This window comes from Mus caroli, unplaced genomic scaffold (genome assembly GCF_978045245.1).
Source record: "Mus caroli unplaced genomic scaffold, Mus_caroli_1 scaffold_2, whole genome shotgun sequence".
NCBI lineage: Eukaryota > Metazoa > Chordata > Mammalia > Rodentia > Muridae > Mus > Mus caroli.
Window position 1 is genome coordinate 15605406 of NW_028227257.1, and position 142561 is coordinate 15747966.

General features: G+C 49.5%; 4 protein-coding genes across 5 annotated transcripts; 2 read left to right on the forward strand and 2 right to left on the reverse strand.

Annotated features, from left to right (window-relative positions):
• Positions 1 to 31796: 31796 nt before the first annotated feature.
• Positions 31797 to 86899, forward strand: Rims4 (regulating synaptic membrane exocytosis 4). 2 transcript variants are annotated; one of them, XM_021155762.3, is made up of 6 exons: positions 31797 to 32122; positions 70455 to 70593; positions 83535 to 83647; positions 83885 to 83986; positions 84435 to 84574; positions 85259 to 86899. In XM_021155762.3, exons 1-6 carry the CDS (start codon positions 32026 to 32028, stop codon positions 85475 to 85477), a joined length of 810 nt encoding a protein of 269 aa, XP_021011421.1. In that variant the 5' UTR covers positions 31797 to 32025; the 3' UTR covers positions 85478 to 86899. The 2 variants fall into 2 exon arrangements, with proteins under 2 accessions (XP_021011421.1, XP_029325599.1); XM_029469739.2 differs by having other exon boundaries at positions 70458 to 70593.
• Positions 86900 to 90519: 3620 nt separating this feature from the next.
• Positions 90520 to 96098, reverse strand: Kcnk15 (potassium two pore domain channel subfamily K member 15). The gene is made up of 2 exons (XM_021156909.2): positions 95759 to 96098; positions 90520 to 91280 (listed from the first exon to the last, which is right to left on the reverse strand). The coding sequence occupies exons 1-2, from the start codon at positions 96096 to 96098 to the stop codon at positions 90589 to 90591; spliced, it is 1032 nt and encodes a 343-aa protein (XP_021012568.1). The 3' UTR covers positions 90520 to 90588.
• A 9645-nt stretch (positions 96099 to 105743) lies between these two features.
• On the forward strand, positions 105744 to 106932 carry LOC147005737 (ADP/ATP translocase 2). The gene has a single exon (XM_085832488.1). It carries the CDS (start codon positions 105818 to 105820, stop codon positions 106712 to 106714), a length of 897 nt encoding a protein of 298 aa, XP_085688614.1. The 5' UTR covers positions 105744 to 105817; the 3' UTR covers positions 106715 to 106932.
• Positions 106933 to 110800: 3868 nt separating this feature from the next.
• On the reverse strand, positions 110801 to 123292 carry Ccn5 (cellular communication network factor 5). The gene is made up of 5 exons (XM_021156596.2): positions 123022 to 123292; positions 122674 to 122766; positions 118803 to 119019; positions 114915 to 115172; positions 110801 to 111732 (listed from the first exon to the last, which is right to left on the reverse strand). The coding sequence occupies exons 2-5, from the start codon at positions 122731 to 122733 to the stop codon at positions 111512 to 111514; spliced, it is 756 nt and encodes a 251-aa protein (XP_021012255.1). The 5' UTR covers positions 122734 to 122766; positions 123022 to 123292; the 3' UTR covers positions 110801 to 111511.
• Positions 123293 to 142561: the final 19269 nt, after the last annotated feature.

Sequence of the window (142561 nt, forward strand, 5' to 3'; positions counted from 1 at the left end):
ATTTTTTTTTAGTTAGTAACTCATTTTGTGTGTGCTTGTTTGTAGGGCAATGCATGTGGACACACACCACAGCACATGTGTGGAAGTCAGAGGACAGCTTGCAGGTTCAGATACTCTCCTTCCACTATGCGGGTCTTGGGATCCAAATCAGGTCACCAAGGCCTTTAACCACTGAGCCATCTTACCAGCCCCAATTGTCCAGTTTTTAACAAAAGGACATGTGTGCACACATACATACATCTTTAAGATCACCAGGCATACAAGGAAACCGACCAAGAACCCCCACAAACTAAATAAAGTGACAGAATCTAGTCACCAAAGCCAACTGTAAGCCAGGCAGTGGTGGCACCTGGGAGGCAGAGGTAGGAAGATTTCTGAGTTTGAGGCCAGCCTGGTCTACCGAGAGTATTAAAGATCATCCAAGGCGACACAGAGCAACCCTGCCTTGAAAAACCAAGAGGAAAAAAAGTGACTTATCTTAAATGTCCTGAAAGGGACAAAGGAAACAAAACAGAATTTAGAATTACACAGAAAGCCTGGAGCTGAGGGGTCAGCCAGGGCTTAGTGGGTAAGGGCACTTGCTACCAAGAATGACAACCTGAATTTGGCGATTAGGAGCCTACATAGTGGAAGGAGAGAACTAACCCCTCAATGTTGTCCTCTGACCTCCACATGTATGGCATGACACACATACACATGCATCCATAGGTAGGAGGCATGGAAGTTCTTGTGCTAACACATGAGCACTAGAGGAACCAGGAATGTTAAATACACAGGCTCTCCTTTAAAGGGAGAGATGCTTAGCTTGTTTTCCACCCAGACGTCTGGGAGTGGACGTGGCTAATAGCCTGGTGAACCGGGTGCTATCTGTGTAGCAGAGACCACACCACATCCTTCCCAGACCCTTACCATGAGCTGGTCTTTCTCAGCTAATGTATGAAATCTATCTATATAAAAGATGTCACATGAACTTCGAAAGGACTTTTGATGCAGTCATGTCTTAAACTTTGTTGTGCACATGGGATTGAGTTAATTATCACCAGGAAAATTCTCGACAAATTAATTGTGCTGTGCTTACATATGCCTAAAATAAACTACTTGGGGTCAGACACTTGAAGTTTGAACCAACAGCAGCTACTGAGTCAGTCTAAACCGAAATACTTCCTTGCCTCCCATGGATCATTGCTCTGCTGGCTGTCATGGTCACAGACACACATACACGCACACACATACATATACACACACACATGTAAAGCTTGTCACTCTTTGCTTTAAAACCTGGAATTGAAAAGTATAATAAAAATTAAAAATGTCTAAGCCCTGATTTTATCAAAATCTCTGGTGAACAAATTGCATCACTGGCCCTCCTCCTCCTCCTCTTCCTCCTCCTCTTCCTTCTCCTCCTCTTCCTCCTCCTCTTCTTTCTTTTAGACAAAATCTCACTGTCTAGCTCTAGCTGGCCTGGAACCCACTATGTAGACTAGGCTGGCCTTTAATTCACGGAGCTCTGCTTGCCTTTGCCTCCTAAGTGCTGGGCTTAAAGCTGTGTTCCACTGTTCCTGTCCCTCAACATTGGCCTTCAAATTTCTGTCAGCACTGGGAGCCCGTGTCTCAGCTCTGGCTTAGAAGACAGGGAGCTGTGGGTCTGATGCACAGGTACACTGAAAATTTGGGAAGCGTTAAGATCTGTTCTTCCCCAGGCCACAAGAACCAGAACGTTCAAGGATAGGCCCTGGGTGTGAGTAGCAGCATTTTGAGCAAACTTCCTTTTTAGTTCTGATGACCAGACACATCTAGACACCATGGACAGTCCCATGCTGTTCAAACATCATGATAGCCTTTTTTTTTTTTAAACAGAAATATGGAGGCTCCAGACCCACAGCGTAGGTTAATAAAACTTGCTCTGTTGTTCATCCGCGAGGCTGTTTGTTGATCCTGAGTTACTGCACCATGAATTGGGACAACAAAATGTTTGCTTTGTCCTGTAAGCCTACCACCCACCTCATAAATATATATTCATAGATACTTCCTTACAATGCACAGGGCAGAACCCCCAGGGGGCTACTCACTACCTGAGGCAGCCCACTCCAGTCTCTCTTGGGATGTTTGGTTTGCTAAGCTGCTGGTCAAACTACCTGTCTTGACTGAATTCTTTCCTTCAAGGAGGCAAGAGCTGAGAGACCTTCATAGCATATCAAGATATAGGTGGGACAGTGATAGAGCTCTCTGGGACTCTCCAGTCTTTCTTACACAGATGGACACGGGCGCGCGCGCACACGCACACGCGCGCACACGCACACGCGCGCACACGCACACGCGCGCACACGCACACGCGCGCACACACACACCACACTCAGCCAGCACAGGCCATTTCCCTTCCCCTTTTGCTTGCTTTTATTTCTGCCTGGAGTGTAGGTGAGATTTCTGGAAGCTGGGAAGCCATCTTGCGACTGTGAGGATGAGAGCCCGGCTCCTGAAGACTGAGGAGAGCAGAGCAGGAAGGACCTTTTGTCCCACGGGATTTTTTTTTCAGTCCTTGTGCCAGTCCAGACTGTGTCAGGTAAGAAGAGGAAAATTCCTTGGTTGGATTTCTGTTCCATGTCCCTCACTGCACTCTACATACATTATCCAAGAAATGTCTCTTTTCTGACCTATAGTCCTGGCATGTGGTATTAATAAGTACCTGTGGTGACCCAAAAATAGACATGAGGGAGGAGGGGTTGGCTGATCCTGAATTTGCTGAGCTATCACCTGTCCTGGCTGGCTTCGCGCAAGAGTGCGGTAATTAGCATCCTCCCCGCCCAGCAGGGCCCAGGAGGCTGCGCATGCGTATTTGTAGGGAAGCTCAACTACAGGGCAGACTCTGTACCCCTTCTGCTTAGTAGGCAGCACTGGGTGTCTGAGATCCTTGTGGAGAGCCGAGAAGCATTCCATGGAAGGTCCTAGTCTGAAGAGGGGACTAGAGAGCAGCGGTGTTGTCAAAGCCTGGCTCAGTAAGATAAATGGCGTCACCTTCCTCTGTCTTTCCAAAGAGCAGGCGCTAGGAGTGAGGAGGTGAGAAGCCCTGTGGGTCCTCACTGAAGCTTAGATGGTATATGACTCCCGACAGCCCAGGTACTGGGTTATGTGCAACGGAATTGGCGTCTGCAAAACTGAAGGGAAATCCCGCCTTATGGAGGAGTCATAGGGAGAGTACAGAACCATAAACAAAGCTGGGGGACAGAGCTGGGCATACCAGGAGCCCCGGTTCCGAGAAAGCTAGGAAACGGAAAGAGTGTTAGACAGTGCAGGCTCAGTGAAGGAAGGCGGGATGCCCAGCTGGCATTTTCGAGATGGCGTTGTGGAGGGTGGTTTTCTTGAAAGCAGCTAATTATTCTAGTACCAGAAGAATGGAGAGAGGCGGTGGGGTGACAAAATAAGCAAACAGACAGATGGACAGGCAGGCAGGCAGACAGACAGACACGCCCAGTATGAAGCTGTTGTCACGTGGGGCTTTTGGAGTGAGGCTGGCCCCAGTTACACTCTTAGCCCTGACCTTTGCTCTCTGTCTTTGATCAGGCTCATTAGGCCTCAGTTTCCCCATCTATAATCAGAATGTGCCATACCTGAAGCCTACTAGTATGTGACTCTGCAGGGAGTTTTGTGTACCTCTCCCACTTGTAGTGTTCAGCTCCCCACTGATCCATAGAAGCTCAATGAACAAATGAACTTTACAAGGGCCTCAGGATGGCTCCTGGGTGGAGAGCTGTTTTATCACATCTGTGAGTGGCAGGTTCTTGCAGCAGCAGCAGTGAGCATATGATCCCCACTTTGCTGCCTCACATTGCAAAGGAGAAGGGAAGGGAGCAGAGACCCTGCCACACACCAAGAGAGACACAGCAGCCCACACTGTAAACACAGCCTGCCAGCTGACCTGCTGACCCACAGGAACAGAACATAACTCTCATACTCCCAAGCTAGACCCATAGTTTGGTGTCCTGAGTGTGTGTGTGTGTGTGTGTGTGTGTGTGTGTTGGGGGCAGGGGGATGCACACCAGCAACTACAGGGCTTCCTGTTTAATGTTGGCATGTTAAACTTCACTCCCAAGTTTGACATGTCAAGGAGCCACGCCCCTATAGCTCACAGTAAATAATGACACTCAGTAGCAAACAGAATAAATGACAGCCCCAGGAACGTGTGCTTTTTTTTTTTTTAAATATCCACAGCATGTCTGTACAGGCAGAATGACTGTGTTTCCAGTCTTTCCATCCTGTTTTTTTGTCTGCGTGGCTTGACAAGACGAAATGTTGTCATTCTGATTCCCAGGGCCTCCGAAGAAACACAGAGCACGAGAGAAAGAGAGAAACCTTGAAGAAGCAGGGGCGTGGGCCCTTGTGACCTTTACTCCCACCAGTAAGCAGTCGTCACCGCCATCAGCACCACCCCCACGGTGCCACACACTCCCTTCACCACGGCAGCACCAACAGCAGCACATCTCTGTCTCATCACTTTTTCCATGAAAACAGTCGTCAGAGTGGTGGCCACCAGAGGATGATTCACGCCAAGGCCTTGGCCATACGGCCTTCCCCACACAGGCTGCCCAGCCCCCAGCTTCTGCCACACTCGGAAACTCAGAGGTCCCAGCTGTCTCCTTCTCAGGATTTCCTTCAGCCAGTGGAACTTTCTGGTAACTCTGTAATGACTGTTCTGGCTGTAAACTTGACTCTATCTGGAATGAACTACAATCCAGATTTGGAGGGCTCACCTGTGATCCAGATCTTGAGGCTGGAAGAAACAAAAGTTTCTGACCTGGATCTTGGCATGGAGAGCTTGAGGCATAGTGGCCATGAAAAGCTTAGGCCCAGGTAAGGTAGTACACACCTTTAATCCCAGGAGACTGAGTCAGGGAGATCTCTGAGTTCAAGATCATCTGGGACAAAGAAAGTCCCAGATCCAGGCTTGGTGGCTCACACCTTTAATCTGGGCCACACCTTCTGCTAGAGACCTACATAAGGACATTGGAAGAAGGAAGATTCTCTCTTCTTCGCCTGTTTGCATTTACTTTCCGGCACATCTGTTGGGACCTACTTCTACAGAAGAGCAGCTGAAACAACTCGCCTCGTGGGACTGAGCAATTGCTAGGTTCTTGGACTTCCCATTCACAGCTGCCCATTGTTGGGTTAGTTGGACTGCAGACTCTAAGTCATCACAACAAATCCCCTCCATATAGAGAGACATTCCATAAGTTCTGACTCTAGAGAGCCCTGACTAATACAAACTCCCATCCCCAAAGGCCTCCAGTGCCCTGACTGAGTAGGACTGAGAGGTCCCTCCACTAACGATAGTCCCCACCCCCACCCTCACCCTTGTGTCGTGCCTGCATACCCATGAAGGTTAGTGGCCATGCAGTTGTACCCTAGTGGCCGTACCTTAGTGGCCATGCAGTCGTACCCTCTGTGGGACTGCTATTCAGCTGGACCAGTATTCCTTTTTTTAATCCTGTTTTCTCTTTTGTTGTTGGCTGCTTTTCTCCTCCCTGGTGCTGGTTAATATATCTATCACCAACTCGACAGGCCTTACATTCATCCAGGAGTCAAACCTTGCCACACGTCTGCGAGGGAATTTCTAGATTAAGTTAACTGAGGTGGGAAGACACCTCTCCTATATGTGGATGACACCATCCTTTGGGCTGAGGACCCGGACTGAATAAAAAAGGAGAAAGTGAGCTGAGAACCAGCGTGGTCTCTGCTGATAGGACTCGGCGTGACCAGCTATGGTTTCAGGCTTCATGTTCCTGCTGTTATGCCTTCTCTGCCATGATGTGCTGAACCCTCGGGCTCCAAGTAAAACAAACCCTTCCTCCCTCAAGTTGCTTCTGTGTATTCTGTCACATCAGTGAGCAAAGGAATACTCTATCATGTTTATTGAGAAATTGCTCAAGAAATCGTTGTGCAAGGATGCCAACTCTGGTGAATAGTTACTAGTATATAGCTGGGCACGGACCACACAACTCTAGTCCTTGACGATACGTAAGAGGCTGGGATGGAGCCTAGCCCCTCAGAGACTTCTCTAGAAGCTTCCAGTGTTATGGGGATAATGTGTGGGGAAAATGGCCTCAGCCACCAGAGGGCTCATGGAATTGAGAAACAAGTAAATTGCAGCCACTTGGCAAAGAGAGTTGAACATTAGCCATGACCACCATACAGCGAATGCTCGGCTGATTTTGACCTACAAGGTCACACTTATCTTGCCTCGTAGGCATGTCTTTCCTGCAGTAATCGTATTGTCCTCATCAGATAGAGCTGGAGTCTTTATCCAAGGCCAACTAGCTGGACTGGGCTCCAGTCCCTGGTATTGTTTTTACTCCGGAGGCTGTGTTCATGAGACGGATCTGGAGGCCCAGACAGGAGAAGACCACAGGAATGGTGACAATCTGGGAGGGGAGAAACTGGAGTGGGCAGAAAGTGTCCATCAGGATATGTTGGCCTCTTCGTAGACACGTCGCCTGTTACAAATCTCTGGGTTAGAAAGCAAGTCTGAAGTAGCTTCAACAAGTAAGGCTGTTTCTTTAGCTAAGATCCATCCCTAGAGAGGCAAACTGTGATCAGGATTTTGGGCGAAGGGGAAGGAGAAATCTGAAAGCCAAGTGTTATCTATCTCTGTGTCTTTCTCTCCACCCATCTAGTTTTTCTTGATTTTACTTATTATTATTGATGTCTGTGTAGGACATGTGTGGGAGTGCAGGTACCCACAGAGATCAGAGGAAAGCTTTTGTTTAAAAAGATGCACTTATTTATTTTATGTATATGAGTGCTCTGTCTTCATGCACGCCAGATCCCCTTACAGATAGTTGGGAGCCACCATGTGGTGGCTGGGATTTGAACTCAGGACCTCTGGAAGAGCAGTCAGTGCTCTTAACCACTGAGCCATCTCTGCAGCCCCAGAGGATAACTTTTACAAGTCGCTTCCCTCCTTCCACAATGAGTTCAGGGGTTGGGTCATCAGGCTTGCATAGCCAGTACTTTGACATACTGAGCTGTCTCACTGGCCCATCCCTATTTCCTTGGTTTCTCCCTGCATAGTGGTGTCCTGCCAAGCAGAGCCAGGGGAAGCTGTTCTAGTTTCCTGGGGCTCTTGGTCTCAGAAGGTTGTAGCTTCTAAGATTTTTCAGTGGGAGGGTCATGCTAGTCCAGGGATTCCTAACCGGTGATGGGTTTATGAGAAGCCGAGAGTATAAAGAACCCAAAGTCTCTTCGAGCTGGAGAAAGCTCGTGGCTGGATTCCCGCACCCATCATGGCCTTCCCTAGGAAGCGTGTGGTATCATGTGATGCTAGGTTTGATGCCACAGTCATCTGAATCCAAACTGACCTTGCTGCACCTCTCAGCTCATGGCCTGACCTAATGGATCTCCAATTGCTAAAATACATTTGGTTTGGGGCAAATCGTTGACTTTTCTGAGTCTGTTTCCCTATGAAAAAGCAAGGGTCGACATAATTATCTAGCAGAACGGTGTAGACACAGCAAATAAGGAGAGGCACCTCCAACAGAGACTGCACTTTTCCATCTCTGACCCACCTGATTCATCCCCGCAGTGGAATCACCTATAGGCGCCAAAGCAGCAGGCAGCCCCTCCCGCCACCCAGAGAGATAAGCTAAGAAGATAATATGGTGCTAAAAACATTTCCAGAAGGCCCTAAGTCTCCATTCTGCCAGCTGCCACATAGTTCTCAGAGCCCTTGCCCCCTCAGGCTGGCCAGTCTCCAGACTGATTAAACACTGATGTCATCACAGCTATACTCATCTCCCCCCGCCCTCCTCTAGCCAAACCTGAGCATCAGTTCCCTCTCTCAAGTAAAAAACTGAACCTCCTCCTTGGTGGAATTCTCCAGCCTCACTCTTTTCGCAGATTCCTGGTAAGCAATGTGGAAAAGCAGAAAAGTTAGAGAATATGTGGCCAGCAAAGAGCTCAGTTGGCACGGCTCATTGTCTCATGTCAGGCGATGAGGGCAGTCCGTGGCTCCTGTGTAGACTCAGTCCAAACGCCTGACACGCCAAACTTAGAGACGCTCTACAAAAGATCTGACTGCTACTCTTCAAAAGGGTCAAGGCCCGGAAGCCAAGAAAATTGAGACAGCTCATAGGCCAGAGGAGACCAAGGAGATGGGACATCTACACATAGGGCGATGTTCTAATTAAGGAACTAGAAGAGAAAAATACATCAGGGGGAAAAATTAGAAAATCTGAATTAAATATGTAGAGCGGTTAATAATAGACTGCAGTCACCAAGTCCATATTTTAAGTTTTACAAATGTACCATGCTTATGTAAGAGAGAGTCAGAATAAAGGGCCAGTGGGAACTCTGGGCCCCCGTTTCTGTAACTTTTCTGTAAATCCACATTTGCTTAAAATTTTAGTGTTTAGAAGCAAAACCAAACAAAAAGGCCGACCCTAGGGAGATGGCTCAGTCACTAAAGGGCTTAACACTCAAGTGTGAGACCCTGAGTTTGGATCCCCAGCACTCAGGTCAAGAAGCCTAATGTCTGGCTGGAGGGATGGCTCGGCACTTAAAAGCACAGGCTGCTCTTCCAGAGGACCTGGGCTTGATTCTCAGCAACCACACAGCAGCTCATAACCACTTCTATCTCTATTTCCAGGGGGATTTGGTGTCCTTTTCTGGCTTCCATGGGTATCATGCAGATATAAAATTTTGTAAGCAAAATTCCCATACACATTAAAAGATAGATAGATAGATAGATAGATAGATAGATAGATAGATAGATAGATAGATAAAAACAAAGAACCAGGCATTGTTTTTTGCATCTATAACCCTAGCTTGAAGGGTTGGGGTGGGGACATAGTCTGAGGGTGTGTGAGGATATGGGTGGGTGGAGACAGGCAGATCTTAGGGATGCATTAATCAATCAGCTCTGGGTTCGGTGAGAGTTTGTGCCTCTGAATGATAAGGTGGAGAACCACGGAAAGAGATACCCAAACCTGGCCTCCACAAGCACAAAGCTTCCAGCTCTTTAAACAGTCTTTTAGGATATGCTAACAGGTTACAGCTGACATTGCTTTAACCACAGATCTTCCCTCTTCTCCTCTTAGTTATGGAGATTGAAATCGGGCCACATGCACCCTAAACCATAGAACTCAGTTTTGATTGGTGGCCATCTGTAATAAAACATTGATACTGCTTTAATTTTTCATTTGTCCCCAAACTTCGTATTCTGTATTATGTATGTATGTGTATATGTGTGTATGTGTATATGTATGTATCTATCTAATCTACCTTTTTATGTGTATGGGTACTTTGCTTGCAGAGTTTTATGTCTGCACCACACACACTAACATTTTACACTGTTGAGTGAGTCAGTTAAAGATTGCTTATAGCCATGGGTTATAGAAAGCCCAAGAACCCAGTGACATAAATAAAGAGCTAACAAGAAGTGTGTTAGGTAACCACATGGGTTAGTCAGGGTTACTGTTGCTGTGATGAAACACCATGATCATAAGCAAGCCAGGGAGGAGGAGAGGGCTTATTTGGCTTATACTTCTATGACAGAGTCGTCCATCGCTGAAGGAAGCCAGGCCAGGAACTGAAGCAGGCCTGGAACCTGGAGGCAGGAGCTGATGCAGAAGCCATGGAGAGGTGCTGCTTGCTGGGTTCCTCCTTTTGGCTTGTTCAGTCTGCTTTCTTATAGAACCCAAGACCACCAGCAAAGGGCTGGCACTACCCACAATGGACTGTGCCCTCCCCCATCAATCATTAATTAAGAAAATGCCCTACAGCTAGATTCTGTGGAGGCATTTTCTCAGTTGAGGTTCCCTTCCTTTCAGATGACTTTAGCTCATGTCAAGTTGGCATAAAACTATGCAGCACACTCACCACTGTCTCCACCCTCGAGGATATCAGCTTGGGTGCCGTGCTGCTCGCCTGTGGTCCTCTCATGATTGCAGAACCAACACCTAACTCCAACCGCCGTGCTCTTGCTCTTCTAAGGAAGAATGAGAAAACGACTGTGTCAGAAAAGGGAAGCTTCCCACAAATTCCTAGTCTGGATCTCATTGACCATGACAGCTGTGTGTGTGTGTGTAAGATTAATTTAATTTATGTGTGTGAGTATACCAGAAGAGGATCCCATTCCAGATGGTTGTGAGCCACCATGTGGTTGCTGGGAATTGAACTCAGAACCTCTGTAAGGACAGTCAGTGCTCTTAATCACGGAGCCATCTCCCCAGCCCTGACTGGTGTGTGTGTGTGTGTGTGTGTGTGTTAAAGACCAGGATATGTTTTGTATGTTTTGTAGAGCCAAGTATGGTAAGGTGGGAGGGGAGCCTTGGCCAGTCCACGATGAGGCATCCCTTTCCCCTGAGGTACCAGCCATACAACGGGTATAGTATAGAATAGAGTTTAGGGAATGGGAGGAGTTGAGAAGAGAGGAGAGAGAGAGAGAGAGAGAGAGAGAGAGAGAGAGAGAGAGAGAGAGAGAAGAGGCTGACCAGGAGCAGAGAGAGTAGATAGAAGGAGGAGGGGAAGGGGAGAAAGGGAGGAGGGGTCAGGGAGAGAAGAGAGTTGGAGAGAGAGACAAGGGACAGAGAGAGAAGACTAGCCAAACAGCCCCCTTTATAGCAAGACAGGCCTACCTGGCTGTTGCCAGATAACTGTTGGGCGGAGTCTAGAAGGAATACTAACAATGGCTATCATAAGCTACCTCTAGCTGCAGCAGAAGCTAGGGAATGCATTTTTCTAAATTCAACACACTTGATGATTCTAAGATTGGCATTGCTTAAGAAGATGTACAAGGGCTGGAGACGTGGCTCAGTGGACCCAGATTTGGTTCCCAGCACCTACATAGTGGCTCACAATCACCCATAGCTTCAGTTCCAGGGGACATGATGGCCTGGCCTCGGTGGGCACTGCATGCTCATGGTGCACAGACACTCATTCAGGAACACTCAGATGCACATAAATTTAAAAAAAAAATCTGTGAAAAGGATGTAAAGAGACTGTTCATCCTCACAGTTGTGATTTCTCATTTTATATTTAATCATATTTAATATTTAATCTTAGCTACAAAAGCTTTGTGTGCATGTGTGTGTGTGTTTGTGTGTGTAAGAAACAGAAAGAATGATGTGTTTATGCTCTCATGTTTGCATGTGTGTCACACTTCGTTTATGTGGAATCCAGACTGTGTGTGACGCTGGGTGTCTTCTGTGACTGTGTCCCACCTTGCTTTACTGGGGCAGGATGTCTCTCTCACTGACCCTGGAACTTACCGATTTGGTGAGTCTAGCTAGCTTGCCAGCTATGCTTAGCCTCTACCTGGGATTTCGGGTACGCTCGCTGTCCCACCTACCCAGCTTTCCATGGATCCTGAGGATCTGAGTTGTAGTCTTTGCGCCTGTGCAGCCGGTACGTTCTCCACCAAGATATTTCTCAGCCCTACCAAAGCTATCAACACACTTCCTATTTCTGTTTTGAGGTATGGTTTTCCTATGTGTCTCAGGGCCTCAAGCTCACAATTCTGCCTCAGCGTCTTGAGTGCTGGGATTACAGATGTGTCACTCATGACACCTGGCGGTTCCTAAATACTTTATTTTTTATCTCCTTCTCCATTGTCAGCATTTCAGGACCGTGGTTAAATACCAGGGTCGAGGGATTTCTCACAATAACTTCCCTCATCTCTCTCTGGTTTCTCCACTGCCCTGGAATCAGACTCTTAAGAGAGAGAGGAAACATCACAGTAATCAAGCTCGCTTCCCTCATCCAGGCTGAAGCTGTCCCTTTAAAAGAGAGAGAGAAGCAGAGATGGCTCACCGCCTCAAAAAAGCCCTCTGACTGACAGCCAAGGGCTCCCGGGAGGCCTGATGTCACCAAGAGTGAACACCAAGCCATCCAACCAGCGGCTGAACAGTGACTAGGCTCCTTGGCCAGGGTGGCTCCACCCAGCACCTGCACAGCGGGACTTACTTAAATGTCAGAAGGATCTATGTTTAGGGTGCTGCCTTCTGTCCATCCCAGGATCCCCAGAGCCTCGCCTGCAGCCTTCCCTACCAAGCCAGCCAGAGCTGGCCTTCTCGCCTTTTTTTCTCCTCTAGGCTTTGACCCTGGCATTTAGTCCACACAGCGCTAAAGACCTTGGACAGACCTAGGCACTTCCAGGGTTCCGATATTAACCGGCTCTCACGTGCAAACCTCCCCACCCCCACTTCAGTTCTCCTGAACCAAACACTATCCTTCCAGAATTTTAAGAACAGTGCAGCCCACTGTAAAGCAAAAAGGAAGTATGAACTGGTATGTGGAAGGCAATGTAATTTATACTGGGCTTAGGAATCATCATGGCTGACATCCTTCTGTACTCTGCTCCCAGGATATCTCTATACACCTGTGCACTTCTTGTAGGGAGATATTAATTATGTAAACCTACATGAAAGCACACATAATCATACAGCTGGGTTAATTCATTCTGTGTAGACACCCATGTGACAGCAGCCACATTGGAGACTGATTATGTTCAAGCATTTTGGTCCACATCCTGCCTCCTCTGACCTTGACACCAATGCATGGGTAAGACATTGATAAAAATGAGAAGGGGGAGGCTGAGAGATGGCTCAGTGGTTAAGATCACTGACTGCTCTTGCAAAGGTCCTGAGTTCAATTCCCAACAACGACATGGTGGCTCACAACCATCTGTAATGGAATCTGATGCCCTCTTCTGGTGTGTCTGAAGAGAGTGACAGCCTACTCATATACATAAAAGAAAAAATGAGGATGGGAGCTGGAGAGATGGCTCAGCAGTTAGGTACACTTGAGTTCTTCTGGGAGACCTTAATTCAGTTCCTAGAAAGCCGTACCAGGTAGCCCACAACTGCCTACAAGTTCAGCTGAAGGGAATCCATCGGCATCCACGCTCGTGTGCACACATCTATATGCAGAGACCTGCACCTACACATAATCAAAAGTGGGTCTGGAAATGGGGAGATGGTTCAGTTGGTAAATTATTTACCTTGCAAGCATGAGGATACCAGAACCTTCTCTGTTGCAACCCCACCCTCCACCCCAAACAAGCAGAAATAGGTGGATCTCTGGAGCTTGCTGCCCAGCCAGCAAACCTAGCCTAACTGGTGAGTCCCAGGCCAAAGAGAGACCCTGTCTCCAAATAAGGAGGGTGGTGCTCCTGAGCAGCTACACTCAAGGCTGCCTTCTGATATCCATGGACATTGGTACTCACATGTGCAACACACACACACACACACACAAAGATACACACAAAAATTAAAATAGGATGCAGTTTACATAATTTTTTACTTAATAATTCAAGGGTATTTCTTCATGTCATTTATTCTTTAGAGATATCTTATTTCAAAATGGTGAGAATTGAACCCAGGGTCTCAGGCAATTCAGGCAAGCACCCTACCACGGAGTTACATTTGTAGCCTCAAATATTATTTTTCTAACTACCCTTGGTTCTTGTTCATCATACTTATTTCTGATTGGCTGTTATTTTATTTTATTTTATTTTAATGTATGTGAGTACACTGTAGCTGTCTTCAGACACACCAGAAGAGGGCATCAGATCTCATTACAGATGGTTGTGAGCCACCATGTGGTTGCTGGGAATTAAACTCAGGACCTCTGGAAGAGCAGTCAGTGCTCTTAATCGCTGAGCCACCTCTCCAGCCCTTGGCTGCTATTTTAAACAAGACTGTGTGCAGCATCTTTTTAGTTCAGTGTTCCCAAAAACAGAACAAGAAACTGATCTAGAGCACGGGGTTTCCAGTTCTGGGATTAAAGAGACCAGGGTTCAAGTTCCAGCCTGTTACTGGCCAGCTAGCTGGACTTAGCAGTGTACACCACCGCGGCCGCATTTTCCCATTTATTTCATCTCCGCCTACGTTTCCATGCACAGACACAGACCCAACGGTCCTTGTCACACCATTTGTTACTCCAAGGGCAGAAGGAGTTAAGAGCAACTTAACATGACGTGTTGCCCAGTAGGGAGCGAGCACGCTGTAAATGTTAAGCTGCTATCATTCATCTTTGTACTCGCGTCTAATTATTTCCTTAGGAAAAGTTCCTAGAAGTAGGATTGCTGGATCAAACAGAGCGCTTGTCTTCAGCGTGGTTTTTTTTTTTTTTAATAGTCTGCCAAATTGCCCTCCAGAAAAGCCGTGCCAATTCATAGAACTACCAGCTGCGCTTGGAAGTGCCCTTTACCACTTTCTCAACAGTGAATATCTAGGAAGAGAGAAATGAGGGAGGCAAGGAGAGGAGAGAGTACTGTAGGGGAGGGAAGGAGAAAGGAGGGGAACGGGGGGGGGGATCTAACCTTTGCTAATCACATTGAAGACATTCCCTTAGTGTTATTTTGCTTTCTGGTGCAGCAACACGTTTTCCTTTTTCACACTGGCCATTTGTTTCTCTTTCCGTGGATGCCCCACCCCTTAGGTCTCCTCCCACCCCCTCACCCCCATTTTGGGATGTGGGCAAATGCTTTACCAACTGGACCACTACCCAATTAGAGCAGTCTGCGGTTGACTTTGGTCAAGTGTCTACTGTGGTGCTCTAATGGTTTACTGGGATCTCTAGCTTTGGACTTTCTTACCAGTGTCATCTGATCACCCCACCCCCGCCCCAGCTCTTGCTAGCCTAGGCCGGTGCCCAGAGAGACTGATAAGCCAGTGACTCATTTTGATCTAATGCTTGTTCTGCTGTGTTTAGAAGACAATCTGGGTGGCGCACGAGAAACAACCCAGATGGAAGAAGTCTTGGGGAGACACTTAGCATCCTTTATTACAAGCCACTCAGCTCTGGCTCCACGCTCGCATAACTGGCGAAATGGAGCCAGTCCCGTGGCTCTGCATACCTGCCGTCTTTAGGTTGCAGTTCGGTATCATCTTCTACAGCGTTTAAACGTTTTATCTTCTAGTGTGTGCAGTGATAATCTCGGGAAGCATTCAGCTCAATATGATCTGCTAGATCTCATTTTATTTCTCAAGTTATTTTCCGGTTCCAGAAACACTTGACACCTGCCTTAGTTTAGTATTCTTGGCCATTGCCCCGCTGGCTAGTGCTTGCCTGGTCCTTCTTTGACTGTGTCAAGTCCACATTTCAGAGATATTTAGAATCATCACTAGACAAAGAGAAGATCAGAATGTAAGTGTCTTGAAAACTTAGCACCTTTACAAAAAGATGCAACCACTTATTTATTTGGAAAAAATTCTTTTTTTAAAAAAAAAGATTTATTTATTTATTATTATATGTAAGTACACTGTAGCTGTCTTCAGACACTCCAGAAGTGGGTGTCAGATCTCATTACAGATGGTTGTGAGCCACCATGTGGTTGCTGGGATTTGAACTCAGGACCTTCGGAAGAGCAGTCAGTGATTTTAACCACTGAGCCATCTCAGCGGGGGATGGGGGGAGGGAGTATTCTGAGAAGAAAAGAGTAGACAGCTGGGTATTGGTGGCATCAGCGCATGTCTTTAATCCCAGCACTTGGGAGGCTGAGGCAGGTAGAACTTTGAGTCTGAGGCCAGCCTGGTCAACAGAGTCAGTTCCAGGTCAGCCAGGGATACACAGAGAAACCCTGTCTGAAAAAAAAAAAAACACAAAAGATGCAGAGGAGGAGGAAGAAGAAAAGGAAGCATTTAGGAAGTTATTAGGCACCAGAGGAAACATTAAATGAGCAGATGAACAACTCTCATGCCTGTAGCTGTGAGAATCAGTTGGGCTTGGTGGTGTATGCTTACAATCCATATAGAGAGGGAGAGGCAGGAGAGCCTCAAGTTTGATGTTAGTTTGGACTCTGAAGGGAGGCCCTAGGTTTAACTCTCAGTGCTGAAGCAGGGTGTTGGATGATCGGTAGCTAAGAGTTGCTCTACAACAATATATGAGCAAAGGTAAAACCCCTCACTCTGCCAGATATTAAGGAACACTACAATGTTGTTAAATGTCCTTGGAGCATCTAACATATAAACTCATATCAATGATGGTTTGCTCTGGCTGGCTGTGTGTGTCAACTTGACACAAGCTAGAGTCAGCAGGGAGGAAGGAGCCTCAGTGGAGGAAATGGCTTCATGAGATCCAGCTGTAAGCCATTTTTCTCCATGATCAATGAGGGAGGGCCCAGCCCACAGTGGGTGGTGCCATCCCTGGGCTGGGGGTCCTGGGTTCTATAAGAAGTCAGGCTGAGTGAGATATGTAAAGCAAGCCAGTAAGCAGCACTTTGCCATAGCCTCTGCATCAGCTCCTGTCTCCAGGTTCCTGCCCTGTTTGAGTCCCTGTCCTGACTTCCTTTGATGATGAACAGCAATATGGAAGTATAAGCCAAAGAAATCCTTTCCTCTCCAACTTGGTTTTTAGTTATGTTTTCATTGCAACAATGGAAACCCTAACTCTGACATGGATAATCTTAATGGCGTCAGGGAAAGTGGTTCTGAATGGGAACAAATACAGTGATTTATCAAACAGTAAAAATTTAAAGGGAAAGATTTATGATACTGGTTAGCAAGATATCTCTTAAGTAAGATATAAAAACTTCAACCAAATAGGGTCGGGTGGCACATGGTCTGGAGGCAGGAAGAGCTGGGAGTTCTTGAGCAACATACCAAGATGCTATCTCACAAAAACAGAAAGAAAAAAAACCCAAACAAAAAGTTCAATTCATTAAGAAAATAGTTGATTTCTGCACAATCACAAAGTGAACCAGTGGTTGACAGACTGAGAACATTGAAAATCTTTTATTATGTATTTATTTTGTGTGTGCTCGTGTGTGTGTGTGTGTGTGTGTGTGTGTGAGAGTGCACTGTGTGTCTATGTGTGCACATATGTGCATGTGCATATGTGTGTGTGTGTATGTGTGTATCATGGCATGGGTGTGGAGTTCAGAGTAGGACTTCAGGATTTGGGTCTTTCCTTTTCCCACGTGCTCCTGGTGGACCGAATGAAGGTCACTGGACTTGGTGGCAAGCTCTGTTACCCATGGAGCTATCTCATCAGCCTGGGAAAGTTTTTTTGCAACATATTTTTTTCAACAATAGTTCAAGGATTAAAATCCATAGGATGTAAGAAACTCAGCCATAAAGCACCAAGAAGGAAATCTGACAAAACCTAATTTATAAAAAACAGGAAATGTATTCCCTGGAAACTCAGAAGATGGATCCCTATAGACAGAGAAGTGTAACTTGGTAACCAGAGAAAGAAAAATAAAAACAGGGGCTGGCAAGATGGCTCAGCGGGTAAGAACACTGACTTCTCTTCCAAAGGTCCTGAGTTCAAATCCCAGCAACCACATGATGGCTACAACCACCTGTAATGAGATCTGATGCCCTCTTCTGGAGTGTCTGAAGACAGCTACAGTGTACTTACATAGAATAAATAAATAAATCTTAAAAAAAGAAAAAAGAAAAACAGGACTTGTTACCTAATACTTATCAGATGGAAGAAAAAGAAAAAAGCAAAACAAGACCCAGATGTCACAGGGGTGCCTGAGTTGCAGAGACAGGAGAATCTAACATCTTATAAATTAGAGTATCTGATGAATTACCTTAAAAACATTCAGTAAAACCTAATTAATTTTCACCCATTCCTTCTCACATGGTTGACATAACCTATTACTAGGTTGCAAACTAAGTACTGTTTCACAATTAGTGTGAAGTTAAACTAAACAACAAGAGACACATTGCCAGGCTCTTCTTGCACCAATGTAATAAGGTTGCTTATCTCAGGAAAAGTTTACCTGTGTGTGTGCAGAGAGCCTTATCAGGTGATCATGTAAATATACTTCTTATCGAAGGTCAAAATGCAAACTTTAATAAAATACTTTGAAAATGACTGCTATCCTTACCCCTCAACAATTCTATTTCTGTATAGAAACTCTAGCAAAGTTAAAGACACATAGTTCCAGGACTGCCAGGGTTGTATAGAAAGACACTGTCTTAAACAAACTAACAAGGATACAAGAATAAAGATGTTCCAAATAGTATTGTTTGTGACTGCAAAGTGCTGACAACATATTATACCAGTCTGAAAATAACTTTCAACAATGAAGAAAAGGTTAAATAGCAGTTAAAACTAATACATTAGAATTATGTAGATTAGTACAGATCTCAAAATGGTATTGATTGAACAAAAGGCAGCAGAATATGGTGCAGTTGCCTATGTGGCGTTTGAACACTGCCCTTTTCAGGGCCTGCAAGATGGGTTAGCAACTGGTAAGGTGGCTGCCCTGCAAGTGTGAGGACCTGAGTTCCATCCCTGTGCCTTCATGAAAACAGCATCATGTGACAGTGTGTGCCTGTGATCCTGACACTGGGGTGGCAGAGACAGGACGATCCTGGGGTTCACTTGCTAGCCATCTCTAGTTGAAACAGCTAGCCCCTAGTGCTGTGGAAGACTGTGTCAAATGTAAGGTGGAGAGCTGGCAAGACGGCTCAGTGGGTAAGAGCACTTGCAGCCCAAGCCTGGTGATCCAAGTTTGATTCCTGGGAATCTGCATGGTAGAAGGAGAGAACTGATTCCCACAACTTGTCCTCTGGTCCCCGTGTGTGCTGTGGCACACACACACACACACACACACACACACGCACCCACAGAAACAATTCATATGCGATAGATAAACAAATGTAAATCTTTCAAAAACTAAAAAGTAAGCGATTGAAGAAGCCACTCAGCCAGGACCTCTGGCCTCCACATGCACACAACACATGTACACACACACACATGCACACACACACATACACACACACACACACACACACATACACACACACCACACCACACACACCACACACCACACACACACCACACACACACACACGCACGCACACACACGCACGCGCGCGCACATGTCGTTTGCAGATACACCTATGCAAACGTTTTAGATCGGATTATCTAAGTCAGTGCATTTAATAGATCAAGAACGTGTGGGTGTCTCTTAGTGGTGGGGAATGAGCAGTAGCAAATCATGGGGGTTACTGATGATAGACAAGAAAATAAATCACAAAGAAGACTGCTGGCTTCTGAGAGTGAGCGTGAGGAATAAGTCATCCGCTCCTGGGGAGAGGGAAGGTTGCTTCACACTCGCAGGGGAAATGCGTCATTACTTATGAAAAGCCTTCAGTTCATGCATCCTGTTGGCCCCACGGCTGCTCTGATAGTGTGTGCAGCACCCTTGTAGTAAGAGAGTTTAAAAAACGTTCCCAGGAGAGCAAAAGACTGGAAATAACTTAAGTATCCAACAGTAACTGGTTAGCCAAGTAACATGAAATTATTCTGTAATTTAAAACAGTGGCAGGGAGGTGTATTTGCTGTGGGGAAGGTGGGTGGTGAAAATAAGACAAAATGTGGTCACGAGACCCCAGGAGGACGCTGCTATTCCATGTGTCCTTGGGTGATGGATGGACAAAAGTGAAGGAAAGGGTGGGTAAAGACAGCGGAGAAAATAGGACACTTCCCGCAGTGTTCTCTGGGTAACAAGATGAAAACAACTTCCTTCCTTCCTTCCTTCCTTCCTTCCTTCCTTCCTTCCTTCCTTCCTTCCTTCCTTCCTTTTCTCTCTCTCTCTCTCTCTCTCCCTCTCTCTCTCTCTCTCTCCCTCCCTCTCTCTCTCTCTCTCTCTCTCTCTCCCTCCCTCTCTCTCTCTCTCTCTCTTTCTTGCTTTCTTTCTTTGAATTTTCAGTTTTTATTTATTTTTAAAATTTTTTATTGGTTATTTTGTTTATTCACATTTCCAAAGTTATCCCCCTTCCCAGTTTCCTCTCCAAGAACCTCCCCATTCCATCTCCCCCCTACCCCCTGCCTTCACGATGGTGCTCCCCCACCCACACACCCACTCCCACCCCCCACCCAAGCATTCCCCTACACTGGGGAATCGAGTCTCCCAGGACCAAGGGCCTCCCTCCCATTGATGCCTGATAAGGCCATCTTCTGCTACATATGCAGCTGGAGCCATGGATCCCTCCATGTGTATTCTTTGGTTGGTGGTTTAGTCCCTGGGAGCTCTGGGGGGATGAGTATGGTTGGTTGATATTGTTTTTCCTATGGGGTTGCAAACTCCTTCAGCAACTTCAGTCCTTCCCCTAACTCCACCATTGGGGTCTCCCTGTTCCCCCTTCTGAGTAGGACTGAGGCATGCACACTTTGGTCTTCCTTCTTCTTGAGCGTCATATGGTCTGTGAGGTGTATTGTGAGTACTCCATGCATTTTTCCTAATATCCACTTATCAGTGAGTACACACCATGTGTGTTCTTTTGTGGCTGGGTTACTGCACTCAGGATGATATTTTCTAGTTCCATCCACTTGCTTGCTTAAAAATAATCAAGTCATTATTTTTAGTGGCTGAGCAATACTCCATTGTGTAAATGTACCACATTTTCTGTATCTATTCCTCTGTTGAGGGATACCTGGGTTGTTTCCAGTTTCTGGCTATTATAAATAAGGCTGCTATGCACATAGTGGAGCATGTGTCCTTCTTATATGTTAGAGCATCTTTTGGGTATATGTCCAGGAGTAATATAACTGGGTTCTCAGGAAGTATTATGTCCAATTTTCTCAGGAACCACCAGACTGATTTCCAGAGTGGTTGTACCAGCTTGTAATTCCACCAGCAATGGAGGAGTGCTCCTCTTTCTTCACATCCTCGCCAGCATCTGCTGTCACCTGGGCTTTTTATCTCAGCCATTCTGACTGGTGTGAGGTGGAATCTCAGGGTTGTTTTGATTTGCATTTCCCTGATGACTAAGGATGCTGAACAATTCTCTAAGTGATTCTCAGTGATTCAAGATTTCTCAGTTGAGAATTCTCTGTTTAGCTCTGTACCCCATCTTTGATAGGATTATTTGGTTCTCTGGAGTCTAACTTCTTGAGTTCTTTGTATATATCGGATATTAGCCCTCTATCAGATGTAGAGTTGTTAAAGATCTTTTCCCAATCTGTTGGTTGCCGTTTTGTCCTATTGACAGCGTCCTTTGCCTTACAGAAGCTTTGCAATCTTATGAAGTCCCATTTGTCGATTGTTGATCTTAGAGCATAAGCCATTGGTGTTCCGTTCAGGAAAATTTCACCTGTGCTCATGTGTTCGAGACTCTTCCCCACTTCCTCTTCTATTAGATTCGAAAGTAACTTTCTATTTCTCCAACTCGGCCAACGTCTTCATCAAGTCACAGGGCTGAGAGGCAGCAGAGAGGACACCAGCAGCAGTGTTCAGGTCACTGTCCTACACTGTTCATGCTCCTGCTTCTCTGGGTCATTGCCTCCTTCCCTCTGTGTGTCCCAGATGAGGCTCCAGTGAAATTTCACTTCAGTACTCAGGGAAACGTTATTCTATAAACTTGCCTCAAGAGAATATAATACATATATGTGTGGGTGTTTATATGTACACACACATAATGGGTTTATGTCACGTGGTATGATGGTGCTTCTCCCAACAGTCACTCACAATCAAACAAAACCCCGGTGTCAAGGCATATGGCACCTTTCCTTGAGTTGTTAGTTAGAGGAGCATAAGAGTCTCCCAAAGCAATATGGCTGTTTGCACTGCTCTTGGTTGCTTTCTAGAACTTGAGGTGAGTTCTGGTGGATTGCTGAAGACACCACACACATGGGAACCATAATTGCAGGGATCGAGCTGGGACTGGCCTGGAAACCTCTTCCCTGAGGAGTTCCCCCGATTTAGAAGGCCCTTTTCAAGCTGCCAAAGGAAGGGGGGCAGCCACAGTCCTCCCCAGCCCTCCCCGTGCTACTGTGTAACTTGGGGAAGCAATCAGTCTTGGAAGGGGAACAAATAAGACTTAATGATCTGTCAGAGTAGGGGGTGGGGGTTGGGGCTCCAGCAACCATCTTACTCCCTTCTTACACATAGTGAAGTTAAGGCTCAGAGAGAATGGTTTCTTCAGGGTCAGTCACAGTCTCGACAGGTATCTTTCTTTTGGTTTTGGGGAGTCCTTAAAGAGTGGGTACAGAAAGTTGGTTTATGGAAGAAGGGGTGTGATAATTTCTGGACCCTGGAAAGAAGGGCTGACTTCCTCCACTGAGCTGGGGCCTTTTCTGACTTAGCCTCTGCTGACTCAGCAGCTGAGTTATGGCTTGGGAAATAATGAATGGAAGGTCTAGGCAGCCCCTTCTTCTTTCTCACCCCGAGAAGGGAAGTGAAACATGTTTCCATCGGTAGCACGACTCTGAGGTGTCTGTTCTGCATGTGTTCTCCCAGAGGAGGAGCAGGGGTCTCCCCCCAGCACCTATGCTGGACAGCTCACAACCACACATGTAAACACACAACAAGATGCCAGTGTCAGAGGTGACAGGAGAACTAAGGTACAAGTACCAAGGTACACAATAGGTTCTCCACATCTGCAACTTCAGTGACATAAAGTGCAATGTCATAAGGAGTTGGTGGCAATGGGAGCTCTTTGGGAAGAAGAGTAGGTCAGTAGCAGTGGGGGAGAGATGACAGAGGCCAAAGGGGGTGAAATGACCATGATACATGCCATGCATGTATGACATTGTCAAAAAAAATGTTCTTTAAAGCAACACCTCACCATTTCTTTTAAATGAGCACAGACATGTCGTCAACTGTAATGATAACTTTCTGCTAAGACCTTTCTTCATTTCCCAGAGAAGCAAGAACATTGGATTTTTTCCTTCATGCCTAAGAATTTCATGCATCTATTCAACAAAATATGATCCCCTACCTCAGGAACTCACAGTAGTGAGGATTATCTTCCCAAGACCTGTACAAAGTCAAGGCAGCCGATAAAGTGGATGATTTCCAGGGTCCACTCCTTACTAAAGAGGAATTAGGGGGGTATTATACCTGATGCACACACACACACACACGCACACACGCACACACACACACACACACACACACACACACACACACACATGTTTATCCTCAGGATATCAATGTGAACCTCAGGCTGGTTTCACACTTTTACTGCCTCTGCCTCTTGAGTACCAGGCTAACAGATCTGCATCACCACACCTGGATGCAAAGTCCTTTTAATATTGTTTTGTAAGAGCTGTTTCCATATTAAGAGAATTTATCTTTTTAAACCACCTCATATGGTGATTGTCTCATTACTTTTCCATATTTTCCCCTACCCCACATTTTCCTGTTTCCTTTTGACTTTGCCTAGCTTGCAAAGTTTCTTTTCCAAAATTTTCCCATTATTTCCAAAACATTTCTATTTATGACCCCAGTTAGTTTTGCCAGCACAGGATAAGGTCTATGGGTATACTGTCCATATGAGGAAACCAAGATCCAAATGGGATGTGGTTTATCATGGGCTGAAGTCCCATGGGAGCATACCAAGGGACAGAATTCACCCCTCTGTGTGCCTAGGCCTGTTGCATGTGGCTTTGCAACCCTGCCTAAGCTCCAGGAACATGCTGCACTACCAGCCCCAACCCAGCTTCCCTTGTATCCACGGATAAAACACACACACACACACACACACACACACACACACACACACACAGAGAGTTGTTCATTTTCAACTTACATTTGGACACAATTGCTGGGCAGTACTATCTCCTGCCTGGAAAGGCACACCCTTATCAATATTCTTATCTCCGTACCTCCCATCTGCTCTAAACTTAGTTGCTCAGTTACATCCCCGACTACCAGCCTGTAGGAGCAGCCTGTGTGGCCTCTCTGTTTTGAGATCTCATGTGACTGGTCAACTTTTCTCCATCAGGAGCATGGCAAAACTCTCCTCTCTTCCCTTGTGGCTTACTCTCTTTCTACAGGGACCTGGAAGTCCTGCGTATTCCTTCCACCCGGCATTTGGCCCATGGCTTCTTTACTGATAGATCAAGAACCAACTGGGGAACAGGACAGCATCAGAACCACCTCTATATAGGTCTTTTCCTCTACTTTGTGAGTCTGTGTGGTATACATTTAAGGATATTAGCATGCATGTGAGTGTATGCTTGTGCTTGTGCATGCATGTGCATCAATGTGTGCTGGTTGAAGATAGCCCGGGCATAGTGACCCTCGTTTTGGGGATGGCTGTCCCAAGTGAGTTTTGCTTTGTGCAGTAGAACCATCAAGTCTGCAACGAAGCCTGACTCCATTCCCTTTATCAAATAGCGAGTGATGGATCCAGCATTGGAGACCAGGAGAATCTGTGTCCTGGCCTGTGACTTCTCATGGATACTTCTTCAGAGGAGAACAGAGATCAGAAAGTTTAGGAAGGAAGCAGCCAGAGGCAGAAGCAGACTGGGTCCTCAGTAGAGTGAGTCTGGCTTTGTTACTGTTTTGCTTGACCCTCCAAATGATCCTAAATGGTCTTTGCCAGTCTGAGGCTTTGGAGCATCCTCTGGTCTGCTGTGTGGTTGCCCAGCTCTCCGTGTGTTTGAAAGTGCAGGTTACACAAGGAGCTAGCCATTCAAGGTCATACAGAGGGCAGTGGCCTAACTGCCTTCTAGCTCAGAGGTGGCATTTAGTGAATTGCTGAGGATTTGTGGAAACGTCATAGCAACAGCATAAACATGGTAGAATGATAAATACAGGGGCTGGGGAGATGGTGTAGTTGGAAATCATGGAGATCTGAGTGCTGATCCCCAGCACCCATGTGAAAAGATGGGTCCTGCAGCGTGGCTGTAACCTCAGTGCCAGGGTGGTGTGGGGTGGAGACAGACAGATTTTTGAAGCTCATTTGTCAGCCATCCTAGTCAAATAGATGAGGTTCAAGTTCAGGGAGGGAGCTTGTGTCTCACACAATAAAGTGGAGAGCGATCCAAGAAGATGCTTGATGGCAACCTCTGGCCTCCACTTGTGCACACACCCACAGGAAGGTGTACAAACACCACATCCTCCAAAACCATAAATACAGTGAGCGTTTACAGGGAGCACACAGTATGACCGAATGCCTCATGTGTATTGTCACCTACCCCAGCCCTACCCAGTGGCCTTTATCACTCTTGTGTTATTTTATTTTATATGCATGACTGTTTTGCTTGCATATAGATCTATATACTACACATGCGCATGGTGCCCTAAAAGGTCAGATACTCCTTAGGACTGGAGTTAAAGATGATTGTAAGCCACTATGTGGGTGTTGGGAACTGAAGTCCTCTGGAAGAACTGCCAGTGCTCTTAACTGCTGAGCCATCCCCTCCAGCCCCATCAGCCCCATTTTGTAGATAAGAAAATGTAGGCACTGAGTTTAGTAATTTGCCTGGGAGATAACTACAAAGTAACTAGCCACCAGTGTAGTTGGTTGGATGAAAGAATCAATTAACAGATAGGTAGTTAAAATCTGAGCTTATAAAAGTCCTTAATTTTCACATTCTAAACATCTTTGTCTTATATTTTAGACACGTTAAAGGCAGGTATTTACCCAAGAAAATACGAGTGTTTCCTTTCCAGGCACCATGGTCAAGGTCACGGACCGCAGCATTCACACATAGCCTGGGGTAAACTTACATCAGTCAGGATGCAAAGAGAGACAAGAACAGAAATCTTACACTGTACATAAATATAGCCAACCCAGCCCAGTTACACCCACACAGACACTGATACACTTAGAGACAGGCAGACATTGAAAAGGACACGCCGTCAGTAGGAGACACTCAAGGAGACAGAGCCACACAAGGACCAGGATGCATGGAATTTGTGCCCTCAAATCCTCTGTCTCTCTCTGTCTCTCTCTCTGTGTCTCTCTGTCTCTCTCTGTCTCTCTCTCTCTCCCCTACACACAACACACACACGCACACACACACACACATACACACTACATACAAATGTCAGGGTGTACACTGCATTTAGAACTCTACTGGATACACTTAGCACAAGGGTATATACCTTGCAAGGACATATTCAGAGACAAGGTCATTGCTGCACAGATGAGGACATAGGTTTGCACACATAAGCAGAGATCACACACACATACACACACACATACACACACACATACACACACACATACACACACACACACACACACACACACCCCTACCCAAGCAACCAAAACACAGACACAGCCAAACCCCGTTTTCTTCTTGCTGACCTAGCCGCACACAGACTCACTTAGATCTTGGCTGCATTCCAGCCCCTGTTTGTTTTCTTTAGGCCCAAACCATGGCTTTGTGAATCATGTAGAACTTAAGGGCTTCTTCCCTCAGCTTAGGGCAGAGGGAAAGAAGAGTAGGGGCTCTGCCCACCCGTCCTTTCCATCTTTGTCCCTCACCTAATTTAAAACACCACCTGTTCCCATTTATACAACCTCTTGGCCTTGGACTTCGGTGCCTCCCATACAAGTTGTGATCACATCCTTCCATGTGGCCTCAAATCCACATTTCCCTGAGCCCCTCCGTGTCACCCATCAGAGGGACATTCTCTCTCAGCTGCCTGCCTTTGTTGAGAAGGCAGGAAACAATAAATGGCATTCTGGTTCAAACCCAGACTCAGCAGCTAAGAAGAGGGGAAGGCACTCCCTTGAATCCACCCCCATTCCAGGCACCCTCAGAGCAGCCCTGGGGTTATTTTAAAATGGGGGAGGGCTGAAGAGATGGCTCGGTGGTTAAGAGCACTGGCTGCTCTACCAGAGGACCTGGGTTCAGTTCCCAGGACCCACATGGCAGACCACAACCACCTAGAACTCCAGTTGCAGAGTACTAAATGCCTCTTCTAACCTCTGTGGGCACCGGGCACGCAGGCGATGCATAGACATACATGCGCAAGCAAGACACCTGTGCACATAAAAAACCGTAAGTGTGAAGCCACTGGCTGTGTTTTATTTATTACTACAACATCAGGGACCCTAGTAGATAGCATCCCCAGCATGAATATCACTTCCCCCGGGGCAGACGGCCTTCAATCCTTGGTAGAGTTATGGTCTGCCCACTCAACCCCCATAATACTATAAAATAGAGATATGCATTACCATAAAATAGAGATATACTACATACCTTCCATCACAGTTGTAATTAAACTTGACACAATCGAACTATTGCACAATGTTAGTAATCATTGGCATCCTATAAATCCCATAAAGGCAGAGGCCAGGCGTGTTTTATTTGCCCCTGTATCCTGAGCTCTTGATGCAGACCCATGCAGTTCTCTCTCTCTCTCTCTCTCTCTCTCTCTCTCTCTCTCTCTCTCTCTCTCTCTCTCTCTTTCTCTCTCTCTTTCTCTCGAATGTGCTCACGCATGGGAAGGCTCCTGCATTTGTGTGTTAGTGCGTGCAGTTTTGCTAGCCTGGCTGGCCCTTGAGCTCCCGGGCTTCTCCAGTCCTCAGCTCTGTAGCCCTCAGATTACAGACACATGTCTGGGCTCTGAACCCAGCTCCCCATGCTTGTACCATAAGCACTTTACCAACTGACTTGCCTCCCAGACTCCTTGTCTTTGTTTCTCAGTGGAGAATCCCAAAAAGGACATTTCCCAGACCTCACATCCAAAATAAGGAGGGGCTTTGAAGCTGCGCAGGCAGTGCCCCATCTCACCAGCGGGTGGCGCTCTCCATCTCTGTGGTCCTAAACTGCAAGCTCTCCTCTGGTTTCCCATATATAGCCTTTCCCTCAGATCAAGCCTCACAAGTCCCCATCCACAAGCCCAAGCTTTCTCTCACTCTCCAATTTGTTCTTCAAACCTTTCTCATACTCAAACTCAAGTGGCCGGCCATGACATTTCCAATGATGAAACTACATATTTATAAGGGATCAAACATTCGGGCTTATAAGCCAAACCCTATTCTTGGAATATTAGCCGCACGCTAACCTGAAAGGAGAAATCCCACCGAAGGCTGACTAGGCGTTCTTTTCTTAAAAAGTGACACAGGACTTTAACCTCGGCACCAGAGAGGCAGAGGCAGAGCTCATGTGTTCAAGGCCAGCCTGGTCTACAGAGTAAGTCCCCGGATAACCAGAGCTACATAGTGAGACCCTGTCTCAAAAATTCAAAACAACAACAGCAGCAGCAGCAGCAGCAACAACAACAGAATTGGTTTGTGCTCATGGGGAAGGGAAGTGTGACCCTTGAACTTGTTCTCAGAGAACAAGAAGGGTTTTTTCTTTCTATTGCGTGGGTCTCAGGGATCAAACTCAGATTGTCAGGTTTGGTGATTCTTGCTTTTACACTCTGAGCCATTTCACTGTCCCCCCAGACTTTCTTCCTCTAGAGTCAGCTTCATGGGTGTTTCCCACCAGGAGCCCCACCCCCACTCCCCGAGGCTCTTGTCAATTGTACAGGTGACCTGGTTCCTAACGGAATCAGCAAGAGGTCTCTGTCTTTCAATAGCTCTGCCCACATGTGCCATATGGTGCTTTCTGAGACTCAGTTTCCCTCTCCCCAAGATGAGACAGTCAATGGTATTTCGGGTTCCTTTTGCTGTGTATGTTAGGTTCTGACAGGCGGGGAAGCTGTGTGGACTTTAAAGTGTAAACTCACACTTGTAGAGCATCAGGTTGAGGGGACTCACTTGATAGGGAGAGCCACATTGTGGGTCTCTGCTTTACACTTGGCGAAACTGAGGCCCAGAGAGGTTAATTCACTTGTTCAAAGTTGCTGTTCCATTGTGGTATAAAATATGATCTCTAGGCAGACATATGTTCAGGAAGGGCTCAGTGGAGCAGCAAATACTTAGTGTCTCTCACTTGGTTGCCAGCAGGTGTCAGCTGTGACTGTATCAAGGTTCATCCACAATGGGTCCCAGGATGGCGCTCTCAAAAGGGCAGGCAAGGCTGGCAGATGGCTGGCAGGCCCATCGGGGTTTCTTATGGCATCTCTAGCATGGAGTCTTCATGGAGATTAATTTTATTTATTTTGTGTATGTGAGTACACTGTAGTGGTCCTCAGACACACCAGTAGAGGGCGTCAGATCCTGTTACAGATGGTTGTGAGCCACCCCATGTGGCTGCTGGGAATTGAATTCAGGACCTCTGGAAGACCTCTGGAAGTGCTATTCACTGCTGAACCATCCTTCCAGCCCTTGTTTGCACAGTTTTAAGAGCGGCCTAGCCGTCCTACTGATCCTTGGTGAGGTAGCATTTGACTGTCCAAAGGTCAGCTCAGGGTCTGCATGCTTCTATACAGGCCGCTTGCAATATTCACTTTGGACCTTCCTCTTGGGTCTCTGAGATTTCTCCCCTAGTTCCAGGCCAAGTTCAGTGACCCTCGAAGCCCCATCACATATGCGTCCCTGAATGAATTTGCCTTGGTGTTAGGAGTAGTGGAAAAGACACAAATTTTGGAACTGGGCTGCTACAAGCTTCAGTCTCACCCCTTTCCTGTGATCTTGGGGATATCAGGTCCCCTATGCAAGCCTCAGTTCTCAATTCTTCCTAAAATGGGGGAGAGAGGTGCTCAGGACACCTCCCTCATAAGCTGGTGTGAAGGGCTCCTTCATCCAACCTACAGTTAGTTAAATTAGTACCACTTTTTACCTAGTACCCTACTAGGCCCTGGGGTGGGCGGGCGGGGGGGCACACATGGGATGGCTCAGACAGTGATTAGAGCGACACAGAAAATAAAGCTCAGGAGATTTTGCCATCTTGGGGAGGTGGCCTGAAGGAGGCCTTTACTGCAGAGGTGCTATCTGCATGAATGTCCGTGAGAGCAAGCCCTGTGGCTTTCTGGAGAGTATTTCTGGCAGAGGGAAGAGAAAGAAATTCCTCTGGGTCTGAAGCCAAGTGAGCCACAGGGATATGAGGGAGATGAGGACAAGAGGTGGCCGAGCACACAGTTGGGACCTTGTGGCATCTGGACTCTGACTCTGAATGAAATGAGAGCTGTGATGAATTGGGGCAGAGAAGTGGTCAGCTTCTGAGTATATGTTGGGCGACATACGGACACACATACACCACACACACACACACACACACACACACACAGAAAGAGAGAGAGAAGAGAATGGGCTCTGAGATGTATGGTGTCTGAATGACTAGAAGGAGTGAGGTTCTGGGGTGGCTATGAGCAGAACATTCTCATATTTCTGTTGCTCTCAAGGTCAGAGTTGGCTTCCTGGAAAGGGGAAGAGGCTCGAGTAGCACCCCCTTTGTGTCAGGTACTCAGCGAGGGGACAGAATTGGGATGGTCCAGGGACCTCTACCCTTACATAATTCCCTTTGACTGTGTGGAACTAGGGAAAGACATCACCACCGTGATCAAGTTACAAGATGACATAAAGGATAAAGGAGGGGGTACCCTTTGGGGGACAACCCAGCAGGGAGTTAGAGAGAGGGAAGGGTGAGAAAGGCCTGTCACTCCTGTGGTAGCATTGAAGATGGAGAGCCCATGTGTACGGGCCCAGGACCATTTGCAGGTGTTGAGATGCCAGCACACGCGGACTTCAGTCCTACAGCTGCAAAGAACTGAATCTTGCTGGCACCTGAATCATCATGGAATCCGACTCTGCTCCAAAGCCGGCAGTGACAAGCCACACCTCGCTAATACTTTGTAACATTCTAAGCAGAGAACCCAGCTCAGCTGCACAGACTTACAATCTAGACAGATTGCACACTAATAAAGGTCTGTTGCTTTTAAGCCTCTTGGTTGGCTATGAATGAACAGAAAATAAATACTCACAATCATCCAAAACAGAGGGTTCCTGCTGTCATCGCTCTGATGAAGAAATAGGTTAGCGAGATGGAGGGGCTCCCCCTAGGCCACTTGGAAAGGAGGGACTGAGCAGTCCTTTCCTGAGGCCATCTCAGAGGGCTGCTTCACGGGAGGGGGAAGAGCAATTGGAAAGGGTTGCTGCTTCTGCTGGTAGAGTGGACCTCTGGTCATTCAGGTTTGGAGGGCAGAGGAGGTTTGCAATTGAGTGTATCTCTTTATACGCAGGCTCTGATAATCTGTCCCTATGGGTGTGAATCGGGGGACCATGGGCATCAGGATGTGTCTGAGAGCGTGTGCCAGTGTAAGCCTGCAGCAATGTCTCAGGATCTTGAGTCTGAGGGTGTCTGTGCACCAGAATGAATCCATCCCTGTTAGTGACTCAGTCTGTACGGCTGTGTCTATAGGTATGAGTGTTCTGAGGGTGACTGTCCTAGTTTTGGGGACAGATCACTACAGGAGGAGGGGTGCTAAGTGTCTGAGGTGATCTAGAATTATGTTCTCTCTCTGTGAGAGACTCCCAGGATATGTCTGCAAGCAAGTGTGGGTGCACGAGAAGGTGTGTGCCTGTCCAAACTTCTGTGGGGTTTGTGGGGTCTGAGGGTCTCCAATATGTGGGAGGACATGTCCTGCCCGCCTGTTGCTCCCTGTGACTCTGCAGGTCTCTGTGTACCCTCTGAAGTTGCCAGTAGGTATATCTGCTCCTATGTCAGAAAGAGTCACTGTGTGTCTATAGAGCGTCTGTCTGTTCAGGTATCCGTGAAGGTGTTTGTCCAGGTGTCCCTCCGTCCCCGAGTGTGAGGGAGTCCGAGATCTCTCTTGCCGAGCGAATACATCCTTGTGGGTGCTTGTGGGTGAATGCAGGTTTCTTGGATTTCTTGGAATGTGTCCCTCTGGGAGCCTCAGGGTATCTGGGTGAGGCCTGCATGAATCGGGGTTACTGGACACCTGCCTCTGGAGTGAGTCTGAGGACTCACAGTCACGGGTCAGAGCGGGCACCGGAGGTTCAGCCGCAGCAGCAGGGCGCAGACAGCTTTGCGGCGGGCTCGTGCACCTGCCGGGTTGGCGGCGGCGGCGCAGCCCGCACCCTCGCGGCTCCCACGCCCCGCCCGCGGCGCCCCCTCCCCCGGGCCTCGGCGATTGGCTGCGGAGCTCGGCTCCGGCCCGCCCCGCGCGGCAGGCAGGCTGGGGACGCCGCGGGCCAGAGCGCGCTGCGCCGCCGCCGCCGCCACCACTACCACCACCGCCACCACCGCCGCCACCGCCACTGCCTCCGCCACCGCCGCGAGCACCGCGCGTCTCGGGCTCCACGCGCCGCCAGCGTTCGGCCCTCTGCGCCCCGCCGCCAGCCCCGCCGCCTGCCCGCGGAGCCCCGGGCCGCCGCCACCACGCCGCGCGCCGTACTCCGCGTCAAGAATGGGGCGGCCAAGCTGCCCAAGCCGCCCGCCGCCGCCGCGGCCGAGGCTCCTGGCGCGGGCGCGGGCATGGAGCGCTCGCAGAGCCGCCTCAGCCTGTCCGCCTCCTTCGAGGCGCTCGCCATCTACTTCCCGTGCATGAACTCCTTCGATGATGAGGACGCAGGTGAGCGCGCTGCGGTCCACCCACCCCGGGGGGTTGTCTCCCGGTCTAGAAGCCAGGGACCCTCGGGACCCGGAGCGCCCGAGAGAGGCGGCCACTGTCTCCGCTGCACTCTAGGTCCCACTCGGATAGATACCCAGGGGCCCCTCCCACTCCCTCAGGACCCCAGGAGTCTAGGAGGAGCTCTGGTCTTGTCCCCCCTCTTGCGCCCCAGGGACCCCTTGAGCATCTGCACTCATCCTTCTTGCGCAAGTGGGCCCTTGGGTCGCCTGGACCCAAGTCTCCCTATTTATATGCACCTGCAGTATTCCCCTGCGACCCCCTCCCTGGCTTGTTTCTCAACTGGACTTGCCACTACCCAAGTCTGGTATATGCCCCCTAGTCAGATTTTGGGTTTTAGGCCGCTTCACCCCTGGTCTTCCGACGTACCCCGTCGTTGGAAGCAGTGCATAGACCTGACCTCTTGGAGGTCTTTGTCTTAGCTGCATCCAGAGGCTCCCTGTCCAAGACCCCCTTGTTCAAAGGCCAAAGCCTTGAGTGTCCCGATTTGTTTCTCCATCCCCTTCCCCCACAGGCTGGGGCTCCAGACTCTAGTCAGATTTGGGGGAGCCGCACATAACTGGCCTGATGTCTGCTGGTCTTTCCTCCCCAAGGAGGTGCAAGGCAGTGTAAGTGTTAACTACAGCAGTGCTACCCTTCAGTGTGTACCCCTGACTTCAGGTGCTCTTGTCCCTGGAGTGGCCTTTCTGGGTGGGCTGAACCTAGCTGCGGACCTGCAACTCAGACCTACTTCTAGGCCTGGACACACACACACACACACACACACACACACACACACACACCACAAAAAAAACCTAGTAGCCACAGTCCAGGGGTAGAGAGGAAACCAGCTCGTGGATACTGGGACCAGGCAGAGAACAGTGAGTTTGGTTTGGGGTAAAGAAGAAAATCCAACAACAGGTGGGGGTACCTCGAAGGTTTGGGTGAGACTTCCCTCAAAGAGTGCCAAGATTGAGTTAGAGTCTGGTTCCAGTCTTTATTCCCTCCGTATAAGCTGTGACCTTGGGCAAGTCACACCAACCTGAGCCTCAGTTTCTTCATCAGGAAGTGCAGATAACACTGCCTCTGATGCTGTGTGGTGGGAGGGTGGAATGAAATGGTTTTTGAACTGATAATTTGGGAGTATTTGAAGTCAATGAAGAAGTGGCGGGCGGGGAAGAGGAGTGTGTGTGTGTTGTGTGTAGGAACAAGTGGGTTCAATACTGATTAAAATACAGATTAACTCTTAAGAGAAAAAAAATCATGTATGCACTACCCCAAAATGTTACAGTTTAGGGAATTCAGGAGTTCAGGTTTCAATTTCCTGCCTGCTGGCATTTTCTGTCTTGGTTCTGTTATGGGATGGAGTGGTGGGTAATGGGCTGTCACTTACAGGAAGACAGCTAGGAAGAAGAAAGTTCCCCAGAGCCAGGTGGTGAGGGAATGGTAACAGTCGGGGCCAACACCTGACAGAATTTTTCTACTGACCTGGAGGTAGGAGTTGGGAGTTAAGATGGTTGTTACCCATCCAGCCAATGGTTTCACCATCTCACAGACCAAATACCTGAGGCTCGGGAACTCAGCTTCCCAGTCATAGAGCTGAGGAGTTATCAATATTCTAAGCAAGACCAGGTGAGGTGGAATCGGGGCGGGGTCCCTGATGCAGTGGCCTCCACTGCAGCCAACTCAGAGAGAGGAGATCAGGCTGGCTGTAGGGATGGGAGCTGGGGTGGGGGGAGTCTTAGAGCATCTGTGAAGATAGAGCAGGCAGGGCCCTCTCCCAAAGTTCCTCCGGCCACTTACTTGTGTCTCAAGAGACCAGCTGGGTGGGAGGGCAAGGAACACAGGTGTGTAGGAGCATCCCAGACAGGCTTTTTCTCCGAAGTCATGCTGCGCGCATTGTGGGTCGGACACCTTGGCTCTTATTGCTGGACCTGCTTTAGATTTCAGTTGAGTCAAAGACAACTTCATTGATGCTATTAACAGAATTTCTAACCCTCAGTCTAATTCCCCCTTCTAAGCAAGCTTCTTCCAGTTCTTGGGTTTCATTTGTAAGAGACCTAGAGATCACCTTCTTCAGCCCTCCTGGGCCCCAAACCTGTGGGGGTGAGGGTTGTGTATCTGAGGCTAGGTGTATAAATGACCGAGGCCCTGGTGGGAGGTATGTATTTGTCTGTGTGCGTACATGTGTAAGCCAAGGTCATCTGGTGTCTCCTGCACAACGCTGAGAGCAGAACCAGGATCTTGGCTCTCTTCAGAACACCAGTGGCTTCTCTTGCTGGAGGAGGATTTTTTTTAAAAAGCCAGCTCTCACTGTGCAGAAAATGGTTTCCAGGTGAGGAGGCCTTGGGGAGCAGTTGGCAGCTCAGGGCTCTGTTTGGACATCTCAGGCTCCCTCTCTGCCCATCCCTGTGGCTCCCTGGAGCTTGAGAGGTACAGGGAGAAAGTCTGCTTCCATCTCCAGAAGAATAATCAGGAGCTGGTGGAAGTTGGAAGTAAGGACCATTGTCTGGGTGTTTAATTTCTCTTGATCGTCTCATTCATTTTCTCCTAAAAGAAACCTTTTGGGTTTATTTTCTTTAAAACAGCACTGAGCTGAAGTAATTTATAAAGACCGTAGACTAGGGTCTGGGGTCCTGCACAGGGGTTGGCATGACCAGAGGTGGTCCGAGCAGACTTGGCTCTTCTGGCTTCCTCCTCTCTCCTGCTGGCCCCCTTTTTACTCTGTCTGTCCTTGGAGGCTCCATTTCTGAAGTGTGTCCCTGACAGGCTTCAGGCTCACACGAGAGCCTCCCCTTTAGTTACTGCTTCCAACTCATGTCGACACAATCTTTCCCCCATCCATTGGATGAGGCCAGAGCCATCTTCAAGGTTCTCGTGCTATCTCCAGCTAGCTTCCTGAGTCATAGGCTGAGGAGGAGACTTCTCCTTAGCTTTAAACGGGGCAGAGCAGATCTCTGCTTTGGACTTAGGAGTGTCGGGTGGTGGGGTAGGAAGAAGAGGCTGCCTTCTCTTCCTCTGGCTTTCTAGCACCCTGGAGCCCAGGGAAAGGATCAGCGCAGGCCACCACAGTGTCCGTCCGTCAGGAGGAATCTCGCCTCTGATATTCTGGATCCCTCTTAGATGTTGCTAGTGCTTTGCCTTGTTCCCAAGGACGCTGGGCTTTAGAGAGGCAGGCACTCAGGGACACTTGGGATATTTGTGGCCATGTCTTTTGTTGCTCAGCCTCACTGACCATGGGTTTGCAGCTAGGGTGGGGAGGAGCTAGACATGTGACCCTGTTTTCCTCACCTATATGAAGAGGAAAAATAACAGTGCTCCCAGTAGACTCCATTGGGTCAATGCTTTAAAAATTACCTTGTACTGCATGTCTTTCTAGGTATTTAAAAATGCATTATTTTAATCTTCCCTCATAACATTCGCCATAAAATTAATATCCTGTATAACATTCTCATTTTCAGATTAAAAAAAAAAAAACTACAAAACCTGAGGTCTAGGCAGAGCAAGTCCTTCAAGGTTGCTTAGCCAGGAAGTGAGGGAGTTAGGGTTTAAATCTGGACAAATTGATTCAAGCACACTTGCCTTTAATTATGCTGCTTGCTATGCAAAGTCTTAGCACGGTACCTGGATAGGTAGGTACCTGGTAGTTCTCAATACATGCTAGTTCCAGTCTGTCTTGTTAACAAGTGAGAGTTGTCTCCGAGCATGGCCATAAAGAAGACTCCTGTGCATCTGGGAAAAGAAAATCCTGTTTCTCAAAATGTTAACTGTCATTATTTTAATCGGCGAATTTTATAGCGTGGTAGTTTATAGAGGTAGAGCTGGGCCCTCCTTTGAAGTGTTTAAAAGGTGGGTATTTCAGGGGCTTGGGAGCAAGAGGAAGGTGGGAAGCATTCTGGCTTATCGCTTTTCCTCTTCTTTCTAATTGGTTTATTTGTAGTACATCCACAGACCAGTCGCTTGGGGTGTACATGGGGAGCAGGGGCGTATCCCCTTTCTAGTGGATACCAAAAGCAGTTGTTCCATCAGGGTCTGGACCTCAGGCTTAGCGTTCCTGAGCCTGACCAAGTGGTTTGGCGGCTAGTTCTACCCCTCCCGCCCAGGAGTAGGGCGGAGAAGCTGGAGCAACCGGCTCTGATTTGCCCATAGGATGGATGCTTCGATCCAGCTCAGGGAGGAAGTTACCATGGCAACACCAGCCGGCTACCAGTCCCTTTCCTAGCAGTTTAGGCCACATCTCTGGGCTGGAAAGCCCTTCATGGCGCCTCCCTCTTCCGCTCAGACCAAATCTTCTTGAGGGGAGCGTGGTGGGTGGGATCCACAACTGGTACCACAGCCCTCATCCCACCCCCGGTTTTGAACAGAGGGGAAATGGAGGTGGTTGTTTGAGCTACTTTAAGGATGTAAAGCTACCCATTTCCTGCCAGACAGATCTTCTTGGCAGGGGGAATCAGGGTTTCAGTTCCTGCCCGCACCCCCCAGGCACCTGGAAGGACCACATTGAGCTCTCACCCTCCCTCCTAAATTTGCAGGGTTTGGCGGAGTTTTCTTTCCCAGGCTGACTGCTAACTTTTGTCCTTGAAATTTGACCTGAGCTTCATCTGGGAAACAGAATGTCCTGCTGCCCCACCCCTTCCCCCAGAAATGGTGGGAACAGAGTGAGTCCTTCAGAGCCAGAGGGGGGCTGGGCTGCGTGCACGATGCAGGGAGGCTGTAGTATATCATATCTTCATTTTGCGGCCACCTTAAAGCAGGAGTCTAGGCTCTAGAGCCTCCCCCCCCAGGGGTGGCCGCTTCCTGTGCCCTTTTCTTCTCTGCCATCTATGACCCACACCCCCAGTTTACCACCTAGAACTGTAATCTCCTCCCCTGCTTTTGAGAAAGGGTCTCACAAAGAAGCCATAGCTGGCCAGACATTCACTGTGTAGCCCAGGCTTTCCTCAAACACGTGGTCCTCCTGCCTCAGCTTCCTGAGCTTGGATTACAGGTCTGCATCACCACACCCAGCTTCACGACCTTCTGTACATTTGAGACTGGGAAGAGTTCGAGATTTGGGAAACTGGAGCCTGATAGTGCCTCAAGCCAAGTGCCTCTCTAGTTCAGGTTGAGCCGTCAGGTGAACATGTAGATCAAGGCACTTGCATCTGATCATCCTAAAGGGAGCAGCTCAGGAGAGCCAGGTGCGAGAACACACACATACACACACTCCCATGTGCAAGTCTCAGGCTGCTGCCAGGGTCTTCTCTGACCCCCCCAGAGCTCTTTCCTTTAGTACCCTCCTTGGGGACTTTGCCTTCCCCTCCTCCAGCTCCAACTTCCTTGGTTTGCACCTACCAAGCGTCCCCTGGCTCTGCTGGGTGGGGATAGAGAAGAACACTCCATCTACCTTGGTTCCTTTTGGGGAATAATGAGCCCTTCTCTCTTTGCCACTCTCCAGTACCCCAGCAGGAGGCTGAGTTGGGGGCAGTTGGACTGTGGGGGAGAGTGGAACAGGAAGGTAGCCTCCCTCCGTCCATCCCCACCCCAACCCCCACTCCTCCCAACCCCAACCCCAGCTGCTCTTCTCTGTCTCCAGCCTTCTACTCAACAGCCATCATCTCATACCTTTTAAAAAACTACTGGAAAAGAGCCCCGCCCCCACCAGTTCCCAGCGGCTGTACCATTTGCTGTCCTTTTGTGTAAAGCTTGAATTTGACTTCAAGTCCTGTGGCCTCAAGGAAATCCCTTCACCTTCCTGGGTTGGGGGAAGGAGAATGATCTTGGTCCGAGCATCTCTCAGGGAGATAACAAAATGAAATGACTGAAGGGCTTCTTCAGAGTTGTGGAGCAACAGAGGTGTTGACTGCTGCTACACATGTGCCCATTTTACAGATGTTGAATCCTACTCAGCGAGAGCCATGTGTGGGTGGTGATCCTAGCCCGACCATACTTCCCTGGAGGCTACCTTCTAGTGCTGGAGATGAATTCCTTCTATATAGGAAGGGGCTGTCACAATTGCAAATGACAAAGGCCAGGGTACAAGGGTCTGTTTGGCTTATATAAACACCCCAGGGACTGGCAGCCTGCTCCAGGCCACCATTCCTGGATGGTCCCCATCAGTTGGCCAGCAGCATCTGTGGCTGTGCTGACCTCCTTGAAGGATCCAGTTGTCTGCCCTGGCCCTGAGGGCCCAGCCGTCACCTGCCTCTGCGGAATGATGTAGGCCAGGACTGGATTATATTTAACGCTGTGCTATTTCTACTTGACAGCTCTGGAGCACCACTCCCCTCCTCCTTCCTCCCCCCTCCCCTTCTGATTCACTTGGAAACTGACGAGGCTGATGTCAGCGCCTTATTCTTAGCCCCCGTAATTGTAGCCGCATCGCATCGAGCAGTGCGCACTTCATTAACAGTTTCTGTGGTGGGGGAGTGAGAGGGCTGTGTGGCTAGGCAGGGACGCAGGTGGAGGTGGGGACAGGGTAGCCACTACCCAGACCCTGGCCAGCTGCCTGCTTTGGATGACCAAACTGGGTGGGTTCCAGGTCTGGCTTTCTAAGACAAGCTGTCCTAGAAGGGCTATTGGAGTGTAGTGTATGGTCCATTCTCCTCATGAGGCAAAGAGGGAAACTGAGGCTCAGAGGGGCTGGATGGCTTGCCAAGGTCGCACGGTCCAGAGTTTTGACTGTTGAGTTTAGGCGCTGGAGATGAACTGGGGAGCATAGTCAGGCATGGTTTCTGCTCTCCTGGCCCTGTGTCCTGGTCTGAGGCAGAGACAATAACTATGTAATCAATTAGAAATACATACTTTCAGATCGTATCAAGTGACGAGAGAAGATATGACATCAAGTAGTCGGGGAAAGCCGAGGCAGGGACAGTAAGTAGAGTTGAAGCTGAAGAAGCTGAAATGACAAAGAGCCCAGCCATGGGGAGGCAGGAGGCTCTTACACATGTTCCAGGGTAAAGGGCCTGAGGTCAGTGTGACTTGGGGCTTTGGGGAACAGAAGTAGGTTGGTTCAGGTGAGGAGTCAGGTCAGGCCATCACAGCCTGGTAGGGAGTGACTGGAGCATCTGTTGGGGAACTGGGGTCCAGAGTGGGGAAGGAAAGCCCCCCTGCCCCCATGTAAGAGGCATGGTGAAGGCTGCCCCATCTTTGGAAACGAGTGGCTGTGGCTGAGTACACAGCATAACAGTGTTGATGCGGATGCTGGAAGATACTGTGGGGCTGGGCCAGGCGTTTTGCTGCTACCCAGCTTGCTCTCTTTCCGCGTTGGGGGTCTGCGGATGCTTGCTTTTGCCCTACTTCTTCTAACTCGCACTGACCTTGGGGGACTCTGGGGCAAGCCACTTTGCCTTTCTGCACTTAATTTCCTCCTCTGTAAAATGGGCCATGACCATAGACCACATCTCAAAGATTGCTTTGAGGGATGGATTATGTAATATACGTTGTCTCCAGAACTGGGTGTGCAGGGTTGTGGCCTCAGTGGCTGGGATCAAAGAAACTGTGTGTCTAATGTGCAGTTCACAGTAGGTTGTAGCCAGTGGTGGCTACTATGGCTGTCCTATCTATTTGAGCAGTGAGTCCCAGCATTACCTAGGTCTGTTCACAGGCGAACTGTATACACACACCCCAATTCTGGGACACACCAGCTCTCTCCCTACTCCCTCCCTCCCCATCTTCCTCTCCCTTGCTATCTGTCTCTCTGTCTCTGTGCCTCCTCCTCCTCCGTGTGTGTATCTTTGGGAAGTTTCATGTGTGTGTGTACATGAGTGTGTAGAGGGCAGGGGTCAACCTCAGGTGTCATTCCTCAGGCTCTGTCAACCTTATTTTTTGAGACAGGGTCTCTCATTGGCTTGGAACTCACCAAGTGTGCTAGGTTAGTCCATCACTGGACTGCCTGTCCCCACTTTCCCAGCACTGAGGTTGTAAGCATGCCTACCATATGTGGCTTTTTAATGTAGGTTCGGGGATCCAACTCAGGCTCTCATGCTCTTGTGGCAAGGACTTTAGCAACTGGGCCATGTCCTCAGCTCAAATGGAAGTCCTTTAAATGCATCTCCTCTGTCTCAGGCTTCAGTGCTGGCTATTGTTGGTAGGCCCTCCTGTTTCTTCATGGTCTCCGATCCAGAAGAAGCTCAGCTGTGTGAGACTTACAGTGATATCCCGGCATCCCCTGAGGAGCCATGTGAACGAGTAATGGATAGGCCAAGATGTCCTAGAAGACACAGCAAGCTGAGGGCTGGACACAGGCAGCTCTGGGATCTCAGAGGGGCCAGGACGAACACCTTTTAGTGGATGGGTCAGGGCACTGTCCTCTCCTACATTGATGAAAAGAAGGCAGGGCCATGTGTGCAAGCACACGGTTCATTTGAGGACAGCCTCGACTGGGAAGAAGTAAGTCAGAGGGATCATGGATGCAGCAGGCACACTGCTGGGAAGAGCTGCCAACGGGCCAGCTGAGTCAGTTTATTGAGATGCTTCTGAGACAGGCTGGCCCGTTTCTAGGCAAGGTTTAGCAGGGGGTGGACCTTGTGGAGTAATACAATACATTTCTTATCTGGCCCAAAGAAAACTCAAAACAAGAAGACAAGACAAGGCTCCTAGGACCTGTTTGCTTGTGGGGTGTGTCTGAAGCGGATGAGAGTTCACTCTTGGAGGGCTAGCTTGGTCTAGCAGTGATCTGAGTGTACATCGCTGCTGTGAGTCCATTGTAGAGAACTGGTCTGGGCCTTGGCCTTGTGTGTTACAAGAATGCTGCATAAAATAGAAATCCTGTGAGGATGGAGGCTGTCTGTCCCTCTTGTGGAGAAGCAGGAGCTGCTGCCTTTCCTGTCATTGTAGACGTCCTGGAATGAGGTGACAGGCTTGCATGGCCACAGGCTGGAGCTTGGGGGGGGGGGAGTACCTGGGCCTGGCTAGATGATGGCTGGTGGCTCTGTCTGCCCGTTTAGCTCTAGAGGCTGCCTTTTGGGTCGGAGAGGAGAAGTCTGCACAGCAGTGAAAAAGAACCCCTGTGTCTCCTCCTCTGGTCTTGGGTGTGTGTGCATGCATGCATGTGTTCATGTGGGTTCATGTGTATGTGCACATGTAAGCACATGTGCTCTGGAAGCCAGAGGACAATCTCAGGTGTTCTTCTTTAGGAACCATCCATCTATCTTTCTTTCTTTCTCTTTCTTTCTTTCTTTCTTTCTTTCTTTCTTTCTTTCTTTCTTTCTTTCTTTCTTTCTTTCTTTCTTTCTTTCTTTCTTTCGCCAGAGCCTCTCCATAGCCTGGAGCTTACAGTTAGGCTGTCGGACAGTGAGCCTCAGGGACCCACCTGTCTCTACCTCCAGGTCTTGGGGAGATTCAGGAGATTCCAAGGGTGTGCCATCACACTCACCATTTTATGCGTGTTTTGGGAGCTAGACTCAGGTCTTTCTACAGTATTTGGTTTACTGAGCCATCTCCTGAGGTACCCCCAAGACTCAGTGTCCCTGTCTTCCAGACAAGAGTCTGTTGGGTGTGGTTCAGATGCAGGTAGAGCCTTCTAGAGAGAAAAGGCCTCACTTCCCACTTAATGCCCAGGTCCCTTCATTCAGAGGTCCTCGTTAGCTGATCTTTAGTGGGTGGGTCATTGAATAATTTTAAAAATAAGCACTCAGAAGGCAGAGGCGGGGGGGGGGGGCGGGATCTCTGAGTTCAAGGCCAGCTTGATCTACAGAACAAATTTTAGGATAGCCAGAGCTACACAGTACGACCTTGTTTCCAAAAGAAAAAAATTTTTTTTAAAAAAGGAGTTTGGGCATTAGCGTATGCATATGCAGAGTCTAGAATTTATTGTATAAAGATCTCCCGAGAGTTTCCTGGATGCCCCATTATAGAATCTTCCTGCTCACTTCCAGATATGAGCACTGGTACCAGCCTTGACAACTAGGTCTGTTATGTTACTGTTGTAATGAAAACATCTGTGTTGGAAAGAGCGGAATAGCCCCACGGGACATCAGAGAAACTGTCCACGCACCTCCTGCAGCCGCTGCTGCATGGGCCCATTCCCATGGCCACCATGACATCTTGGTTTGTTTTCCCTCTGAGGCAGGATTTCTAAGTGTAGCTTTGGCTGCCCTGGAGCTAGCTATGTAGACCAGGCTGGTCTTGAACTCAGAGCTACACTTGCCTCTGCCTACCAAGTGCTGCGATTAAAGGCTTGTGCCATCACCACCTAGGTCACCATGGTAGTCTTTAAGGTTACCAGTGTTCCTTTACTCTCCTGTTATCAAAAGGAACTAAGTGTCTAAGGTACTGTCTGTTTCTGAGCCTTCTGTGAGGGTTGCACAGGCACCAGATGATCCTGGGTGGCTAGAATGACATAGATAAGAGTCAGACTTCACAGTCATAAGGTGTGAGTTTGAATCCTGCCTCTGCTATGTATTGATTGAGTGACCATGGGCAAGCTCCATAACCACTCTGAGCCATCTGTAAAGTGGGTTTATCAGAGCCCCTTCCCACCGCAAAGGTGTCATGAGGATTAAACGAATCAGGATTTGTCAAGTGCTTTATAGAGAGCCTGGTGCACACTCTCTGTTGTAGCATTTTTAAGCCCTGAGATTGATGGGCTATCCTGGATGAAGACCAGAGAGGCACCTTCATTTGTCCAAAGCCTCACAGCAGGCAGCCAAGAAAGCCAGAACCAGCACCAGTGTTCCCACACTCGTGACTCAGAGCCTTCTCTGACCCCAGATGTGCCATGTGCTATGATGGATGGATCCTGCTGGCCCCTGAGGCTTCATGTCTGAACCACACATCTCCAGCACTCGGTGTCCCTGGAAAATGCCACTTGCAGTCACCCTGGGCCCGGGTGGGAGGATGTGTCACTAATTGGGACCTGCCATGAAAATTAATTAGTTCCTCGGCACATGTCTTGAGAAACATCTTTCATATGACTGTGCCCAAGACCATGCTGGACCAGGAGTCTCTGGGGGCCCATCCAGCCCAGGCTAGGCCGCCCTCAAGCCCCCTGACCCCAGGAAGCTGTACATCGGTGTTGGAAAGGTGGGACCTTCAAACTGGGCAGTGAACCGGGAGTCTCTTGCAAGGAAAGGTTTAGCACATAGATGATACTTCAGGGTCCTGGAGGTTGTTTGAGGTAGGAGGCCATGTGGAGGTCACGCGAACTCAGTATGGAGCTGCCCAAACTCTGTCTTCTACTTCATGACTTAGCCTGAGCTTTGGGTTTGTCCGATGATAGGTAGTAGAAGCAACAGAGAGGGATATGGGTGGTCAAGGGACACAGGAGCTGCCATGGGTGTTCAGCAGCTTGTGCTGAGAGCAGTACCATCATGAACCAGCCTTCTGATCGCCCACGTCAGTAGTCACATAGCTGGGGAGAAGGCCAGGGCCTTCCATGGCCAGGCAGCTCCTACCAGGCAAAGGTGTGACTTCATAGAACAGCCACTTGGTGGGGTGAGGGTCCTGCTTGGTAAAAGAGTCTGTCCAGGGTACTGACATCTGCTGTCAGGGAACCTCTGACTAGAGTAGGGAGACCAGGTGAGCCCAGCTCTGTCCTGTGTCATACCTTGGCAATGGCAGTATGTCCCCTGTCTGTAGTTCCGTGAGGTGGGCCTGGTTATTTCAAGAGGCCTATGCATGAGATGCATCTCTGGCTTGACCCCTGTCTTGGCCAGGGTCACTTGCTTCATGAAAACCGGGGCAAGACTTACTGTTTCAGCCTGAACCCAGCTCCGTGGACACTCCTGCATTCTGCACAGCATTTCTAATTGTTTTGGAACACATGTGTGTACCTGAGACTTCTCGGGGCTTCTTTCCCAGTGCCACCTCGATTACCCAAGTGCCTCTGCCTTGATTACCACTTTGTATCTTCCAGACAGAGTCCTCCATGCTGAAAGGGATTTCAGTCCACTCCATCTCCCAGAACCCCTTGAAACCTCTCCCGAGTTGGAGAGGTGGGCAGGAGCTGGTTTGTCATAGGGTGATCTGATTTGAGATCTCATTTCTGCCAGCTTGCTGGTTATATGGCCCTGGGGCACTCCATTCTCCTCTTGAACCTTGGTTTCCATGTTGGCTGAACGAGTATGTGGCTGTCAAGCAGCAGGGACCCCCGAGAGTTCCAAGATGCCCCAAGAACCCAGAGCTTGGCTCTAGTTGGCTGATGGTGGAGTAGCCGAGAAAAACCAATGACCCCCAGGCTTGTGGAAGAAGCGATGTATGCATAAGGATATGTGGTCTTGGTTTAGGGGTCCTCTGCAAAAGGGGGACAACAGCATTACCCTGCTGTCTACATTTGGGTTTCTTCAGGTATAAACTCTGAGATCAGGATTAAAGTCAAATAGCGATTGTGGCTTGTTCATGCAGTTTACAAAAGTGGCCGGATACTCAGGAGGGAGGAAAGGAAGGGAAGCAAGGAGGTATCCAGGACACCACACATCTTTAGACTGGTGACCTGAGTGAGGAAGACTGGAGGTGAGCCTTCCTGGAGACTCTGGGGACACTGGCTCATGCACAACTGTAGTGAGAGAGGCCAGACAACAGATATTTGGTTTTTGCAGGTCCAGGATCTCTGTCCCAACTTTTCAGCCACACAGACTATATGTAAATGAACACTGGATCCTAATAAAACTTTATTGACAAGTGAACTTAGTCTAATGGCTCTAGATTGAGAACCCGTAAGATTGTAAACATACTTGAATTTCTAGGGTAGAAAACACACTTGAATTATTTACCCAGAACAAAGGAGCTGGACTGTTTATGCGTCGGCTTCCTTAGTAATGGCAGAGAGCTGGGGTGGGCACCCAGAGTGGGCATAGCCGCCATTTCTAGAAGAATGGGGTTGTGGGGGTGGGGGTAGCCCAGAGGCAAAGAAATGCAGATGCTGGTAAGAGAGTTCTCATCAAGATAGGGGTGTGAATTGGGGGATTGGCAACAGCTCACTGTGGCTAGGGGCGTGGCTTGCTTGACCACTAGAAGAGAAGCCCCTGGAGAGAAGGCTGAAGGATGGACAGGCCAGGGCCCGATTACTTAGCTGCGCATTTCTGCCTGTAGCAAGCATCTGATAGCTCCTGGCTCAACATGGCTTCTCTATACCTGATCCCATTCTGTTGTTTGCCACACTCTGGATGGACATGCTAAGTTAGTGCCCTGCCAGTGAGCTCTAGCCCCAGCCCCAGCTGATGGTCTCTGCTTCTGCGCCCCTGCTGGACTGGCCTCCTCTGGGGTGCCCCTCCCTCCTTGGGGAAGCACAACTGGAATCCTCCACTTGCCCTGTGAGTTCCCATGATCCTTTGCTTCTCACTTTCTCCAGGGACTAGGGTGAACCTGTGTCCCACCCGGGGGCACTTGTTCAGGACAGGCAGTTCCTAGCCTTTCCCTCCCTCCCCAGCGCCTCATTCCTCCCTTTCTTCCCTGGTTGCTGTTGCCTGGCCCTATTCTGGGGACCCAAGAGCAGCTCCCTCTCTCTCTTCATGGAGTTCTGAGTCGGAGGGAGGGGGTATTGGACAACCCCAAGAAACAACAGATGGTTCTGTCACCCCTGTGGTAAGCACTGTATGAGGCAACATGCCAGGACAGGCCATGGCAAGGGAGCTGGGCCTGGGAAGGACAGAGGGGACAGCTTAGCTGACGGGAGGGATGAGTACAGTTGACCTTGTGCAGGCCGCAGAGGAGGCCACTGTGTCAAGCTCCGATAGACAGCTATGGGGATACAGGTGGAGCCTTGGATTCTCACAGTCCCTGTGGTTGTCCTGCCCATCCCACCCCATCTCTGTCCCACTGTCTCTCCCAGGCGCATGCACACGCACACAGAAATAATTAGCTTAAGGACTGTCCATGATAGACTCATGGATAGATTTTGCTCATCAGTTGGTGTCTTTCAAATGTTTTTTAATACACGGGGCATGGTAAAACAGAGGGCTTCATAGTCAGGAGTCAGGAGCCAGGCTCCAGGCTCCCACTGGCAACTGACAACATTAACCATTTGCAAAAGGGCCATTCAGGATCACACAGTAGGGCGCAGAGGCAGAATCCTTGTTCATTGCCTGGCTCTGGAGTCCCAGCTTAGCTTCTTGGCTTTGCTGCCATTAGGTTAGCGGTTAGGAGAGGGGCCCTCACCCAGTGCCTAGGGCATGATGCTCAAGAGATATTAGTTCTTGCCACTGTCAGCAGCTGTCAAGGGTTCTAAGGTAGGAAAGGACTTGGTCTTTTGAAAGCCCAAAGAAAGGACTGTGTGGTTGATGGGGTAGCCTTGGACTGTACTTCACGGTTAAATCTTGCACCTGAACTGATGGGCAGTTGGAGCCCCTGTTGACTTTAGCAGGTATGGGATCTGACACTCAGACTTGGGGTTTGCAAATCTTCAAAAGACCTCTTTGGCTTCACGGGGAGGAATGGAGGCAGATGTCAGGGCTGGCCTCCTTTGCACACGGTGGTTCCTCTCATATATACCTCTCCATCCCAGCATGGGCCCTGCGCCAGGCCTGTGATGGGCCAATGTCCAGGCTGCTGCGTGGGCCAGAGCGCCAAGAGAAAAGTCAGGAGTGTGTCACCAGGCTGATCTGGTGATACTAGGAGGCAGGGAAGTGCCGACTGGAAGGCAGAAACAAATTACTCTCGCGGAGCCGAGGCCGGGCCAGTTCCTACCGCGTTACATTATTAAATTTGTAATCTTCGTTCTAATGCTTTCCAGCAGTGAATAAGAACCAAATTTAAAATGCCGGCTTTAAATTTCTGGAACCGGGTTCTTTGTCAAGAGCTCTTGAAACCCATAATTTCTCTCCAGAGGTGACTGTCTAAGTCTTTTTTTAAAAAATTAAAATAATAAATAAAAAAAGAAAGAAAACTTTTCTTTAGTTAAAGGTTGAGGCTGGTGGGGTTGACCCCAGTGGTATGTCTCCAGCCCCCCGAGAGGGCTCAAAATCAGGCCAGACTTGCAGACCCTTGGGTCTGTCTTTAAATTTGAACCCCCAAATCTGGACCTTCTGGGGGGAAGAGAATAGGCGAACCCCCTCAGGCCCACCACCTTGCCCCCAGGGGTTGTCAAATCTCTGGATTTGTAAAAGAGTTTGGTAAAAATTGAGCCACAGTGTGAAAGGAATCAGGCACTGTCCCGGTGACCTGCAGGTGACTGCTGGCTTTGTCGTTGGTCCCCGTTTTTGCCTGATATGAGGTTGCCAGGTTGCTCCTGTCGTCTGCTCCTCCAACCAAGCCTGACCTCACACCTAGGTATGAGGAACCTGGAAGGCACATGCCATTTGTCCCTCTTATGCTGGCTCAAGTCTCAGGTCTGGGGACCCCAGAGTTCCCTACTTGAATAGCCAGTGGATATATCCTGAGCCCTTCCCTGTGGTTATCTAACTGAGGGGCTTGAACGAGTTAGCCAGGTAACGGGCACTATGTGAGTAGGGTTAATTATCACCACCTCCCTTCTATAGCAAACATGGGCATTTCCTGAGCTACAACATGGTTAAACTTGTCAGTTTCAGGTGGCCTTGAACCTTTGTGCAGGTGAGGTAGGTGCAGCTGGCCTCGAACTTTTGTGTAGGTGCAGACGGCACACAGGTGTGCAGTGGGGGCTGGGCGTGGAGACCAGGGGTGGAGCTATGGCTGACATCCTCTACCCTCCTCGCTTGGTGATCAGGCTCGGGACTCTGGGGATTCTAAATTTGAACCTGCCCTGGACTTCAAGGTCATTATGTCATTATGAAGATATATTTCTCAGAATAGAAGGAGGGAACATATTTTATTTAATAGCCCTGATTTATAACTTTTAAATATTTAGAATAAGTAGGAGAGCCTCATTTGTATTCCTGCCAGAGCGCTACATATTGGGGCCTTTACATCATCTTTTGAACTAAGAGTGAGATAGTGTGGCTTGGCCCCTTCCAACTTCATGGGCCACACCTTGGGCCCTGGTGCAGGAACTTGGCTTAGATCAGAAAAAAATATGTCTTCCCACACCCCAAGACTCCTTCTCCAAGAGGGTGAGTGGAGAAAGACCCTGCCTCCAGGGTCCAGTATCTGCAGGATTCCTTCCGTGGGCATCAGCTGCTCCTCTGCCATCGCTACCCTCACCTGGACACCTTTGTTCAGGGAGCAGCTGGCCAGAGTTCCCAGCACCCCTCAGACCAGAGCCAGGGAAGAGTCACAATCAAGACTCAAAGGGAAAGTGCTGATATTCTGGGATTCTGAGCTGTTCCCACTGTTGAATTCTTCCTTCTCCAAACAGGAGGTATGTGCCCCTGTCTGCCAGGCACGCCAAGCACGTCACCAGAGTGTCAGATGGGGAGGGGAATACAGTGTCACAGCTATTGCTCAGATGGAGAAACTGAGGCACAGAAAAACAGATTTGAATTTGGCCCAAGATCGTTCAGTGGTAATTTCAAATCCAGATCTGCCTGGGTCTTGAGTCTGTCAGTCTAACCACTGTCCCATACTACCCTTCATTTAAAAAAAAAAAAGCCTTTGTTTTTTACACTTATTAGTTGATTTTGTGTGTTGGAGCAGGGCATGGCGCTGCACACATGGAAGTCAAGGCAGCTTACAGGAGTTGGTTCTCTCTTCCTATCACATGGGACCCATGGATCCCACCCAGGTTGTAACGACAGGTTGGGTTGGATCTTGGCTTTGAGCACCCTGGGCTGTGATCTTGTCCTAGCATAGGGGATCTTCCAGGGAAAGGAGAGTTGCCATTTATCATTTTAACTGTGTGTGTGTGTGTGTGTGTGTGTGTGTGTGTGTAAGTGCATGCCTATGTGATTGCATGGTGCATGTATGTGTATGTACATATCCTCAAGCGTGTGCACCACCACATCTGGCTTTACTTTGGTGTTGGGGATCCAAACACTGAGCCACACGCTTGCCGGGTAAGCACTGTCCTGGCAATCTCCCGGCTCCACATTTTAACCTTGACACTAGTTAGCAACACGTGGACTATTTCCGGTACACACACTGCAGTGTGCCAGATTCTGTGCTGAGGTTTCTTGTGTGGTCCCAGGAAAGACTTCCGAAGGTCCTGTTGTTCTCAGAGTCCTGAGCTGCACACCCAGCAGATAAACAGCTGCGCTGGCTTCCCAGGGGCTCACATGCTCAGGTGACAGGGTGTAGCCATAGTGGAAACTTAAGGGAAACACAGAAAAAAAATAAAAATAAAATCAATTTCAGGACTGGGTTTAAGGCCCAGAAAACATACTTTGGGTGTTTTGTTTTTGTTTTTGTTTTTTTTTTAAAGCCAGGTGTGGTGTCCCATGGGTGTTTTCCTAGTACTGTGGAAGCAAAGATATGCAGATTCCCAGGGCTCCGTGACCAGCCAGCCCAGCCTCCTAGGTGAGTTTCAGGCCACTGAGAGACCCTGTAACAAAACACAAATGGACAACTCCTGAGAAATGACACCAGAGATGGACCTCAGGCCTCCTGATGTACAAATTCACCTTCATGTCCTTGCAAGTGTGCAAGGACACACACACACACACACACACACACACACCACGCTTCAACATGGGTACACAGCACACAACACAAAGTGAGGGAAATCCTATTCTTTGCTCTAAGAGTAGAAAAACGTAGAATACACTGGGGCTGTTTTCAGAAGAGGGGGACAGGGACAGAGACAGAGACAGAGAGAGACAAAGAGAGACAGAGACAGTGATCACACACAGTGCGCAGGGAGACTTGTTTAAACTAAAGCAGGCTTGTGCTGTGACACCATTTTGTGAGCTGAAGTCGCCATCATTCAAAAATCTCCTCAAAAGGACCTCCACCAGCTGACCTCGCTCGGATTTCTAGGGTCAGGTCTAGAACTGAGTGCCCTTCTGCTTTTGGCCGCGGGTTTGGCCAGGCTGCACAGGGACAGCACAGTACCTGCTGCTCAGCTAGAAGGGCCAGGGTGTGTCTCTCTCTCTTTGGCTTTCCAGTCTTCTTGTAAAAATCAATCAGTAAATAGAATTTAAAACTGACAGGCCTCCCCGGGATTTTGTTCCATGCCCGGCCCTGCATTTCAATGCAAGAAGCAGAAGGCTCGTGAGCTATAAATAGCCCCAGCCTCTACTTCATAGCGGCAGGAAGCATTTGTAGGTTGCCTTCCTCCCAACCTGGTGACCTGGATTACTTCCTCCCCGCGCGGTGGCTGCGTTCCTTGCCATCCCCCCCCACCCCAGTCTGTCCTGCATAGAGCAGAGCAGGCCCTGTCTGTGAGCAGTCGCTGAGCACCTACCCACACAGGACCACACCCTCTGGGCTGGGTGCTCGAACTTGTGAAGGTAGCCCCGTCCCAGGCTTCCAGGGTCAGGGACAGGTAGGTGCAGACACAGTGGTCTGCAGGTAAGGCTTTTCCGGAGTCAACGCTCAGCGAGAGGCTCTTTGGCTTTGCGAAGTAAAGAAGGTTTCCTGGAGGAGCCCAGGGAAGAAGCAGACTGGGATGACCATGCTGGACACAGTCCTGCACACACCCAGCCTTCCCTGTTGCTAAGCAAAGTACACAGAGTAAAAGTGGACCCTGTGTTCTGTTTGCCGAAATGGCTCCTAAGGCTCCTGCAGTCTTAGGTGAGGGGGATGCTTCCCTTTTCAGATGGTCCTTCAGTCCTTGCTTCTCTGGACTTCCAGTTCAGCCTAGACACTCAATCAAATATCTTCCTGAAGCCTGCTAATTCACTGCCTCATGGGCTCTCCTGGTGAGGTATGTGCTCAGCCACTGGGGATTCAGTATGCTGTCCAGTCTCCATCTGGGACCCGCGGTTCAGTCTCCGATTTCCCTGACGAATGGGGGCATAGTCTCTCTTCGGTGCCTCCAGTGATAAGGACAGAGTTTATAGCCTCTTTGGGCTCCTCCTGCTCGATCAACAGGCAGCCTCCTTTTGTATCCAAAGTCACCTTCACCATCAGCCTTGACACACTGATGGCATGGATAATCCAGAATGTATAGTGTTTTTGTTAGCTACAAAATAACAATTTGGAGAAGAAAAAAAATGATTTCAAATGCAGCCAGACCTGAGTTCAAACATCTCCCTTCTTTATTATTCTGTTGTTATTGTCCCAACCTGTAGGCTGTGTCTTTACCTCTTTGTGTCTCAGTTTCTACATGAATGAGCTGGGCGCATAATGGTCCTTACGGTTGGGCCCTGGGAGGACGACTGATCGTGTGTGAGCAAGGCCCCGTTCTATTATTACTATTATGGAGAACTTTCGCGTGGTGAAATCAACACCCAGAAAGTTTTCACCAAGCGCCAAGTGTGTGAATAGCCCTGCATTGGGCGATGGGCACATTGAGAGGAAGCTGTCCCCAGATGTCTGTTATCAGTAGCAGCTTTGTTAACCCTGCATTGTGGTCACCATTGCTGTCAGGGTGGGTGGTACAGTGAGAAGACACAGGTCAGGTAGAAGTGCACTTGGGAGATGGAGGCAGGAGGGCCAAGAGTTCAAGGCCAACCTGGGATACATGAGACCCTGTGTTGTAAAACAAAATAAACAAATAAGGTAGGGGGAAATGAAGGTCAGAAAAGTTGGGGTGAGGGGTGGGTTATAAAGTCCACTCGGGAAGCCCTTGGTCTTCCTCATCTTTCTCTCCTTTTCTTTACCTTTATCAGATTCTCCCAACAGTCCCTATGGAAAGGGAGGCTAGCAGGTCATTTTGCACTGGGTACAAGGACCTCTTCAGCTTTAGCCCTGCATGGTTTCCTCTCTGCTGGGCAGTTTAGGAACAGCTGTAGGGACCTTCTCTCTATACACAATACCCCTGGAGTCCTAATTATGATGCCTTTGAGCATCTTGTAGGCAAAAAGGGACCCTAGGGAGCAGGTATATACCTGGTTACTCAGTCGGCTTGGGCTCAGATCTGCTGTGTCAGCTGCAGGCGCAGCCAAGACCTCGTTCCCTCTCCAGAGCCCCGTCTGCCAAAGCCAAAGCCTAGCGTTCTCTCAGGTTTCTGAGGCTCAAGACTGGTGCTGGCTGGCTGTGAAATGCCCCCCCATTGTCAGTGTCCTCCTTATCCAAGAGAGTGAGAAGTCTGCTACTGTGTTTCCTCTTGTAGGGAAACTGGGCTTTGGGCCTGCTTTGTCTCCACTGGACAGAAGGTCCTCACCCTGGCCAAGAAACCTCGGACAATACCAAGGAAACTAGAAAGTGTTGTAGCCTAAAATGTAGCTATGGTTACACTGTATCCATGTTCACTGCTGGCAATGCTTCCCTCACTCATAGTTCTCTATCCTCCTCTGCCATGGTCCCAGCTTCCCGACTCCTGGCACACTTCACTTGCCAACCTAATTCCTATAAGTCCTGACACCTGGAAGCCCCCGTGTTTATAGAATGCTTACTTTCAGTTCTTAACTTTGAACCTCATGGAATTTCACAGAAGTGGTATCATCATGAGCCATGTTTTTCCCCTTGGGGGGAATCAGGATTATTCTCGGGAGGAAGACAACCCTCAGTAGATTTTCAAAGGAGCCCACAAGGATCGGGACCTCTGAAGCCTGTGCCTTTGGGTTATATGGAATGGGACTGGTGTGTTAGAAGAAGCAGCCTGGCTTGTGTCCAGGCTGCTGGTAAGGCTACCACACTCTGCTGAGAGCAGGCAGGGTAAGCCTGTTGAATCTCAGCCTCCAGTCTTGAAGGGCATAAGACCCAGAGAATGCAGGGCTGCCTCCGTCATCTACACATTGTCACTGTCATTGTCAGCGTCGTCCTCTCGGTATGTCAGGGCTCCAGACGAAAGGGCCTGTCTTCCAAACTGTCCCTTCTCTGACTTTTCCTGCATCTTTAACATTTCCTTTTATTTTTTACTTACATGTGTCTGTGTGGGGTGTGTGCACATGTGTGTAGGTGCCTGCAAAGGCCAGATGAGGGTGTCAGATCCCCTGGAGTGCCAGGCAGCTATGAGCTGCCTCATGTGGGTGCTGGGAACCAAGCCAAGGTCTTCTGCGAGAACAGGAAGTGCTCCCTTTCCTGCGTCTCAGTCTCATCTTTCCCCCTTGATCAGTGCATCCTAGCCATGTATGCCAGTGTGTGTGTGTGTGTGTGTGTGTGTGCTCGAGTACATACAGAGGTCAGAAGATAACCATTAGCTGTCATTCCTCAGAGGTCATCCACCAGTTTTATTTTTCGTGTAAAACAGGGCCTCTCTTTGACCTGGAACTGACCCCAGGCGTCACCCTCCACCCTAGTTGGGGTTACAAGTGTAAGCCACCACACTTGGCTTTTTGGATGGGTGTCGGGGATTGAGCCCTGGTCCTTGTGCTTGCCAGGCAAGCACTTTACCGAATGAGCCATCTCCCCCTTCCAACTTGTTCTTTGCTCGAGCCACGTATTAAGCCGCTGTGGGTTTTATGTTCCTCACCCTGGAGAGAGATTCACACGTTCATTCCTTTACTCCCTTTATGTATCTTCAGTTTTCATTTTTTGTTTTTGATTTTTGGAGACAGGATTTTGCTATGTAGCTCAGGCTACCCTTGAACTCACTGAGTGTTCCAGTCTGGCCTTGAACATGTGACAATCCTCCTGCCTCAGCCTCTCCAGTGCTGGGATTTCAGATGTGTGATGCCACACCCTGCTTCTGTCTTCAGTTCGTTACCAGCTTATCATGCTGAGCTCGCCAGACCCTCTATGAGAGAACCCCCCATCTTTGCCCCCTGCATACGTGTTCTCTGTCTGATACTTACCATGTCTAATGTTTGCTGACTTATGTTGCCCATGTGAGTCCTAGTGCAACAAAATAGTACTGACCATATAAAGTGTGTTTAGAAAATACCTCATAGCCTGGCAGTGGTGGTGCACACCCTCAATCTCAGCATGTGGGTAGCAGAGGTGGGTGGATTTCTGTGAGTTCAAGGCCAGCCAGGGCTACGTGGAGAAACCTTGTCTTGAACACTTCACTCCCAATAAAAACAAACAAACAAACAAACAAACAAACTACTAACAACAACCAAAACCGTGGAGTGGATGAGCAAGTGAATAGCTCTTCTCTGGTTTGAGGTAGGATCCTTTGGCCTCCTGCACTCCATAGACATCTGTAATATAATATTTTAACAAACTGCTATTTCCCCAGAGGCTCTCAGTGTGGCAGTGAGTCCCAGGCATACCTGTATATTGAGGTGCCTGGCAGACAGATGCTGAGGCAAGGCTTTGCTGGAGTGCTTCCTGCACTTGTTAGCTGTCTCTTCTACCCAGACTGGAAGGGCCCAGGGACAAGGAACTTAGGTGCCATGCTCAGTGTTCTCCCCTCACCCAACTCACCTGCCACGGCACATGTGTGTACATCTAGTGTCTGAAGAAGTAAGGGGAAGCTGGGACCAGCTGGCAGAACTTAGATATACCCAGGACGGGTGACTGGCCCTACCCGGGGAAGCATGGGATAGAGCCATTGGGAAATCTCATGGGAGGTGAGACCTTCCTGTCCCTTGGCAGATTGTCTGCTGCCTCACTTGGCTGCCCATGCAGCAACTTGGGAACTGTGGCAGGATGGTGGCACCCCTTCCCTTGGGAGCTGGGTGGCCCTTCTGTATTTCAGCTTCCACCTGAACCTGTGTCCCTGCAGTTAAAAATAGCCAGGGACAGGAGCACAAGGACACCTGGTCCTTTGACACCAACAGGGACTCTGCTCCCTCTTCTCAAAGAGAGACTGTGTGACTGCAGATCTGAGAAGGCAACACCTTGAAAAATCATCCGGATGCCTGTTTTCTTAGAGGGCAAGCCCAAGCCTCTCCCTCTCCAGTCTAGTGTGACTCAAATGAGCTATGGATGTCACCACTGGAAGGCTCTCTGGGGGAGGCAGACATCTGGCAGGAAGTCCCAGAGGCCCTCTAGGCTTAGGACCTTGGCAGACATCACCAGTTAATCAAGCCCCTCTTTCCCAGGACCATGGCAGGCATCACCAATCAACCATGGCACTTTTTTTTCCCCTAAATCCAGACACAGTATAAGAATTCTTAGCATGGGGGTATTTTAGTCAACAGCAACCAGAGAGACACACACACACAGAGAGAGAGACAGACAGACAGACAGACAGACAGGGAGACACACACACACACACACACACACACAGAGAATATGAATATGTTGATCATCACCAATCTGCCAGAGGGGTTGCAAATTTATCTGATGTCATGTGGAAAGTCCACAGCTGGGACCAGACCCACTATGCCCAGGTCCCCACTAGGGCTTGCCCCTCTCTGCCCCTATTGCTTCCTTTTTTCCCTTCAGAACCAAGGTTTCTAGGTGCTGAGGAGCAGCTTTTAACCTGAGACTTAGAAGCCCTAAAGATCCCTGCAGTGCAGTGTCTGTCTGGCAGGTTCTTTTCTAAGGGAGGAGTGAATTGCACCCATCAGCTCTCAAGAGGCTCCTTCAAGACCAAGAAAAGTGATGACATCAGAAAAGAGAGGTGTCTTGCTACTCAGTATGTGGGCCACAAATCAACAGCGTTGCCAGGCATCACCTAGGATTTGTCAGAACAGCAGACTTTCAGGTCCCACCACCCCAAATCTGCAAAGTCAGAATCTGCATTTAACAAGACCATCCCCCCCCCCGACCATTTGCACATTAATGCTGAGATGCACTGAGCATAGCCTCTGTGTCAAGCACCGGCTGACTGCCAGGCACCTGTACAGCTAGCAGGCGTGGTCCCTGTCCTCATTTCAGAGAGTGAAAAGAACCAGGTGCCACAGCCAAGCAGGCCTAGCAGCTTTTCAGAACCGCTAAGGCCAATTCAAGAGCCATCTTTGTATAAACCGAGGAGGAGGAGGAAAGGCCCCAGCCTGCATGAAGCTGCAAGTTTCTTGTTGGGAGGAGTTAGCTGACACACAGAGGTGACTGTCCTGCAGAGCTGGACAGGAGCGACTGGGATCTAAGGGACTGAGCAGCATCAGCAGCAAATATGTAGCTCAAGGCTGCCATTTCTCATAGCTCCCAGTGCTGAAAGCAGCTTGCCAGAGCGGAATTGCTTTCAAGGGTGCTGCTGCTCGGTGCTTTCAGCTGGATCCAACTGGTCAGGGCTAAGGAAGGTGGCCGTTTGTCAGTTAAGAAGGGTGGAGAAGGTGAGCCTGATGCACAGAAGACAAGCAGCTTGCCTTGGTGGGTTGGGAGGAAGGGATTCTACCATCCCAATCCTACCCTCCGCCCACATCCATGTTCCCCGTTGTTGAGGACTAGGCTGTTCTGGGACTCTCCACGAGGCCCTGATGTATGGAGAAGGAACTTAGTTTCCTAAGAAACCTGATTCCTAAAATCAGGTACCTGCTTGGCAGGGTCAGTAATGGCTTGGGGCCAAGGCCTTGGGGAAGCTGTGGCTTTGAATCCTGAGAACCTAACTCTTCCTCCCAAGGGATGATGCTTATCAGTCCCAAAGGCCACCTTGTGCTCAGCCTGTGGAGCGCTTGAGATAATCCTGTGGCCCCTTGCATGGCGTTGCTTGATCAGCTTTCTGCTGACTTGGTTCAATTGTGATAGTTTTTGCTAACACTTGCATTTTTTTTCCTTTCAGGAAAACTGTATATAAGACGCTGCACTTCTTCTTCTTTTTTTTTTTTTTTGGTTTTTCGAGACAGGGTTTCTCTGTATAGTCCTGGTTGTCCTGGAACTCACTTTATAGACCAGGCTGGCCTCGAACTCAGAAATCTGCCTGCTTCTGCCTCATGAGTGCTAGGATTAAAGGCGTGCACCACTACACCCAGCTTGCACTTCTCACTTCTTAATAAACTTGCTCAGCCTAAGACAGCTTGTTCAAAAACCTCCTGATCCCAAAGTTTCCTGTCTTCTTTATCTTCTGGTCCCCTGGTCCTTCCTCTCAGGGATATGCCCCTGAAGATTCAGCCTGCTGGTCCAGGCCACGCCATGGTATTTTCGTTCCCAGGTCCCTGTTGGTGTTCAAGTGCATTCTGAGATGAAGGCTTGCCTGGCCTCCAGCAAGGGTCACAGGCTAGCTCCTTGTTCAGTAGAGTGTTTCCTGTCCCTGGCAGAGGCCTCCTCCACCCATACACTACCATCTCCTTGACTTTGTGGGTTCTGTGTAGAATGGGGTTAAAGTTGGGCCTGGGATATGAGATGGTATGGATGGAGAGATATATGTTACACACACACACACACACACACACACACACATACACATGAGAGAGAGGCACACCCCATACCCGCACAGCAAGAACAAGTCTTTAATGCAAGACCTTCAGGAGGGCAATCCACGAATGCCTCTTGAAGCTGATTCGCTTCAGCATCTTGTGTAAATCAAGTCACTAAGTGTGTAGCATAATGTATTCAAGGTTCATCTATGTCATAACACATAAGCCTCTTTATTCCTTTTTATTGTGGAGTAATCATCAAACTGTTTATGTGTCATGGCTTGCTTGTCTCTTCATGCCTTTACGGGCTTTTGGACTTTGTGGATCTAGTGACAGGTGCTGCTTGCGTTCCACACAGATTGATATTGCCTCTTGCCTCTTCCCACTCTCTTGGTGAGGGACCTTTGGTAAATTGCTCCTGTTCTCAGAGCTTGGAGTTTCTGGGAACTGGGAAGACTGTGTCTACCTCGGTCATTGGTAATTGTGACTGTAATCTACTCTATACCTTTCCCTTACTATGACAGGAGCGGTGCATATGTTATGCCAGGAATCCAGTCCCACAAGGGATGGGAGGGAATCTAGTTCGCAGTCAGTATGGCTCTCTGATGTGAAGGGGTCTTTGCTGCCTTGTCATAATGAATCATTTAGTGACTAAATGAGTTCTCTCTCCAGTGTGCGTGCCCAGGCTTCCCAAGCTTCCCCATCCTCTGGTCCTTTGGCCTTTTCACATTGTTGGGGCCATCCCATTTCCTTCTTCTTTTCTCTTATACTTTTTCTTTTTAACCTTTGACATATACAAAAAGAAAAGCTGTCTCTCCTGCGCCCTGAAGCCACCAGAGCCACCAGAGCGTCACTTCTCCCACAGGGCTTGCTCCTCCATCTCCTCAGGTCCAGCGTTACTCCCGAGACAGGACTCCCGGTGACTCATAAGTAATGTTGACTATGAACAGGAACTAAACCTCTGTTGTATAAGTCACTGAAATTTGGAGCCTTTGTTACTGCAGCATTGCCTAGTGAGAGCTGACTAATATACTGACTCCTTACAGAGCTGCCTGATAGATACATTGACTCCTTACAAAGGTATGCATTATGCATTATCATTATGTCTAGCCTGCCAGGAAATCAAGGCTTATTTAACTTCAGAGCACTTGCCTAGCATGGACAAAGCCCTGGATTCAGACCCCAGTACTACAGAAGGGTGCTGGGGAAGAGGGCTGCTCCAATCCTCAGCCCAGTTACGCAGCTGCAGAGCCGGTGCTGCTGAGACGGAAGTGAGTGGGTTGCTTGGTGAAGGATGAGTAACCGCGGTAGATGGAGCACCTGCAAAGTGCAAGACGTCAGGCTCTGTAGTACAGGTTTGGGGCAAATCCTGGAAGCCTTGGATGCCGCGTGTACCATGCATAAGGCTTCCCAGTGCCCGACGTGGACATAGGCTGGACCTTTGCCCACAGCCTTTCAGTGTGGCATGTTCAGTATATCCTGAGGGCTGTGGAAATGGCTTCCCAAGAAGAGGTTGGCGGGATGTAGGCCGTCTCTCCATGACTGGTTTGAGGCTCCTTCACTGTAAGGTCATTTCATGTTGGCTAGAACAGAGAGAAGAGCCTCATCGCTTCCTCTGCTGAGTGCAGGACCCCTCCCCCACTGCATTTACTCTGCATCCGGAGCGTTCGAGCCACCATTGACCTTTTGAGTGCACATTTCTCCCTCCCCCCCTTCTGCCCACATGCTTGCCACTTGTCAACATAACCTTCAGCTGTACGGAGCGCAGCACTTGCATGGTCAATGAAATACTATTTTATTTGCAATTAAATATAATTCAGCGTTGAAACAGTTCTGCTTTCAAGCCAGACCCCGCCTCTGCCTCTGGGGTAAGATTAATTATCTCTCTCCCTGGGTCTTATAATGCACTGCGCACATCTCTGCCCTTGTTCTATGCTACATTGTAATTATGGCACCTTGCGTTATAATTGCCCCTTTACTTGTCTGCCTCTTCAGGTAGACAGAGTTGCAGCAGAGTCTGGGTTCCATTCATCCGCGTTGTAAGTCTCCAGCATGGCCTGTGGCACTGAATAGGTAATTAGCGAAGACATTGGTGAATGAAAATTACCTGCTTCGTCTCCCCTCCCCCTCCCCCCACCTGATAACCCCTTAAGGACTGTTCTTCAGACACCTCCACCCCAACCCTGAGAAAAACATGGTGTAAGAAATAAGCCCACTAGGTGCAGATAGAATTTCTTTATGGGGCAGAAGCCGATAGGGTTACAAAGCCCTGTGTATGTGTTACAGACAGTAGCCCGGAGAGCCCCTCATGCTCTCCCTTCTCTCTCCAGTGCACCCACATCCTCACCACCCACTTGGCCTCCTTTCTTCCTTGACTCCCTTCTCTGTGTCAATGCGGTCTTTCCTTCAGACCCTCTGTAGTGGGCCTCTGAGAAGACCAGAGGCATTCTCCTCTCCTCACGCCCAAAGGCAAAAAGGATAGTGTCTGTGGAGAACCAAGATCCTGTTTCTGCTTCAGCTTCCTGCCCACCTTGGTCCATTAGCTCCAGAGCTCCACCTGTCCTTGTGAAAGTAGTCCAGACTCAGCATCAGTGGGAACACGTGGGGGAGGGGAAATCAAGAGCACGTTTCATGGTTGACTTGGTGATGGCATCTCCTCTGAAAGCATATGTTGTTTTGTTTTTAAAATATTTTTATTGTTAATGGTGTGTGTGTGTGTGTGTGTACACAGATGTTCATGCCAGTGTCTTATGGAAGGTCAAGGAGGATGCCAGTGTCCGACTCTCTGACACTCAGTTGAGCCAGGGACTAGGCTGGTGGCCAGCAAGCCACAGTAACCTTCCTGGTTTTACATTCCACATTCCTGTTGTTACAGATGCTTGCGACCATAGCCATATTTTTTTTTCATGAATGCTTGGAATTCAAACTCAGGTCCTCCTGTAGCTCCGCTCCGCTGAGCCATTTCCCAGCCCCTGAAATATGGACGTGTCATTTTAAAATACACTAGATGAGGTGGGTATGTCTCCTAGTGTTGAAATTGTCCCTCCTGTGAGCCCCCCCATCCCACACCCAGACAGGCCCAGGCCTTTGTGCCCGGCCAGCACCTTGACCTCTGTGCTTGGCTAGCACCATGGACAGTCCCCATGGCGGCCCAGAGGTGACGAAGGCTGCTGCTGTTTGGTTTCTACACACAACAGTGTCTGAGGCCTTTAAGAGCCACCCATGCTTTGTACCACCGAGAGGGCCAAAACCCGGTAGAATTTAGCTTCTGCCTGTGCTGGTTGCCCAGCACCACAATCCCAGAGACGCTGAAATGCATGTTGCAGTATCAATGGGATGACCACTGTTAGGCCTGGTATTGGAGAACAGATGACACTGAACGAGGTCAATGATAATATGCAGACTTTGCTTAATGCCAGATGGTCCCAGACTAGATCCTACTCCTTCCTCTCCCATCCCGAGTGTTGTCTGCTCGCTGTAAATTTAACAGCTCTTCCTTTTGGAGGATGCAGGTGTGAGCCAAGTCGACATTCGTCGGCAATCTTTCCTCCATCATTCACCAGCAAAGATTCCCTACTCCGAATGCCATGTTTTCAGAAATGGCTTCCTGCTGAAGGGTAACCTGTGTGGGTCACCCACCCAGCCCAGAGCATGCTGTAGTTGGGGGGAGGGTGCTCCTGAATCTGCATCCTGTGGCCTAGAGTTTTCGAGCCTTAGGTTTGTGCCTTGCAGAACTGTGTACAAACGGTCACCAAAAGACACGTACAAGAATAGTCTTGGCAGAGCCATTTGTAATATCTCCATATGGAGATCACCCAAGTGCTCACCAATAATAGAATGCCTGGGAATTATTTTGATACATTCACACATTGTACTACAATCAAGAGAGTGAATGAAAACCATTAGAACGGCAAACCTCACAAACATAATTTTGAGTGAAAGAAGCCAGTCAAGAACATATATTAGGTGGTTCTAGGTATTAAAGTTATAAGACAGGCTGGGGAGATGGTACAGCCAAAAAAAGTGCATACCGTACCAGTGTGAGCATCGGAGGCCAATCCAAGCAGGAAAAGAAGCAACAGTGCACCCTGGTGATGGCAGCGCTGGGTAGGCAGAGACATGCAGGCTTCTGAGCTCTCTGGCCAGTCACTCTAGCCTATCGGTGAGTGCTAGGCTCAGGGAAAGATGTCTCAGGAGGTAATGGGGAGAGTATTTGAGGTAAACATACAGGTCTCTATACATCCACACGAAGGTAAACCACACACACACACTCACATACACATAGATGAGGGGAGAATATAATGTATGACACAGTCTTCCTCTTAGGAGTCCAAGAAGTTATACTGTTCTTGTGGTGGGGAGCTGGGGGTGGGCCGGGGAGCCTCTGGGCATCGGAAGAGTTCTGTTTCCACATCTGGAAACTGCCACTTGTACAATATTCATTAAGCTCTGAGTACCCCAAACCATATACTCCATAATTGTATACTTGTCTTTGTGTGTATTATAATCCAACAAACAGTTGCTTTAAAAACATCTCCCTCCTAGGTTGGGTGTGGTTAGACACGTCCGTAATCCCAGCAATGAGGAAGCTGAGGCAGGCTGATCTCTGTGAGTTCAAGGGTAACCTGGCCTCTGTTTCAAGTACCACACTAGCCAAAGCTACATAGTGAGGCCTTGTCCCCAGAACAAAACTCTATACGGAGCAGAAGAGAGGGTCTAAGGCTTTCTGTGCGTGGTGATATAAGAAGTTGGGGGTGTGGTGTGCTGGCCACATTTGGAAGTATTCTACCTAAGAGAATGCCAAGCTCACTGGGGGAAAGGGGAATGGATCAGCAGCATGAGGCTGGGGTTGTAAATTAGGACCAGGTCAGAAAAGCAGTGTGTTAGAGCCTTGAATGTATTCTGTAAGCTGTGGGGTGTCTCAAAAGTTTCTAATCAAAGAGATGGTGTGTTCTATAGAAAGCTCATACAGGCCATAGGGGGAAGCTGGTGGGAAAGGACAGTTTTGTAGTGGACACAACATTTGTCATAAAAGAGAAAAATGTTCAGTGAGATATTTTTAAGTTCTGTGTGTGTATGTGTGAACTCATGCGTATATGTGTATATATGTGTATGTATATGTGTGTGAGGGTATGTGTGTATATATGTGTGTATGCATATGTGTGTGAGTGTGTGTATGTGTGTGTATGTATGTGTGAGTGTAGGTGTATGTATGTATGTATGCATATGTGTGTATGTATGTGTGAGTGTATGTGTATGTATGTGTGCATATGTGTGTCTATGTGTATGTGTGCATATGTGTGTCTATGTGTATGTGTATAAGAGTGTGTGTGTGTGTGTGTGTGTTTTAGTGACGGGGTCAAACTCAGAACTTCAACCACACTTCCAGTTCCCACTCCCCTTTGTTGTACAATCTCACTTTATTACTCAGGTTGGCCTTGAACTCTCATTTTCCTACTTCAACCCCCAGAGTGCTGGGATTACAGATGTAATCAGCCATGCACGGCTGCGGGGGCCACAGGGACAACCGAATGGGGCAACTTACTCAAAATCACACGTCCAGTGATATGGAGAGAACCAGGGTAAAGGACTCAGGCAACCAGGTTGTCAATGCAGACACCGCCGTGTCCTGAAGATGCTGTCGATAGCTCAGTGAGCACCTGAGAACCCACACAACAGGGAGCTTGACTGCCAGACATCACAGACATGGCCGCTGATACAGGCCCCTCCTGGAGCCCTAGTTGTCCTCTGAACTGAGAAGGTATTGGTCTGGAAAGTCATTATGTTCACTTCAAACGGAGTCTAACTTGGCTTCAAGGGAAGACAGCTTCTGATAGCTCTAGGTTGAAGATGGGGTGGTAAGGATCTTCATGGAAGTTTTGTGATTGCTTGGCCTGTCCTTGGAGACACAGCCAAGTACTGTTAGTACTTGGGACCCCACGGAAGGTTTCAGCCTTCAATTTTCAGGTGGATTTGAAAGCTCAGCCAAGTAAGGCAGGGGAAGCTAAAGCCACTGGGGATAACAAGGCCAGGGATAAGTCAGCCCCAGAGGAGGTATTGCCATCAGAAAAGGCAGCAATGTGCTAGGGCTTGATGTCTCTCTCATCCTGGCTTTAATTACCTGAGTCACCCAGAGCTCTTTTGTACCTTGGGATTCATAGGCTGCTATGTGGGCCTACTGTGGACCCTTACAGAGATAGGATTAGACACTCATTGTGGGATGAGTGGTGGTTAGGGACGGAGGACCTGGGGACTTGAGACAAGTCATGTAATAACCTCTCTGTGTCAGGCTCTCTGTAGAAAACAAAGATGGCCACATTTGCCTGCACTGAAATGCCCAGGTGAGGAGTAGCTTGCCACCCCTCAACCCCCACCTCCGTCCTCCTCCTGAAGCCTCCAGTGGCTGAGGATGCAGGGTCTGTTCCAGCTCTGATCCTGGTTTCACGCTCGATCTAGCTTGTCTGATATATGTCTGGATACATTACCAAATGACTCCAAGCCTGCTTCTTTGTTGTAAAATTAGGCTATAACGCTTGCCTCTCAGAGGCATTGTGGATTGAATTACGTGTCTAATAGTGCACAGAACAGGGTAACAGCTAAAAATAATTGTGTCTGCTCTCATAATTTGTCATTATTATTTTCCTGCTCTTTGAAAATGCTCTTAGAAAAAGATGCGTTAGGCCGTTCCTGTTTGGGTATGAGCAACTTGAGTAATATTCCCTTGCTATCTTTGCTGGAGACATGCAGTTTTCTTGGGGACATGTCTCTACCCCAATCTAGTGAAACACAAGTTTAGTGTTGTGGGCAGCTGGGTGGTGTCCTTAGTGCTAAGTGGAAGCAAATGAGGACTGATCTCACACTGTCTACACAGGGTGGGCATGCCCCTGCTCCAATGTGCACAGAACCTATGCTCCAGTGGAGGTGGAGACCAGGGGTCAGCTCAAGAGCTGGTTAGGAAAAGTCTCCTTGGAAGAGATGGCTTTGACCTCTGTGGTAGAGATCAGTGAATCTATTTTAGTGGTTCATTAAACAATCTACCTTGGGGGCTGGAGAGATGGATGGCACTGGCTGCTCCTCCAGGGGACCAGGCTTTGGTTTCCAGCACCTGATAACTCCAGCTCTAGGGGAGTCTGATGCTTCTGGCCTCTGCTGGCACCGGCATTCATGTGCATATACCCACACGCACAGGCACATACCTACATATCATTAAAAATAACAAAAACTACATCCTAACTAAAGAAAAGGACTGTAGGAGGGTGCTGGCAGGGTGGTTCAGCCAGGAGAGGTGCTTGCTGACAAGACCCACACCCCACATGGTGGAAGTAGAGAACTGACTCCTCTGATTTCCATGTGTACCATACACATACACACAGAAGTGGGGGGAGGGAGGGAGAGATAGGGAGAGAGGAGAGAGACAGAGAGACAGAGACAGAAACACCTGGCATGGGAATCAGAAAGACCTGCACTTGGCATTAGCTCTGCCCTGAGCATCTGTGGATATCTGTGTGTCCTTCGGAATGTCACTTTTGGGTACAAAGACTTGCCCTGTAGCCCAGGCCAACCACAAATTTGCATTTCTCCTGCCTGCACATCCCAAGTCCTGGCACTGCCACACCCAATGGTAGTCACTTTTCCGTCCCCACTCTCTTCCTGGGTAAAGTGGAGTGGTGACTCTGTCAAGGTCATTGTGAGAATCAAGTGGGTCGATGGCACTGACATGGTGATAATACACTGGTGACAGCCACCTTTGCTGTGTTCTGGCTTGCGTCACTAGAATGTCCAGAGAATGAAATCCTATTACATTATTGCATAACCTATTACGTTTCTTTTAATCTTTTATTGAATTTGTTCTTTGACAGTTTCACACACATACACACACACACACACACACACACACACACACACACACACACACACAGTACATTTCTGATTGCTGCTATTTCCCTCTCCATATCTGTTACCCCCACTCCTCTCCATCAGACCATTTTTATACCCACATCTTACCTGTGTGCATGTTTGTGTAGCCTACTGAGTTTAACCTGAGCAATCTGTGTGACCATGAGTGTAGAACTGTCCATTGGAGCATGGCGGGCTCATCCCTGGGTACACAACTGGAAAAAAAATGTGTGCTCCCCTCTCAGAACCCATCAGTAGCCAATAGTTCTGTGGGGAGGATCAGAGCGCCGTTGGACCCTTCCCAGTCTACTATTGGCTGTCATCAATGCCAGTCTTGTGCACGTTGCAGGGGGCCCTGCTGCTGTGAGGTCCTGGATGGTCCTGGCTGGGCCACACTGTAACCTGTGACATGGAATGCTCACAGTACTTCTAAGAATTGTGTGCTGTTACTCCCAGTCTGTGACAGTCTGGGTTACCGAGTGCCTAGTATAGGTGTCATTTAAGGATAGACTCTAGAGGATGTTTAGAAGGTCGGTGGATGTGAGGGAGGGGGGGAAGCAAGGAGAAGGAACGAAGATGGGAGAGTTCTGAGGATGAACAAACAGTGTGAGCTGCCCAGCCAGGCTAGGAGGAGAGGGGAGGCTGTGTGGGGACTGATCTGGACAGAACCAGTGGCATCTCTGACACAGTGATTACATTTAATTTGTCAGGACAGGAAGAGCCATTCTAAGGCTTGAAGTAAGGTCATGGCGTGGTTAGAGCTGTGATCTATTTGCGAATTTATTTGTATTTCAGTTCCATTTATATTGTGGACTTAATGCATTTAACTAATTAAAAAAATTCCAAATGACAAATAAGCACACAAGAAAGAAAGAAAATCTCCTCCCCAGTGTGCTAGATAGAGTCTAAATCGGTGACACTATTTGGCAGAGTCAGCGAAAGCAGAACAGACATCTACCCTGTGACCCAGCTGCTCCACTCTCAGGTACAGTTCCAGAGGACACAGGTGCAGACTCCCCCAGAGCCTTCCGCTAAACCAGCCACAGCACGCCATCCCTTCATAGCCTCAAACTTGAGAAAAAGCCAGCAAAAGCCCACCACCACCCAGACTGTGCGTAAACAAACTGTGTGGAGGGACCACCCAGACAGTGCGTAAACAAGTAGGATGGATCTCAAAGGTGGAAACAAGCAGCCTCTTCTCACCAGAGAGGACTCACGCCTTACATAACAGTGAGAACCAGGCAAGACTAACTGCTTCCATCAGAGACTGGTGTGGTGGCTGCCCCTGCAAACGACAGGTGATGGGGGCAGCTGGGCCCCTCAGGGTCCTAGTGGCACTTACTGCTTGTTTGTTTGTCTAAATCTATGCTGATTATACAATCTTCCCTGGTTTGTAAAAAGTCACCAGGCTCCACACTTACAGTCTGTGCACTTATTCTTAGATTAAAAAGTTATAAAAAATGGTCTTGGCCACACTCCTTCTAACAACCCCACCCCACAGTTACTCACCATTGGCTTTTTAGTTAGTATCTTTCTAGATTTTTCTGTTCATATGAATAAGAATAGAGATGAACTGTTCTCTCTTCTCCCCCCAACCCCCACAGGCACACAGACATGCACGCGAAGTGAATGTACACACACATACATACACACTTGTGCACGCGCATACACACAGCTATCTATAGCTTTACAGAAATGGCACCATGTTTTGCATATTGCCTGCAACCTGCTTTTTTAACTTCCCAGTGTGCTGAGGGAGCCAGTTTGTGTCACTGCAGACTCGGACTGAGTCTTTTCAGCAGTTGCATGGTCTTTTATTGTGGTGATGTGTTATTTAATTAACTGGTCCTTCATCGAAGGGCAGTTAACTCCAGCATCTCATTGATGTGAACAGTACAGTGGGGAGCCCCTCGGTGCATCGCTCTGTGTTCTTCTGCGATTGCCTGGGTAGGACGAATGGCCAAGAGTGGAATGCTTCAGTCCGAAGTCTTAGTTCACTCTGTTAATGGCTTGTGGGTGGTGGGTTGGAAGTGGCTCAGAAGCCATTTAGAGTTCAAGCTTGAGGTAGCCAGGGTGCTTGGCTGTGAAGATGGACAAGAAGGGAAATGTGTGAACCAAGGGAACAAAGACTTTTGCAAGACCTGGGATACAGTAAAGGAGAGAAAAAGCTCCGTGCTCCTGGGAGGCTATGAGTCTGGGTGGGACATGGATTGAAGGCTTATTGGGAAAAGAAAGCCAATAGTATTTGGTGTGGTAAGCCCAAGGAGCCTGCTTCTCTTCCAGGTGGTGATTGGTGCAGTAGCAATAAATATAGGCCTAGAGGCTGTGACTGGAGTGTAGGGCTCATTTGTGTGTAGGGTGGCTCTGATGTTGGGGGTGAGTGATGAACCACCAATAGGAGGGAGAGAGGGAGAGAGAGAGGGAGAGAGGGAGAGGGGGAGGGGGAGGGAGGGAGGGAGGGAGGGAGAGAGAGAGATAGAGATATGAGATTTTCTCCCAAGGGTGCATGGATGGTAAGGGCCTAATGCGTGTAAAAGCCAGTAGGGCTGTGAACAGCAAAGGCTATGACCAGATCCAGTAGAACTCACTGTCAAGGATGTGAAAGAAAGAGGGAGTGGGTAACTCTGCCTCAAGGGGTAAAGGAATCGTTGTCCTAAGCTAGTCCCTATCTCTGTTGACCACCTTGGCTGTGGTCACTACATCTTGCACCTGCAAGGACTGTTGCCTAGTGAACAATGCAGTGTAGTGAAGAAATGGGACATCCACATTCAGTTTATTATACATTAGGTGGCCAGCCTTGAGGGTAGTCACTTTCACTTTGGATACCCAGAGATTACAGAACACGAGCTCTGAGCCCCACGATGGGAATTGTGTCTGATGGTGACAGTCCTTGGCCCAGTGTCTACCACCTCTGGAAAGCCTCCTCCATGATTAGTCTGTCACTTAGTGACACTTTTGTCCTCATTATCTATGGAGGGGATACATCTCTGACCCTATAGTGACCTTAGGAGCTCCCCCAACTCTCTGGCTGTATAGCTCGCCGTACTGATGCGATCTTTCTCGGGATTAGACTGGAAGATGTCTCTTCTGCATGTTGATCTTCCTCCTAGAAGAGGAGGAGTGTTTTCTCCCAGAGAGTAAGAGCCCGAGACATCGTCGACAAGAGGTGACTGAAGAGGGCTGGGTAGCTGAGGTTAGATGGTGAGTGTTCCTGGTGTGCTCAGACACACAGAGAGTCTTTAGGTGGGAGAATGCAGCGTGGTCGTGCAAACATCAACCAGACAGCTAGAGAGGCTAAACTGGGAGGTGTCATCCTCTCTCTGCAGTGGCTGTAGCCACTTCTGAGTAGCACCTACTGTGTGCCAGACCTGGTGGCATTAAGCCTTCACATCTCCACAAGCGAGCAGTCTTGTCTTCGAGGCCATCGCCTGGGCCATCCTAAAGAGCCAGGCTCCCTGTGTGCTAAGTCCAGCTGGCACGAGGCCCAGGAGCCTGAGTGTGAGGTTCCTTGAAGGCTACGGGCTGTCACCAACATGAGATACACATCGGCCTCCTCAGCCCTGGAGACTGAGCTGTTTGCCATGCCAGACTCTGTGTCAGTCTGTGACAGTGACATGGAGACAGTGCACAGTGTTCAGGGATGGGAGGTCAGGTACCTGGGAAGGTGTCTGAACCATGTCTGCAGCCCTGGGTCTGCAGCCTCAGGGAAGGATTGCTTGTTCCTGTGCACGACTGCACACGTCTACATGGATGTGTTTCTGAATGTGTGTCTGAGCCTGTCCCTATCTCTGTACCTAATATGAATGGGGGAACACAGAAGTGGAAATGTGGGTGCTGGTTAGGAAAAAGAAATGAATGCAGACAGACAGGAACACACTTCCGTTGCACGTTCATAGACACCAGGTGACACGCAGAGAAATGCATCTTGCTGGCTCCCCTCAGTGTGCTTTCCTCCGTGAGTGGGCGTGGACTTCTCACGGATGCACATCTGGTGTACCCAATTACTCCCCGACACACATCCAACACACACAGACACTCAGATGACAGACACGCACCGCCTAGTTGCTCTCAGACCCACAGATGGCAGCTAGCCACAGGTGGAAACACAGTCATAGACATTTAGATTCCTTGGTTCATGTGTGTATATTCACGTGTGTCTCCTAGGAGACAGGGACATGTGAGCACACGCTTTGGCAAACATACACAACTCTGATAGTTCACCACATGTGTATGTGAGACTCCCAGGGTTTAGAGACCATGCTGCCATCATAGTACTGGGAAGCCGCCAGCAGAGGGGGCTGGAGGTGGAGTGGTCCACCTGGTGTATTCCAGCTTCTCCTCACCGGCGCTGTGAGCCAGTCCCTGCCTTGTGTACCGTTGCCTTCCACATCTAGGAGGGGTACTGATAGAAACCTCAGCTTCAAGGGGTACTTGGGACACTGTGGTTTATCCAGCAGTCATCAGTTGAAGAGCCCCCAAATGAACTCACCACAGTTCCTGGCTCAGAGGCTCCCATTGGTGAACACACCTTTGTGGAAGCCGGCCCATGGAAAGCCAACACCAGTACCACATTGCATGGTCAGCACCAGGAAGAAATAGAGAAAAGGCTGGCTGTGGAGGGGCTGATGGGAATTCACAGGAGGCCTTCTGTGAGAGAGTGTTGTATCACAAGATGGAGGCAAAGGAGTGAGTGGTTGGACAGGAAAGGCATGATGGGAAGGAATGCCAAGCTCAAAGGCAGTTTTGTCTGATAACAACCCTGCAGCACTCCCGTTTTACAGATAAACAAACAGAGGCCCTGGAAGGCTGAGCACTTCCTGTGCTTTTTAGCTAATGGGAGATGCATTCAGGATTTGAGTCAGCTATGTGCCTTTAAAACCAGTGATCTTAGTGGTTACCAGTAAGGGTGAATCTGTTCTCTAGGGGATGGTTGGCAGTGTCTGCAGACATTTTGGTTGGCACAGGGATGCTACTAGGCATCTAGTGGCGACATGGTAGGATGCCACCCACAGTCACCCTGGCATGGAGAAGCCCTGGCCTGAACCCTGAGGAGCAACTGAAAGAATATGGCCCATAGTAGGTGCTTAAGATGCTATCAGTAGAGAGCAAGGGGTGTTTGGAGAAAACTGCAGGGGAGAAAATGTGTAAAGATGCCGAGCAGTTAACAAAGCTGGAGACAGTGCTGTGTGCTGGCTGGGTGGCTGTGAAGAGCGCCTTGTCCCCCAGGGAGAGTGGGCACAGGTGAGCCAGAGGGATCAAGGACATTGGTGGGCCCGGCTAGGGCTGATGTGTCACTGCCCTCAGCTGCTGAAGCACTAACCAGACAACTTCGTTCTCTGTCCCTTCCCCCCAACCCCCACCGCCTGTCTCACCCCACCTCTCTTGGCCCCCATGCTCAACAGCAGACAGCCGGAGGCTGAAGGGAGCCATCCAGAGAAGCACAGAGACGGGACTGGCCGTGGAGATGCCCAGCCGGACGCTCCGCCAAGCCAGCCATGAGTCCATCGAGGACAGCATGAACAGCTATGGCTCGGAGGGCAAGTAAGTATGGCTTCTGCACCTCCCTGAAGCCTTCCTGTCCCCAATCAGTGGGGGAAAGAGGGTTGAGCGAGCCCCCCGCCCCCGCAAGAACCCTGGTTCCTTGGGCTGGGTTCCTTGGGCTGGTGGGTTTTTGCCTAAGCCTCCAGGGCCTTCAGAAGAAACCAGTGAGCCTAGGTTTTATGCTTCATAATCCCTACCATTTTAGAGCTGTGTGACCATGAACAGGGGACATCCTTGAATCTATTTCCCCATCTGCAAAAGGAAGGGATAACATCAACCACCTTGGGCTTGTGACAGTTCATGTTAGCTGTCAATTTAACAGGATATAGGATCACCTAGGAGACAGGCCTCCAGGCATGTCTATAAGGAGTCATTTAGTCTCTGGGCTGCCTGTCAGGGTCATATCCGTTGGGTTCATTGAATTGGGAAGACCCACACTCAAAGTGGGCAGTGCCCTTCCTTGGGTGTAGGTCATGTACTCCATTCAAAAGGCGACAGCTAAGGCTGGGCATGCTAGCACACACCGTTAGTCACAGCACTTGGGAGGCAGTGGCAGGAAGATTTCTATGAGTTTGAGGCCAGCCTGGTCTGCAGAGTTCCAGGACGGCCAAGGCTATATAGTAAGACCCTGACTGAAAGGGGAGAGAGAGAGAGAAAGCTAGCTGATCATTGGCAGCCATGGCCCTGTGCTTTCTGACGGTGGACACCACGTGACTTCCTGCTGTGGTGGTCTGTACTCTTGAACCATGAGCTGAAGTCCACTCTTCTCCCTTAAGTTGCTTGTGACACAGGAGCACGAGGAAAACCAACCTAAGACACAGACATTATGAGGATAAAGTATTTGCAATCTGTGTAATCCTGAGTAGAAAGAACAGAGGACAGTGCTTGGCACCTGCTGTATACCAGTGCTGGTAGATTACCCAGGGAAAGGAGTCACTGTGGTTCGGCAGGACATCCTTATTATTTCCTTTTCTTTAGTTTCTTAAGTCCCAGTTGGGTTGTAAAAGTACGAACCAGGGCTTGATAAAGGCTCATGTGTGTCAAGTCTTGAGACCCTCGCCAGGGTTTGCCTTCAGGACTGCACACCAGGATCTGGGGATGTGTTACAGAATACAGGTGGCAGAGTTCTTTGTCCCAGCCACCCAATCAGTGTGTCTGGGAGGAAGTCAGCTTTCCAGCCTTCTGGAGGAACCCATCTAGGCTAGGGGCCTTTCACACACATGGGAGCCTTAGGAAGTCTGGGGGTTTGCCTCCTCTGATGGACAGACAGACAGACACAGACACACACACACACACACACACACACACACACACACACACACAGAGTCTCACAGTCACACAAACCTACTCTTCTCAGATTCCCCTCGTACCCATCCTTAGCCGACCCTGACAAAGAATCAAAAAAACTCCATACTGAGATCGCAGGTGCCCAGGGGCTCCGGAGCTTGCGGTGGCCGCAGAGCCGCTCCTACCTGGAGCTCAGGAGTTCTGACTCCAAGTTGGAATTCACTCTATACTACCACATTGCTTCACCTTTCCAACTGTCCTGAGGCTGTGAAGGGCCCTGGTGTGTCACATTCCCTGTCCTTACACATGAGGAATCTGAGGCTTGGGAAAGTTCAGGTCTGTGCTGTCTGTCTGTCTGTCTAGGCGTCTGCTGCACATGGCTATGCAGATGTAAAGGAGCCGAAATGTAAAATAAACCATCCTGCTCCCGTGATGCGAAGTGTATTCAAGTGCTGGTGGCAGCACGTGGTTCGTGGCAGCTGTGTTGAGTAAGGCAGGAAACAACAGCATTTCGTCTTCACAGAGGGCTCTGCTGGATTGCACTGGCTCAGTGGCTTACCCCTCTCCGCTGTGGACTTGGTGCAGACTCCAGCCAACATGGGGTGGAATGGGGCTCAGCCTCTGCCCTTCATCTATGCCCTGCCTCTCAGCTGGGCTCCTGCTGGCTAAAAGCCTTGTCCCCTCACCCCACCCTCACCCCTCCCATACCGGGCAGCTCAGCCCTTATGAATGGGCCTGGAGTTGGCAGAGCTTCTATTCCGCCCACTTCCAGGGACACTTTCCTGTGGGAGGGAAGAGGGGTGGACAGCAGAAGAGAGAGAAGGAGAAACTGGAGGGGAAGAGGAGGGGAAATGGCCTGCGTTTTTATAACCACATGGCTGGGCTTGGAGGAAGAGATCTGGACACCTAGGAGCAATGCCCTTCCTTCTCTCAGGTGCCAGTCCCCCCAGGAGGCCTGAGGCCCAGTCTTGTACTGCCATGTTGGGTGTCTGTCCTTGGATGAATGTGATCTCTAGCCCAGAAGACATTATGTAGGGCTCAGGAGATTAAACGAGCCAGGTCCGCGGGAAGCAGTGTGGTGCTGTAGATGGTAGCAGGCACATCAAAGCTGCGGTCCTACCTCACAGAAGAGAAAAGGAGAGCTCAGCCTATCACAGGACTCCCACAGGGGAAGCATAGTAAGAGGATGTTAGGATGAAGGAAAGAGGCTCTGCCTGCTCCTGGGTTTGGAGCTCGGGGCTCGGGGCTTGTTTGCTTGAATATGCTTCCAGGGACCAGAGAGTCCAACTGTATTATAGACAGGGTCAAACAGACTCAGCGGTTAGGCAGCCCTGGGCTCTGGGTGATGCTTCTCAGCAGCCATGCAGCTTTGGCAGAGTTACCTCGTCTCTGAGCCCAGTTTCTCCATGGTAGAAAGGGGGTAGGTAGAGGGGGCAGTGCAGAGAGCAGTACTGAGGGTGAGTAATGTATGAGAAGCACCTAGAGTGGTGGCCAGCACATGGCTAGCACGGATGGTGTTCACTGTCAGTGCTGTTCATTGTTAACCCAGCCACCGTGAGCTGTGGGATTTGCTGTTTCGGGTCAATTGCCTCCTAGCAGATAGGGTGAGCCATCCCAGATACAAACCAGTCTTCAGAGCACGAGTGAGGGCCCAGCAGGCATTGGCTCTTAGTGGCCATTAAAAGTTTGGGGAGGCTGAGCCAATCTGAAGAAGGATCAAAGGTCTGGAAGATACTGGTTCCAGCAAGGGGGGGGGGCAGAAAATAAGCAGTACATGACTACACTAATATGCCATCTGCTGAGTCTGAAAGGAGAGAGGTGGAGGGGCTTGGTGGTTTTGGTGGCATCAGCAGCCTACTTGGCCACCCCAGAATGAACAGCCTCTAGAGACGTAGAAGGGGTTCGATCTTGTCAGAGGCCAGGTGCTGCCAGCTCACCCCGCCCCTGGATGAAGAGGGGACAGGGGACGATTCAACCGTGGCCATCTTCTTCTGTTCCTTAGGTATTCAGAGAGCTGGTTGAACCCAGATGCCAGGCTCTGAAACAGGAAGGGGTGTGAGTGCCCTCCCCTCCTCCCACCCCTTGGTATCATGCCAGCCTCCCAGATGCTCACAGGGAGCCAGCCTCACTCGAGAAGCTGCTGGCCCTGGCACTGCTGGGGTGGGTCACTGAGCACAGGCATCTACAGGCAAAGGGCCCGCCCATGTAGGGTTCTGTGTGAACATGTGTGATTAGACATCTGTAGTATGCCAGACAGCTGGGCTGGCCACTGTGGAAATTATGTGTCCTGACACCACAGGGCTCTCCAGAAACAGATACAAAAGGCAGGTATGAAGATAGTGGCCAAGCTATGATCCCAGCTGCTCTCAAGATACAGAAATACTAACAGCTTAGACTTCTGTCAGTGAGTATGCTGTGGGCTGCAGGTGACAAAATCCCAGTGGACGGTGGCTTCATCCCTTGCTATTCAAAGTATGAACTGCAGGCCAACATCATCAACAGCAGCAGCAGCAGCAGCAGCAGCAGCAGCAGCAGCAGCAGCAGACGACGACTCTGGATGCCTGTTAGAAATACATAACTTCTGACCACAACTATAGTCAGAATCCATGACACCAAGATTCCCAGCTGGTCTGTGTGCACACTGTCAGGACGCCCTGGCTTAATGGCCATAGCAGCCATGTGAATGTTGTCGAGAGCTTTGTGCAGACACTGTGCCAAGGGCTTTAGACCTGTGTTGACTCATTTAATCCCCCACAACAGCGGGATGGTGGGATGAATGCTAATAGCCCCACTTACAGATGAGAAAATGCCAGGGGGTAGTTTGCCCAAGGTCACAGGGCCAGACAGCAGCCAAGCTGAGATTCACATGCAGGCATCTGCCCAATTACACTCACCCCCTTCTCTCGTTACATTGTTGCATGCATGAATATTTCTAGAGGCAGATGATGCTGGTGGATTGGGAAGCCAGCAAGGCCACCACAGACAAAAAGTCCCTCCATCTTCCTCCTCTACATCCCATGTGTTTTCCTCTGGAGCTTGGAAAGAACTTCCTGTTATAAGTCCCCTTTCTGACGCATCCCAAATTGGAGATTTGCTTGTTAAGGATGGAGGGGCTAAAGGCAGAGCAGGGTCATCTCACTCAGACAAAGGGCACAGGCTAGAGGTCAAGGGCCCTGAGGATAGCACACACAGACACACACACACACACACACCTATACCACATAAACACATCTAAACACACATACCTAGACACACATACCTATAACACAGGCATACACACACACACACACACACACACACACACACACACACACACCACTCCTGCCTCCAGTCCTAAGCTGCTTCCTGCCTGCCTGTCTACCTCGCTTTGGGTTTTCTCAGAACCAAGGGTCTCAGGCCTCACCTGTGAATTCAGTTGGAAGGGGTTTACTTGAGACCTGATTCTGGAAAACAGTGTAAGAGACTGGACAAGGGAGGAGTTCGGTGTGTGTGCTGTGTGATGCCGACTTCCCCCATGGGCAGCTCAGTCCTGAAGGGCAGCCTGGTAGCCAGCATGGGGCAGTCTCCTGCTACCTCTCAGCAGGACTCCTCACTGTGTGTGTGTGTGTGTCTAGGTATGTGTGTATACATGTGTGTATGTGGTATAGGTGTATATGTGTGTGTATGTGTGAATATGTAAGTGTGGGTGCTGGTATGTGTGTGGTTGAGGGGATAGGGAAATTCTTTAGGGTTCAGGAAACATGGGCAGAAGCACATAGGGGATCGCCTTTGGAATGGCAGATAGCTCAGCAGAGCTTACCCCTCTGAGTGCTCAGGACCCCGACCTTCCAGCTACTTCAGCAGAGACCCTCTCTTATATTCCTTCCCTAATCCACAGTGATGTGCCCATTTTAATTGTCTCTTGAACCATCCATTTCTCCCATTCCCATCCACGGGGGACCTTAGCTGAGGTGCCCATTGCTCTTGCCTGGACTCCTGCAAGTCTCACTTTTGGTCTAGACTCTATAGTCATCCTGCTGTTCTCTCCCAGCCTCTCTCAGCCCACCTCCCTGAGCCTTCCAGGCGCATGTCTCAGCATCCATGGCTCCCCTACTGCACTCCTATCCGTGTTCCTCTGCAACCCCTGACTCACACCCCCCAGATCTCAGTGAATAATTAGCATGTTACTTCAGCTCATATGCCAATGCCAGTTAATTGGTAGTGACTCCCACGAGTGCTGTGTCAAGGAGGATTATGGAGCCAAATTCAGGCCCGGTCAGAGTGCTGCAGTTGATTAATAATGTCTGCTCTGGGCATAGGCAGGAAAAGTGGAGTGGCTCACAAGCCTACCATTTCTCTGGCTACATCAGCAGCTTGCACATCCCTGGCCTCTCCAGCCACAGCACTCTCTACTGCCTACTATCATTGTTGCCCATGTATCTGTCTGCCCCATTAAACAGAGTTCAGTGCCCAGCTGGTCCACAGTTGGTGTGCTCAGATTTTGATGACTAGGTATGTAGGACAGAAGCAGCTACACATTCCACTCCTTTCTGTCCTGCCTGTCTCTTTCATCTCATAAAAGCCAGGGATGTAGCATCCTCTCAACCTAGTAACTCCCAGAGCTGCCTTCCAGTCCCAGCTGCTTCTCTCTGTCTGTTGTTGTCCTGAGGTGTCTGGGTCACTCTGCCCACAGCCAGGCAAAGTAGCTTGTGAACTCATACAGGGTCATTGCAACCCAAGCTCAGGGTTGCCTGATCACAAAAGGCCCAGGAGATCAGCAGAGAGCAAGAATTCCCTCTCTGTCCTCCTACCTGTGCTGCTCGGCAGAGTCATCGTGACTAGTGGACAGTGTGACCGTGGGCTAAGAGGAAGGAGCTTGGTTTTCTCCTGTTCTGTAAGCACCAGGCTTTGCGGAGTGTTTGGTTGTGGCAGGCTCTACCCTCACGTATTTACCTCATTTAATACTCAGAGTTATTTCTTCCTGTTTTGCTAGAAAGAAAGATGAACCATGGATCTCCGTACCTAGTGAGCAGTGGAGGCAGGGTGCGAACCCAGGCCTGCCTGACCCCAGAGTTCGAACTATAGATCCCCATGCTCTGCTTCGGGGACATGGGGACATTAGCCTTTCCTGCCTGAGGCCTCCACAGCCATGGGTACAGACAGCCATGGAAAAAATATTTAGATGAAAAGTGGTGTCTATGCTGAAGATGTCCTCCTTGCTTATGTGTCTTCTTGTCATTTCCTTCCAAACTAGATAGCAAGACTGGGCATTTGCATAGAATTTACATAGTGCTTGACATTATTAGCATTATCGACATGATTTAAAGTCTACAGGAGAATGCGCTTAGCTTATATGTGAATATACGATCTTATTTAAGAGAGTTGAGCACACACGAGGTCTGATATCCAGGAAGAATCTGGGAATTAATACCCTGGACATGACGGGTGTCAGCTGTGTCTTCTAATGGTTAAGAAGTTGGACTGGGGCCAGACAGCTGGGGTTCAAGTCCAGATGAGCTACTTTGTAGCCAAGTGGTCTTGGTTGGATTACTGTTACTTTGTGTCTTGCTTTCCCCTTCTCTAAAACAGACAGTGACTACATTTTACAAAGGTGTTGGATTAAATGAGTTAACATTGGTCAGTAAATATCATCAGGCTTGGCTCATGACAAGCTATTGATAAACAGCAGATCCTTGGCTCCATGGAGGAGCCCTAGTCTCAGGGAGAGGCAGGCTTGGGAAAGACTTGACTAGAGAGTTGGCGTCTAGATCATGTGACAGAGCGTCTCCCAGCCTGTGGTAAGTCCTGCTACTGTGCTGGTTTTGAAAAACTGGGATTTGTTTCAACACAGTTGAAGTATTGGGGAACAATGCGAGCTTCAGGTGGATCCTGTATGTGCTTGGTCAGCTGGGGTTTTGTCCATGAGCAATGCAAGGTGAATGCAGAAAGCAATTTTCACCAAGCAATTTGCACATTCCCATTAACTGAGGCCGCCTCGGTTATCCAGGTATTAGGTCAGCTCTGCTACTGTTTCTCCACCTGGTCTCAGCCCGCATTACTACCCAACAAATCACAGAAGGCGATCCTTTCCAGGTAGTCAGCCATCTTCAGCTCTGTCAAGGTGAAGTACCGTATTTACTGTAATACTTAAGCCCTTCTCCACCATTTAAAGTATATTAAGCTGTATACCATATTTACTGGGTTCCTTCTCTTCCCACATACACCTTTCTATGTGCCCCTGCCCCATTTTCTTCATAACCTGTGATCCTTACTGCAGGATTTTTTTCTCTTCAGTTATTTATAGGACTGCACATTTGCCTTATAGCAGAATTGCTGTGCTTTAGGTGAGGGGAGTCTGTGGGGAGGTGACTGGGTGGATGGCCACGCGTGGAGTCGGCAGGGGGCGGTGAGTGAATGAGCAGGAGAATGGACTTCCAGAACCCTTTAGAACCACAGCCTGTAATTGCCACGAGGCCGCACGGCCTTTTAATCTTTGATGCCATTAAGTCGGGTGATCCAACTGGAAAAGAGAACAGAGCCAAACCTGTAAATTACCCAATTACTTCTTTAACCACCAAGAACACAGGGTCCAGGCTGAGCCCGAAGGTTAATAATAAAAGACAAATGGAATGCCCTCCACAAACAAAACTAATAGAATTTGAGTTGCAGGAAATCTCATTTCACCATTAAAACAAAATAAAAGGCTAGCGGAACAATGGGTAAAAACCCTGTTTCGAGGCTCTGCCTCTGCCTGTGTGGCTCCTGCCCTGCCGCCTTCCCCCACCCCCACGGCCTGTGCTTGGACCCAGGCACCCAGATGCTGTTCTGCCGGAAGTGGAGGAAACTGGGCTGGGCTGGGCAGGAGGGGCTGGCAGCCATGGCGTCCTTGCTATGATCGGTTTAGGAGCATCTCTGTATAGACCTGTGCTATCCTAGCCACGGCTCCCCAGCAATTCAGCAAGACAGGCACTCTTCATTCTCACTTGATACTTGAGGAAATTGTAGCCCAGCGAAATGAAAATCCCCAGAGGCTGGAAAGACAGCTCAGTGCGTGAAGTCACTTGCAGCCAAGCCTGACAACATGAGATCAGTTCCCGGGGCCTGTGCCACACATCTCCATGGCTGCCCTTTACCCCAGTGGCTTGGGAGTTTGGCAGGAAGCATTTACTGAGCTCCTGTTATATACAAGGACTATTCTGTGCAAATATGTGTGTAGCACCCTCCGGTCAGCAAGCGCTCCCACGTCCCTTTGCTAACAGATCCCACGCAGAGCCCAGAAACATTTGCAGCTGACGAGGCACAGGTACACTGTGCACAAGGCAGAGTTATCTCCTTAAGATCACTAACGGAAGTGTAGAGATTTGCTGGGAGTCACACCACAAGCAGGTGGGCCGGTGACGCATACATCTGATTGATTAGTCGGCCTTCTCCCTGCCTTCACATCTGATTGATTAGTTGGCCTTCTCCACACCTGCAGGGAAAATCCCAAGGTGGAGCCTGGCCTCTCGCAGAGTTGCCCCTCTAGCCAGTGGAGGCCAGGCACACTGTGCCTCTTGCCCCATGGATGCTGTTTCTGCTAGCTCAGGGTGGCAGCTTGGTGCCTTGGCAGCCAGTGAGGCACCCTGGGATGGGAAATCAGGCAGCCGCCCAGATATTAGAAACAATTACCGCTAATTACCAGGCCTGCCAATTCCCCATTGTCTGCCTGCACTCCACCAGGAATCAAGGAGCAGGCGATGAGGATGTTAGAGGAAACTTTCAATTTTGGCTTGCAAAGGCCTGGTGCTGCTTGGGGGCTGGGCTCCTTCCATGCCTCTGAACCCACAAGGCCACACTACTTCTCTGTCTCTGTTTTAGAGCCCACATTCTTCTTTTAGAATAGATCTTGGATCCTTCAGAGTGCTGGGAAGGTAGGGTGGGGAGACCCAGGGTCACAGAGCAAAGCTCACATCTCAGCTGTGGCTCTAGTGTCAGTCTCAGGGTGAGCAACTCAGGCACCAGTTTTGGAAGAAATGGCAAAGACACACTTTAGTCTCTAGACATTTAAGTGTGTGTTTTGTTTTGTTTGTACTTTTTAAAAAAGGTTTATTTATTTTATGTATATGAGTACATTGTAGCTGTACAGATGGTTGTGAGCCATCATGTGGTTGCTGGGAATTGAATTTAGGACCTCTGTTCACTCCAGTCAACCCGGCTTACTCTGGCCCTGCTCATTCTGGCCTAAACATTTATTTATTATTATAAATAAGTACACTGTAGCTGTCTTCAGACACTCTAGAAGAGGGTGTCAGATCTCATTACAGATGGTTGTGAGCCATCATGTGGTTGCTGGGATTTGAACTCAAGACCTTTGGAAGAGCAGTCAGTGCTCTTACCTGCTGAGCCATCTCTCCAGCCCTTGTTTGTACTTTCTTTATATATATATAAAGTATATATATACTTATATATATATATATATATATATATATATATTACACATATATACTTTATACATATGTATATTCTTTATGGGTGTATATGTGTGTGTGTGTATGTGTGTGTATATATATTTCTGATGAATGACTATAATAGCTCCAGGAATTTACCTGCCTGGCTTCAGTGCCAGGCTGCCTCTCTTTCTGAAGCTGACCCAAAGACTCAGCTGGAATAGGAGGCCACCCCAGAACTCAACACTGGGAGCAAGAAGAAATCTGATAGGAAGGGGGTGCTAATACAGGGCAGGGCTCATGCCTGTGGCCCTTCTCCCCACAGGCAGCCAACACCTGATCAAGACACCCCAGCTGCAAGCCACTCCCAGTTGTCATCAGTTGGATGTTGTCTTTGGGGCGAGATGGAAGGGGTTAGCCCTTAGCTCCTTCCCTCCTGCCCTGCATATAAGCATAAAGCGTTGCCATAGCCACAAGAGATACCCTCAGACTGTTTGGCTTATGTGAGAGAGGGCAGCTGAGAGTGCAGAGGTGCATGCTGGGTGGACAGAGTTAGCCAGACTTTGCCTGCATGGCTTGAGTAGTTACTGCTCTCTCCAGCTCATCGATCAGATGGGGCCGTGAGTAATCTGGACCAAGGACTTCAAGGCTCAAATGAATTTATACCCGTACCTCTTAGACCTTTGGTGACTCGTAGTAAGGATTGTTCATTTGCTCTGAGTCTGACCCCCGTTTTCGGGTTAGTCTCATGTGGTTCAGTCTCGTGTGGTTCAGGGATTTCCAGAAGGTTCTATCTATGTCCTAGACACAGAGAGAGAACATGTAGAGAGAATTTGTGTAAACGGCTAAAACAGCCGAGCTACATCTGCCCTTGGTATCCATGAGTTGCATCTGTGGACTGAACCAGCTTTGACTGAAAACGCTTTGAAAGAGCATTACAGAAAGTTTCAAAAACTAAAATCTGAACTTGCCACATGCCAATTGCTGTAATGATGTAATGTAAAGACACTCGCGGCATGGTGCACAAATGTGCATCTGCCTTTTCTTGGGACCCTCATCCCGGTGTTCCCAGTGTGTGAGCATCGTTTGGCTTGTTCATGTTTTCTCTGCAGCTATCATATCTGTACCCACGTGTATGAAGTTTCTATGTCATTATTCGTAAACAACAGAGTGTGACAACTATTATCATGTGCAATGGCATGTGTCTTATGCAGTCTATCCATGATTTAAAGTACATGAGGGGCCATGCATAGGTCTATGCAGACACTATCAGTCCATCCATCTTATAGAAAGGACTTGAGCATCTGTGCATTGTGTTATCTCTGGGGCTTCTGGAGCTGGAATAAATCCATCATGGGTACCAAAGGACAACTGGCTTAATAAGGGAGAGAAAGCACAGACACTGAACCCACTGTTTAGTTTACAGCATCCCACACCTTCCACTGTTCTCTTTCCATAGCATTTGCCACCTTCTTTCATGGTTTATAATTGGTATTATTTTTAGATATGGTTGGTTTTTCTTTACTTATGTGTATTCATGTTTTGTCTAGACAAAGGTATGTGCACTGTGTGTGTGTGTGTGTGTGTGTGTGTGTGCCTGCCTGGTGCCCACAGAGGTCAGAAGAGGACATCAGAGCCTCAGAAACTGGAGTTTCAGACAGCTGGGAGCCACCACATGGTGCTAGGAATCAAACCTGGATCCTTGTGTGAACAGCCGGCACTCTTAACCACTGAGCTATCTCTCCAGCTCACTGATACTATTTCTTGTTATGTCTCTATGAGGGCAAAAATCATTGCCTTGTTCCCTGATGTCGTCTGTGTTCAGGAAAGTGCCAGGGATGTGCTACAAGCCATTTGGTAACTGGCTGAATCGTGCCGGCTGGCTGAAATGCCTGTATTCTTGCAGGGTTATCAATGCGGTAGTACCATTCCTGCTGACTGTTAACACTGTGCTCCTGAGACCATCAGGGAGAGCTGTTGGTCCATAGGCATCATCCATCACTCCAGTGTCTTCCAACTTCTGACCGTGGTGGTTACCTGCTCCTTAGTCATCGTTTCTCTTTTACCAATTCCATTTCCTCCATGGGTCTTTTTCTCAAATGTACATGCAACTTTAGTATCTGGGGTGTGAAGGGACATTCGGGGCCTCGGAGACTGTCCCAGGATTACTTGAAAAGGCACCCAGGCAGCTTCAGAGCATCAGGCCCTTTCCTTGGCTCCACCTACTAAGGAGGGTGGTGCAAGCCCTGCTATTTTCAGATGCCCTGAGCCTATCTGGGGTTTTCCGTGGTCCTTGAACATCCCAGCTCATGAGGGAACCCTAGATGTCAGCTCACTCAGTCCTTACCAGGCTCTTTCTGCTCTCTAGGCCCTGGCTTTATATGGTTTCTTGTTTGCTTGTTTTCTGGTCAGGACAATCCTGGTTTTTGTTACTATTTTTCTAAGTCTGCTTCTTAGAGTTGCAACTTAAAAGCTGAGTCTCAGTCTGTGCATCCTACGAGGCCACCCCTCTTCTAAAGCGACCCTGCTACTGGGGGTTGGAGGACCTAGGGGGCAGTAGGAAGCCTGTGGTAATGGACGAGGTGGGCTGTGCCTGCTGTGGCCCTGCCCATTGCTTACACAGGAAGGGAAGCTGTTGTCTGAGCTTTTTGCCTCTCAAGGTGGAGAGAAGCCCTGAGTAGCCCTGACCCAGGAGGCAGGAGAATCTACAGGCTCTTTGTGAGGGCACCCACCACCAGTCAGGAAGCCAGACAGCCGCAGCACCAGTTGGCATCCGAGGCTGCCGTGCAGGGCATCGGTTGTCTCAGCCTTGTCTGGAGTGGGTCTCACATTAAATTGCTGATTCTGGTTCAGCAGCTGGGCGGAGGTATCAGGTGAGATGTGCTTCTAACCAGTTCCAGATGTGTCTGATGCTGCGGATCCCTGGACCACACTTGGAGTCTCAAGGCACTAAGCCTTTTGCATCAGCGCCTGCCAAAACCATCTGCCATGTTCCTCCAGCCACCCTGGCTGGTTAAGGCAGCATGCGTGGTATATAGGCATGAAGACCACCATAGAGGCTGGGCACGGTGGTGCACACTTTTAATCCCAGTGCCTGGGAGACAGAGGCAGGTAGATCTCTGAGTTCGAGGCCAGCCTGGTCCACAGAGTGAGTTCCACGTCATCTAGGGCTACACAGAGAAACTCTGTCTTGAAAAGCCAAACCAACCAAACAAACAAAAACATCATCATATCCTTTTCTTCTTGCAGTCTTAACTATGGAGGAGTTTGTCTAGCTTCAGATGCCCAGTTCAGTGACTTCCTGGGGAGCATGGGGCCAGCACAGTTTGTGGGCCGCCAGACCCTGGCTACCACACCCATGGGTAAGTATTTGAAGCCCTGTGCCCTCCTTCCTTACCCTTGCCCATTGACGCCATGCTCTAAGCACCTGGCTTGGAGCCTGAGTCCCATGGTCCAGCCCTCCATGGTGCCTGCCCCTCAGGAGTCCAAGCTGCAGTTACAGGACATGATGTGCTCTTGTTTGGGCTGAGAGTGGATGCCCAGAGACAGCAAGGCCCTGCTGGAGCATCGGAGCCACTTGCTAGCCTTCTCTCTTTCAGGGGATGTGGAGATTGGCTTGCAGGAGCGGAATGGTCAGCTGGAGGTGGACATCATCCAGGCCCGGGGACTGACTGCTAAGCCAGGCTCGAAGACACTGCCAGGTGTGGGGACGTCTGAGAGAGAAATCTGGTGTGGCCCGGTGAACTAAAATGCTTAGAGGGAGAGAGAGAGACATCTTTCTTGTTTTTCATTAGACCCTGTTACCTAGTAGAGAACTTGGCACACAGTGGGGCCCAGAGAGCATTTGTGGGGAGGTTAGCAAATGAATGTGTTGGGTAGTATGGTGGACTGAGGGAAGAAACAGTGAGCTAAGGGAAGGGAAGGCAGTAAAGACTAAAAGAGGCTTACCCAGCTGAGACCTCACATGGTACCTACCCAGACATGGCTACGCATGCTAGCCACCCTATACCCATTTGCCCCGTGGCCCTCCCCATACTCCTGGGGGTTCTCTGGTCCCCAGAAGTCGGTGATTGACCTTTCTCTGTTACACCTCATACCCGCAATTTGAAGGAGCAGCCTAGAACCTTGCCTTCTGCCCTCTGTTCCTAGCTGCCTATATCAAGGCCTATCTGCTGGAGAATGGTGTCTGCATTGCCAAGAAGAAAACCAAAGTGGCCCGCAAGTCACTGGACCCGTTGTACAACCAGGTGCTTCTGTTTCCTGAGAGTCCCCAGGGCAAAGTCCTGCAGGTAAGGGGTTCCTGTGTGTGTGCGTGTGCGTGTGCGTGTGTGTGTGTGTGTGTGCTTGTGTGTGCAGAGGGGTGTTCCTTGGGGGCAGGGACTCTCAAGGGCCTTACCCAGGGGAATTGAAGCACTGGAGCTAACTCCCACCTGCAACTTCTTGTGTCGCCATGGGTTTGGTCCCTCTTGAGTCTTGGCTGTTTCATCCCTGGAACACATGGGAGAAAGGATGAACTAACTCCCAAAATTTGTCCCCTGACACACCCCACCTCCCTTTCAGATGCCATCTCATGCACACTCCATGCATGTATGCACACACACACACATATGCACACATGCACACACACAAACTCACTCACTCCAGCCTAAGGAGGCTGGAGAGATGTCTCAGCCCGCTGTCATAGAGGAGGACAGAATTAAAAGATGAGATACAGGGCAGCCAATGAGGAGCCTGCAGCCCCAGATTCATGGGCCAGCTCCGAGAGGATGCTGACCAGGAGATGGGAAAGAGCTACAGAGAAAGATTGGTCGGAACAAGAATAGCAGCTAACAGTGCGCTGTTATCTCTACTTTATAAAAATGTTTCATCTGGGGTTCCAAGGTCCCCTGCGGGGGTAGCAGGGAAAGGGGTCATGTGGCAGCCCTGCCCAGCTCAGTTGCAAGACGAAACCAGCTGTGGTTTTTGTCCTGCAGGTAATCGTGTGGGGAAACTACGGGCGGATGGAGCGGAAGCAGTTCATGGGCGTGGCTCGAGTCCTGCTGGAGGAACTGGACTTGACCACCCTGGCCGTGGGCTGGTACAAGCTCTTCCCCACCTCCTCCATGGTGGACCCAGCCACAGGTCCGCTGCTTCGGCAGGCATCCCAGCTGTCCCTCGAGAGCACCGTGGGGCCCTGTGGCGAGCGATCTTAATGCCGGGGATGGGGAGGGGCTCCCCGAGATGGCCTGGAGACCACCCAGCCCTGACCTGGGACCCCAGGCCCAGGGGCTCATTGGACATTGGAGGATGGGGTTCTTCCCCCACAGCGGGGAAGCAGAATGGGGAGACCTGCCCCCCTTGGGCCCCTCCTCACTCCTTCACCTCCTACCCCTGAGACCTTCCCTTTCCCAGTGGGTTGGCTACACTTTTGACTTGGCCGGTTTTGACCTGGTGGATGCGGCTACAATCAGAGAAGGACTGAGGTGGCAGAGCAAACCACTCTTCTACCCTACCCCACCCCACCTATCCCTCTTTTGCCTCCTTGGAAGCTCGCTGCCCAGAGCCAAGTCCAGAACCAAGCCGGCCATCTCCATGGTGCCAATTACCAGCAAGTGTCTTTCCTGCGGCACTGGGTTCCGGCAGCTACTCCTGTCCCAGAGCTGATGGGGCAGTTTGCAAGGATCCGGAGCCAGCTCCTGAGGGGGGTACCCAGAGCTCCCCACTTGAAGGGGAGTATGGGTCTCCCTCTGCCTGCCCGTGGAAGGAGCTTTGCCGCAGCCTGTCTGAGTCCATCCATCCATCCCCTCCTACCTGTCCCTCTGCTGGAAGCTCTAGGAATTGGGAGCCAGCAGAGACCAAAGGGAAGGAGGAGGTACCTGAGGCTTGGCAGGATCCCCAGGGGTCCTTGCTCCATGGGATTGCAACAAGCTGGTCTGGAGCTCTTGGTGGACTGGAAAGGACATTGTCATCTGTGATATATGGTGGAGGACTGTGGGGACCTGAGTTTCCAGAACCTTGCACACAGGGAACAACTCTCCAGTGAATCGAGGGTAGTAGGAGCGGAGCATTGAAGAAAGCTGGAATGAGGTCTAAGTGGCACCAAGGTCAGGGTTTTCCAAACAGGAGACCCCCTCCTTGTTGGATGAGATCAAAGGTCATCTTGTTATCCTCTGCCTCTGGGCCAGGGTCTTGGAGAGGCATTAGAGCCGCACACATTTTAGTCTTTAAATAAACTATCCTGTACCAAGGGCAGAAGCCACTGCCCAGCCTCATCACCTTGGCTCAAGGAGAGATGGCATTCCAGGAGGAGGGATGCAGAGCTGTAAGTGTATGTTTAGAGGCTCCAAGGAGACCTGGGCAGCTGCCTTCCTGTGGCCCTCCCTGGGGCCTGCGGGAGCCCTTTTGCATGCGAGGGAGGACACAGTCAGGCCCCTATAGAAGCACATTTCTATCACCCCTCCTGGGAGGCGCCCAGCAGCCTGCCAGTCCTCCTCACTAGTCCCTGCTGTGTAGGGTGTAGTCCAGGTTAGCTGGGTAGTTAGTGTTCACGCCTGAGGCCTGTTAGCTCAGATGTAGTCTTTTTTTTCAAGCCCCGGGCTGTGAGGAGAGGGAGACCCCAGTACATTCCAGAAGACTCTCGCTGGGCTGGGCTGGGCTGGGCTGGGCTGGGCTGGGCTGGGCTGGGCTGGGCTGGGCTGGGCTGCCTGGCTCCCTGGAGGCCAGCCCTTCCGCCTTCTCCCTGCCTTCCTCTCTCCTCCCTTCTAGGGTCGTAGCCCTAACTGTCCATCACACTCAGCACTCTGGTGTCACACCCTCAGCATTCCCGAGGGTTGCTGGGCCTTGCAGAGGGGCCTGGACTCCATTAGAGGGTGTCATTTCCCACCAAGGATGCCAGGACTCTGTTGAGTCCCACCTGGTTCCTGGTTCATCTATCAAGGAATTCCTTCTACTTGGAAATTCTCCCATTCCCAGGCTGGCTAAGCCCGGAGTGCCCTTTAGGGTTCTATCCAGTTCTGTCACCTCCACATGCAGCTGTTGACACTACACAGGGAAGGGGCTGTGGACAGGACCCTCTTCTCCAATTGGTCTTCAGAGTGTCTTTGGGACTATGGATGGGCAGGCCTCCTGAACAAGGGAGCAGGGCTCTTGATGGGCTCCTTTTTGAGGCCCACAGTTAGCCATCACCCCATTTTTTTCAACAGTGTGATATCCTCGCTGTTAGGTTATTACGCGCTGTTTGGAATATTTTCAGCCAGGAGGGCACCTTCCCTCTCCAGCTGTCACTGCTGTGGTTGTTCAGGGTGGGATAGAGCCTGGCTGTCACGACCAGGGGGGAGAGACTCAGCTCTAATTTGAGAGAGAGAGAGAGAGAGAGAGAGAGAGAGAGAGAGAGAGAGAGAGAGAGAGAGAGAGAGAGAGAGAGAGGGAGGAGCATGATAGCACCAAGGAGCACTGACTCCAAAGCAATAACACCCTGAGGTGGTCAGTGAGACCCCTCAGTGACTTTCTTGTTTGTTCTGTGAAATCTCGCTCACCTCCTGGAGGGGTAGAGTGAGGGGCTGGAGCCCCATTTCTTTGTACCATTGTAAGCGTGTGCCCCACTTCCAAGGGGCTGTGACCGCTGGGTGCGGGAGCCATTTCTGTCCTCACCAAAGGACTCGGGGCAGAGAGTGATTTTCATCCTTAGCTTCGGGGACCAACAAGCCCGGCCTGTTCCCACTGCTGTCTGACCCTCTGTCAACTCAAACTCTGCCATCAGGAAAGGAGCAGAGGGGGTAGAGTTGGGGGCCCTTTCTGGTGCTGTGTCTCTAAGGGTGTTTCTTTTTTTCCCCCCTCTGGACAAAGGTCATGTATAGGACTGCCATGTAAAGGGGCCATCTCCATTTTCCTCACCCAGAATGCCTCTGCGTTCTGAAGGGAAGGGCCTGTGGATTTTTAGTCCATTTGCATTTTTTTTTTAAAAAAAGCATACTAAGGCCCTGCGTGAGGAGACCCACCGTGGGGTCCTTGGTATGTCTGGTGGCATTTCCGCCTAGGGGTCCCCTTCATGTCTCATGCTGAGCCAGAGTCAGGGAAGGATGAAGGGGACAGCCATTTCTCATCCTTTCTGCTGCTTTTCTTTGGAGCCTCCTGGTGGCTCCCAGTTCTGTCAGGACAAGCTGTAGCTCATCTGAGAGGTTAGGAAACTCGGGCCACAGCAGGAAGTGTTTTGGCTAAGGCCTCTCAGCAACATGCACTGGGGGACAAAGCTGGGAGACCACTGCTCAAGGGCAGGTTGGCCACCATCATTATTTCCAGCCGCTAGGCCCAGGTGGCCCTGCCCTGCTTGGCTCTCTTCTGGGCTTGAGTTGGGAGAAGAGGGTGGTTGCAGGGAGGGGTGCCAGGTTGTATGGGGTCTCCTGGGCAATCTCTCCAGGGATCATGAGCGGAAGGGTTTTAGGCTGGGTCATCACCTCTTCAGGTCCAGCTGGGAGTGGGCTGCCAACAAACAAGCTCCTTCCTGGGTTTGTAGAGTGGGGGGCTCAGGGGAGTCCTCTCTAACCTTCAGAGGCGATAGCAACCCCTTCCCAAGCACCTCCCACAGCGTGTCCCCCGTGATTTTACTCTGACCCCCATAAGAACCCCGAATAGCAAGCAAAGGGATTCCTGTATTGTCAGCCTTGTTTTCAGGAGGGAACGGAGGATGTCCAATGAGAGAGAGAGAGAGAGAGAGAGAGAGAGAGAGAGAGAGAGAGAGAGAGAGAGAGAGAGAGAGAGAGAGAGAGACACGTTTGCTTAAGTTCTGACTTTGAGAGCGCCAGCTTGTTCTCTGGTGGTTCACAGCACAGGCGTGCAAGCATGTAGCAGAGGCGGTTAAGTAGTTCACATGTGATTCACCACCGGGTTCCAGCAGTTTGGGGTCCGGAAACAGCACAGGGGCTCCCACACTCTCCCAAGGCAGAGCTGTTGCACCAGGCAAGGTCACCTGCATTTATTTATTGAGCAACAGCGAGTGCTACACCAGGCCCAGAGCCTTAGACCCCTTTCCTGTCCCCTGCAATGGCTCTCTTGGCCCTCCAAGAGGACCTGTGTCTGCAGAACAGGACCTTAGTGGACAGAGAGTTTCTATAGGCTTGCCTAGCAAGCCTCAAGAGTTTTTTTTTTTTTTTTTTTTTTTTTCCTTTCAGCAAGAGAGCCTGTGTGGGCTGGGTGGGAGGCTGGAAGTAGAAATAGGTGTTACCTCTCAGTCCTTTGTGCCATCCTGCAAGGTGACAGGAAGATGGGACCTCAGAGTCCTTGGGCTGGGAGCCTCCCTTCATCTACCCACCTTTCCCTGTGTCCTCTTGGGGAGCAGGAACAGCCTGGTCCTCCAGGGAGGGAGGGTTTGGGATGTGTCTGAGTTGGAGCGGGTCACATGGCATTGTATTCATGACCACATAGCTCATGTTGGAAATTAAAGTTTTTGGCTTTTCTACCCTGGTTTTGCTCTTGCTTTACACCGGGACAGTTCTACCTGGGAAGATAAAGGATACTGGTCTTTTAAGTGGTGAGCTCTCTAGGATGCTAAGATGCCTCCAACAGGCTCATGAACATCCTCTGTGCCTGCATCAGGAAGCTGTGCCATTGGTGCCCATGCGAAGCAGGCTCGTCAGAAGCACCCTGTTTTACTGACAGGGAAGCTAAGACCCAGGAAAGGGATGAGAGTCCCAATGATATATCACCAATGATATGGTGGGGTCCAGAACGAAATTCATCCCACAGCACTGAGCTGCCTATAGGTAGTGATAGTGAGTAGGCCATCCCTTCACCCAAAGGGGGCTAGCCAGGGACATGGCATCTGTTTGACAGTGGGGACAACCATTTATACATTTACACGTTCCACTCCTCATGCAGAGCAAAGAAAATGCAGTGTCTATATAGTGCAAAAATTTTCCATAAATTCCCTTCACCCTGTCCATCTCCGTGCTTCTAGCATGAGCATCCAGCCTTCCTGGTAGAATTCTGGTGTTTAAAGTCATACCTCTCCCCCTGCGGGATATTCTGTATCCTCTTCAGAGCAGAAACTAGCCTCTTGTTGCCTTGTGAAAGACCCCATAAGGATGCTTGACCTGGGTATCGCCCCTCCTAGGGGCTGATGGCTACAAGTTTAGACTAAACAGTTTATACCTCCGGGTGGCTGTACAGTCGGCTTCTGCTGTTAGTGCAGCTTTCATATATATCTAGAAGGGATGGTACACAGATGGTGACAGGAGCCTCAACCCCCCTCCAAGCCGGAAAGAAGGGTGGGTTTGCTAACAGGCAGAGCTAGACATTGGCCAGGCCTAGCCAGGGTAGGGAAGGACTATCAGATGGACTTCCTCCGGGCACGGGGTCTGTCTGGGCTGCTGTGGCAATGATGCACAGCTTCTGGGCTCAAGGGGGGTGAGAAGGCCGGGTTGTCACGGGCCCAGGTCTCCCGCTGATGGAAGGGGTAGGGGATGCCGGTGGAGGCGCCGGCGCGGATGCGGCTCTCGGGCGCCCCCCTGCGGAACACGCTGACACGGCGGTGGGCTGCGCGCTCCGGGGCGTCGGCGCTGGCTAGGAAGCGCAGGACCACCAGGTTGAGGAAGGCACCGATGACCGTGAGCCCGAGCAGGATGTAGAGGAAGCTGAAGGCCACGTAGGGTGGCTTCCTCTGCAGCGCCTCATCTCTCTGCAACGCCACGAAGTCGCCGAAGCCGATGGTGGTGAGAGTGATGAAGCAGTAGTAGTAAGCGTGGAAGAAGGTCCAGCCCTCGAAGTGCGCGAAGGCGGCGGCGCCTAGGGCCAGGGTGGCGGCGCAGAGCAGCAGCCCAGCCACCACCATGTTCTCAGCAGACACGTGCGGCCGCCGCAGGCCCAGGCAGCGCTTGGCTGCCAGCAGCAGACACCGCACCAGTGCGTTCAGACGCTCGCCCAGGCTCTGGAAGGTGACCAGCGTCAGGGGTATGCCCAGGAGGGCATAAAACATGCAGAATACTTTGCCCGAGTCCGTGCCCGGCGCGGCATGACCATACCCTGTGTGGGAAGAGAGATGGGGTTCTGAGAGCCCAGCCTAGCCCAACGCACTCCCGACCCCGGGCCTACCTGTCCCCAGGAGCTCCAAGCCCCACCTATGCCATTCCTGTACTCTGAACTCCTGCGTGGCTACTCAGAACCCAGGTGTCCCTCCCCCTAGGGGTGAATAATCCACACATGGTCATTCAGAACCTCAGAATTCAGTTGGGCCAACTTCTGTTCCCAGAGATAGCAAAGAATGGATTTTAACAGAATTTTGCCCCAGTGGAGGAGGCCCAACCCCAAAGCATGGACCCAAAGACAGGATGCTCTGGCAGAATAGCTCTGTAGCTGCTTGCCCTAGCGGTTGAAGGGTGTGAAGAATTTGAGTCATACGGGAGGGGTCCTGTGGCTTGGTGTGCATGTATCTGTCAGGTGCTCTGACAACCTACAGAGTACAGAAAACGTCGATCTTAGCAAGTTATGTGTTGGTAGGAGGGACAGGAGACACATCTTCAATGGCTTCTTAGTACCCAAAGGGTAAAGACCCAGTTCTCACAAGGAGCCCCCCAGCTCCTTCTCTCTCCCACTCTCCAGCCTCACCCCTCTCCTCACCTCCCCGCTCTCCAGACTTATGCTTCCTCTCTTCTATGCTTACCAGTGTCACCCCTTCTTTTACTACCCCACCCCCAGCCTCACCAGTCTTCTCTCCTCCCCACTCCCCAGCCTCACCCCTCCTCTCTCCTCCCCACTCCTCAGCCTCACCCCTCCTCTCTCCTCTCCATTCCCCAGCCTCACCCCTCCTCTCTCCTCTCCATTCCCCAGCCTCACCCCTCCTCTCTCCTCCCCACTCCTCCTCTCTCCTCTCCACTCCCCAGCCTCACCCCTCCTCTCTCCTCTTCACTCCTCAGCCTCACCCCTCCTCTCTCCTCCCCACTCCCCAGCCTCACCCCTCCTCTCTCCTCCCCACTCCTCAGCCTCACCCCTCCTCTCTCCTCTCCATTCCCCAGCCTCACCCCTCCTCTCTCCTCTCCATTCCCCAGCCTCACCCCTCCTCTCTCCTCCCCACTCCTCCTCTCTCCTCTCCACTCCCCAGCCTCACCCCTCCTCTCTCCTCTTCACTCCTCAGCCTCACCCCTCCTCTCTCCTCTCCACTCCCCAGCCTCACCCCTCCTCTCTCCTCTTCACTCCTCAGCCTCACCCCTCCTCTCTCCTCTCCATTCCCCAGCCTCACCCCTCCTCTCTCCTCTCCATTCCCCAGCCTCACCCCTCCTCTCTCCTCCCCACTCCTCCTCTCTCCTCTCCACTCCCCAGCCTCACCCCTCCTCTCTCCTCTCCACTCCCCAGCCTCACCCCTCCTCTCTCCTCTTCACTCCGCAGCCTCAGCCATCCTTCTAACCCCCAGTCTCCAGATTCACCCCTTTTATCCGATCTTCTTTAGGTACAGCCCGATGGGTCCCTCCTAGAAAGCCACTTCTACACACGCCTTCTTTCATGTTTTCCTCTTCCTTGGACTGGCTTCTCTCCCCCTTTCCAGGTCCCTGCTCCCCTCAAATCCCTCCTTAACTTTTGCCACCCTGTCGGCCTTCACGAAATACCCATCGGCTCTGGGTATCTCTGGTGCTAGCATTGCTCACTGATCCTCTCATGGATGCGGGCATGTGTGGGCTTCCCTGAGCCTTGTGTCACTGTGCCATTGAGGGAATGTGTGGGTGTGTCTCTTTCAGGAGAGAGCAACAATAGCTTACATGGGCCCATAACCAGGGAGAAGTAAGGGGGTCCATCTCTCATAGAGAGCACCCCTCCTCCAGCAGACCTATCCTGTCTGCCCAAAGGTAAGACATACAGAACCTTAGACCTCTGCAGCTTTACATAGTTAGCCCTCTGGTACACAGGGGCTGCCACCACAGTCATGGCAAAAGTCATAAACAAGCTCTTGGCCATCAATAGAGGAAGCCTGGTTAGATTCCTATCAGCACCATCCAGATGACAGAACACTACACCAGACCACAGTGGCCTTGTCACCATGGTCACATCTGACAATACCTAAGGAAGCTGTTAGTTTTCTCTACAGGGGATGGGAATGGCTGTGTATATATGTCATAATGTTGTATGTTGTTGGCATCCAGAGACAGAGGCTGGGGATGCTATCAACATCTTATAGGGCATAAGACAGGCCCCGTAACAGAATTAACTGGGTCAAGATGTCAGTACTTCTAAGGTTGAGAAGCCCTGATATTCAGCCTTTAAAAAAAGGACATGGCTCTTTAGGGTTGAGATAGAAAAAGCACTAAGATATACTAAATCAGGATCTGGGATACAGCTCAATTGAGAGCATCTGAATAGCACGCCTGATGTCCCAGGTTCAATTCCCAGTGCAAGCATAAAAGACAAGCATGGTGGCACACACCCAGCACTTGGGAGGCTGAGGCAGGAAGACCCTAGGTTCTCTGTTATTCTCAGCCACATAGTGATTACAAAGACAGTCTGGGCTACACGAGGTCCTGTCTCAAAAAACTACTAAATGCAAAGAGCAGAAATAGCTAGAATATAGATATACTACCCATATGTCGTGTGTGATGCCTGAAGGAACATGTACACAGAGCATGTAGCTGGAAGTGTGCCAGAGACAGGTGAGCTAGGAGCCAGGGAGATGAAGGGGTAGGTCAAGAGACAGGATAGAGGCTTGGAAAGACCAAGATGACGTGTTTCCTCTTTCCTGTGGAGTCTAGAGTTATTTTTTTTTAAAAAGAGACAGGAAAGTAGAAGATGGAAAAAGAACTTGGGAATAGGAAGAGGTCTAGGGGAGGAAGACAGGAGAAGGAAGGTGGTGGATGCACATGGTCAGAGTGCCCAATGTGTGTGTAGCAAAATGCCCCAGTGAAACCCATTGCTGTGTACAATAAATATACACTAGATCAAAAGACTTCCAGGAAAGGCGGGGATAGGAGCGAGTTTCCTGTTCACTCTGCACCCCTCGGTGCCCCATGGAACATGCAATGTGAACATATACAATGTTTAAAGTCTCCATGTAACATAAGCATTTAAAGTCTGCCTCCCTGTGGTCCTATGGGAGAGATACACTCTGCCCATCACTGATTTGAACTCCTTGAGGGCACGAGCTATGGTAGCCACTGCTGTACATCCTGAGTCACCCAAGTGGCCAGAAAAACAAAACAGTTCCAGTTTCTATTCAGTTATGTTTTGGCTTTGGTTGGTTGGTTTTAGTTTTTTTGTTGTTGTTTCTTTTTGTTTCTTTCCCTAGCTTGGGTTTCAGATCAGTGAGGGAAGGAGCCAAACCTGGCTGGTAGGCTGTCCAAAAGCACGGGAAAGGGCAGAGGCTTCAGACAAGGCACAATCTCTGCAGGCATGGCAAATAAGAGGGGTCTTGAGGTTGGGACTTGTAGACAAGAGAGGGCAGAAGTGTCGAACGGGAGCTGGCTCTAGACTTGGCAAATAATAAATTATTACTAACAAACAATGCCTTCATAGACTATGGTCCCATGCTGGACCCTCATTCGCCCGGCAAGGCAGAACATTCACATTTTGCCTTTGACAAAAATGTGTGCCAAGAGGGCACAGCCACTTGCCTGAGAAGGCTGGTAGCAGGAGATACTCCAAACTCAGCTTTTGGGGTTGCATGGGTGCTTAAACCCACAGCTTTTGTGCAAGTGCACTCTCCAAGGTGTGGGCTTCTGGTCTGCTCCTCTGAGGGAGACTATAGGCACACCTAGCAACTACAGCTGGAGCCCAGCACCAAGGGGCTAGCTAACAGGTTTGAAGCCCTAGGGAGCCTGCTTCTGCAGGTTCCTCAGGCTTAGGACCTCAGGTCCTGGCCAGATGTGGTTATGGTAACAGCTAGAGTCCAAATGGTATACATAGCGGCTCCTCTGGCTTCCCCAACGTGAGAACAAAGCTTTGTAATTAGTCATTCCCTTAACAAGTTATTGGACACCTATTAGACTCTCTCTGACCCTAGCCACACAGCAGTCAAAAGACAACGGAGAATGCTGATATCACGGGGTTAACAGATAACTGTTATCTTATATACAAACCATCTTGTTTTCATAAAGTTTTCTGTGGGTCAGGACCTATGCTAAAACGATCTACACACATTATCTCCTTAATAATAATCGCCATCACAGCTCTGCATTCCTCCCTCCTCCTTGCAAGACATATTAGCAGTCCTAGTTTTCAAAGAACACTCAGAGAAGGCTCAGAGAAGTCAAGAAACTTATCTAAGGTCACATAGCTGACACAATGGGACAAGAAAGCCTCACTTCTGTTCACCGCGAGAGCCCGGGGTTTCTTGTATCCACCCCTGTGTCTGTGCCTACAGCCTTGTGTTAGCTAACTGATTGCCCCCATTTCGCTCAGCGAGGCAAATGCGCCTCAGCGTGCTGGCAAGCCCTTTCCAAAGTCACAGGGGCGGAGGTGGGATCGCACCGGAGGAGAGATCAGGACTGAGTAGGGCAGAGGGGAGGCTCCGGAGGGCTCACCGATGGTGGTGATGACCGTGATGGCGAAGTAGAAGGAGCCCGCGAAGCGCCACTGGCGGCCGGCGCGGTGCGGCTCAGCCTGCAGCGCCAGGCGCTCCAGCTCGCGGTAGTCGTCAGCGGAGAAGCGGTACTTTCTGCGGAACTCGCCCCGCTTCCGAGCCAGCAGCCGCTGCCGGCTGCGCTCCGCCTCGGATTCCAGCGCATCGAAGACTGCGGCACCCACCAGCAGGTAGGACAGGATGCACAGAATGAGCGCCGCCGTACGCGCGCTCTGCTTCCTCATCGCGGCTCGCGGGCTCCGAGTGCCGGTTTCCGTGCGCCCCGACGGCTCCAGCTCCATCCCCGCCGCGCCCGGCGTACAGCAGGGGGCGGGCTCTGAGCTCTCCCGACGCTCCCCGCCCTAACCCACGCAGGGGCCCGCAGTGACATCTGGAGCAGAGGCCCGGTCCAGGTGTGCACAGCAGCAGCAGCCTCCATCCGTAACTCGCCCTAGCTCTTGGGGGCTCGGGACCCTTTCCTTTCTCCCGTCTATCATCTAGCAAATATTCACCAAGCGCCCTCTGGTGCCCACCCTTCTCCGTGGGAGTAGAACGGCTATACCGGCAAGCAGGTATGGATGACAAATGGACAAAACGATGAAGTAAGACAGGTGTGATGAAGGAGGAAAACGCTTGGGGAGGTGCGTGCCAAGTCATCCAGGAGTGACCAGGGAGAGGAAATCCAGGCCACACACGTAGGTCCCTCGCTAGAGCAGAAGGGAGGTGACTTGGTGACAGGGAACAGCAGAGAAGCTGGTGTGGCTGGAGCCAAGAGAATTAGGATGCGGGCTGGAGAGTCAGACAGGAGGGCCAGAGAGAAGTGACTTCTACAAACTCATTTTTTATTACTTAATTTTTATTTTATATTTCCCTGCATGTGTGTCTGTGTACCACTTTTACAGTGCCCATGGAGGCCAGAAGAGGGTGTAGGATCTACTGGAACTGGAGTTACAGACGCTTATGAACCACCATGTGGGTGCTGGAAATCAAACCCCAGGTACTCTGATCTTAACCACTGAGCCACCTTGCCAGATCCCAGGCTGGTTTTTCAGGACAGTTGAAAACCTTTTTTTCTTTTCTTTTCTTTTCTTTTCTTTTCTTTTCTTTTCTTTTCTTTTCTTTTCTTTTCTTTCCTCTTCTCTTCTCTTCTCTTCTCTTCTCTTCTCTTCTCTTCTCTTCTCTTCTCTTCTCTTCTCTTCTCTTCTCTTCTCTTCTCTTCTCCTCTCCTCTCCTCTCCTCTCCTCTCCTCTCCTCTCCTCTCCTCTCCTCTCCTCTCCTCTCCTCTCCTCTCCTCTTCTCTTCTCTTCTCTTCTCTTCTCCTTTCTTCTCTTTTCAAAGGCATCAGAGCCAGGCATCAGAGCCAGGTATGGCGGTCCACACTTAGAATCTCAGTGCTTGGGAGGTGGAGGCAGGGAGACTAGAAGTTCAAACCCAGACTAGGCTAAATGACTGCCACATGGAAGAGAAAAGGTGGCTGAGTGGAGACCAGCCAGGGGAATGGTGTCAGTCAGATATGGGCTCAGGGGGACTAGCCTTCAATAACAGATGAAGAGAAGCAGATGACTCTGGGATATGTTAGACAGCTGGGAATACAGCAAGCCTTGATGCTTAAGGTCCCTGGTATCAAGACACTTCACCAACCCAAGCTTCAGTCAGTGGATTCTTGCAGAACTGACACACAAAACTCCCAGGCCTGATCTCTAAAGTCCTGCCCCCCACCCAATGCCACACCCTTTCCCTTGCCTGCAGACTGAACAGACGTAACACCACGAAAGAGCATAGCAAAGCTGTCTGCTACCAGGACCGCCTGTTCTGAACATCTGATCCATATGTCAGGGTCTGAGACTCAGAGGCCAATCTGTCACCGAGGCTGATACACCCTGATTCGTGGGTCAGGAGTTACTGGTGGATTTGGGCATGGAGATACAGGGATGGACTCTGGATGAGCCCAGGGGATGACTGGGGCTGCTAGGTGTTTGGGAAGCCTTCCATTGACCCCACTTTTGAAAGAGCAAGGAACCCACTACTGTCTCCATTCTCCAAATGTAGGACTTTTTTAGAGTCCTACATATGGTCCTGTATAAAGACCTCTGGCGCAGTGCCAGTTACCCTGGCCTGAAGCTGTTGGCAACAGCTGCCCTTCCCAGGTGTCTACTCCAGCGAGGCATGCATTTCTATCATCGTGACTACTGAGGCCAATCCCCACAGCCTTTCACCCTTGCTTGCCCTGCCCACCCTCAACTTTCAGTTCCTGCTGTAAACTCTTGTGGGACTCATTACAGCCTTCTCCCCCTCCCATTCTGCCAACATCTGTTGCCTCTCTGCCAGGGGCCAGGTACCAGCAGAAGTGACATATTCTCCCAATTCAGCTGGCTCACACCCTGGCCACTCTGCCACTCTCAACCCAGTTGGACTTGTTTCCTGACACCACCCTGGGTGTTTTCCTCTGAACTTCTCCCTCAGAGCACCGGCCATCTTCTGTTCTTCTACAGTAAAACCCTCGAGTTCCACATATGCCCCACCCCGAGGATCATCCTTCCGTGTCTAGCACTCAGACCTGTGTGCACGAGGCTCACACCTAGCGGCAGATGAGGACTTGCTTGTGCAAGTTAAGAGCAGCCACTTCCATTGCTTCTTGAGTGTTGATCGGTTCAGTTTCACAGTCACCGGAATGTTGTTTGCTTCTTTGTTTGTTTTCCTTTCTGACTCTTAAGGAACTGCAGTAGCAGAGGAACGGCCCCTAGGGATGCCCATGCCGCATCCTTGGGATCTGTGAATGCATCTAGCTGCCAGACAAAGGGAAGCTGTGGAGGCTGAGCTTGCTCCAGCGTGGGAATGATCTCAAGTCTCCGGTGGGTCCAGCATCACCATGAGGGCTCCTGTGCTTAGAAGATGAAGGCAGGAGAGAAATGCCCACAGATTGGCAGCATGAGCAAGTCACCCTGATCACTGGAGGAAGGACCCCAAGATGAGGCAAAGCAGGTGACATCCAAAAGCTTGAAGTAGGAAGAAGGCAGGTCCCTTACGTAGTCTCCACGAAGGAACGGGGACACACAGGCACCTTTATTCTAGCCCAGGGTCAAGAGAACCAAAAAGTTTTTCTTTTGGAGGGGTGAGGTGGATGTGGATATGCAAGTGTACACGTGGGGCACAGGCCACGTGTCAGCTTTGAATTAATTTTCAAGAACCATCTACCTTACTATTTTCTTGGAACAAGATCTCTTGTTAGGATTCAGGGCTCTCCAATTCAGGCAAATAGCTGGCCGGCCAGCCCCAGAGACCCTCCTGACCTCCTCAGCTGGCACTATAAGCCTGTGCTGCCATACCTGACTAAAAACTGCATACCAGGGATTAATCTTATCTTCTCCTGCTGTGCAGCAAGCACTTTAGTGACTGAGCCCCAAAAGGTAATTTGGAGAGGAGTGGGAGATAGGGGTAAATCTCCATGTTTTTGATGATTGACAGCTGCCGTGGGTGAATGGAGAAGCCTGCATGAGGATTTGTGTAGTAGTATTTAACCACTGTTGGAATCACGGGGAGTGGCCTGTGGCCTGTGAGACCTCAAATTCGGGGCAGAATTGGGGCTCAGTGCCTATAGGGAAAGATTTGCCTTCACCCCCTGAGAGTCAGGATAGCAGCCAAGTGGCCCAGAAGCAGGGTGCTGATGCGGAAGAGCTAGCACAGTTGCCACGGCTTTATTTTTAGTAAGGGCATCCGCAAGTTTGGTTTTTTGGTTTTTTTTGTTTTGTTTTGTTTTTTTTTCTGATTCTTCTCTGCATTAGAGAGACAGAAACCTGGGCAGGAATCTAAGGGTGGGAGCAGGGCACCAGGCCCTTCCACCAATCAAGGGCTGGAGAAGAGCCTGTGGAGACAAGCAGGCTTGGAAAACAGCTTGGTCAAGGCAGGGGAGGGGGCTGGGGTGCAGTTCATGTGGATGATCCTGAGCACAGCTGAGGTCCACAAAGACCTGAGTTCGAATTCTTACCCCCTCATGTTCTACTCCAGTGTCCACGGATAGAACATTTCCACTTCTCCGTGCTTCAGTTCCCCACGTGAGACCCAAGACACCCATGCTCCTCCCCACAGATGCTACAGACACAGATGCTACAGAAGCCGTGGCATGCCCCTGAGCTGCTAGTCTTGTTTCCTCCCTTTTCAAAATTGTCTGCAGATGCCAGGAATTCTGTTTTCAGAAACAGAGGAGAGGCCAGGGGCTCTGGAGCCCAGTGTGTGCTGGGCATTAGAATATTGTCACCTCTACAGCCGACAAAGAGAAGGTGTTGACCTGCCAAGTCCCTGTGGTCATGGCTGAGACGGGACTTGAACGTGGGGCTGCCTGAGTCCCATGCTTGTTAGGCAAGTCACCCTTGGCCATATCACCCTTCCGTGAGCCCTGCGGTCGTTGCTTTCTTTATCTGCAGGATGGCTGCAAGAGCCTTGGTAGATGGAGCTACCCCACCGCTCTCCGCTGTAAGGATTCTGAGACACAGAGTTGAGACGTGCCATCCACTGGAGTGGGTATAAATGGGGCCATGGAGGTGCTGTCTGGCCCTGGCAGGCAGGTGACACTTCCCTGTGCTTGGCATTTTTGGTTCAGCAGTTCTATTTTAAGCAAGAGGAGGTTAGAGTTTGTATATGTGTGTTTCTCAGCTTGGAAAGTCATCTGCTGAGTAGACACCAAAAACAGAACTCCCTAAGGCACTCCCTTCAGCTCCCTCCCCCTTCACTCCCTCCCATACTGTCTACCCTCACTCCCCCCACCTTCGGAACCTGAGGAGACCTTGTGATTTTCCTCTGTTCCCTGGTGCTCGAAAGGTACCCATGGCCCTTCAGTGAAGCCTGGGTGCGCCTTAAAAGCTTGAAGCCTTTGCCACTCCCACGTTGGGGAGAGGAAACCTGGGCCCTGAATAAGAGGAGAAGCATCTAAGGTCACACAAGAACAGGTGGTGAGCAAGGGCCCAGGATGGAGTAGTTAGTTATCTGAGTGAGCAGGGGCTAGGTTCCATCTTAGACTTGTGTCTACACCTCTCTGAGCCTCAGTTTGCCCATCTCTGCCTCAGCAGGTAGGTAGGAATATCGACTTGACAGGATTCCTATACGGATCAAATAAATGTGCCCAGAGCCTCGCCAGCAAATCTCAGCACCCCCCCCCCAACCGGTGTCTCCCCTGTGCCCTCTGTATTGCTTGTTCCGAAAGGCTTTGGTATCATAAGCAATTGATTTTTACAGTTAAGATGCACTTCAGTGACTTTCCAGAAGGCCAGCAGGCTCAGGCGTTTCCCTTAATAAGATCCCTCTGTGTTCCTTTTAACAGAATTGACTCTTTTCACCCCAGGGGACATCATCAGAAGCTCCCTAGAGAGCAGATGTGGCTTGTCTGCAGCCTGACTGTCACTCCGGGGTCTGGTCTGCAGGACATGATTGCTAACCAAAGAATGATGATGACAGGATTTGGTAGGGGGTGTTCCAAATGTTCTGGCCAGGAAGACAAGCATTAATCCTGGAGAATCAGAGAGAGAGGGAGAGGGAGAGAGAGAGAGACAGAGACAGAGACAGAGACAGAGACAGAGACAGAGAGAGACAGAGAGAGACAGAGAGACAGAGAGAGAGAGAGACAGACAGACAGACAGACAGACAGACAGAGAGACAGACAGAGAGAGAGACAGAGAGAGACAGAGAGAGACAGAGACAGAGAGACAGACAGAGAGAGAGAGACAGAGAGAGAGAGACAGAGAGAGAATGAATCATAGTCACCTCCACACTAGTGGGTACCACTGTCCCAGGAGGTTTATCTTGAAAGAGTAACATGTAATATAATTTGAAATAAAGGTATAGTAACTTTAAGAGCATTATAGCGAAAACATTGGTGGGTGGGGTGAAGTTGTAAAATGAATGATTTTGATAAAGTTTTATGCACAGGCAAATGTATTCATTAGATTCTGTGTAGTGATCTGCCTCCCCTTTGTAATTTGTAGTCCTAAAAAGATTTTTTAATCAATCAATCAATCAATCAATAAAGTCCATCCTTACATTAAAAAAAAAAGTTGCATGTAGCAGATCCGCTGTGCTTTAGCCCCCAGTCATATGTGGCCACTTATATTCAAATGTGTTATAATTAAGCTATGCTTAGAAATTCAGATCTAAATTCTGGAGCTAGCGAGTTGGCCCCACAGTTATAGGTGTTCCCTGTTCCCTGATCCTGCAGAAGGCCCGTTTCAGTTCTCAGTACCCACAAGGCAGGTCACAACCGTAACTCCAGTTTCAGGGGACCTGAGGCCCTCTTCTGACATCGTCCTTGGGCACTAGGCACACACATACACACATGCATGGAAAATATCCATACACAGAATAAAAATAAATCTTTAAAACTTTGTTTAAAAATTTATCTTTAAAAAAAAAATCAGGTTAGACTGGTGGTACATGCCTTTAATTCCAGCCCTTGGGAGGCAGAGGCAGGGGTATCTGGTGTATAAAGAGAGCTCCAGACCAGGTGGGATTATACAGTATAACCCTGTGTCAAAAGAAAATGTAATAATAACTTATTTTGTAATGGGAAAGGAGAGAATAGAGACTGGGTTAACGAAACTAAAGACTTAATGAAAAACCAATATGGAAATCTGCTTCATAAGCTACTTACAAACTGGATTTGAATGCTGGTTTTAATCTTCAGTTATCCCGGGCCTCAGTTTACTCACCTGTGAAATGGGGATAATGATCCTGTAAAAGCCCATATATGCACCAGAGCTGGAACTAGAGGCAAATCAGTTACTCAAGCAGTGGGACTCTTTCTTTTTTTTCTGATATGCTGGAGACTGAGTCCTGAGTCTCACTCTCACATTACACAGGCCCTCTACCAGTGAGTCTTATTTCCAGCCCTCTATTTTGTTTTGAGTCAGGATCTTGCTAAGTTGCTAAGGCTGGCCTTTGAATTCACTGTGCAACACCAGCTGTGTTGCTGCCTTCCCAGGTAGCCAGGACGACAGGTACAAAACACCATGCCTGGCTCATGAGAGTTTTAAAAATGGCATGGTAAGAACAGAACCCTGGACCCAGAGCACATCAGAGAATCGAGAGCTAACACAGAGATGAACACCCCGCCTCTACGGAGTTCTTTAAAATGGAATGCACCTGGAAGACTTTATTCAGTTAAAAACAAACCCTTGTTTTCCAATCTATTCCTTGAGTTTAGTCCTGTTCATGAGCCTCGAACATTGCTCCTGCCTGATAAGTGAAGGACACCCAGGAACTGGCAGGCCCCTAGTGGAAGAACAGGAGTGCAGACTCTCTCTACGTTCTTGTTTTTTCTTTTCCTTTTAAACATTATTTGTATTATTTTAATTGTGTACATGTGTGTACATGTGTGCATGTGTACATGTGTACATGCATGTGCATGTGTATGCATATGTGTGCATGTGTATATGCATATGTGAGCATGTTTATGTGCATGTGTGCATGTGTGCATTGTGTGTGTGTGCATGCATGTGTGCGTGTGTGTACGTGTGTATGCATATGTGCATGTGTGTGCATGTGTGTACATGTGTGTGCATGTGTACACGTGTGTGCATGTGTGTGCATGTGTGTACATGTGTGTGCATGTGTACATGTGTATGTGTATTATGTGCATGTATATGTATATGTACAAGTGTGTATATGTGTATGTGCATGTGTGTATGTGCATACATGTGTGTGCACACGTGTACATGTGTATGTGCACATGTGTGTACATGTGTGTATGTGCTCATGTGTGTGCACCTGCAGAGACATCGGGCCCCTGGAGCTGGAGCTACAGGCAGTTGTGAGCCACTTTATGTGACACTGGGAATCAAACCTAGGACATCTGTAAGAGCGGCACAAGCTCTTAACCGCTGAGCTGTCGCTCTAGCTGCCTCCTGGATAGTTCTTTCCAGAACTTTCAGAGTTGTGTCCTCCACGCCCAATTTAAAGTAGCTTTTAAACCACAAGTCTTTATTGAGTTTTCATTAGGAAACAAATCTGTTCCTTTTGTGCTCATACTTTAGTAGCTTATGGGGTCGCTAATCCAATCGCCTCTTCACAAAGGCCAATGTGACTGGCACAGGCCAGTTTGGAAACAAACCCAATAGACTCTTGGCAAGCATGCAATCTGATGGCAGAGAGCCAGAAGGGACAAGGGTGCCAGAGAGTGGCCTGCTGGCCACTCAGCAGGCCTGTGGCGGGAGTGTCCCACACAAACAGCCTGCAGAGTCCTGATTAGCCGAGTAAGCTGCTTAAACAGATCGCTAACAAGAGTCTTGTTGTCACCCTAATCTAGCAAAGACTCCACAGTGTAGTGTCGACTCGGAGACACCTGCCCAGCAAGACAGTACATTTGCCAGCCTCCCTTACACCTACAAGTGCTTGTGTGATGAGTGTCACCACCGGCGTGCAAGTTAGAGTGTGGGTTCCAGGCATAGCCTTTAGGGAGTAGGGGGACTTCTCCATCTCTGTCTGGAATGTAGGCGCAGAGGACTCTGTGCCCTGGGGAATGGTGGGTCTCCATATAAGCAGCCAGGAGCATCATGTGGAGGGAAGCCACGATCCTGACAGAATGCTTGCCTGGCTTAGTAAGGCAGCTAGCATTACCCTGACACAATTATCGCCGACGTCCTTGTGACAATCAAATCAGCTGATACATAGACAACAGCCCCCTAAGTGGGGCTTTCTACTGTTGCAGAGTTTCAGACAAAGTCTAACTTATAGCTAAGGTCAAACAGCAGGAACTAAGAACACCAATATTTCAGAAAGCATCAAGACTCTCTAGCAGCCCTTATTAGAAACATTCTACTGACGTCCCCCTCCTATTCCAGCCCCCTCAGCCTACATAGTGAGGTCAAGGGCAAGTTTCTAGAGCCAGAAAAAGTTCCTGGGCCCACAACACACTAACTATAAGACCCTGGTAAAATTGTGTCAGCTCCCTGGATGACATTATATGATAATATCTGTCGCCTCATCCCCCAGAGATGCAGAGACTGTGAGGCTAGCCTGAGTCATGGCTGCATGCTCTATCCCATCCTCCCTCTGATCCCTGCATCCTTTCTCTCCTTGACTTTTGAACCCTGCCAAACAATATCCACATAGGTTGGTTCTTTATCTAGTTGGAAGCCAGAGGAGTTTAGCCTCACAGAAAAATGAGACTGAGAGTCAAAAGGAATAGCAAGAGCTATCCAGGTCAGAGCAGGCAACCTGGAGAATGGTCTAGGTGGAGAATCTGGCCAAGAGGAGACTCCCCAGCCATCTGTGGTGTCTCCACACAGATGATCTGGAAGACACAGCAGGTATGGGAGTCGAGGGGATCTGGTCCAGTGGAGTGAAAGGTTATCTCAAGGTCCCTGAGGAGTTTAAGCAGAGTGACTTAGCCATGGTTGTGCTTGACAAAGGTCTTCCTAGCTATGCAGTGTGGTCAATAGGAGAAGGCTCTCACGATTCAGTCATCCAGGGGACAGACAAGGCAACATAGCTCAGGGACTAATGATTAAATAATACACTCAGCACAGTTAGAAAACCAATAACCACAAACAAGCAAGCAAGCAAACAAACAAACAAGCAAACAAACAAACAAAAACTGGCTATCTCTATCTCCACCTCACGCAGAAGCAGCCGCTCCCGCTGGTCTACAAACAGGCTGCACTTTTACATCTGGGCAACAAGGGGCAGCAGTGACCTCCGGTCTCAGCCGCTCCACTGTTCATGCTTACAAATGTCACTAGGGGGCAGCACCGTGTTACAGGTTCCTCTACCGGAGCCCTTTTGAAATCACAGCCTTCAGTGAAGTGGTGACTCGGAGTAGGTTGGGGGCCGCCGACTCAGGTAAGGCAAGCTCCTGATTTGACCAGATACTGGTGGAGGGCAGGCTGCTCTTGAAAAGGAGACAAATGGGGAAGATAAAAAAAAAAAAAAAAAAAAAAAAAAAAAAAAGGAGGAGAGCCAGAGCCCGGGAGTCAAAGCCGGTTGTCAACCCAGTCCTGTCCCGCACTCGCCTGCCTCTTCTTTTTTTGCTTTCAACATGACAGATGCCGCTGTGTCCTTCGCCAAGGACTTCTTGGCCGGTGGAGTGGCCGCAGCCATCTCCAAGACGGCGGTAGCACCCATCGAGAGGGTCAAGCTGCTGCTGCAGGTGCAGCATGCCAGCAAGCAAATCACTGCAGATAAGCAATACAAGGGCATCATAGACTGCGTGGTTCGTATCCCCAAGGAACAGGGAGTCCTGTCCTTCTGGCGTGGGAACCTGGCCAATGTCATCAGATACTTCCCCACCCAGGCTCTCAACTTTGCCTTCAAAGATAAATACAAGCAGATCTTTCTGGGTGGTGTCGACAAGAGGACCCAGTTCTGGCGCTACTTTGCAGGGAACCTGGCATCAGGTGGTGCCGCTGGGGCTACATCCTTGTGCTTTGTGTACCCTCTTGATTTTGCCCGTACCCGTCTAGCAGCTGATGTGGGCAAAGCTGGAGCTGAAAGGGAATTCAAAGGCCTTGGTGACTGCCTGGTTAAGATCTACAAATCTGATGGGATTAAGGGCCTGTACCAAGGCTTTAATGTGTCAGTACAGGGCATTATCATCTACCGAGCTGCCTACTTTGGTATCTATGACACTGCAAAGGGAATGCTCCCAGATCCCAAGAATACTCACATCTTCATCAGCTGGATGATTGCACAGTCTGTCACTGCTGTCGCTGGCCTGACTTCCTATCCTTTTGACACGGTTCGTCGTCGTATGATGATGCAGTCTGGACGCAAAGGAACTGATATCATGTACACAGGCACGCTTGACTGCTGGCGGAAGATCGCACGTGATGAAGGGAGCAAGGCTTTTTTCAAGGGCGCATGGTCCAACGTTCTCAGAGGCATGGGTGGCGCCTTTGTGCTTGTCTTGTACGATGAGATCAAGAAGTACACATAATTATGTCTTAGGTGTTCTCCCCGAGAGCAGGCATGTTGTATAATATACCATATCTTGAACATTCTGGACAGATTCTCTGGGCTTGTCTGTTTTATCAGTGGCAACTATTTACCAGTTGAAAAGTGGGAAGCAATAATATTCATCTGACCAGTTTTCTCTTAAAGCCATTTCCATAATGACAATAATGATGGGACTCAATTATATCTTTTATTTCAGTCACTCCTGATAATAAACAATTGAAGAAATAAAAATACCCAAAACCAAAAAAAAAAAAAAAAAAAAAGGAGGAGAGAAAAGACAGGAAATGATATGGAGATGAGAGAGACTGGGGGGCGGGGTGTGTGGAGAGGAGCGTACAGCCCCTGGGTTCCGCTGGTTCTGCACATCGCAGCCTTGATAGTACCCATAATTTTACTTCTCTGCCCTCAGTTTCCCCTGTAGAGCAGGAATTCCTTCAAGCACCTCGCATTTTGTAAGGCCATGGACAGACGCACCAGGACACAGTAAATGCTCACTAGACAATGGTGCTGTCAGCTGCTTGGTACCATCCTGGTGCCGACTTCCCAAGAAGGTCTAAGAGGGCCAGATTCTCTAGAGTTGTTGCCAGTTAAGACATGGACCGTGCTGAGCATCAAGGCGGGTGTAGAATCTCTCTCTCTCTCTCTCTCTCTCTCTCTCTCTCTCTCTCTCTCTCTCTTCCTTTCACCTAAGGAGTCTTCATTAGCCCTTCGCCATGCATGAAGATGGGGTCCCGTCCCCCACCCCACCCCGTCCACAGAGACTGACTCAGTGCTGGGAGCTGCAGCTGCAGCTGACAGAGGCGTCTCCAGAGAGCACTGAGTCTATGACAGGAAGCTCCCCTGCAGTTCCAACCCAGCGCTAAGGAACTGAGTGCAGACACTTCCAGACAGACAGTTAGCTCAAATCTGAAAACCCTGTCTCTGCCCTCTACCATCCTGACTACAGAATCACGGAGGCTGCCCGTCCTCCCTGACTGGTGACTCTGGGAGAGTGGCAGCCTTGCATCCCAAGGTTTCTTCTGCCTTCAGGGACAGCTTTGGATCTGTCAACCTTGTGCCTGTCACCAGGAGGTGGCTCTCACTTCCAGGTTTGCTGCTGATCTTGGTTCTCTAGCTGGTCTCTCAGATGGGCTCAGTACCTACACGAAATGGTTCTTTTCCTTTCCTGTTGAGTGGGACAAGTTGATCATTAAAGAATGTGAGGCTTTTCAAAGATATGGGTACAGGGGAAAAATTCCTGAATAGAACAGCAAAGGCTTGTGCTGTAAGATTGAGAATCGATAAATGGTACCTCATAAAGTTGCAAAGCTTCTGCAAGGCAAAAGACACCGTCAATAAGACAAAAAGACCACCAACAGATTGGGAAAGGATCTTTACCTATCCTAAATCAGATAGGGGACTAATATCCAATATATATAAAGAACTCAAGAAGGTGGACTCCAGAAAATCAAATAACCCCATTAAAAAATGGGGCTCAGAACTGAACAAAGAATTCTCACCTGAGGAATACCGAATGGCAGAGAAGCACCTGAAAAAATGTTAAACATCCTTAATCATCAAGGAAATGCAACTCAAAACAACCCTGAGATTCCACCTCACACCAGTCAGAATGGCTAAGATCAAAAATTCAGGTGACAGCAGATGCTGGCGAGGATGTGGAGAAAGAGGAACACTCCTTCATTGTTGGTGGGATTGCAAGCTTGTACAACCACTCTGGAAATCAGTTTGGCAGTTCCTCAGAAAATTGGACATAATACTACCAGAGGATCCAGCAATACCTCTCCTGGGCATATATCCAGAAGATGTTCCAACCGGTAAGAAGGGCACATGCTCCACTATGTTCATAGCAGCCTTATTTATAATAGCCAGAAGCTGGAAAGAACCCAGATGCCCCTCAACAGAGAAATGGATACAGAAAATGTGGTACATTTACACAATGGAGTACTACTCAGCTATTAAAAGGAATGAATTTATGAAATTCCTAGGCAAATGGATAGACCTGGAGGGCATCATCCTGAGTGAGGTAACACAATCACAAAGGAACTCACACAATATGTACTCACTGATAAGTGGATATTAGCCCAAAAACTTAGGATACCCAAGATATAAGATACAATTTGTTAAACGCATGAAACTCAAGAAGAACGAAGACCAAAGTGTGGACACTGTGCCCCTTCTTAGAATTGGGAACAAAACACCCATGGAAAGAGTTACAGAGATAAAGTTTGGAGCTGTGACAAAAGGATGGACCATCTAAAGACTGCCATATCCAGGGATCCATCCCATAAGCAGCTTCCAAACGCTGACACCATTGCATACACTAGCAAGATTTTGCTGAAAGGACCCAGATATAGCTGTCTCTTGTGAGACAATGCCTGGGCCTAGCAAACACAGAAGTGGATGCTCACAGTCAGCTATGGGATGGATCACAGGGCCCCCAATGGAGGAGCTAGAGAAAGTATCCAAGGAGCTAAAGGGATCTGCAACCCTATAGGTGGAACAACATTATGAACTAACCAGTACCCCCAGAGCTCTTGACTCTAGCTGCATATGTATCAAAAGATGTCCTAGTCGGCCATCACTGGAAAGAGAGGCCCATTGGACTTGCAAACTTTATATGCCCCAGTACAGGGGAACGCCAGGGCCAAAAAGTGGGAGTGGGTGGGTAGGGAAGTGGGGGGGGGAGTGTATTGGGGACTTTTTTGGATAGCATTGGAAATGTAAATGAGGAAAATACCTAATAATAATAATAATAAAAAGAATGTGAGGCTTTAAGTGTGCAAAGCTTAGGAAGAGACAAAACCCACGCCTGTGGAGATGGAAATCAGGTAGGACAAGGGTCACCTGATCAAGAGACTCTGGCTCCGGGAAGCGCAGAACTGTTCTGAGGTAACGGGAACATAATATCCTTGGATGGAGGTGTTGGTCACATGGGTGCACAGTTGTAAAGACTCAAGTCAGTTTGTACCTTGCATGCCTGTGTCAGTTACATACATCTTAAAGTTTCATAGGGAAAAATCACTGTTTAAACAGAGACTATTGTTGTTTGTTAAGATTTTGATGGAGGGGGGTGCGACTGGCGAGATGGCTCAGTGGGTAAGAGCACTGACTGCTCTTCCAAAGGTCCTGAGTTCAAATCCCAACAACCACATGGTGGCTCACAACTACCCAAAATGAGATCTGATGCCCTCTTCTGGCACATCTGAAGACAGCTACAGTGTACTTATTTATAACTATAAATGAATCTTTGGGCCAGAGCAAGCAGGGACTGAACAAGTGGGGCTGACCAGAGTGAGTGGGGTTGACCGGAGCAAGTGGAGGTCCTAAAATTCAATTCCCAACAACCACATGAAGGCTCACAACCATCTGTACAGCTACAGTGAACTCACATACATTAAATAAATAAATAAATAAATAAATCTTAAAAAAAAAAAGATTTTGATTTTTAATACATGATCTCACTGTGTAATTCTGGCTAGCCTGGAACCCAATATGTAGACCAGGCTGCCCTCAAACTCACAGAGATCCATCCACCTGCCTCTGGCTTGGAGTTCTGGAATTTAAGGCATGTGTCACCACACCAGCCAGAGACATCTCTGATGGCTTGGTTAGACCTTGATGATAACTCTAGTTTAAAAAATACTTGTTGTCTGTGCATGTGTACATGTGTGCATGTGTGTGTGCCCATGCTTCCACGAGTGTGTGCGTGTGTAAGACTGATCCTTAGCAGCTGTCCACTGTGTTTTTGAGACAGGGTGTCTCTCTCACTGGCCTGGAGTTTACCAAGTAGGCTAGGCTGGCTGGCTATGGAGCCCTGGGAACTCTCCTGCCTCTAATTCCCCAGTACAGGTATCAGGAGAGAGCATCACCACCCCTCCCCCCCCCCCACCTTTGTATGTAGGTTCCAGGGATTGAGCCCAGCTTCTCGTGCTGTCCTGCCAAACACTTTACCAGCCAAGCTGTCTCCCAAGCCACAAGGTGGACTGTAGGAGAGGATATAATGTTTATATTTAGGTGGGTTTCATTTCTGCACAAAAACACAAGACACCAAACAAAATTCCACTCTTGATTTGGGTGTTTATTCCAGGCCGGGCCAGTCCTCCAGAGGAGGGTACTATGCTGCTCCTTGTCTCTCTCATGCTGAAGAGAAAGGCCCTGGCCTGCCAGAAGTGTGGAGCCTTTTGCTTTGTGAGCATTTAAGAGATGTGTATTTTTACAAATACAAAGGTCAAGTTCCTGGACTTGGCGAACGCTCTTAAGAATAGTGTGATCTCATCTCTTCATGTTCACAGAAAATTCTTCCCAGCTAGACAGGATGTTCTCAGATCAGGGAAGGCACACTTACGAGGTCACCCATAATCTTTGGGACAAGCACATAGAAGCCCAAGAAGGGACCTGGATGTTTCAGGCAATCTGCTGCCTGGTACCTATTACTGTCATTATCCCCAGCATGGTGGCCAGGCTTGCCCAGTACAGCTTAGCTTTAAAGGTCCTTTCCAATGTCCTTTTCATACAGGGAAGTTTTGAGGAACTAGCCAGGAGAACCCAGAAGCCTGGGTCAGAATCCCAGGCTAAATCAGAGAAATGAAGCTGGTCACCCGCTTCCCCCACCTCAGACAAAGCAGGGATTGCTCAGTGGCTCTGGACACTGAATCCACCCAGGACAGTTAACTGCAGCCATGAGCATGGAGAGGAGCATCTACCATCGGTCCAGGGCCTGGTCCTAGGGACATTTGCTGAGAATGGCAGGCCCTGTATCCACATCCGCACAATGGCTCTAGAAGGCACTGTTCCATGAACCGCGGCTCCTGGATGCCAGGCAGGGTCTGGACAGACACAGGCGACGCTGGATCTCCAGTTGGCAGAATCGGTTCTGGTTGGATACTCGGGTGGCTATTCCCAACCCACAGGTGGTTGAGCAGGGGCCCCAGGCTGTGCTCCAGTTTGGACAGGGGCCATCGGCAGATGCAGGAGTGACAAAGGCAGAAAGTTGGTGTCCTGGAGGTTAGAAAGAAGAGAAGTTGGGGCTCAGTCACTAAGTCAGCTCAGCCGCTGGCCATCACAGGGAACCTGGAGAGGCTGTTAGGCTTCAGTTTCTTCTTGGGCTTTCTAACATTTGGGACTGGATAAAACAGTAGCTGAGAGTGTCTGAGCACAATGCATCCTGTTGACATCGGTCACGAAACAACTAGCAAAGACCGACGTTGTGATAGATCTCCAACCCTAATGAGCCCATGAAGGGAAACCACACCCTTGGTTGTATATATTTATAAACTCCACGCCTATATTGGGCAGATATGCCTCTATACCACTTTCTTCCCCAGCTATGAAATCCCTGCTACTTGCAGTTTCTCCAAGTCATGATCTCTGCTCCATCTTCATTCCAACAACTCTCCCTCTGCTCCTCCCCCAACCCCCATCCTCTGTCTCCTCCAACTCCTCCTCCTCTCCTCCTGCCCGCCTCTTCCTGTCTTGCCCGGAAACCCTGCCTCCTTATTTCAGTCCACTGATTGGCTGTTTGTCATCTTTCTTAGCTAATCAAATAACTAAGGGAAATTCCTCTACATGCCATCTTTCTTTTTTCTCTACCTTCCTACTCACTGATACATAGTGTCTTACCACTTGTGTGGCGTGGTACTGTAACCTGAAGGGCCCAGGATAGCAGGCTCACCATGGCCTATCTCTTCCTCCCCAATTCTCCTTTTCCTTTATGTCTGATGTCCTTCCTCCTAGCCCTGAGAGCATTTGGCAATGTCTATAGACATTTTCCATTGTCACAGTCAATGAAGGTATACAAGGGGCTTGGGGGAGGGGTGTTGCTACTGACATCTAGAGGGTAGAGAGAGGCAAGGTTGTCTTTCCACATCCCACATCATACCCAGAAGCCCCTGACCACAAAGAATGACTCAGCCCATCCCAAATGTCACTGATGCTGATGCTGAGAAACCCCTGATAAACCTTGCTGGGCACACACAGGTGTCATGTGTTTGTATGTTAGGGCAGGAGGCACGGGGACACTTGGATCCCTGTATAAATGGTGCAATGTTTGCACAGATGACCCCCTCCCATATACACACCTTCCTAGGAACACAGGTCACCTCCCAATCACTGATGCTAACTGAAGTGGAAATGCTACTGGACAGTTCTGAAACCATCTTTGCTGAGAAATGGTCTGCACATGACCGGTGCAGGCCCGATTACAAAATTATTTTGTTGAGGTTTGGTCTGTTGCTGTGTATTACAATGCTAAATTCTATGTGGCAAGGTCTAGGCCTATGAGCGACTTCTCATGTTTACAAGCTTTTGTTGTGCAAACCTTACTCCTTAATTTAAATCTATTTGTTAAATAAAATTGACTACAGACAGTTAGTAGAGGGATTTGGAAGTAGGTGGGTTTGGAGTGACCTGGTTTGCGGGTGGGGGGAGGTAAGAGAGAAGAGGAAGCCACCATGAGAGGAGAGGAGCCATGAGCACATGGCCAGGAGAAGCAGCAAGTGTCTGGGGATACACCACTAGGGAGGTAGCCAGGGCAGCAGTCAGGAGAGTAGACTAGGAGGTGACCCCAGTAATTGTCAAAGCCAATACAATAACCATAGTCTGAGTCTCATTTATTTGTAAGCTTGTCCCGAATCCACTTAAATTGCTTGCACTATACTATTTTTGATGCACAGCTGTTTGAGTCTATGGCTACAGAGGAATAACTGCCAGTGTTCATGGCCCTGTCCATGTTCACACAGGGAGGGCAGATGGGAGGCGGGGTTTTTATATTGCGTTTTGACAGGCAAGCTGAGGGCTGGCGGCATGGCTCAATGGTAGGGCGTTTGCCTCGTGTATACAAGGATCTAGGTTCGATTCCAAGTACTATGGGGGGGGGGTGGGGGGGATGGGGTGGGGGGGGGTGGGGGGTACATAAGGTGACTGGGATGACTCTCCTATGCGCCTATGTATCATATTCCCTAGCAGGGATAAGGTTGGCCTTAGCACTTCTACAGTGCTAGCTAGCGTGGGCCTTCTTACAACCCATTTACTTGAATGAACTAATTTTGTCCTCCCCGCGGTACTAAAGGGAAGACGTTCTTATTAGTTCCACCTTACAGCTGGAGAAACTGAGGCCAGGAACTTCAACACCTGTCTCAGAGTCACCCAGCAAGCGCGGCCAGAACTGAGCTTAGAAACACAGTGTCCATACATTTAAGCCACCCGACTCCTGCCTTTGCATGCAGGGGCAAGCGCAGAACCAGCCCTCACTTCCTGGTCACCTTCCCCAGTCAAATTCATGTGGTAAGAATAATGTGTTTAAAGAAACAGGACAACAAAATCCCAGAGCTGAAAAGTTTGTAGAAGGATGTAGCTGTCTTGCATGTATCTCTGCCCCGCCCTGGCTATGGCCCAAACTCCGGTCTTGCCTGGTCCAGCTTTTACATAATCGTCTACCTATGGATTTTACCTAAATCCAAACAATCCTGTGTTTATAATATTATAAATTGTCCACATATTTACATATCATAAATATATATTTTATACATTTATTTTTATATCATATCATATTATTCTATATTTATTATCTATACTCTCTTATACCACCTATATAATATTTATACCACTGGTGTGAGATACACAAATTTCACTCAAGAATGATAATGCTCCTTCCTGCCCCTCCCTGACTTAGCCACCTGAACTTGAACTATGTCTTACCATTTATTTATTTTTATTTTATGTGTGTGTTTCGCCTCATGTATGTATGTATGTATGTATGATGTATGTATGATGTATGTATGGTGTGTGATGTATGTATGTATGGTGGATGTATGTATGTATGATGTATATATGATGTATGTATGTATGATGTGTGTATGTATGATGTATGTATATATGTATGTATGTATACCATGTGCATGCCTGGCACCCGCAGTAGTCAGAAGAGGGCATCAGATTTGAAGTCATGGATGGTTATGAGCCACTATGTTGGTAAGAACTGAACCAGACCCTCACAAGAACAGCAAGCGCTCTTAACTACGGAGCCATATCTCAAGCCCCTTGAACTTTCTTTTAAATGATTTCTTGGTTGAAATTATATCTCTAAGTGGTTGCCTTTTTGGTTTGTCAGCTTGTCAGTTTTGTTTCTAGGAGCTGCTGCAATGGAGACCCTGGTGGCCTGGGTCTTCCCCACACTCACTCACCTTGGGCTGCGGAGGGCTGGATTGCCGGCTGCATCACTGCCTGGTCACACACCCACTCGGGGCAGCACCTTCCCGGCACCTGTATTCTCCTGGGGCGTGGGCAGTCCCAGCTGGGCAGCCGCACATCCTCACTGCACAGCGGCAGGCAGGTAAAACCACCATCATCACAGCGGCACAAAACCCTGCAATTGGGTTTAAAGGTCTCCCCATCCAGGTACCTGCGGCCGTTCACCTCACAGCTCCCGTCATCCTCTTCGACTGCACAGGGAGGAGAAAGAGGACCGGCACAGGGTCCTGAGGTCAGAGCACAAGACCTGCACCCTGTGCCATCCCTGCTCCTCAGCACACCCCTGCCCCACTGGCCACCTTCCTCTTCAGCAAGACAGAGAGGCATCCGGGAGCCTGGCTGGGCTCCAGCTATGGGCCAAGTAATTTCACATCTTGCCTCGGTTTCTCCATGTGGAAAAATAGGATATGTCGGACCTTATTTCACAGCATGTTATAGACTAAATGAAGTTATGTGTGTGACGAATCTGACAAAATGAAGCCTTGGGTAAAGGGTTGTAGCTCGGCAGATTGTCTGACGAGCATGCGCGTGCCCCTAGGCGCAGTCTCCAACATTGTATAAACTGTGGTAGCATGCTTGCTGGCATTCCTGTAAGCACAGCATTTGGGAAGTGGTGGCAAGAGATTCAGAGGTTCAAGGCCAGCCTGGGCTAGACACCTATCGAAATTAGTAATGTTTAGTATTTAGCTGTGGAGCACACTCTAGGATTGGGGGTTCATGAGGCGGCCTCTTAGTCTTCTTCCTAATGTGACGCCATCCTTGTCTGGTCAGGTTGAATTTTCTGGCTTTAGAGCTTTATATTAGCTGCTTAAATTCTCTGAGTGGCCCCATCACTCTCAATGATTACAGTGACCTGTGCCCTCAGGTTACATGGGTCAACACACAGAGCATCTAGCACAGGGCCAGGCACATAGAGGTGCCCAAGAACACACAGTGATACCTTCAAGATGTGGGCCTTCATGCCACTACCTTTCTGAAGGGCTGGAGTCCAGAGTCTTTCCTGACATCCCCTTATTCTCCAGAGAGGACTGTTCTCTGTCCACACTGCCTCCAGATCACAAGTCCTTGGACACAAAGACCTTCTGACCTGGACCTTGTTGTCAATGGTTCCCTAGAAACCACTTAGGCAGCTGTGCCTTGACCCCTACCTGGCCTTGCCACTTCTGGGTTCACCCCACCACATCCATCACACAGGCACATGAGTGTACATTCATGCATGTGAACATACACACATACACACAAACCCCTATCACACATCCATCACACACACACACACGCGCGCGCGCACATACCTATCACATACACTCATTACACACACATACATTCATCACATATATACACCATGCCCACTCACATACACACCTATCACACACACATTACACACACATCCATCACACACCCACAAACATCTATCACACACTCATACACACCCATCATACATACACACCTATCACACACAAACCTGTGACACATGCATGCTCATCACACACACTCATTACACACACATACATTCATCACACACAGACACCATACCCACTTACACATACACCCATCACACACTCACATGCACATCCATCACACACACTCATCATACACACACCTATCACACACACACACATACCTATCGAGCACACACACACACACACACACACACACACACACACACACACCCTGACTTCTGCCCCAGCTTTGGCCCCCAGTTGCCAGGATGACCTGACACCTGACAAACAGGCATGTTTAGGAAAGTCAATAGGAGGACGATCATTTTAGCAAGAGTTCCTGGCACTCCATAGACCATCAGCTGGGAGCTGGCTGGGTGTGGGGTGTGTGGGGCTGGGCAGCCAGTCCTTCAGCAGGATAGCTTTGCTCTGAGGGGCTCCCTGACATTGCAAACCCCATGAGCTGTCTCAGAATCCTACCCAGCTATGCCCATGTCCAGCAGCCAAACTCTTGTTTTCCCCAAGCCTGCTTCAAATCCCCTCTGCCGGCAACATTCCCTACCTACCCATGATAACAGCCTTCATCTGAGGTCCTCAGCCCCCCTGAGCACAAGCCATGGGCCTGCTCTCCGGGAATCTGTAGGTCCTTTCTTCCCTCGGGAAAGTCAGTTGCAAGGCAGGAATCACAGAGCCACAGTTGTCTTTCCTTCCTCCACCTGTAAGCTCTGTGACCCATTTAAGTGATTTAACCCTTTCAGCTGAGCTTCCTCACCTGCGAGATAGGGGCTACATTGGGTTGTACCTCCCTGTTAAGGATAAAGGGAAATGGACTCCTATGGTGTTTTCTCACAGGACTTAGGAAAGGGCTCCAGTGACTGCCAGCCCCATTAGACCCTCTGCTGGCATCCACGGAAAGCCACAGATATGTGCTGAGCACCTCATGTGGCCTGGGCCATGTGCCAGGCAGTTGTAATTCAGGATATGTGGGCACGTGGGCAAATATCCTTCCCACTGGAGCACTCCAGTGGAAATAAACACAGCCAACGAGCCGAGGCTGTGTCCCTGGTGATCCAGCCTAGTGAAATAGTGGGCTAAGGTTAGAGGGGATTTGCAATTTCTTAAAGATAGTGGCAGGGCTTCACAGATGGAGTGGCATGTGGGTGCGAATGTGAAGGAAGTGAGGGGACGACCCATGTGTGTGTCTAGGGAAAGAATGAGTGTGGCGCAATGGCCTGTGCTCTGTGCTAAGGCCCTGTGGTCCAGACCATGTCTTGGGTGTTCAAGGCTAGTGTGGCTGGAGCAGAGAGCGGGGCAAGAAAGGAAAGGGGTGAGGTTCTTTTGTCAAAATGGAAAGAACACTTAGGTGAGTGAAATAGATGAATTGTAAAAAACAAAAATCAAATCAAAACAAAACAAAACCCCTGAGCCATCTCTCTAAAATTTCAACTAGGGTAATTTTGCTTTTGGGGGCCCTTGGCAAGGTCACCACTGGCAGCTGATCCTGGCACCTCCTCACAGGCAGGGAGATTGCTGCTAAAGGTCAGGCCACAGATTGCTTCTCAGCAGCAGTGGTCCTGGGATCCATCACCAAGCCCTGCCCCAAAGTGTCAGAGGACACCCAGGCCTGAGAGAGTGGTGAGGAATGTCACATGTCCAGTGCCACCAGAAAACAAATGGAGTGTGTGTGTGTGTGTGTGTGTGTGTGTGTGTGTGTGTGTGTGTATGACAGCATGGTGTGTGTGTGCCCCAAAGTGTCAGAGGACACCCAGGCCTGAGAGAGTGGTGAGGAATGTCACATGTCCAATGCCACCAGAAAACAAATGGTGTGTGTGTGTGTGTGTGTGTGTGTGAGAGAGAGAGAGAGAGAGAGAGAGAGAGGAGAGAGAGAGAGTGGCTTAAGGCTCCCAGCCCCAGGTATGGAGGGAGTAGACTGTTACTTAAATCTGTTTGGAGACGGAACAGGCTGTAGGGCATTGAGCCTGCTAGCTAACATCTTTGAGTCTCGGTTTCCCTTTTTGTAGAACTTGTGAAAGAGGACAAGTGCCAGACACTGCTTGGGCACACACCACGCCCCATGTGATGCCTGTGCACCCTTGCTCTCCAAGGGGCTGTATGTGGGCAGCTGTTGGCCCAGCTCTGGAAGCTGGCTATGATGTGGATGTGTGCGGATGGAGGTCACCATCAGGACAGTTCCAGCAGAGGCCGAGGGAAGAAACAGGGAGCGGCCTTTGGGTCACCAGTTGAGCTGAATAAACCTAGCGCCTAAAGTGAGGTGAAAGAGATAGAGAGAGAGTGGGCTCCATTTTGACTCTGGATCCCATGGCCTTGACCCCCCAGCCTCCTCCCTGCCCACACACACACTGGTCTAGCAAACCTGCTTACAGAGGCACACGGCACCACGGCCACTGGGGCCTGCCCCAGGCTGACAAACCAGGCCCTGGCTGGGGTCGCAGACATGCAGGTGGTCACAGGACTCCCCCAGCCTCCGTGCACACACTCGACAGCAGCCACAGCCATCCAGCACCAGGGGTACCCCGGGTGGGCACTGGGGTGGTGTCCAAGGACAGGCACAGGGTGCTGGGCACAGCTGGGCACACACCTGGGGAGACAGAAACCTCACTCAGTTTTGACTATCATGGAAGGTATGGAGACTCCCAAGACTGGTCACTTCTCTGCCAAACCAGACAGTGTGGGATCCTTAGCTCAGCCTCCGTGTCACGCAGAATGGGCCTTCAGACTGAGCCATCCCACGGTGCTCCTAAGAGGCAGCATGGCACTGACCTTGAGCAAGGACCCAGGTCAGAGTCTCAGTCCTAGGCTCTGTCTTGTTGGCAGGGTGGCCTGAGAGCTCCTTTAACTCTCCAAGCCTGAGTCTCCTCGTTTGTAGAAGGGGGACAGGAAATGATGTCACTAACCCCTGAGCATGGGTAGGAGGTCATCAATATGGCTGGCTTTTTGCTTGTTTGTTTATTTTTGGGGTGCACATGTATGTGTAGTGTGCAGGTGTTTATGTGTAAATATGAAGACATCAACATCAGGTAGAGGAATTTATCACTCTCTACCTTCTATTTTTGAGGCAGAGTATCTCACCAAGCCTGACCATCACCGATTGGTTAGGCTGCCTAGCCAAGTGAACTTGAGGCTCTGCCCGTTGCTGGCCACTCAGCTCTGGAGGGTACAGATGTGTCCCACTGTGTGTGGCTGCTACACATGGGTGCTGGGGCACGATCTCATGTCCTCAAACTTGCACTGAGAGCATTTTACCCCACCAAACAATCTCCTTGCCTTCCCGAATGTGGCTAACTCAGGTGGCCATCTTGGCTATGCGCTCACGGGAGGGCAGGTACAAAAGCCGGAGAGTGATACCAAGGGAAGAGTGTGTTCTTACCCCTCGGACTTGAGAAGTCAAACAGAACACGTCATTTCCCGGTCTTGACACAGCCCACCATGCTTCCAGGCCTTAAGTGCACAATCAGATTAGCCAGGAAAGGGCAATACAGATTCCCAGGCCTCCTCTGGGACTCACGAAACTAGAAGTCACGGAAGCAGGACCTGTGATCTATTTAATAAGCTGTCTAGAAGCGTCTAAGAACCATCTAGGTCCACAGCCCCTCTGGCCCAGCCCACTCCAGCTCTCCACCCCCACATCACTCCACCCCACCCTCCCTCCACCCCCAGCACCCTGCACAAATGGGAAATTTGGGGTTGGGGGGAGTGACTGCCAATAGTCAGATCTGGGAGCCGTGCCATGCCCACCTCACGGATGTGGACTCTCTGCCCCAGAGGAGGACACTTCTGAAAGAGGCAAAAACTGAGCCAGGGGCTCAGTACCCATTCATCGCAGGGTTTCACCCCAGTCTACAACTGCGCCTTTCACCCAAGACAGAAATACACAAATGAAGTTCCAGAAGCTGTGAGTTCCCGAGAAGGTGGGCACCAAGAGGGAGGTACCCCACCAGTGGACAATCAATCTTTAACAGGAGTAGAAGGCCTTATATGGAGGATTTGTGATTTAGGAAAAGAAAACTAAAGACCCCAGACCTCTTGGTGGGATCAAGGAAACAGTGATCTGTTTACCGCCGCCCCATCCTGCCCACCCCTGGATCCAGAGTCTCAAACAAACAAACAAACAAACAAACAAACAAACACCCCTGCTCTCCAGGGCCCGCAGTTCTCACTCTGGCCAGCAGAGGCCGCCCCAGAGTTGCTGCTTGTCTCTGGCCAGTGAGTGAGTTTCCACCTAAGGCAGGGCACCCTGCAGAATTTCAGGTTCCAGAGGGTTCCTGGACCAGCAGCCTCTGGGAGCTTGCCATGAGCATGCATTGTCACCTCTCCAAGCCTTCTGTGTAATCTCAACATGGAATATAAGACATTCTTGGGTAACTCACTTGCAGTCCTCTTGAGAAGAAAGAGGCAGACTTTCAGAGCAGGGGTCTGACTCCCTTGGCTGAGCAGAACTGGCCAAAGACAAAACAAGCCTTCTACTGAGCAGGAGCCCTGCTGCAGGCTCTCGGTAGTTTCTGGCTTCTTCAGGTCCTGACTCCAAGAAAAGCCACTAATGATACCCTTACGTTGTGTGCTGTGTGCACAAGCTTTTCCTTTAGCCCTTTCCTGCGAGGTATGGGATTCGTGTCTGACTTAAAGATGATGAAATAACCCTTGGGAAACGGAGGCAGAAGAATTTTGAAGTTAGCCTGAGCTACATAGTGAGTTCCAGGCCAGCCTGGGCTACAGAGTGACACATTGTTTCAGAATAAACTCCAAAACAGCGAGGACAAAACAGGTCAAAATCAAGTGGTAAATATCTGGAAAGAATCCAGGTTGGTGGGAAGGCAGAGCCCAAACTTAACTCTTGAGCCTGTTGTTCCCCCAGGGACTCCGTTAGCACCTGAACCTCAGCCTCAGCCTCTGTCCTCAGTTCAAGGACAGTGAGTAGGCAGGGCAGGTGCTCTTGCTTAGCCTATAGAAGCAGCAGCCCCTCTGGCATCCTCCTCTCCTCCATCTTTGCTAGCCATCCTGTCCCCATATTCAAGCTGTCTCATTTGCTTTGGTCTCCCCAGACTAAGTAACTAAGTCTCTGGTCGCTTTCAGACCCTGATCAACATCGCTTCGCTGTTTCCAGGTTCCTTCCTCCTGCCCCAGTCCAGAGCCTGGAGCCCACAGCCTGCCTGGAAGACCCAGAATTCCATCCCCTGGGAAGGCTGTGGCCTCACGTCCTCTCCATGACTACATCCCAGATGCCAATCAACTTCCCAGGACCAGGAAAGAATGGCTTCATAAATGTCACTCCAGTGGCCAATCTAGGGCAGCTCTTCCTCACCCTTTCAGAACCCTCCCCTCCCGGGGCCCAGGAGACCCAAGCCACCCTCTCCAGCACCATGATCTGCTCAACACCTTCCAAGACTGGAAGCCCGTTGGTCCCAGGGAGGGAGATGTTTATACTCACACTGCATTGGCTCCAGGCCTTAACTCCGTGATACTGAGAACTTAACATTTAGTGTGAGGTATTGCCCAGGTTAGGGTAGAGAGACACCGACTAGGGTTTCCTCCAGACACACCTATGTCTGCCCCAGGCTCCACCATGCAACTCTTCTATTGTTCTTTATCTTTGCTGTGTGGCTTTGGGCACATTGCTTACCCTCTCTGAGTCTTCTTTGACCAAAACAGGACAATTTCTTAGAAGACTGTTGTAAATGTGCAAATGAAAGTACTCACAAGCCAATTAAAAGATGCCCAATGTGAACCAAGGGACAAGGACATGTGCCACAGAGATGTCTCCGCTCTCTCTGACCAGGGCCAGAGGTCACTGACTGCCTGAGGGCCGGCATGCTGTACCCTCATGGACTGTACTTTGCAATCAGACCCCAGCATCAACCTCTGTCCTGGTTCAGAGCTACACAGCACTCCCATTTGTTTTAGTTGCTATGAGGACACTGGAGGGTCCCACTGTCCTCTTTTAGACACTCATCTAGGTCCAGGACCTATGCTATCTTTTGTGGAGCAGTTCTCCTTAATGGTCTCCCTAGAAGCTTCATGAACATTGCACCCATTTAACTGAGGCTGAGGCTCAGAAAGGGTAGGACACTTGTCTGAGTTCACACAGCAGAACTTGCATGCCCAGAGAGGGAAGCAAGCCTGGGCACAGAGACCAGACTGTATCCAGTATAGGGTCTTTCCAAGAGTTCTAAGTTGTGACCACATATCTGTCCCACCACCCAGAATTCTGCTGTCATTCAAGACCAGGATGCCTTACCATTGAGAGAACGCAGAGGAAGGAAATGGCCAGAAGATGGATCAGTGGGTTGCCCCTCATGTCACCGTGTCCCTTGTGGAGCCAGCTTCAAACCTGGGAAGCAAGACCCGAGTCTTTTTTATGTTCTGGAGGGAATGAGGTTCCCTCTAGGTGCATACAGAGAAAGAGAAAACGACAGACAGACAGACAGACAGATAGACAGATAGACACGCACACACAGACACACATTTATAGTCCTTACAGACAGACAGACAGACAGACAGACAGACACACACACACACAGACACACACACACACACTTATAGTCCTTACGCCGGTCTCCATAGTCCCAGGAATAAGCCCAGTTACCTGAGGCCGAGGAGGCCACCAAGAAGGTGTCTGACAGTGTGTGAAGCCCAAGCCACCGCAAGTGCCAAGAGTTTAGGACAGGAGCCTGACAGGAGCCACTCAGCTCCTCAGTTCCCAGCAAGAAAGACCTCCATCCCAAGCCACGGCCACAGCAGCTGCAGCCTCGCCAAGCCCCCTGTCCCAGCCCGGGGTCCTCTGGAGATCAGGAGCGTCTGTCAAATGCTCTGCAGATCTGACCCTCAGCGTCCTGAGCCCTGAAGCTCAAGCTCTGGGCAGCCCAGACCCAGCCTGTGGTTTCTGGCAGGGAGACTGGCAGCCACCCAGAGGTGGGTGTGACTCAGAGCAGAGCTTCCCTGGCAGCCTGTCTGCTCTTGGCAACCAAGAGCCTCCCTATCCTCCTGGGCTCTGAAGGTGGCCTAGGGTGGCCAAGCCTAAGCAGACTGAGCCTACTGTGTGCTGGCACTTGCTGGACTCTGCTGATCTGACTGAGCAAAATTCTCTTTGTTGGATTCTACCAGCTCTGGGGGGTTCTGCAGAACTGGAGGCACAGTACAGACCTGGGGACCAGAGCCTGGGGCATGGGGTAGTAATGAAAAGTGTAAGGACCCCCCCCCTTGTTCAGACTGAGAGTGAGATACAACTTCTGAGGGAGATGCCAATTCTGAAAGCTAACAAGGCTCTGTGGTAGAATGTTCCAGAGGGAACAGCATGATCAAATGTCTGGAGGAGGGAGCTAACATAGTAGCCTGGCATACTCAGTACAGAAGGTATCTAGTGGGCATGTGGCTTCCTGGGCACTGGACTGGGCAGGAATATGCAGAGAATAAAACACAGGATTCACATCACCAACTGTATCCATTGGGTACAGGGGATGTCCCTAAGGTCCTATCAACGGGTGTTGGGTAGAAGGACATGGGATTTAAAGATCAGAGTGTAGAGATATCTGCTGTGTTCTATGTAGAAGCATCATCTGTCAATAAAAGGCTGATTGGCCAATGAGCTGAGGCAGGAAATAGAAGGCGGGACATCTTGGGGGGGGGGGTTGATTCTGGGATAAAGTCAGAAACAGGGTCTGAGGTGCTTAGAGAAGGCTGTGGCTCCCAACACCTCCACCAGTTACAATGCAACACACCCATGAGCCCAGATCACAGGGGGCTAGCCTGGGCTACAAAGCAAGCCCCTATCTCAAAAGAAAACAAACCTGGAGGCTATATGCTCCCTCCGAGTCACACACAGACTATGCCTACCACTGTGGGTAGAAGACAAATATCTAGCAAATAAGTCTATATGACCTGAGGGCCTGAGGGAGAAATGGCGTGGCCACCTTGGGTCCTTGCTGTTTGTAGTTCCCTGCTTGGTCCTTTCTATGCTTATCGAGACTAGACTATGCCACACGTAGGCATGACACCAGCGAGCCTGGAAAGGCAGACTGCAGTCATTTGGTTAGGTAGCATGAGCAGAGGTACGGCACACAGGACCTGAATCAGGCAGGTGTGCAGTGAGACACCGCTGAGTTTTGTGGCTGGCATGCTGAGGTGAGCATGGACGGCTGTTGGTTCGCAGTCAACTCTGAGCCAGACTTGACACCCTGTCTTGGGTGCTCACCCACTCCACGGCTGCACGGAAACTCTCTCAGACAGACCTACACAATGTCCACACTGATAACTCTCTATCTCCTGCCACCATCTCCAAGACCTGAGTTTGTGTAAGACAGTGATGCGCTCAGCTTGGCAGCCAGGCAAGGCTATGTGGCTAGCTTCCTGTTGTGAGTTACACAAAAGCGTTGGGTGCAAATTCTGGGACCAGTCCCTAAAGGGAAGGCCTTTTTGTCACTCGGACACTCCTTTCTTCCTCTGCTTCTGGTCAAAGGTAGGATGGTGATGTTCATGGCTGCCTTGTACTATGGAGGGACCTTGAAGCTAGGTCTCATGTACAGAGGGAGGCAAAAAAGAAGGAGATTGGAGCCAGGCAAGGGCAAGCATGCATGTCATCCCTGTACCTTTAAGGCTGAGGCAGGAGGATAATGAGTTTAAGTTTAGCTTGAGTTATATAGAGAGACCCTGACTCATAGACAAAAAGGAGAGGATGGATCCCTTATGATGCCTAGAGCTACATATGTGTCCTGGATGCTCCTTATAGATTTAATGTACATAATTAAGGGGCCATAATATGTATATGTGTATATATATATACACATACATATATATGTATATATATATATATGTATAACCACTGTCTTTAATATGTATATATGTATATAGTCCCATAGACCCTCCTATTTGAGCTGACATGAGTTTGAGTATTCCTGGCTAGTTACTGCTGATGTAAAAACACCATTTTGCTGTTGGTGGTGGTGTCTGCATACCTGGAAGCCATGCTCAATCCCACTCACTGCTATCCCATACTCAATCCCTGCCTGTTGATTTGTCTAACCTTGTCTCTCTCCTGCTAGAATGGCATCTTTACTGGCCTCCAGGCCTCAGACCACAGCAGCAGTGTCTGCTCTTCTCGCCTTTTCCGGGCCCTTCAGGACATTCATAGATGCAGCTTTGGGTTATGAAAAGCTCTGTGAGATTAAAGTTCTTCTTTTCCCTGAAGACCGAGGACCTCGTCCAAGAGCCGCGTCTGCTCCAGGCGTCATGAACACTGGGCTATTTTCCTCCCTTGATCCTCTGAGGCAGATTTGCTGGCGAGTTCTCTGTGGTTGATGTTTTCTCTGGGATAAACTTCCTGATAGCGAGGGAATGTGGTTATTTTAACCTTGCTGGATTCAGCCAGTATTTTATTTAGTGTCTCCATCTGTTCATAAATGAAATGGGCCTGTAACGTTCTTTCATGGACTGCCTTATCTAGTTTTTGTAACGGCGGACATTTATCAAATAGCTCACTTGACAGGTTCCCCTCTCTTTCCCCGTCTCCCTTGTAGCCTGTACAACATAGGGACTGTCTCCTGCAGTTCAGCTGGGATTTACCATCAGAGCCCTGGGGCTGCTGAGTTGAGGCTGGGAAGGTCTTGACTGCCATCAGATCTGGAAATAGAATACCTCAACTTCAATTCTCCACTAGTCCTTGGGCAGATCTTGTGGCATGTCAGCGTGCACAAGAGCAGACTTGCACACCAGGGGGTACAGGTGAGGAGGCCACAGGTCAAGGTTGAGTTTCCTTCTCTGTGGCTCTCCACCTTTTGTTTTGAGACAGGATCTCTCTCTGAACATACAGTTGATGCTTCTCTAGGCCAGGATCCTCCTGTCTCTGCCTTCCAGGTCTGGCATTATAGGTATGCACTGCCAGACTCAGCGTTATTCTATGAGGTTTGAGGATTCAAATTCAGGTCTTCACGCTTGCATCCAGTACCTACATGGTCATTGTCCCCTCTAAAGGTTCCTTATACCTCCCTAAAAATTGCTTGTTTCCCCAGGTTTTAGGTTTTCAGATGTACAACTACATCACTGGTTCACGGTGGCCTTAAATTACTTAACTTCTAGGTCCAGGTTATTGCTACCATTTTGCTGTTTATTTTCTTTTACCTGGTTGGGAGCGGGGTGCTGAGGATGGAATCCAGGGATGTGGGTAAATGCTCTGCCCCTGAGACACACATCCCAGCCCTGTCTCTACGTTGTACCTCTGGTCAGCCTACTCGGGCATGTGTGTCTGCTATTAATTTGGTCTTGTTTTGATGAATTCTTTTGATCTCAAGCTTGTTGATTTGTTCACAGAATCTCCTGTTGCAGACAGCACATTCTGTTTGGCCCTTTGATGCTGACTTTGTCTGCATCTTAAGCAATGTTATGTGGATCACAGAAAGGGGAATGGCTTCCCACCCCTCAACTGGAGGTTGCATCTCCACAATGGATGCCTCCCACTACCCTGCCTCTGTCGTGATAGGAGGGACAGGTTGGGTCCCTCTGTGGATTTCCTTCCACATGTTCTGCAGGCTAGGCAGGAATTCAAATATCCTGGCCCTGTGGTCCCAGGTACTGTGTGACAGGCCCCCAGGGATAGCTGTGGACTTAGATGGTTTACCAGTTGGCGGAAGGTTGAGCTGTCAGGGAGCAAGTGGGAAGTGACATACGCTCACAGAAGGGCTGGAATGTGGTGATCACAGGGCACACATCTAGCACAGCACTTGTGCCTGTGTGAGCTGGGGTCCCAGAGCAAGGGGACGGCAAGAGGATGATACCAAGTATGTAGCTGCTGGCAAGCTGAGGGTCATGGTGGCACATGACAGGGCTTTGGAAAGTGTACAGGACTTATTCAAGGCATGTTGGAGAAAGCCTAGCATGCAAGTGTCTAAATGAGTCAGTGTCTAGCCAGTCTTTACTACTTTGTGGGGTCTTCCTTTCCCACCCTTTACTCTCCTCCCAGTTTCACCCTCTATCATTGGAGGGGGGAGAGAGAGAGAGAGATCCCTGAATCTAATTTCTTTCCTTTCGTCTCTTTAAGCACGACTATTAACAATCCACAACCAACAACCACTAACCATTAGGCCCTAGCATTTATATACCCTCTGAAAAGTGCCCATATGTCACTTCCATATGTCACACAGCCATAGAAACTATCTGCAGCTGGCAAAACCACGCTTCTACTAGAGCATGAGGCAAATCATAGTCAGCTGCCGCAGGCTGTCTGAAGCAGCCATAGATCCCCAAACCTGGGATTAAAGTGGAAGCACATTCTTGTAATATATTTCTGTGTTTTTAAAGAAGCCAAAAATTCCAGAATTCTCACATATGTCAGTGAACTGAAGAAGCCAGGCTCCAATCCTGGCTTTGTCTCTGTGCACCTTTGGGCAAATCCTTTGACTTTCTTGGCCTCAGTTTCCTTATCCATAAAGTGGGTGAAAAGTAATTCCTTGCTTTCCAGCACCCCTAGCCCCAGAGGTCTATGTTTTATACACCTAGAAACCACTTATTTCCAGAAGGAAATCTCTGACCCAGAGAGGGGCTTGGAGAAAGGCCCTCAGCAGAGACCCACAGCACAACTCAGAATTCAGGATGCTTTGCTAAGCTGGGACCAGCTGATCAGGGACCAAACCAGGGGGCCAGGTTATTCCTATCCCACCTGAGAGCTCCTGCCTTTGTCAGAAGACCCCAGCTCCAAGGAGACATTTCTCCGCTTGGTCCCTACAGGTGCCACTATCTGTCTACTACACCACTCATCTATCCATTCTTCCACTTATGTCTGTCTGACCCATCTGTCCATCTATTTGTATATTCATCCACCCATTAATCCATCGATCCATCCATCTTCCATGTATTCATTCTACAAACCCCGACTGTACCAGCCATGCCTCGGTGTTAAAGAAGAAGGAAAACCAGGTCCCTGTCCACAGGGAGCCCATGAGGTCAGGGGACAGAGACCAGCAGAGACAATTTCCACATAGTTAGTAGGGCATGCTAAGGAGGAAGACAGGGAGACCTGAGCCTGACTTGGAGGACGAGACACTGAATTTGGAAGCAAGTGTAGGTGTCAGCGGGGTGATCTGAGCAGGATGAAGTGAGGCCTGGAGGTGGTGGGGTTGAATCTAGATGGAGCCATGATGGGGGTGGGGAGCTGAGGGGAGCTGCAGCTGTGCAGGCAAGTGTCAACTGGGGAGCATGTTGGTAGCTGGGGTGGGAATGATGCCAAGTTCTTGGGCACACTGCATGGCAGCTTGCAGAGGTAGAAAACTTTCTCCAGCAGGTGTCAGACCCCCCCCCCATCTCTGCCTATGTGATGTCAGGTAACTCTGGAGGCCCAGTCCCCAGTGATGGCATCACAGGTTGTCTTTTCAGCCTCCCAGGACTCTTCTGACTCCTGAGTCATATGTGGTCAGCAAACTGAGGACCATGTGAACATGTGGCCTGGCCTGGAGCTAGTTGTTCCCATCCCTGCTATGCTGAGGGAGCATTGGCTGGGGAGAGGGCAGGACTTGGTTAGTAACTGCCCCTGAGGGCTCTAGTCATGGGGTGGCTGAGTCACTGTCCAGTCATCAGCTTGCGCCTTGGGGTTTTTGGTTGGGGGATGGGAGATCCATTTTCTCGATCGTGGCTGCCTCCAGGGTAGCTCTCCAGACTCTCTCCACTCAGAACACAGCCCCCTGAAACTCTCAATGTTTAAAATGGCTTGAGATGTAACATAGCCCAGGCTGGCCTCAAGATTGCTGTGTAGCTGAGGATGACCTTGAATGTCTGGTCTGCCCTGTCTCCACCTTTCAAGTGCGGGGATAACAGGATTGAGCTTTCTCACCAAGTTTTTGCAGTGCTGGGAATCGAACCCATGGCTTCGTGTTTGCTGGGCAAGCATGATACCAACTAAGCTACATCCCAGCCTGGAGAAGTGCTATTCACAAGAGTCCCACACCCTTATGCTCAGGAAGGCAGACAGGCCCAGAGATGGAAGTCACACACTAGTGTTTGCTCCTGTTGATCTCTCCTGTGTGGAGACACCCAGGGTAGCTGGGTCCAGCTCTGTGGGTTCTTAGAGTCTGGGAGGTTAGGAGTTTCTCCTGGGACATTTGCAGGCAGCTCTAAGGTCAGGTCTCAGTTGGACTGCCACCCCATCCCCTGAGAAAGTGGCTTCCGGTGCTGTCGGCAGGACGCAAACATTGCAAGAAAGTTAACTGTGGCATGTGTCCCCTTCCCTGAATGCTGTATGCAAATAACTGACCTCCTCCTCTGTGTAGAGGCTGAGAAGGCCCTGGACCAGGAGCCCCTAACAAGAAGGCTCAGGCCTACAGCATGCTCAGGGCTCAGAAGTGACATGTGTCTGTCTGTTCATTCCAGAGCCAGATGAAAACCATGGATGTGGGCTGATCTAGACAGGACCCTCAAAAGAGCAATGAGTAGACCTGAGGGGGTCAGTCTGTTCCTGTTCCTCCAGAGATTGAAAAGGCCAATAGTACCCTAGCCAACTGCTATTGTGACTGGGGACAGGCAATGGCCCCTAAAGTATACATACAGTGCCTCTGCACAACACTGAACTCCCCAGATGGGACCTAAGCCTGATTCACAATCATAACTTCAGCTTCTCCACAATTTCAGGCCTATTTCTACAGCAAAGACTTTAGGGTCCTTAATAAGAGACACGGGTGGTTCTGGGCAACCTGAAGTATTAAATCGCTTAATTAGGTTGATGGGTCCATAAAAGGTACTGTTACCACTGTCCCCAATCTAGAGGTGGGGAGACCTAGGCATCAATAAGTTGCATTAGCCTTACAGAGTTAGACGGTCAATGGAGACCCAATCAGAATCCGAACCCTTTGCCTCCAGAGTCACCTCTTGGGTGTGTCTCCTGAGGGAAATGACATCCTCCCAGGAGGATCTAGTAAGGGCCTCTGTTCAACCTCTGCAGCAGGATGCCCACAGATGATCTGGAGGGATGCTGTCCCCCTGTCCACTCATTTGACCCTCACTATCCGCTCTCAGGCTGGCCATGAAGGTAAACAGGGCTCAGCTGTAGCCTTTGATGGTTCCTGCCAAGCTGGCACTTGGGGTCCTGAGGATACCCAGGGGATCCCAGCCCAGCAGCTGGGCGACCTCAGGGCCAGCATTTCCGTAAATACCCTAATGAGCCAGCCCCCTGAGGTTTGGCAGGCCTTGTGTGGTTTCCTCTGACATGGCCACTTCCACCCACTCTGCCCAGCTAGGCTTCCAGTAATGGTATGTTTTCTCTGGAGTTGGTGATGCTAATGATATGGAACCCCGGGGACTTCCTTCCACTCCGCTCCCTCCAAGGGGCCTTCTTTCCCTTGAAAAGGCTGAAGCTGTGCTACCCAGTGGCTCAGACACCTTGTGCTACCCAAGGCACACCAGGAGGTGTAGGCCAGACCTGGGGGCCACCCTGAACATCACCCCCATCACAAACCTAGTGGGGATCAGGCAGACACGCTGTATCCATGAGCCTGGGGAGATAGCTAAGTCAGTAGAGCACTGGATACTCCAACCTTAGAGGCTCATTGCCTGTAAAGATTTGGGGGAAGGGGGTGTGGCTCAGTAGTGGGACACTTGCCTGGCAGTATAAGGATCTGGGGTCCACTCTCAACACTGAGGGAGGAAAAGTGCCAACAAGCACCGACTAGATCCAACTGCCTGGCGTGAAAGGAGTAAGACAGACCTGGCTGTGGCCTGTCATTCACTCCATTACCTTGATCATACCACGTCACTCCTCTGAGCACAGGTTTCCAAGTGGGTCTGATGTGAGGATTACAGATCTGGGACAGGGCTTTCATGGATGGGGTAAACTAAAGTTCCGGAAGGCCAGCCTGTGCGCCCCTCAGCTGCTGCTGACCGAGCTGAGGATGAGCTCACAAACGCAGCCAACGCTTCCCCTCTCAACCACCGAGCCACACACCACTTTCCTCAAATGTGAACGCAGTGTCAAATTGCACAGAAAGCCTCAAGAGTTCTCCAGAGCTCCCAGCCCCACCCAAGAAGAATCTTGGGGCAAGGGCACATTAAAGATGATGGGGTACCCCACTTGTGGGAGGGCAAAAAGGTAAGTCAGTTTTCTGCTTGGTGCTGGCCCCTCCCTGAAGTGACACACCCTGGGGTGCAGAACTGAGGTGTGTGGAGAATCCTGAGTAAAGCCCGCATGTGGCAAGATTCAGGACCACTCAGGTGGCCTGGATGGAAAGTGAATTGCAAATGGGGGACAGGGAGAAAAACCAAGTTTGTGCAAATAGGGGCTTAAGATAGCTCCTGGTGATAGCCCACCTCCCTAAACCAAAATCACTCACTCTGTGCCCCATTTCATCCAAAACAGTGTGTACTGTGTGAGGCTTGAGCCTGCTGGGGCCCTGGAAGTGAACCTCCCTCCCGCTGAGTCCCAGCTCCTACAGTGGTTGGGTACCAGCAGTGGGAGGAGGCCAGGATCAGAGCCCCCTTCATCCCACCAGGAAGCTAATAATGACCCTGGGTCCATAGCCTGATGCTGGAATGAAATCCTGGCCTGGTACCTGGAGGTCTGGTCAGCCCCTGAGTCCTGCATCCTTTGCTTGCATATGCTGATAGGGGGGCCGGGGCTGTTGTGAGGATTCATGCAGACAGAGAATGAACAGGCTTGTTGCTGCAGCACAGCACTCCAGGATTCTGTACCGAGAGCCTGCTCTGTAAACAGGAGTCAAGGCTGTCCTTATTATCACAACTATCAAAGCATGAAGACCAACACCACCTGTGGTCTGGAAAGAACATGGAAGTAGCTTTCTTTGGTCCAGAGATGCTCAGGCAGCATCTGCCCCCTCTTGCTGTCCTCAGATTCCTGGCATCTGACTTAACTGAGGAAAGTCGATTCCTTGGATGGGCATTGGGGAGCCTGCCTGGAGCCGGTGACCTGTATGTCCTCTGCTGGATGGAGCTTGTTAGAAGAAGAGCGTTCCAGATCTGGAGGTTGATACTGTCTTGAATCTAGTCTGAACTCCAGCCTTTCTTTAAAGTGCATCTTTAGATGAGTTACTTAACAGTTATATGCCTCAGTTTCGTCAAAATGTGCATGCCTATAGTTTAGACTTCACAGGAGACCAGCACAGTGCCTGGCACATGCCAAACACCCAGCAACTATTCTATATGTGAGGGTTTGGGGGGGCAGGGAGGGGTGAGCATATGTGGTGGCCAGACCCTCAGTTAGGGTCTCTCTCTCAATGGAATTACATCATTTTCTCCTTTCTTTTCCTTTTTCTTTTTTAGATTTATTTTTATAAGTACATTGTAACTATCTTCATACATGCCAGAAGAGGGCATTGGATCCCATTACAGATGGTTGTGAGCCACCATGTGGTTGCTGGGAATTGAACTCAGGACCTCTGGAAGAGTAGTCAGTGCTCTTACCCACTGAGTCATCTCTCCATCCCCAAGACAGATTCTCTCACTGGCCTAGAACTCGCCAAGTAGACTAGACCCGCTGTCCAGCAAAGGCCAGAGACCTGCTTGTCTCTGCCTCTCCAATACTTGGATTACAATTACTCAACAGCACACCTGGCTTTTGGTGGGAGATCAGTACAGGTCCCCTTGCTCTCCTGGCAAGCCCCTTTCACTCAGGCAGCTACCCGCTGTCACTGGTCACATGGCATTAGCACAGAGGAGGCCTTGAAAGGCACAAGAGAGAACAGGAATTATCCATGCTAAGGGGGATAGAGATACCAAGAGTGTGAGTGCATGGATGGAAGAAGAGGCGGAGGGATGCTAAGGGGAATCATAGAGGGACCATGGCTAGGAAATGGATCCTGTCTACTCCAGAAAAGCAGCCAATAGGAAATAAAGGAGGTAGAATGGAGGCTCCAGGACAGAGAAGTTTTCTCCCACGTGGTATACTGGGCTCCATCTGCAGCAACATGAAAACGGAGGTTATAGTAGGTTCCTGGCTACCTTACCCTGTCAGGCCTTTCTTTCTTTCTTCCTTCCTTCCTTTCTTCCTTCCTTCCTTCCTTCCTTCCTTTCTTTCTTTCTTTCTTTCTTTCTTTCTTTCTTTCTTTCTTTCTTTCTTCCTTCCTTCCTTCCTTCCTTCCTTCCTTCCTTCCTTCCTTCCTTCCCCCCTCTCTCCCTTTCTTTCTTTCTTTCTTGCTTTCTTTCTTTCATGTTTTGGGGTGATGTGAAAACAGTGGTTTGCCCAGGCTGGTGCAACATAGCAGGGAAGGCAGGGCTGGAGCTTAGGTCTCTTTGGTGTTAAAGGCCACTTTACCCTGAACCTCAACCTTCCAGCTGAGGACGGATGGCACCACCTCCTCCCCAGCAGCTGGATGTCCACGAGATCTGCTTAGAACCAGGGCACTTGAGAGAGCCAGTTTCTAGTCTCTGGGGTAGCGGCTGGAAATGCCTGTCCACATTCCTGGGTGTTAAGTCTGGGGACATAGGCTCCTGCCATCAGCCATCACATTCCCCAGAAAGAATCTCTATTCATAACAAACCCCAAAGGTCACCCGTCTGGGAAAGAGCACTCTGCCTCCACCCCAGGGCAGGGCAGAAGGGCCAAGGCTTCAAGGAAGCACTTGGCTTTCCAGAGGTCTGACCTGCTTTCCTGGCAGCCTGAGTCTCCATCCTCCCTCAGGTGACCCTAGCAGTGGCTGTTAGACAGGGCAAGAGGACCAAGAGAGTACAGGGACTGCCCCTAGAGAGCCCCAGGCCACTCATCTCCTCACCTTCTCCAAGCTGGCTTCCTTTCCCATGCCTCAGTTTCCTCTCTTGACAGCACCTACTGCATACGGTTGTCATGGAAAGCCCTGAGATATTTCCATTCAGTGACTATTTATTGAAAGTCCACCAACTTTCACCACCATGGAGTATAGCAGAGTCGACTATCTGCCTTCAAGTGGTTTTTTTTTTTCTTTTAAAGGAAATTTTGAGATGATTGCGATTCCCTTTAGAAAATGTTGGCACCAAAGACATAGAACAAATTGAGGAAAATGTCAACAGCTGCGGAATTGAAAAGATGGATAAATAGCAAATGTTTCCTGCATGTCTGAATTTTTTTTTAGAAATAAAAAGAAAGAAAAGAGAAGAGAGAGAAAAGGAGAAAGAACAGGGAAAAGCAGGGTGGTAGAAATCACAGTTATAACCGCTTCTGGGCAGGATGGCTGCTACCCACAAAATGATGCTCTAAGTACCAGGCATGATGTTGGACACATAGTAAGGATCATGGAAAACTGGATTCAAACCCTGACTCTGCCTCTTCTACTTCACATGTCCTTGGGCCATCCGTCCTTGAACTTCAGACCACCCTCCACTAAGGTGAGACTAATGGGAAGCGTGTTGATTGATAGTATGGTAATAAATTCTTTACCTCAAATAGATACCAACAGATAGGAAACTTATCGCCCTGTGTTCATAACAGAGAGACAGGGTGAAGAGGAAATGAAATGTGGGCAACAGGGCCAAGTGTTGGGAAGGCCTGGTATGGGGTGGTGAAAGAATTTACAGGCTACACAATAGAGAAGGGGTTGTCTTGAAATTCAGTGCAAGAGAGCAGCAGGTGTGTTCTCAGAGAGACAAGCACACCGTGGCAAGCCTGGGATGTTCTTTTACCGCAGCTAAGGGGGAGAGAGCTTAGCTTTATCGTTGTAGGACTCCTGGGTAAACTGATATTGGGGAGAAGGAGGGTGGTAGATGTTACTGGTTAAGTAGTTAGAACTTTGAAAGACTGTAGGATGTTTTGACATTAGACAATTATAGACTTTGTATCACAAGCCTGTAGGAAAACGAGCCCCAAGGAATGGACTACGGCAGCTTTAAGAATGATGTGTTAGGCCGGAGTGTTATGATGGTTAATATTCTCAACTTCACAGCCTGTAGAATCTCCAAACAAAGATGCTTCTGGATTTATATGTGAGGGGTTATCTAGATTCGATTAATTAAAGTGCGAAGACTGGGTGGCACCATCTCATCATTAAAAAAACCAAAACCAGTGGAGCACCAGACTCCACCTCTTTCTGCTTCCTGACTATGGATGCGCTGTGGCCAGCCAAGCCAAGCCAAGCTCCTCCCCATGGATCTTTTGCCACAATGGATTGTGCTTCCAAACTGTGAGCAAAATAAACTGTTCCTTCCTTAAGGTGGTTTTTTGGGGGGTCGGGTATTTTAACACAGCAAGTAGAAAACTCGCTAGCAGAGACAGTAAGATATAAGGTTCTCCAGAAACATTCCAGAGAGGGCAGAGAACGGCTATTGCAAGAAGTGGAAGACTGGATTGTGGAACTGCCCTTTGGAGATGGAGAGGTCTTCAGCGGTGAAGATACTGGTAATGGGTGATATCGCTGAGGTGCTCTATTAGTCAGGAGTCCCTAGAGCAGAGGTCCTCAACCTGGGGGTTGCAGCCCCTTTGGGGGGGGGAGTAGGAGTCACATATCCAATATCCTGCATATCAGATATTTACATTGCATTCATAACAGTAGCATAATTACAGTTATGAAGTAGCAATGAAATAATATTATGATCGGGAAGTGTCACCACAACATGAGGAACTGTGTTAAAGGGTCGCAGCATTAGGAAGGCTGAGAAGCACTGGTCTAGAGGACCGTGACAGACAGAATGAATCTATCTTGGTAAAAAGGGTTCTTAGAGTGGCTTACAAACTCAGCTCCAGCTAGTCCAGCAACAGCTGTCCCCTAACTGAAAGTCCAAGAGTCCAGTAGTTCAGTCCATGAAACTGGGCGTCTCTGTTAGTCTTTAGTATGTGTCGGGACGCTGAAGAAGTAGGCTTTAATACCAGTGAAGCAAGAGCAAAGACAAGCAGGAAAACAAACAGATAGCTTCCTTCTTCTGTGTCCTCTGTCTAGGCTGCCAGTGGAAGGTGTGGCCCAGTTTTAAGATGGAACCTCCCACCTCAAAAGATCTGGATTTAGGGTGGTGGATCTTCCCGCTTCAAATGATTGAATTAAGAAAAACGAATCCCTCACAGGCTCACCCAGCCACTTGGGTTTCAGTTAGTTCCAGATGTAGTGAAACTGACAACCACGAATAGCCGTGACAGATGGTAGCTGTTGATAACTCTAGGATGGCAATGGCCCGAGACAGTATAATCTGGGCCTTCATACCATGTAGTCTGGAAGAGGATAATTGTGCTGTCTAGTTTTCACGTCAACTTGACACATGCTAGTAGGGTCATCTGGGAAGAAGAAATCTTGTTCTTTTTTTCTTTTTCTCTTCTTTTGGTAAGATTTCTTTATCTCTATGTGTGTTGGTGCTTTGCCTGCATGTCTATACAAGGGTGCCAGATCCCGTAGAACTAGAGTTACAGACAGTTGTAAGCTACCACATAGGTGCTGGGAATTGAACTTGGACCTCTAGAAGAGCAGCCATTAACTGCTGAGCCATCTCTCCAGCCCCAAGAAATCTAATCAGGAAAATGCCCCCATAGGACTGGCCTCGGCAAAGTCTGCAGGGCGTTTTTTGACTGATGACTGACATGAGAGGGGCCCAACCCATCGTGGACCACTGATGGGTTGCTGGTCTTGGGTGTATAAGAAAGTAGGCTGCCCAAGGCATAGAGAGCAAATCAGACTTCCCCTTTCCCTCCCCCCAACCCCCCATGGCCTCTGTTTTCAGTTCTTGCCTCCAGATTCCCACTCTGAACTGCTGTCCTGGCCTCCCTTGGTGATGGACTTATATGCTGTAAGATGCAATAAACCCTTTCCTCCCCAAGTTGCTTTTGGCCATGATGTTTTATCACAGCAATAGAAACCCAACTAAGACACCAAGACAACAGAAGGTTAAGTAAACAGGGGCGGAAGAGACAAAGTGGGATGAAATGTCAGCACGAGAGGAGCCTAGGAGCCAAGAGAGCCCGAGTTCATCTGGAGAAGTTGCCCCAATTGTCTCCACCAGAAATTCTGAGAGAAACAATGTAACTAGCCATGTGTAAGATGGGGAATAAAAGTACAAAGCAGAGTAAGAAGTCCTACTAGGGAGACACTGGAGGCCGTGTCAGATGTTTTCCAGAAAAATAAGGACACACAAGCCATGAGAGGAAGAACAGAGCACTATGCCAGGCTTGACTGAGAAACTCCATCTATCAGAAAAGGAAGAAGAAAGGCACCAATCCATGAAGCCATGGTGGGGCTTGCTTTATTTTTCCTGGATGTCCCCCATAAAGCAGGAGAGACTCAGTATAAGAGACAGGCTTAGATATGATCAGTTAATGTGTACTCGGAGCGACCCTGGGTCTCCTCTAGTGTTTGGAGGACTGAGGTGACTCGATTACAGGCATTCAGGCGAGCTGAGAATGGGTGTGGTGAACCCTGGAGATTTCTCTCCAGCAATAACAGGGGAGATGTGAAGCAAAAGGTCTGGTTTCTCTTTACTCAGAGCCGGACTAATTAGTTTTGACAGAACAGAATGTCTTGAAAAGATTTTTATGGTAGTCAAGAAAAGATCTGGTGGGACATGGGTGAAGGTGAGCCAAAGTGGAATAAGGGAAATTCCAAATCAGAAGCTGTGCCTAGGGTATCCACGGTCACTTATCTGGTGAGCCCTTGGGTTCCCCTTAAACGGCTGAATTTGGTCACCTGAGTGACTGTCTTTGTAGGTCTGAAGGACCACCAATTCCCCCTGCTTAATCAGGTCAGGATGAGAGCTGTGGTCAGGAGCTGGGAAATGTTTGTTTCTTTTTTGTTGTTTGTTTTTTCAAGGCAAGGGTTTCTCTGTGTAGCCCTAGCTGACCTGGAACTCACTCTGTAGACCAGGCTGACCTCAAACTCAGGAATCTGCCTGCCTCTGCCTCCCAAGTGCTGGGATTAAAGGCATGGGCTACCACTGCCTGGTTTGTTTCTAATGCTAATTATGCTTGGAGCTATGTTTTGCTGCTCAGTGTCTCAGGCCTTTAAGAGTTAACCATTTTCTCACTAGACTATTGGGATCAGCAGAAATCCTTCATGGGTCACTCTTAAGGGACTTAAATTTCCTCCCCTCATCTGTGTCATCCACTAGGATGAATCGGGGCCTTGCTGACCATGTAATTGGGGGCACATTTTTATCTCCAATGACTGATTTTCCATGTTGCAGGATGTGGCCCCATTAGAATTTCACCTCTGGGGTCTCCATGGTGTTTCTGATCAAGCCAACAGATTTTATGAGATGAAACCAAGTGTTTTCAAAGCTGTGGGGCCCTTTGAGAGAGGCTTCATGGTCCCCTTCCAGCCTGCCTGACCTCACAGGTGATATCTTTTGTCCTCCTTTATTTAGGCCTTGGAGATCAGGAGGCTGAATACCCAGGGCAGGTTTTACCCTTCTTGAAGATGAAATAACAGATTTTAGTTTCAATTTTTGTGTAACATTTAGACAACACTTATTGAAAAACATGTTTTAAGCGACTGGTTTTGTTAAGACTTCAGTTTCTAAGTTAGGCTGATTTAGGAAAAAATAAAAGAGTAAGTAATTATCTTGATCGAACACAATCTTTGTTCCTGAATTCAGTTATTGTTGATGCTATCCGGAGCAGATCTTAAGAGAACAGAAGAGAGCCGGGCGTGGTGGCGCACGCCTTTAATCCCAGCACTCCGGAGGCAGAGGCAGGTGGATTTCTGAGTTCGAGGCCAGCCTGGTCTACAGAGTGAGTGCCAGGACAGCCAGGGCTACACAGAGAAACCCTGTCTCGAAAAACCAAAAAAAAAAAAAAAAAAAAAAGAGAGAGAACAGAAGATGCACTCCAGTTTTACAGTATTGTACTGACCACGAGAGTTTTAATAAGCTTTTGTCATTATGGGTATACCACCTTTAAGGCAAATCTCTGTGCCTCTGCCAGGCCTTCTCTGATACACTCAAGCTTTCTGGGAGTCCCCTGTTTCCCAGTCCACACCCCTCAAATATTTTTAGTTTTGTTTTAACCTTTTTTTTTTAAATAAAACAATCTGTACGCATATATATATATATAATATATATATATGTATATATATATATATAATATATATATATATTACAGTATATATGGGTTTTTTCCCCTAGAGACCTAGATAGGGTGATCACCTCCAGATTGGCTCTTTGCTCTTGGCATCCACAGCCTCAGGACCTTTTCGTAAATTTCTGTACATGCTTTCTAGACAGGAAGAAGAAGAAAAAGAAGAAGAAGAAGAAGAAGAAGAAGAAGAAGAAGAAGAAGAAGAAGAAGAAGAAGAAGAAGAAGAAGAAGAAGAAGAAGAAAGAGAGAGAGAGAAAGAAAGAAAGAGAGAGAGTGAGTGAGAGAGAGAGAGAGAAAGAGAGAGAGAGGAGGGGGAGGAGGAGGAAAAGGAAGAAGAAGAGGAGGAGGAGGGGGAGGAGGAGGAAGTAGTTACAAGAGAGGGAGATTGGTTATGAGGGGTCACTGTTGGCAGTCCTTATAAGAGGAAGTGTGAGAGTGAGGGACAGTGATATCACTTCCCCGGGAAAAGGCCCATTTGTTCAGACTCTGTATTTATTTAGTTTGTCAAATCAGGAAACTGGACAGGAAGAAGTTAGCAGTCCTCGATGAGGTCCCCATGCTGTCCCCAGAGATGCAAAAGGAGGCCACAGAATGAGCAAGTATGATAGTGCATCTACTGTCAGCAGACACAGTTATAGGTAGCATCAGAGAAAGGGAGTGAGGAGAGGGGTTTCCACGACAGAGGAGAGAAGACCCGAGGAGAGTCAGAGGAGACTGCAGGTGTGGAACCCACTAGGGACACACAGCCCACTCTAAGCTAGAGCACCTCACTAAGCATGCCGGTCTCCAGCTTAGGAAAGTGAAACTCAAATTGACCATGGGGCTTCCTGGAACACTGGGGTCAGAGTGTCCAGTTGGTCAGGCTGGACCAACATCAAAAGGACACTTGCAAACAGAAACCAGCTGTAGATCAGTCATGAGAGATAAGAAGACTCAACGCCGTGGAGATGTAAAAGGCTGCTCACCCTGGGTACTTCATGAGATCTGTCTGAGAGAAGCTTCAGGCTTGTAAATGGTGGTCATGTGGACACTGCTCCCTTCTGCTCTGGGAGCACTGGCAGCTTGTGGAGAGTTGGAGAGGAGTGGGGGGGGGCCGGGGGGAGGGAGATATCCATCACAATGGTGCATGGACCCTCCTCTGTACCATTTCCTCTCCTCTCTACAGGTTCCAGAAGGAAGGAAGGTAGGTAGCCTTTGCTCTCATAGGCTGATCCATGGAGCCGTAAAGGAGCCCCCCCCACCCCACCCGCCCTGGGCTTGTGGCCTGACAATAGGCAGCAGTTTTAAAGCTATAGTAGGGTGCTAACCTAGCCAGAGTTGCTCAGATCTCTCTGAAACACCCATCCTGTCACCACAAACACCAGAATAAGCAGTGTCCAGGAAAGGCAGCATGGGACATTTTTGATACTACAGGTCACCAACGCATTGTGAAAGATGACACAGGGAAGGTTGGTGATGTGGAAGGGAAAAGAATTAACCAGGACACAAGACACGAGGGAGATACTTACTGGAGGACACTGCAGAAGAGGGTAGACCAGGTCCAGGGAAAGCATCACACTGTGGAGATTGCTGGCCCTGGAGCAACAAGTTACTGTTCTTACTGGGAGAAGCCCCGTACCTGAGGGTCCAGGTGAGCACCTCATGCCCTTGTTTAATAGTGGATTTCACAGCAGGGGTTGTTTTCTTGAGACCTGCTATTTGAGGAAGGAGCCATGGGTCATTAGAAATCAAGTCTGGGAAGTCAATAAAGAACTTGCTCAGTCACTAAAGTGCTCTCTGCCTGCGCTTGAGGGACTTAGCTTACACCCCTGTGTCTTAGATTTAAACCGCTGGCTAAGGTGGTATAGCCCTACAATCTCAGGACTAGGGGAGGAGACCAGAGAATCCTTGGGACCTACTAGCCAGCCGGCCTATAACCAAATGTGCAAACCTCAGGTCTCAGTAAGACCTGTCTCAGAAACCAAGGTGGATAGCTCCCAAGGACTGACACTTGGAGCTCACATGCACGTGCACACACACACACCACACACACACACACACACACACACACACACATACACATAAACACACACATACACTTACACACACACGAACACATAACCGACTGTACATATGTGCATCTGCTCACACAGGAACACATACATGCATGCACACCTAAGCTAAAAATAAAAGCTCTTAAGATTTGTTTTATTTTTATTTATCTGTGTGTGACTGTGTGAGCAGATGCACACGTGTCAGTAGGCACCCACAGAGGGCAGAGGAGGACATTAGCTCATCTAGAGACAAGAGTTATGGCGGGGGTGGTGGTGCTGGAGAGATGGCTCAGTGGTTAAGAGCACTGACTGCTCTTCTGAAGGTCCTGAGTTCAAATCCCAGCAACCACATGGTGGCTCATAGCCATTTGTACAGCTACAGTGTACTCATATATATAAAATAAATAAATCTTAAAAAAAAAAAGAGTTACAGGGGGTTGTGAGCCATCTGACATGGGTCCTGAGAACCAAAACTGAGTCTTCTGCAAGAACAGCAAGTGCTCCTACCTGCTGAGCCATCTCTCCAGTCCAAATTAATTTTCTTTGAAAGCATTTAAAAAAGGTGACTCTAGGTGCCCACCACCAAGCTTCACTGTGAGCCAATTCTTAAAAGAGAAAACCAACCGTGGCATGAGCCCCCATCAGCCCACAAAATAAATTAATTTAAATGTAATTTAAAAATTAAAAAGAACTCCTCGGCCATCACTGGAAAGAGAGGCCCATTGGACTTGCAAACTTTATATGCCCCAGTACAGGGGAACGCCAGGGCCAAAAAGTGGGAGTGGGTAGGTAGGGGAGTGGGGGGGGAGGGTATGGGGGACTTTTGGGATAGCATTGGAAATGTAAATGAGGAAAATACCTAATAAAAATATTTTTAAAAAATTAAAAAGAACTCAGCAGCTCTTATGTTATCACAGGTCAAGCTCCAAATGGCTGTGGCTTTATTATTAAGCATAGAGTTCTGAGTGTAGTTTTGGCCTTTTGTCTTTATGGTAAACACCCCAGTGTACCCAAAGCATTGATGTTTGGATGTCACCAAGCAGTGGGTGGCACTCAGATCCTGTCCCCCTGCCCTCCTGCCCTGCACCTCCAAACTTTGATCTGCCCTGGCTTTGCACACTCCCAGGCACAGAGCTCTTTCTGGAATC

Coding starts and splice junctions, on each gene's coding strand:
- Rims4 (XM_021155762.3), top strand. CDS start 32,026: ATGGAGCGCTCGCAGAGCCGCCTCAGCCTGTCCGCCTCCTTCGAGGCG. Junction 32,123..70,454: donor CTTCGATGATGAGGACGCAG/GTGAGCGCGCTG, acceptor CATGCTCAACAG/CAGACAGCCGGAGGCTGAAG. Junction 83,648..83,884: donor CCTGGCTACCACACCCATGG/GTAAGTATTTGA, acceptor TCTCTCTTTCAG/GGGATGTGGAGATTGGCTTG.
- Kcnk15 (XM_021156909.2), bottom strand. CDS start 96,098: ATGGAGCTGGAGCCGTCGGGGCGCACGGAAACCGGCACTCGGAGCCCG. Junction 91,281..95,758: donor CACGGTCATCACCACCATCG/GTGAGCCCTCCG, acceptor CTTCCCACACAG/GGTATGGTCATGCCGCGCCG.
- LOC147005737 (XM_085832488.1), top strand. CDS start 105,818: ATGACAGATGCCGCTGTGTCCTTCGCCAAGGACTTCTTGGCCGGTGGA.
- Ccn5 (XM_021156596.2), bottom strand. CDS start 122,733: ATGAGGGGCAACCCACTGATCCATCTTCTGGCCATTTCCTTCCTCTGC. Junction 115,173..118,802: donor CCGTGGTGCCGTGTGCCTCT/GTAAGCAGGTTT, acceptor CTCCCTGTGCAG/TCGAAGAGGATGACGGGAGC. Junction 111,733..114,914: donor CCAGCCCTCCGCAGCCCAAG/GTGAGTGAGTGT, acceptor TCTAACCTCCAG/GACACCAACTTTCTGCCTTT.